Raw genomic sequence first — 144,179 nt, forward strand, 5'->3', positions numbered from 1 at the left:
TGGTCCATTTCCCAAGATCTTAGCTATGTAATTTATGTAATGGGATTTCCATTAGTCATCTTGCAAGATTATTTATGTTCAGGGTTCAAGGCAGCCAGCCAGTTAGTCAATTATGCTTTTCTCCTGCTAATTAGTTGCTTTCAAGGATGATGCAGGACATTCCTTTCTCCAGCATCAAGAAGAAGAAGAAGACTAATGGCAACAGCTTGTTGCAAATCCCATGTGTCCTTTTATTAGCAAAGCCAGAACTTGATTTGGAAAGCCAAATAGACAGAGAATCAGCAGCCATCAAATATAAGTTACCTAGTGATCAAAGGTTCTTAAGAAGGAAGCTCTGAAGCTCTGTTGTTCAAAACTTTGGCAGTCTTCAGGGATTCACATATTTGTCTGTCCTTCTCTTTGCCATGGTGCTGTTCCTCCAGTAAAATCAAATATCACTGCAGCCATCCTCTATTGTAAATCCATCACTCTACAACATGCTGTGCAAAGAGCTCTAATACAAAACACGAGGCAGCCATCTGCTTACTAGGTCTGATTGCTGCTCTCTGCAAAACAGCTCTGCTTTTAGCACTTAAGAGTGATTAGCTGTAACTCACGGTGCTTGCTGCAGCTCACTCTGCTGCTGGGTAATTAGTGGAGAAAGGAACCTTGGGAATGTCTGAAGTATGAGAGCAACTTGTTGGCAAAGGCACATTTGCGACAAGCTTAAAGTCTGACAAATCTCTTTATGCAAAAAAGGAGATGGAGGCAGGCAGGTAAAGACTTTTCTAAGAATGCATGCTGACCGCTCCCAAGGTCTGCTCCGTGGAGCTTGAAGTATTGGTTTCCTTTCTCTCTAGCAAAACATTTTTTGATTAAATAAGGAAAGGTTTTAATTGCTTCTTCTGTCATGAGTCCAACTCAACCATTTATTTTTCCAGTAGTTGCATCTGTCTTTCATAGGCTGTTTGGCAGGTTCCTTTCTTAGTTCCACAGTACTATTTTCTGTTGTCTCTCTCTCTGGCTGCTAAGGGCCTGGGTCTGGAATGCATTGCCTCCTTATAATTATTTTATGCCATGTTACAAATGCTGAGGGCAAATTCCTATTTAGTTATTTGGGTAGAATCATATTCAAGATCTTTATATGTTCAGATATTCTGCAGAATGGTTAGGAGGAGAACCATTTACAGGGATGATTCATATACGTTGTACATCTTTCAGTCTCCTAGTACGTATACCTTCAACTTGCCTGAAACCCATTTACAGACTTGATGGCATGCAATGAAGCCATATGCATTTTGAATTGTAATTTCCAAAATTACAGATATTTGTAAATTCTCCGAACTGACAGTCTTTCTTAGATTTTGGAAACTAAGAAGTGTTCATAAGTATATTTCAGAATACATTTTATATAGCCTGTAAATTCAGTTGAACAAAAAACAGCTTACTTAAGGAATTGTTTGGGCAGTTTCATAGCAGAAGGCCTAATGATTTTAGTTCCTTTTTAAAAAGAAAAATAATAACCGTTTCTTTAAAAAAAATCAGGATCCAGACAGAGGACAGGCAAATTATTCTGTGACTTGCACTTTTAAAATAAAACTTGTTCACATTGTTTCTTAATATCCAGCATACAAGATAAGATGGTTAAGAAACTGAAGGGATCAAAAACTAAACTGGCAATATCTAAATTGGCAATAGGACAGGAAGGCCTGGCGCAATATGGTTCATGGGGTCACAAAGAGTCGGACACGGCTTAATGACTAAACAACAACAACAAATTGGCAATGTTAACTTCATAGCGTTAGAGCACGCGCGGAGTTCTCTATAGCGAAGCTTCGATACTAACAGCACTTAGCGAAATTGCAAGAGGAAGCAACTAACCACAAACGAGCTAGCTCAGATAATAGGGAAAACTCCTCCCGAAGAGACTAAGTCTGAGGCCTGATAAGAGGAGGGAGGACCCAGAACAAGGGTCTGCAGGGACTGACAAGGTATAAGAGTTAGGGGGAAACTCCTTTAAATTAATGTAAGCAAACAAGGGCAGGGAATAGAGTTAATGTAAGCAAACAAGGGTGGGGAATAATGTATTCTGCTAAAGTATCTTTGACTGGCTGTAAAACTCATCTTCATTATAATGGTAATAAGTTCTGTCCTTTTAAAAATACTATAAAAGGCTGTGGTTTTGTCTCCAAGGGTGTGCCACCCTGCTCTCTCTTGGTGCATGGTGTGGGCACCCAGACTTTTTGCTTGGCCAAATAAAATGCTGCTTAGAGAAGTCCCTGCTTGAAGTCTTTTATTTTGTGCTGTTGATTGATTTCAAGTTTTCTGGGTAGCCCTGAACCTTACAAAACCATAAAGCTAGGCTCCAAATCTGGGCTGCAGAAATCCTGGCAATCACTAGATGGCAGCAAAGAGATATAAAAATTGAAATTGCTGCCATCTGAAGCTACCTGGATTCCTATGGCCCAGATCTGGCTTGAAGAAATTTGTAATAATGCTGAAAAAGAAGTATAACTAAAGAAGGGAAGAATGAATTGATTATAACATTAAAATTACAACAAAATTATTGTACTGCACTTAAAATTGCAATATTGAGATAATAATAATCAGTGCCCCACTAAGCTGTGATCTAGAGCATATTCTAATACTGCAGAAAATTGTCTGTTGAAAGTTCGTATCTAGAGACCCATCAGACTTTTTTTTTTGCGAATGGCCACTTTACTTGCAGCAAGCAAAATCAAAGTCCAAGAAGGAGACTGATATCAAGAGTAGTTCAAAAGTGGGTAAAATTGAGCTGTGTGTCTTTTTCATTTAGGCACTGCTGACTCTAGCATCATTCTCAGATGACAAGCTGAGTATTTATCTCCTAGAAGGGAATTCCACCTGCCAACTAGTGAAGTAATTTATCAATAATGAGGTCAGTCTGGGGGCAATAAAATTTATGGTGATTCTGTCATGCTATACTTTCCTTTTGGAAGACTGAGAAAACAGAAAACAATAGATGCTATCAAATACAAATTGAAACTGCCCTAAGACTTGACAAAAAAAGAAGGAAAGATGATAACTACAAAGATAACTGCTGACATTGAGGTATGATTAGCAAAGTGAAGTTTTCTAAATGTAGTCCAAATGCTTTATTTCCAGTAGTTGAAATACTAATCTTAATCCAGTTCTTAAAAAAAAAATTAGTTTAATGTCTCTTTTAAGAGATTGGATTGGATCTCTAAAATACCACCAACTAAGGATTGTTTTTTTTTTCAAGTTTACATCTGAAAAGTAAGAGGTGGGTTAGATATAAAAGTGAAAGTTGCTATGCTGAGAAGGTAGCACTTGAGTCAATTTGAATGCATTCATAACTCTGAAATTAAAATAAATCCTAGAGAGGTAGGATTTTAAGACTGTGGAGAGCATAGCAGATCTGGCAGTGGAATAAATGCAAAATCCACATTTTAAAACAATTAGCCAATGAAGTTTAATTTTTCAATGTCGCAGAGTGGAGACAAATAATTTGGGCAGATTCATGTATGCACCCCAGCAAATAATGAGTCAGTTCACCAAAATATATCTGTAGAGATTGATGGGTAATCCATTATTTTTACTTTGGGTTATTTTGTACATCAATTTTGCCGTGCTACTTCAGTCATCTGTTTTTTAAAAGAAATAAATGCTTGTATTTGAATTATGTAGCAGATTCTTCAATGTAGCCATGTCTGGATGGAGTATAAGCTCAATATTCCCAGTGTTCACATAATTCTAAAATAGCATGCACACACACACACACACACACACTTCTCTCTCTCTCCAAGAACTGCATCATGGAATGATATACCCCAAAGATACTGTAAATGTGTCCCAATCCATATATTATTATCCAGTTGCAGTTAACAGTGACTTGCTTTAGCTTGGATATTGAACAAAATCCTTAACTTCTTTAGTCTTTGAGCATGTGGTCCAAAAACAAAACGAAGCAAAATCTAACCTGCTTCTTACTCTCTCTCCACACCTAGTCTTAGAAAAACAGAGCTAATAATGGGGATAGAAAATTACTGATTTGATTCAATGAGACAATTCAAAGTATAAGATTGATGTGTTGAATCAATTTTATTTGAGCCGATGATTTGAATTGCTAACTTGAGTTGCTAAAACGTGTGTGCATGCTTGTGCAAAAGCCCATTGTCATATGGATTTGAGGCGCCCAATTTGAAGAGACACTTCAAATCAGCAATTTGAAATGGAGATTCATTTCAAAGGAAAGACTGAGCTTGAACAGCACAGCCCCAAACACATCCCTGCTATTCAATTACATATTTCATTTGTTCACTCCTTCAATGACATTTTTATAATAAGATGGTGCTTTTAAGAGAGAAATTCCCTCAAATCTATTCTGTAATGGGACAATATGCCAGATAAACCTTACACTGAACAATGCATGCTTTGGCATTGGAGTTCATGGTAAGCCAATACACAGTATCTCCAGCAAATCTCTTGTATTTCTCAGTCCCACTAGGATCCTTATTTAGACAGTCTAAAACTGAGCTGTAATATGTGAGTGCCTCCAGAGAAGCATGGCTTTATATTCCAAAAAGCTTAGATAAGAGATGCAAACAGCACCTAGGTACTGTATGCTCCTATCATCAGATTTCTTTAAGAATTTCATTTCCTAAGTGGCTTCTGCAGTTTGTTGCTATTTTGACACATGTGTTGCCATTAACATGGAGTCTTGACCTTAATCCTATAGAAATGTTATGGAAGAATCTGAAGCAGGCAGTTCATGCAAGGAAGCCCACCAACATTCCTGAGCTGAAGCTCTTCTGTAACAATAAATGGGTTAAAATTCCTTCAAGCCGATGTACAGGACTGATCGACGGTTACTGGAAACATTTAGTTGTGGTTATTGCTGCCCAAGGGAGACAAACCAGTTACTGAAAACAAAGATTCACATAATTTTGCCTACACAAATGTGTAGCTTTGGATCATCTTTCTCAATAAATAAATGGACAATCTATTTATTGAGGAAAATGATCCCAAACTACACATTTGTGGGTTGATGTTCTTTCATGTTGGTATGGTACCCCCACTTCAGATTGCTTTATGAAATTCAGAATAATTATGAACTAGTTGCAATGATACCATAGATGACTAAATTCCTCCAAGTTCCTGCTGTACAAAAAAGCATAGGGGTTGGAGACATAAAATGCACCCAAAGTAAGCTTGAACAATTCTAAACTGTTACAAACTCTATGTGCGTAGCTGAGTCCACATGTCAGAAGTTAACTGCAGGCAGCTCCAAGCACTTCCAGCAACAATGGCTGCTACATTGTCCCTTCCATGGCCTGGCAATGCATTGGTGTGAGGGAGGCAAAATGGCTACCAGCCAGGCAGTACCTCTACTCCAAAGAAGAAAACCTCTGCCATCTGACGATCTGTTGCTGTCATCTGCTGTTCCATGGCCACCTCCACTTGCTGAATCACACCGCAAGTCCCCAAAGTGTGCTAGTTCCATCCCAGTTACAGTGCCTGTGCTGCACCACTGATGGCCAAACAGCACAGCAGCATCAGCAGCCAGACTCCACACCTGCTCATACTCTCCTCTTCATTTTTGGCAGCATGATACCCCCCTTATTACCTGCATCTGGGGTGCCCCAGCCCCTGCCCCAGTATACCCCTGCCCCTATGTAATATTCCTCCTATTAGTTAGAGTGATACTTTCTGAACTTTCAATACAAGTAGTCCTCACTTAAAGTTCACAATTGGGACTGGCAACTTTGTTGCTAAGCAACATGTTTGTTAAGTGAAACATCATGTGACCACACTGGACTTGCAGTGTCACTTCCACTGTGGTTGTTAAGTGAATCATCTGTGGTTGTTAAGTAACACATCATATGACCGTGACTTGCGATTTTACTGATGGCTTCTCCATTGACTCTGCTTGTTGAAAGCAGGCTGTAAAGTGTGCAAATGGCAGTCATGTCATGTGACAGTCATTAATACCCACTGGTTGCAAAGCAATTGAACATAAGTTACTTTTTCAGTGCTGTCATAATGGATGGTTGCTAAACAGGACAGTCATTAAGCGAGATCTATCTGTACTTATTTCCTTTTTGCCTTCTGCCTGTGATTTGAGCATTTCAGGTGTCTCCTGACTTGCTCTCTGTCTATAAGGTCAATAGCACACCTACAGTGTCTTAGCCATAGATAGACTTAAGTTCTAGACTTTCCTATCACCATGTCATTTCATGACTTATTTTCTTTTGTATAAGCAGCAGCCTCAGAATACTTTCTTGCAAAAGTTACATTCTTAACTTTAGTGTTTCTCTTTACATCTATTGTTTCCACTGAACAAACTGCTACACAAAAACATTTAATTGGGGTGAGTGTTGGGGGGACTGAGAGGGCTTTCCTCAGCTTGTGAAGATTGTGTAGGATCTTGATGTGAAAGAATGCCACTGTAAATCAGAGAGACAGTCATATGTACCAGCTATTGAAATACAATTCAGCTTGGAACCTGGCAATTGTGTGTTCCTCAAATCTTTGGAAACATCCTATAATAAGAGAGCACAGCTGTTGTGAACTAGCTAAGAATTTCTGTCTGTGATTTTGATGTCTAGTAATATTTTTATGACACTTTAATATACAAATTGCTATATAAATAGAATAGCTTGCTTCTTGCACAGCTATAAAAGTAGGCTTCAAAAATTATGGCAATCTCTTAATTGAAACATTCCTGTAAATTTGTGCATAATTACATTTTAAATTATATTTCATAATATGTTCTAAAATGTTATGAACATTGGTTAATATCAATGGCTAGCAGTCACTATGTTTTTAGAAATATATAATGAATAACTTGGCTATTATGTAATTATAAGCTGCCAAGTGAGTAAACAGAATCGTTAAAGCCTCATGATCAACATAACTTTGAGTAACATATTGAATACTATATTTTATCTGAGGCCAATATTTTTTAGTCCTAGACTTGGGCACATTTGTTTTTATTTATTGTTTAATGTTATAAATCTTCTAGCATATTTTCTACATTAGTGGAATAGAAATGGAGCTTCCATAAATTTGTGAGATTTATATGTTTTGAATTATTTGGTCATTAAGCTTTGAGAAGTATTACATTGTATTCAATGTGCTAGATACATGGTATTTTGCTGTAGAATATATTTTAGAAGATACTGTATTTAATATCTAGTGAGGCTGACAGTGTTATTTTACTCCAATGAATTAATTAAAATTGAACAACAAGACCAACCTTCCAAATTCCTCTTTGATGTGTGGAAAACTACTGCTGTTTCCCTAGATATTTATTTACAGAATTACATGCCTCACAGTGACCAATCTGATTCTTTAGTATTGATTCCTTGCTCCCAGTTCCTCTTCACCAAGGGAATTAAGTAGTGACTTAAAATGTTCATCTGTCCAGAGGGAACTAACTTTGATAATAGGATCAAGGAGAAACTAAAGATAAAAATATGAGTGAGTGGGAAAATACAGTAGGTGCTTTTCAAATAAGGATGACTACAAGCCAGTTTCCAATGCAATCTGTAGCAAAGTTCTTTGTTTCTTTAAATCCATGGCCATGATTAGGTCTGAAGGAGGAAGAGTATTATAAATGAGCTTTCTGTTATATATGCATTTTTAAAACATGAGAGACATAATAAGGAGCTTTAAAGGTGAGGAGTAAGTTGTGACACACCAGATCTGTAGTATCTACTGGATGTAGTTTTTGAGCAAGTCTCTTCTGCAATTAGTTTCAAACTTTGTATCAAAGGGAACTCTTGTTTTTATTGTTTATTGTTTAATGTTAAATCTTGTAGCATATTTATTACATCAGTGGAATAGAAATGGAGCTTCCATAAATTTGTAAGATTTATATGTCTTGAATTATTTGGCCATTAAGCTTTGAGAAGTATTACATTGTATTCAGTGTGCTAGATGCATGCACGGTCTCACTGAGGTATGCCATCCCATATCTGTAAGGCTTTCATGTCCCACAAATATGGCAACATTCTCTTCTCTATTTAGGTGTTTGCTACACAATAGATGTAACTCAAAGAGGGGCATCCACAGGGGTGGTTAAAGACATCAAAATGGTGGGTGCAACTGGGCAATCAAAACCTTACACCTTATTAATGTGTGTAATATTGCATATAAATAAGGGGCAGGGATTCAATTGCCTTTGTAGCCTGCCAGTTTGACATTGTTGACCACCCCTGTGGATGCCCCAGCTCAAAGGTATGCCTTGATGGTGACTCTTCCAACTGAAGTGCGATGTTACATGCACTGTATCAACACAATACTGTGAACTAATTTCAGAGGCCAGAATAATGCTAATGGTAACCATATGGTTGCCTAGTGGTTATAGTCATCTCTGAATGTTACTACTTACATATTTGAGCAGCTGTTCCACAAATCAGCCCTAATATCAGTTATTTATATCATAACTGAGTTTAAAAGAACTTTTTATGTCAAAGGCTACAAACATGCCTAAAGGTAGTATATTCACTTAAAGTAGAGCTAAAAAATTCCTTGAGCTTTTAACAAATTGTTCTTGTATATAGATATTTAAACAGCCATGTTTTGTACACATCTTCTTTAAACTGTTTAATTATACAAAATATTAAAGTGCTTTTTTTAAAAAAGAAAGAGCAGGGAGGTGTGTGCCTTTAATGATTCCCTTCTTTGATTTGGGACCTGATGGATGATTTCTTTCATCAAAAGTCATGTGTATGGCTAAATATGAAACCTGTGTGGTCACTGTTTGTTCAGTTGTTGCGTATTAGCTCCACGTGGTTAAAACGATCTGAACAAATAAGAGGGCTTACGCTACATTATATTACCCTTTATTAGTAGGAAATTGAAGTCTAGAGATTATTATTAAGCCTCAGCCACTAAAGTCTGGCAATGCTTGGATAGAGACCTTTCAGACTGACCTCTGATCAGCTGTATTAGAGGGATTTTATCCTTTTAACTAATTAAATAAACAACCCTGTTAGTATTAGTTTTACTCATAGCCATTTCATGAGATCAACTCTCTAATGGACCACAGGACAAAGGGAATCAAGTTCCTATTTGAAAAGGAATACTATATTTTGCATATTAAATTCTGGCATAAGGGTCATCCATTGCTCAACTCCTTCACTGTGATTCACTCACTAGTATATCCAATATCAATGGGCTTTTTATTACAGAGAGTAACCCCAGGATTTCTTGTGAGCTGAAATGTTCTGAAGGGAAGCAAAACAATTTAATATACTATACAATGATCCTCTGGGAATTTCTTTTTTGGGGATGCTGTGAAACATAGGTAAGAGAAGCTTGAACTATTGAAGATGTTAAGAGTTAAAAGGTCAGTCTTTGAAGTGATACTGTGAGCTTTTTCGGGAACTTATTTGAAGAGTTATTAAAAATAGACACTAATATAGCTGAAAATGAAAATATCAACTATGTAATTTTATACAAGTCTACTCAAAATTAATTTTAATGTGCGTGTGTTACAGCCTCAAAGAAGCTTGCAACTGAAATAAAAGATATAGCTGAAAGATATTGGGTATTTCTCCACCAATATGACATGAAACATTGATGGGATATATAAAATGTTAAAGTCTGCTAGTTTGTTTGGGGTGATCTCCAAGAATTAAAAAAAAAAAATCCTGTATTTAAAATATCTAACACCTGGTATTGTTCAATTTTCTCCCAAGAAAGCTTGAGTTTAATTTAGTATACGCCTCCAAAGCTATTACTGTATTATGATTAGATCCTTTTTCCTCTGCTTTTGTATGATTCTGAAAAAAACCATTAGGAGCTAGGCACAAGATAAATCTTTCTAAAAGCTACTGAAATGTTGGGAAGTTACAAATACTCACTATTATCTCTTTAACATATTTATTTTGTCCTTTTGTATGTCAGCCTTCAAACAGTTTGTCTCTGCTGTCTGAGAGATTATTCTATTAAACCAACCACATTTCACCACCTTTCCTGGAAAGCAATAGCTGGCTGCTTCTTCTGAAGTCAAGTCTCATATAGCTTCAAACAGGAATAGAGAATCTCTGGCCCTCAGGTATTGCTGAATTACCTCTCCAGCAGGCTAAGCTTTGAAATCTAATGGTGGAGGATGCTAGGAGCTGTAGTTCAGCAATATTAGTTATTTGTTCTAGGCCCACGATGTTTGGATCACTAGATTAATTCTTTTTCAATAGAATTTCTTGTATGTATGAAATCATGACTGGGCCTTCATGTTTTCAGAAACAAGACAAATATCCTGCTTATGTATCTGTTCAGTTGGCAATAAATACACTTGCATGTCATGCTGTACTGAAAGCATAGTAGTTTGAGACAATTCTTTTCATTAGAGAAGGGGAATATATTCATAATATTATAGAATCCTAAATTACAGTATCTACTGCTCACCAATTCAGAATTTACATAATTTAACATATTTTATATTTGAGATTACATAGGTGGGTAATGTGTGTTTGTACATTGCATGTAGCTCTTAGTGCTGCAATGTAGGAAACAGTATTTTGGCTTGCAAAGTAGTCTGTAGAGCAGAGATCCTAGCTTGCACAGAATATTGTGAGCCTGTTATTAATCTTATTTCTGCCATTCAGTTTATACCACTTAGCAATTTTAGGCTGATTCCAGAATTATTCTATGAGGAGAAAGGTTGTCTGCAATTGTGGTCTGCTGATCGAATGAAGATGGAGACTATTTTATAAAATGACTTTTTTTCCCTTGGAGCTCCTAGTGATTTACTCAGTATTTTCTCCTGGTGGAAGGGAAAATCAAAACAATAGCCATAGGCTCCGTTCATTCAAACTACGGTATATTAGTAGTAGTAATATTAGCAGTTCAAAATGTGTGTCCTATTTACAAAGCCAGGTTGCCCAAAGCTTGTAATAACATGTACATTTTGGGGTAGTACTGTGAGTTTCTCCAGCAAGAATATATAAGCAATGTCCTAATGTGTGCATTTTACATTTACATTGTTTAACTGATGGATACTATCATAAAGGGAGAAAATAGCATTATATAAAAAGAATGAGTGATTTCTTTTCTTTTGGCAAAGGGGAAAAATGAACTCTACCCCTCTTCTTGCTTCAGAAATAAAACCTAAATCTGTGTTCCTTCCACCAGACTGAAATGCTATGTAGCCTGACATATAGCTAGCTTGTATGACTTTAATATTTTGAATCTACAATTGCAAGAAATGGAAAATATAAATGAATCTGTATTTATTTATTTATTTATTTATTTAATTTATTTATTTATTTATTTATTTAATTTATTTAATTTGTATAGCCACACTTCTCATATAAAAGTGACACTTGCTATTTCAGACAAAATAAAGGGAACAGAAGAAACAAAAATAATTTTCTATTGCCAGTCCTAAGTTAGTGACTAGGTTTATACATGCTGCTAGGACATTATTTTGTTAACCATGTTGTGTTTCAGAAACAACAGTTGATCAGTTTCCTACATTATATTCAGACATGCAAACTACAAAGGCTGGGTTCACACTTTGTGTTAATCTATAAATAACTCATACTGTTGTATGAAGTCAGTCAATATATGCATGACATTTGATGGTCTAATTGAAAGCCATGGAGATCTGCATTTGGCCCATAGATGTACCTCCACATTAAAAAAAAAAAAAATTAAATGTGCTTTCAAATAAAGCTTGTCCCATCTTTGGGTGTCACTTTACAAAGAACAGCATGAAAACACCAGAAATTGTTAACGCACATTGTGTAACAATTACTGAATCTATCTATAGTGATTTTTAAAAGTTATTCAGATACACATTTCTTACAAAAAAAGAATTATATTTATTTTACAAGAGTTAAGTTGGGTGCACATATAGAACAAAATTATGTGTAGAGATGGAAATAGAGTGTTATGCACTTTTTAGATAATTTCCCTTTGGAAATATCATTATAATATACTGTAGGAGTTTATGGTACAAGTTAGTATGCTATGTTCTCCTAGCAAATTTATTGAATAGACATATTAATGGTGCAGTTCTACATACCCTTTCCTGAGAATTAATCCCCTTGGATTCAATAGGAGTATCCAAGTTAGGGTGATTATGCATCAGTTATACATTATATAGAGAAAGAGAGAGGGAGGAATAGAAGGAGGAAGGAAGGGAAGGAAAGAGGGAGAACATGGCCCTTTCTTGCCTTCTTTTTAGGATGGTACAACAGTGCTGATTTATATCTATAACGTTCAAGATTTAGAAATACTTATTATAATTTAATTAGTAATACAGTATATCTCACCATAGTGATAAATAACACTGAATATTGTCAAAAATTGCAAGTTCTGTCCCATAAAGAACAAAAATATTTTTTTCCTCCAAAGTTAGTGTTTTTTTAAAAAATATTTATTTTTCATAATAAATCCTAACGAAATTCTTTTTAAATGATTTTCATTGCAATAAACAAATATATTATTAAAGAAATATCAGTGGGATAAACTAAAACTCAAGACAACATCTCAGCCAATTTAAGACCAACTAATTGGCATGAGAAAGAAGCTGAACTAAATGTATGCATACTTCCCCCGTTTATACCAATGGATGCAAATCTGGATTTTACCAATGAATATGTTATGCTGTAATATTGGTGAACTTGTAGAGCAGGCAAGTGACAAACCACAAAACCTCTTTAGCAAAGAAATCATTATTTCCTTTGCCAGGGCTACCAAACTCTAAACAACCACTAGATGGGAGGGAAGGAAGGAAGGAAGGAAGGAAGGAAGGAAGGAAGGAAGGAAGGAAGGAAGGAAGGAAGGAAGGACTCTAACTCTTTGCTGTTCTCTAGTAGTTGTCTGTTTTTTGCAGTCCATATCTGGTAGTATATTGTCGAAGGCTTTCACGGCCAGAATACAATGGCTGGTGTGGGTCTTCTGGGCTGTGTGGCCGTGTTCTGGAAGTTTTGTTTCCTAACATTTCGCCAGCATCTGTGACCAGTATCTTCAGAGGGCAGGAGCACAGACAGGAGCAGTTCTTTCTGTGCCCAGGATGATGTGACCCTTTTGTGGGTATTTATAGAGATCAGCAAAGGTACCTGAAGGGGTGGGGGTGAGGGTGGGGGAGGGTTTGGGTTAACGAGTGGCTGCTTGTTTTGGTGTCAGAATATGTGTGTATCTTCCTGGGGGTTAGGCAGGTTTTTTCTTCTATTGAGTTGTTAACGAGTGGCTGCTGAGGGTGATTAGCATGTTCATTGTGTGAATTGTTCACATGTCCTGGTGGTTGAGCTGAGTTCGTTGACCTTTTGCAGGCTGTATTTTTCAGGATTGATAGCCAGGTTTTGTTGATTTTTAGACTTTCCTCTTTTTTATTGAAACTGTGCTGGTGTTTGTGAATCTCAATGGCTTCCCGGTATAGCCTGGTATAGTGGCTGTTGGTGTTGTCCAGTATCTCTGTGTTTTCAAATAGGATTTTGTGTCCAGTGTGCTTGAGAGCATGTTTGGCTACTGCAGATTTTTCTGGTTGCTGTAGTCTGCAGTGTCTTTCGTGTTCTTTTATCCTGGTATGGATGCTGCGTTTTGTGGTCCTGATGTATACTTGCCACAGCTGCATGGTATGCGGTATACTCCTGCGACGGTGAGGTTTTGTCTTTTGCTGATTTTAGCATTTGTTGTATTTTTCTGGTGGGTCTGAAGATTGTTTTGAAGTTGTGTTTTTCCATCAGTTTTCCCATGCGGTCCGTGACCCCTTTAATGTAGAGCAGAAATACTTTGTTGGTGGGTGGCTGTTTTTCTTCTTCAGTCGCATGTTGTTTTATTGGTTTGATGGCTCTTTTTATTTCATTCTTGGAGTAGCCATTTGCTTGTAGGACCCAATTAAGATGGTTAAGTTCAGAGTTTAGGAATTGGGTTTCGCAGATACGATTGACATGATCCATCAGGCTTTTGATAATGCCTCTTTCCTGACGTGGGTGGTGGTTGGAGTTTTTGTGTAGGTACCGGTCTGTGTGGGTGGGTTTTCTGTAAACTTCTTCCAAACAATCTTCAGACCCACCAGAAAAATACAACAAATGCTAAAATCAGCAAAAGACAAAAGGGATCCCCTCACCGCCACAGGAGTATACCGCATACCATGCAGCTGTGGCAAGTATACATCGGGACCACAAAACGCAGCATCCATACCAGGATAAAAGAACACGAAAGACACTGCAGACTACAGCAACCAGAAAAATCTGCAGTAGCCAAACATGCTCTCAAGCACACTGGACACAAAATCCTATTTGAAAACACAGAGATACTGGACAACACCAACAGCCACTATACCAGGCTATACCGGGAAGCCATTGAGATTCACAAACACCAGCACAGTTTCAATAAAAAAGAGGAAAGTCTAAAAATCAACAAAACCTGGCTATCAATCCTGAAAAATACAGCCTGCAAAAGGTCAACGAACTCAGCTCAACCACCAGGACATGTGAACAATTCATACAATGAACATGCTAATCACCCTCAGCAGCCACTCGTTAACAACTCAATAGAAGAAAAAACCCTGCCTAACCCCCAGGAAGATACACACATATTCTGACACCAAAACAAGCAGCCACTCGTTAACCCAAACCCTCCCCCACCCTCACCCCCACCCCTTCAGGTACCTTTGCTGATCTCTATAAATACCCACAAAAGGGTCACATCATCCTGGGCACAGAAAGAACTGCTCCTGTCTGTGCTCCTGCCCTCTGAAGATGCTGGTCACAGATGCAGGGGGAAACGTTAGGAAACAAAACTTCCAGAACACGGCCATACAGCCTGGAAGACCCACACCAGCCATCATATCTGGTAGCTCTACCTTTCCATGTTAGTGTCCTATGAATGGGGTTAGTTTGCTCATCCCTTGGCTCAAGATAACAGAAAACATTGCTGGCAAAATTAGATCTTGAAATGCTAAGATTCTGTGCAGAACCCTCAAACTCCCAAGCCTCTGGTAGAGGCCCTGAGATTGAGCAAGACACATACCACCCATAGGGGTGAGAGGGGATTTTGTGCATGTGTGTGTGTGGTTTGTGTATGAGAAAGAGAGAGAGAGAGAGAGAGAGAGGAAGGAGAAGAGAAGGGGACAGAGAATAATCTCTTTCATTAGCGCTCATTCTTTCCATTCTTACTGCTCATAATGCCAGTGTTGATCTCATCTCTGAGAATGGAGTTTTGGAAGTGAGTCAGATATTGGCTTTCTTCTGCCATTGCTCTTTTGGCAGCTATTAATTCAGAAACTCTTGCTTCAATATCACAAAAGTCTGGCTGCCTTGCCTAATGTTCCTACATACTTAGGGGAATTTTCAAATTTAAACCCCAGTATTATTAATAATACAAAAATTGTCTTGCTGAATCAAAACTAGGGTCAATTTAGTTCAGCAGCTTTTTTCCCATTGTGGACATCAGTATGCCCATGGGAAAAAAAGGCATTGCTCTCTCCCACTGTTGCATCCCACAACCACTGTCATTGATACTCAGTTACTTATCAGTAATTGCACCTGGACATTCTTATACAAATTTAAGAATGTCCAGGTGCAATTACTGATAAGTAACTGTTCTGGAGAGGAAGTTATTTCAGAGTGAATATTTCTGGGCAAGTCATATGCTTCTTGACTGCACAAATCAGCCACCTGAGAAATGATGACATTATATTAGGTTTACTTGTATTTTTCCTAGTTTACACTGATCTGATCATGTATGCAAGGCTCAAAGACATTTCATGTTTTGGGTCTGTCTGGCAGATCATCTTAAGTCAACCATATGAAAAGGTTCAACTTCTCACATCCACAGGAACTAGAAAAGATTAATTGTAAATTCAGCAGAGTTGTAAAAGCATACAAGGATAAACCCATTTGAAGTACAGCAGGAAATGTCAGGATTTTCATATAATAGTATAATTTAGTAGTGGTGAAATTGTGACAAGTCATAGCAATCCTTTTAATTCTGGTTTATGTTTTGTGCCTGTTTCCAGATAATACTGCCTCTTCAATTCCAGCACAAAATCACTACAGGAAATTTGCTTGATATCAAAACCCTTAAATACAAAACAGTGAATTAGCTAGATGAATGAAGATATCTATCTATCTATATTTATATCTGTATATATCTATATCAATATTGTACGTATGTATATTGACACACAGACATTAAGTAACAATGCAATGGAGCTTTTAATATTAAGTAATTAGCTTGACTGAAAGTTTTATTATGTAACAAATACTTTGATGGAAGTTGCAGCGGTTTTTTTTTTCAATGTTGTACTCAACTTTGAATGAAAAATCTAGAAAATGTTAATGCTTGTCATATTGGAATCCTAAATTTTAACTAATTTTGATAGAATATCTTATATCTTTCTGTTCTCTATTTTCAATACTTTAAGTTATCTAAATAATAGAATGTCAATGATCTTTATATTATATCAACATCACTGTACTGAAATAATACAATATATCAAGACTTACAGCAACACAATAAAATGGAAAAAATCTTCAATAGATTTTTTTAAATGAGAAGAGGCTCAAAAAATAATCTTTTCTTAAAAGTCAGCCAACCTATGTACAAAAAGAGAGCAGTAATGAAAACCTGGCACTTTTTATTTGTAGGCCCTCCAGTAGGTCCATCTCTGCTCCCAAAGAGTGTTGCAAAATGTCACCTCCTTCAGCCTTGAGGAGGTAATTGGTGCAGCTGCTTCTGAAGGCTGCCTTTCTGCTGGCAATGTTAACAAGACAAGCTATGGGAATATAACAAGCAAAAGAAGGTGCAGGTGTTACAAAGAGAGGTACCATGCAGCAGGAGATCAGCTCTCATTAGTGAGGATTAAAAAAAAAAGTCACAGTAAATGCTGAGACACATTTCTTTGTGGATATCTGTCAGTACGCAGTGGAAAAGTGTTACATTACTTCACAAGTTTACCAGGTACTAACAGACAGATGATAATGATACTTGACTTTGGAGGCTCCCTATCACATCCGATAGGAAATATTTCAGAACTGATTTAGGATCCTCATTATGCTTGATAACGGGACCATACCTCCGTCTAAATTTAATCAAGTTGATAGTCTAGGAGTTTTGTTCATGTTGTATGTTAGCAGATGTATGAGTATATGGGTCATAGTCAATACTGGTTCTTTCTTATCCACATGGACAGAACAATACTCGCCAAGCACATGTACAGTATTTATTCTTCCTTAGAGAAGATAATATATGTAGCTCAGGGTTGAACTGTGGAGTCCTTGGGGTTCTCTGAGCTTGGTTGTTTTCTTGCAAATGTTTTGTTACCTGGCTAGGTAACATCTTCAGTGCTAGAATGGAGTGGAGTTTTTTCTCTGTTTATATACAACCCCCGCTAGTGTTGGTGGGGGTGTTAAATCCGAAAATGCAAGGGAATTCCTGGAAGCTTGGTATCAACAGGCACATAGAGATAAATAACATCTACATACTATTCAAAAGAGACAATAAAAAGGAAACAAAAGACCAGAACATCTCCTTGCCAGCAATCATCATCCAGTTAAGCAGAGATTAGCACCAAGATTATCACCAGCAATAAAGCAGTACCCTAATCAAGGAACTACCAAGGGGGGGGGAACCCCCACCTCCACCAACACTAGCAGGGCAAGCTACTGTATATAAACAGAGAGCAAATCCCACTCCATTCTAGCACTGGAGATGTTACCTAGTTGGGTAATGAAACATTTGCAAGAAAACAACCAAGCTCAGAGAACCCCAAGGACTCCACAGTTATTCTTTCTTGGCAGAAAAGATAATATATGCTGATACAGGAGTAGTTTTGCAGGAACCACCACATCTAGGACCCTGTTGTATCCCAAGCTCCATTCAGCTTGTTTATTCAGCTTGTTCCCAGTACAAAAGAATGTATCAGGAAGCTCTGCTGTTTTTTTGTTTTTGTTTTTAACAATTTTGAAAATAGCTATTATCCTCAAGGGTCCTTCCTGCCTGCCTGCCTGCAAGTACTAATAGATGACATCTTTTAACCCCCCTCTCCTTGGCATCCAATTATCCAGAATTGTCCAGAATTTCTGTAGAGGAACTGGTACAATAACTTGATACTTTTTATAAGTTGCCTTCAGCTCATGACCATGCAGGCCTGTTCTAAGTTTTATTACTCCAAGAAAGGTGAAACCTGCTGATCATTTCCAGAAGTTAACATTCTTCTCTCAAAGTCCTATCTGGATGGTGTCTTGTCCACCCCTTCAGATGAATGTTTTCAATGACTTCCAATCTAGAGCCTACCTTTATTTTAACTTCAGTATGACCCATCATATGCATTTCATTGTGGATTTTTGTTTCAGTTTTTTTTTTTAAACCATAGCATTTGCCTTTTGAACAATTCCACAATTCCCCAATGTTCTCAGAGCTTCCGATAATTGATACAGAACACAGTTTGATGGAGGTCCCACAACTTTGCCCATCTTTGCAATACTTAATGGTAGTTAGATCACTAGTCATTCTGATTTTAGAAAAGGTGGTCCCTATCTGACTTCTTCCTCTCCACCTCACCAAGGCATTTTATATGAACAATCAACAAAATATTAACTCCCCCCTACCTTTTTTTGTTGTTGTTGTTGCAGGTACAATGACAATGATCTTTGTAATAAAATGAAGTTTCTAAACTATGTATCAGAGGTAGAGCTGGGGACAAGGATTGTATTTTGATTCACAGATTTAAAGACATATAACTCACTTTGCCTTTTTCTTTTGGATTTTTGATTTGCCCTCAAGTTGGACCACAGGTCTACTTAAGTAGCCAGTATATTTATGAATATTAGAGCACAAACAGTCAGATTCCAAAGATTTTTTTGAATTTTCAGTATAGATTTCTTTGTTTAATGTCTGTGTTTCCATAATGGCAACCAAACTGTAGGCTAACAATTGTTGCATATGGAAAAATTAGATGGCCCTCAAAAATCATCTTCTAACCTTCTGGAATTTGCTACAAATTTATCCAATTATGATAGATTATAGGGGGCTTGTGGACTAAAAGAGAGTGGTGACCATGGGAGTGTCTGAGCATGGCACATATTTTTCATTTACTATTTTCACTTTTGTTTCATTCATGTAAAAGAAAAAGGGGAAAAAAAGATAGATACTGACCATATGCATCTTTATATTCTTAGTCAAACTGCACTGAATTGGTCTGAAAATGAGTTACAAAGCTGATATGATTCTCCAATCAGGCAAATAACTAGGAATGGAGGAATGTACATCCAGTTTCTATATTTAATGATAGAAATAGTGATTTTTGTCAAGTAAGAAATGATCCTTGTTTGATACTATATGCCTTCATTAGCTCATATTGAAAAGATTTACTCCAAAAATACAAGTGGGTCTGAGTATGCCAAGTTTCCTTATTTCTTCATATATTGCAGATGTCTGTAGATGGGTGTCTACATGTACAAAAGCCTTCACAGACTAAAAAATCAGTAGTATATGTTTCAGCACTTGTCTCTCCTCCATCCCCTTTGTACAGCTGGAAGTGAAAGTTGCAAATGGTGATCACATGACTATGAGATGCTGCAACCATCATAAATGCGCACCAGTTGCCAAGCACCCAAATTGCAATCACCTGACCACAGGGATGCTGTGATGGCCGCAACTATGGGCACCAGTTGTAAGTCCCCTCATTCAGTGCAGTCATAACTTTGTTGTTTTTTTTAAAGTAATTATTATTATAAGAAAATTTTATATAGGCTTAAAGAACTACAGAAACATAACAGAAAAAGTAGGAAAAAAGAAAATATAAAGGAGTAAAAGAAAAAGTGAGATAAAAAAGAACGAAAAAGAAAAGTATCTATAGAAGTGACTTCCAATCTTCTTTGCAGCAGTTACAAACACAGTAATTACCATCTCCACCCTCCCAAACCGAATATCATGGGTTCCCTTCTTCCCATAAACAAACCTTTTGAATCAATGAATCCCGAAATCACCTGTTCATTTTTATCCATTTTCAGCAAAAAATCCATAAAGGGTTTCCAGTCTTTTATAAAAGTAATTCCAGTTCCCTCCTTAATCAAACAAGTCAATTTAGCCATTTCTGCAAACTCAGCCATTGTCATGATCTAAGCACCATCATAATTTTGAATGGTTGCTGAATGAGTGGTTGTTCAACAAGGACTATCTGTAATGCCTGGATGGAATTAATTGATCACTGATTGATAGCTTAAGGAACTGAGGGTTGATACCTTGTTTCTGCATCATGTATCTACTTCAAATGAAAATCATAGCCAACCATTCAAATTAGAAATTAATCATAAAAAAAAATCAGTATTTATGAAAAAGTACATATATTATTTGGAAAAGCACTGCATCTACAATAAAACCCATCATCAATTTGTTTTCAGCTATTATAAACCTACTATCAGATTTGTCCAGTGCTTGTTAACCAGAGCAAGCCAATAGGGTTTACTGAAGAGCAAACTATAGGAATTCACTTCTCCTTTATTCCTGGAGTCAGGGGGCCATTTTTTCACCTGCATAGGCCCTGGCATTTAAAAGTTAAATTGCTTTTCCAGGTATAAAGGAAAAAGGGTAAAAAAAGAATAATTTACTAGTGCAATGTAAGTGAAGGTACTTTGTTGTTAGTCATATTGAGTTCAGTGAGACTTATTCATAGATAATGTATAGAATTATGGTTTCAGACAAATTTTCTATTAAGTTTATGGGCACAAAAATCAGAAATGCTTACATAATTGCAGAAATAAATTATAAATGTGTGCAAGATTATGCAAAATTTAATCTCCTATATTTTAGCAACATTCTTTTCTACTTCACTTCTATAAAACACTGAATGTACATAAATACTGCTAGAGCTGTATCTGTTGATATTACTTCTCTCCCCACATCTTTTTATATAGTTTGCTGTCCATTTTTCATTGCTTTGATATTTTTTCTATGGTTACTCTTGACAGAGATTGCTAGTAGCAGTACATCAAAATTGAGCTGTGCCTCAGGAGGCATACTATTTAAGCAATAATGTACAGTAAGGAGAATGTTTCTGGGGGATTAGTGTGAACTGCAGATGTGCGGTGAAATGTGAGGCTAAAGGACAAGTGATTCCAGCTACCTGCAATTTCTAGTAATTCTGTCAGACTTCTCCACGAGAAATACATTATGCCTATTATTAGAATTGATTTTCTTTTTCTCAGGTGTTATATGCCCATGTTGTTTTTAAGATATGTTGGCAGTAAAACACTGCTGGTTAGGAAAGGAGAAAAGGAAAAACTGAATTCTTTTCTCATTTTTAAAATCCACTTCAGAGTAGAGAAGTTCCTGAATCTTACACACTACAAATTTGTGTGTGTCATCACTTTGTATAGAAATAAATAATGGCAGAGTTGCCTAGGGCTAATGCTGTAGAGCCCTATATATCCCATAAATAAGTGGATGGTAAAATGTCTCCAATGATTTGTTGACAACAAATTTGCAGGTCAGCAGTATCATCCTACTGAAAGAATGAAGACACAAAAAAGAAAAGCAGTCAATTTCTGCCAAACATCCTGCAACCAAAAAAGAAGGAGGGGTGATCGAAGGTTCAAACCTAAGCATTGGTTTTGTCTAAGACTATGAGTTATTCTGAGGTGAAACGAACATGAGCAAAATAAATGGTAACCTCTTAAACTCCCTTTCCAATTTTGTGCTACCAAAATATAGCAACAAATTGCCATACATAGTATGGTATTCATATTGATAGTATGAATCCTCATTTATTTGTGTCTGGACAATAAAGAGTTAAGATGCGCTAAATCTTTCTTTAGATAGTTAGTACATCAAGAATGTCCACAGAAGTTTCCCAACCCACCGACACATTAAATTAGCTGAAAAACCGACCTACCCATTTGTGTGACATTAAATGTATCCTATACCTTGTAACCCTTGGCCATTGCAAATGATAAAAAGCAACAGAGGCTTTAATATACCAAGAACAATTCCAGCTCCAGTATAGATTAAGTAGATCCAACTAATCAGAGAAGCTTCTGCTACAAAAGTAAAATATTTTCTTATAACCCAATTATATGGCTGCCTACAATAGGTCTTATGGTTTGCTCCTTAAAGAACAGAGTCGAAAGCTGCTATTACTGTACCTACCTGTTGTTGATCCTTGAAATGAAAATCAGTGAAACAAATAGAACACAAGCTCTTAAAATGTAGTGACCCACTGGGGATAAATTTTTAATTCTATTTTTTACTCAGGTTCTTTTGCTGTTTCTATTTTCATTGTTACCCTGAAGTGGGAAAAAATTAACTGGATTAGACTAGAGATCCATCTGGTCTCACATATGTGGCCATCCAGATGTTTCTAGAACATTTCTACTATAGACTGAATGAATCAAAGAAATTGTGAACATAGCAATGCTCTTTTGATGTTTGACCTCATTACCAGACTGCTGTTGAGAAATAGTGTTTCTGATATTCTACTGAATTATCAAAGCTAGTAGCTCTTGATCAAGCTAATTTTTGTGAAGCCATCTAGCATAGTAATCAGTGCCACATCTTGTGGAAATCCTGTCACATTTTTTAAAAATAACATTATTTTATTTTTCCTTAACCTGTGAGAATAAAATGATACAATTTCTAGCAGAACATTCTCAATCTGGTAAACTCCAGTTGATTTTCATCCCCAATTGTCCCCAGCCAGCATACAGTAGTAAAAGATTGCCAACTGGGGAAGGCTGTTTTATGAGAAAAGGAAGGGAATATTTTTTCCACAGGCTCATTATTATTCATATGTAGACCCAGAGAATAGTTATGACTTGACCAACATATTGGGACTGGAGTGTTAATCAAGTATATTAGCAATAGAATTAAACTATTTAAAAGAATAGATAAATGTATAGGTTTGGATAGTGAATAGTACTCAGTGTGTTATGTTGCCTGAGATATTCTGGATAATTCTGTCACTTTCTTATCCAGACAAATTGACCTAATTCCTTCCATCAATTGTTTAACTAATAATTATCTGACTCTTTATGTAGATAATCCAATAACCCATAATGGTTGAAAAAAAGCAGAATAGAATATGCTGCTGCTGTTTTGTCATTTGAAGAGTTGACTTCCTATTTTCACATGAGGTGAGTATTTATTACAATCTATATTGAAGTTATGTAAACTTGTCAGGATAGGGAGCATGGTGGCCATTCCAGGAAAACATCTTGAAAAGCCACCCAGAATTGCTAATTAATAGGATATTAAAACCACAAGTATCTTGGCCTACTTGTTACTTTCCAAAGCCAAAGCATACCACATAAATTTAAAGCTCTATTAAAGATCATTAAACAGTATGAAAGGTCCAAAGACATTTCAGATTCATTAAGATTCATTGAGACAAATTTGGGAAGAAGGGAAGCCTGGCCTCTCTTTGCTGATTCAAGTGGAATTTACTAGTAAGAGAAGAGCCAACACAAGGTGGTGGAACCAAACTAAAGTCCCCAAATCGTGCGGAGCATCATCCAGAGCCATTTATTATAAAGCCAGAGCAGCAGCTATGAGCCAGTGAGAGACCTCCAGGAAAGGAAGCTTTCTAAGTAATCTGGGTAAAATCACCACCAACACACATTAAGCCATGTTGGAGGCCTTAACAGAGAGACAGGGGAAAAAAAATCAGTTAGGTCTGACTACAATAAATCGTGGTCCTAATGTAATTAATAAGCATTTCATCTAGGAAAACATCTAGTTCAGATGTAATAAAAAAACATGGCTTGCCCTTCTGGACATGGCTTTGGAATGCAACAGTTCAGAAACATCTACTGTAAAGCTTCACTAGCCACTGCACCAGGTATTTGGAAAGCATCAGAGAAGGAGAATGTAATCATACCAGATATGTATCCTCGCACGTTAGCAGACTGACTATTATTATTAATATGAATATTATGATTAGTAATAATTTTAAACTATTATTAATATTATTATTAGACTGACTGACAGGCAGCAAAATCCAGAAATAAAATGTTAAGGCATTTGCAAAAGGAGAGAGAAACAAAAGTAATAAAATATACCCAGTCTTCCACAATTGTTATTTTAACCATATTCTCACAGAAAAAAGGGATCAGTTTGCAGTTTTCTTTCCATTATTATCTTTGACACTTCTAGCAGTTTCTTTCTTCTAAATGTGCCTCCTCCTCCTTCCATGTATTGTATATTCAACCTCACCTATCAATTTCTTTCTCCAAGAGAATTGACCTTCCTTAGGTATATTCCCTTAAGGATGGAAATTAAATTTGGATCCATGAAATCTACATAAATAAGATGCTTATCTATCTGGAAGTGAAAATGAAGCTGAGTAAAGGGTAACTGCATCCTATACATGGAGTTCTGATGATGATAGTGCTAGGGACTATTTGTAACAATGGCCATTTTAATACAAACACTTATGCAATTTTGCCAATGCCCTTTTAATTTCGTATTATTCCTTCCTGCTACTAGTTATTAGCTGCATTAAGAAATTGCTTCCATAAAAAGGTTGGACAGCATTCCTTTCTGGGCAATATTCAAGCCTGAATTATGTTATATACCTAAAAAAAAAAAACCAACAACAGCAGGGACGAATGATTATGTATGCACTTTTACTATTTAAATGTGTTGCTGTATTAGACATGGAAAACTACACAGGCTTTCTGCCTAATTATTCTGGATTTTATATTTAACGGTCTCTTAATATTCAGACAGGATTTAAGATAATATTTTTTCTTAAGAATTGCTGACATCTCATTTCAAGGCAGTACCATCATTGTGAAAGAATTCTCCATTCCTTTTGCATCTAGAGTCTACTGAAATGCACTTTGTCTTTTATTAATCATACCATTGGTAACTACTGTAAGGAATGCAGGGTGTGAGTGACAAATGAATAGTCTGTCCATGTCATCACCAGCAGTCAAGTCTGACCTGAAGGCAATAAATTATCTTATTGATGAAATTTGAAACCATACTTCCACCCATTTTAAAATACATCTTGCCATGTGAAAGATAATTTATTACAAAGATATGTGGTACATGCTAGAAGGAGTACTGATCTGCTTTACTATAGTAATACTTGGGGCTAGTCTAACTGATATTATTTGCATGTTTAGCTGATTCTATCCGAAAGAAAGAAAGAAAGAAAGAAAGAAAGAAAGAAAGAAAGAAAGAAAGAAAGAAAGAAAGAAAGAAAGAAAGAAAGAAAGAAAAAGAAAGAAAGAAAGAAAGAAAGAAAGAAAAAGAAGATGATGATAGAGATGATAGAGATAGAGTGTAGGGGCTTCCAATTCCAGTTCTAACAGGGTAGAAAAAATGGCACTCACATAGGCTGAAAACATTGATACAATTAGATTTAATTTGTCCTTCAGCTAAGAAATGGAAAATGGACAAACTGACACGCTGCAGCTATTTTCTATTTCTATTTTCTAAGAACATGCTTGCTTTTCAAGCTAGGAAGAACCAAGGTCTTACTTTCAGAAGGACTCATTCTACCACCTCCATTACTTCTGATCAGTTGTTGTAGCATTTATGCAGCCTTGAGACTGTTGCAATGATTGTGTAGAAAAGAAACCGCAGCTATTCCTTATTTTAAAGATGAGCAAGTTACAAAGCCTAATAGCTGCAAAAGATTGGTGCCATTGACGTCCTCAGATTCTCTATAATTTTTATATATTCTGTTCTAATCCAGTCAAAACTGATATTCTCATAGGCCTGTTTTTTTTTTTTTTTTAAAGAAATGAAAGAAAAGCTATCTGATTGAGAAAAGCTGTTTCCAGGGTATATCTGTGCCAGGATTTATAGTCTTTTTCTGGCATTGGAAAGACCACTCAACTGTTGCAAAGAAAGTGGGGAGAGAAAATAATACCCTAAAAATAGTTTTCAAGTTTCAAGAAACTGTCCAGTTTAGGTAGTTATTAAATATAAATGTTCTTTTAATTTTTTTCCTTATAACTACTTCTTACAGCATTACAATGAAAAAAATTATCATGAGTGACAAGGTTTGATAGTCTAGGAATTTAATAAATACTTAAATAAATTTTAAAATTGAAAATAAGCTTCATGAAATTAAAATAGTGTTAAATTAAAATAGACTAGGAAACTAAAGGCTATTCAGTTAATAATTAGTGAAAAAGAATGAGAAAATAGACTGACTAATATTGGTTGTGAAAAACTTGGAAAAACTATTTAAGTGATACTTGCCTAATGCTACTGTGGGAATAGGGATTTAGTGAATGTCCCTGGGCACCACAACCAGTAAAGTTTCACCATGACTACCATCTACCCAACTTCATAAATGAAAATTTCTGCAAAATGACTTCCAGGGAAAAGATATGGGAAAAGATGGTTCTTAACAGCTAAGATCAGTGTACTATGCTCATATATGCTAATTCTCAAACATTCTCTTGGATTCTTTTGGAACTCATAATCCTTTGGATAATTAAATGGTCCTACTTTATTCTGCAGTTGTTCAGTTGTATTTATAAAGTGGAGTAGTGGTAGTATAGAAACATTCAAATCATCCACAAACTCAAAAAAAAAAAAAGTTACACTTTCTAAATAGATTGTTTAATATGGAATGTAAGAAAAATCTCTCTAGTTGGAGTCCACCTAAGATGGACTCCTTCCTGAACAAAGAAACAAGTACCACACACTTTTAATATAAGGACTAGAGTACACAAGACTGGGTGTTTTGGTATCTGAGATGTATGCCCTGAGATTAAAAATGCAATAATATTTTAAGACTCTCTGACCATTTTAAATTAGATTGACTGCAAGTATTAGAATTTTTTTTAAATATCCTATTAAATTCTTCCATTAATCCAGAGACCTGCAGATTAAAAAAACATAATGAAACCAAAGATCAATTTGTAATGTCTTCAGGCTGAATCTATACTCTGGTAAAGTTCCATGTTTACCCTGCATTACTCAAAATACCAAATCACTCAAGCATCACTATGATTTTTTCTTTCTTTCAAAGGATACAAACTTGACTGGTTTGAATACACAGTGGCATTTATTAAAGAAAATACATTTTTCAACAAACAGAGAAATATTTGTAAGAAAAAAAACTTCTCTACTTTAAATGAGATTTGAGTAACCTTTGCTAGAAGCTAAAAGGAAAAATGCATTGTTTAAATATACTTCCAAGGTATGGTGAAGGAGAAACTAGCTCAGCATAAGCATATGCTCTGCATGTAGAATATCTCAGGTTCAGTCTCTGGATTCTCCAAAATCTTGTAAGGAAGTTCATCTAGACTAGAGATAAAGCATCTTCACATCCTCTATGATTCTAGCTCCTATTACAAATAGCCAAACATTTTGATAAGCAAACCCTGCATTCTAAACAGGTGATATTCTATTCAATTAATGGGCATATGTGTTTCCGGTTGGGAAGGGAGGAAGCGAAAAATATTCCTGACTGCTTATTGTTCTGTGAGAGAAAGATATGCTATAAGAGTGCCCACAAGATGTTTTCAATATTCCAAGTTCTGTTGGACCAAAAAGACTGGGGGATCTGGTTCTAGAAAGCAGCAAGTCAGCCAAATAAGGAAAAAGCCAGTGATCTTCAAAAATTCCTTAGTTTATTTTTAAAGTAGGTATCTGAACAGAATAAACACTCCTCTTTTAAGTTATGTCTGCAGAATGGGTAGGATTAAAAGCTTTTTCATGAATTTTGACTGTTGTTTTTTTAATTTTTTTTTTAACTTTAAATGTTATTTATTTATTTTGCAAATATGTCATGGGTAGTCTCTAGATTTTTCTGTTGAAATATGCTTGGTTTATATTGTAACTGACTGCATAGGCTAAGCTGATGATTTTTAAATATTAGGTAGTTTAGTTTAGTTTACTATGGTCATAGAACAGAATAACTTAAAAATATTAAAATAATAAAATAGATAATATCAAAATAAAATCATAACATCACAAAATAATAAACCAAAACATACATAAGATTATGTTAGCATAAAACAATACTCGGACTTGTCCTACTTGAAGCATTTGTTTGTTGTATCATAGTTAATATACCAAATCTAGCTGTACTATCTGAGACCCCTAATAGAATGTTGAGGTAGTTAACCTCAGTCCTGCCTAAATGTTGTGGTGTAATTGGGGAAATAGATATAGCCTGAATATCTCTATAAAAGAGCCAGTGTAGCAGTATATGACTCTCAGTTTCAATCTCCCATCACATACATAGATATATTGTTCTGTAGGAATGTTGCAAAACTTGACTTCCAAGAGAGCAGATGGAAGGGCATTATAGTGGGCCAATGTAAAAACTTTTCTGGTGTTTTCAGATGTGATATTAAGGGCAGGCGCAATGCTTTTTTCTGGTCCCAGTGGGATAAAGTAACGTGGAACCTGGCTAAAATAATTTTGGAAATCCATATCTCTGGCATATTGCTTAAGAATGACTTTGTTTGTTCAAAACTCATTGAGATCAGTGCATTGGGTGAAAGTCCACAGTACCTTAGAGCTTAGTTAAGTGTTTGCTACCAGAAGACTGGACTTTATCTTGAAGAATCAAAGCAGCCAAACTACTTGAGTTGGGATTTAATTTAAGCTAATAACTAATACATGTTATCAGCACCTGGGATTTAATGATGCTACACCAGCCTCACCCTAAAGGATTGAGCTTCAGACATTGTGGAACCAGAAATATGTTCCTTAGAAATCCTGACTGAACCGCCTCTCATGGCTCTATCTCCTATATGTCCTTATTTGAAACCATAAGATAGTTGTGCTTTGGCCTTTCAGTCCATGTGGTATATAATTATCTCCTGTCATTTGGAAAAACCTTAAGATGGCCACACTCTTTTTTATCTTCTCTTTGAAAGATTGATTGAAATTTGAGCCTTCCAAGTGCCTATAGCGTGGAAAACAATTCGTAAGATATTAAAAGAATTAACTTGTTTAATAACATTTCTGATAATTGGCATGTATGTTTAGAGGGTGGGCGGGAATCTTTGAAAAAAATTTTTTTTTGCTTTTTTGATAGTTAATAACCAGGTTATTATTGGCGCAATAGGAGGCAACTGATCTTAGTGCTCTCCTCCTTAGATCTCTCCTCATGTGAAGTTGAAATACTAGCTGCATCATCTGCATATAAAAATAATGCAGTAGATCTACTAGCCAGACTTGGCAGGTAATGTTCTGGTTTTGCGAGTTTTCTACTATATATTTGTTATAAAACTTAAACAACAAAGAGGCCAAAATATACCTTGGAAATAGGAACCACAACATAAAGGTGATCTTGGTTCTCAAGCCTAATTTGGATATAGGTATTATCATGCAACATTTTAATAAGCGGCAGCAGATGCCTATCAGTGGATGAGATAACCAATTTGTTCCATGATTGTTTTCTAGGAACACAGTGAAAAGTAATTTTTAAGTCAGTGAATGCCACATACAGGGCACCTCTGAGGACTGATAGATATTTTCCAGTAATACGTTGTAAAACCAAGCACTAGGCCATGGTTGATGTTCTCTAAACTCAGTCTGTTGCTCAGATGGAAATTTCTTATTTTTATCATCACCTTTCATGGGGCCAGATACAATATTCCAAAATGTAATACAGTCATCAGATTTGCAGGCCTGGATCAGTTGTCTCCAAGATCTCTCTGAACTTCCTTTTTTTCCCCAAAGAAAACTTTATGCTTTCCTTTTGCTCATGAAGTCCATTCAACAGAAATGAACAATATAAATTTTAAGGTGTCCTTAGCAATTTTCTCTAACTTTTTTTTTTTTTTTAATTTAGGCTTTATTTGAGGAACAGCCTTCTTTTCCTTCTCCTTTTTTTGCAATATACAAATGTATTTGAACCTTACCTTTGATTACATGATGCATTGCAGCCTTTTCCAACTTAAGTTGATGGTGCTGTCTTCCGGAGATGATGGAAGTCTTAATCCAGTAGGGAATACTATTGTATTAAATGCACACCAACTGCTACCAGTCCTTCAAAGACTACAGTGACTCTGTAAAAAGGGGAACTACATAATGTTGAAAATAGCATACAGTAGTTGTGTGAGTGAACATATAAGGAACAAAAATACATATATTTTATAGCAAAGACAATAATTTCTCTCTCTGTGGAGAGAATTCCTTTCTTATAAATGACTTATTTATTATACAAATATTCCAGATATATGTTGCTAGCCACAATGTATTTATAATGTTCAAATTTTTATTAAAATCTTCACAAAGGTTTATTTCATATACTTAATTACACCAATGAATTAATTTGTGATAGATTACAGGATACTTTACAATGTTGAACTAAAATTCCATGGAGTTCTCAATGAATGAGAGTGTGAACCAACATTGCAGAGTAATGGGAAGGTTGCCTCTCTTCACTGCTGTAATATGTTTTGATTCCTATAGTCCCCTGTTATTCACTGTGTGGTCTGCAAACAACAATAAAATATCTCTAATGGCACATTAATGAATAACTCTGATGTAAAATACACTGTAATCTTAAACACAATCCCAGAAGGATTGCCCTAATGCAATAGTGTTAATTTAGGAGTGAATAAATGTAAAATTCTAGAATTCACATAGAATTATATAATAAACAAATCTAATCTTTATTTCATATTTGTACACCGCTTTTGTGTGTAAGGAATCCTTGGCAGTAGGATTGTGGTCTATTTTACTTTCACAGTGGTTGTATTGGATAGCTTAACATCTAAATTTGAAGGTGTATCTAAAATATATTCTTTTTCATCTGATTCTGAAAGGAAACTGATTTCTGCCCAGAAAGAAGACAGAAGAAGCAAACAGTACAAGCTGAAGTAATGGTCAGATAAAAAAGCACTTATATAAGGAATCAAAGGCAGAACTGATTAAAAGTTACACAGGAATACGATCCTATTCACCAATAGGCTATTTGAAGAGCCTCTGATAGCCTGTAGATGGGATTTTCAGAATTCAAAAATTTAGATTAGTTGCTGAAACACTATCTTTTTCCCATGCCATGTGGGATCATTACCTAACGCCTGAGGACCTTGAAGGCTAAGCTTAAATTGAATCCCAGCAGGACAGAATTGTTGTTTGTAGATAAATGATCTGGATTAGTTCCATGGCTGAATTTAGCTTTGAACAGTCACATTTCCCCTGAAGGAGGAGTTCTATGATTTGGAGTCCTTCTAGACTAACAGCTCCTAACAGAGCAGCAGCTGGAGGACCTTTAGCAGGCGTATCAGATATAGGTCTTTCTGGACTGGGAAGACCTTGTGACAGTGTTTAGTGTCCTCATCACCATGAAATGTGGGACTGCCTTTGGAGATGACTCAGGAACTGCAGTTTGCCCAAAATGCAGTGATCTAACTGGTAATAAGAACAAGGATTAGCAGTACAATAGTAGTGTAGATCACTACATTAGTTGCAGATAGAATTCAGGTCCAGTTCAAAAGAGGTGGTTTAACCCCTGTGCTCCTGTGCTGACCAGATAGGCCTGCCCTATGTGTTCTAGCAGAAAGGAATGCTGAGTATCCTTACCCTACATGAAGTAAAGCGATGGATCCTCAGTGATAATCCTTCTCTGTGGCAGGGCCAGCTAAAAAGCCATCTTTTTAAAGTGTTGCTAAATGACAGAAAGGCTTGGTCCATGCAAACTCAGAGATGGGGGGGGGAGGAATGCTATTCCAAAGAATATGGATAGCTGTAGAAAAGACACCTCTTTGAAGTCCAACAAGATGGCATAATTTTATTAATGGAACCTGAAACATGCCAGCCCTACTAGATGTAATAAGATGGGCAGGCGTAATTGGAGTAAGGCAGCCCACAAATATCTAGGCACTAGATGAGGTCTGTGTGCCACCCATCTTGGTACCCTTTCAGGTAATATTAGTAAGCTAATCTTTTTCATCAGGCTTTTGGCACAAATGATAATGTTTGGCAGCCTTGATAAAATTATGTAGTGTTTCTATTTTTTATGCTTTGGGTTGGGAGATTGGGGATTTGATTTATTAATTTGATAGCAATGCACAGAGTTTCTGGAAGAGGGCAGTAAGAGGAAGAGGAGGAGGACTTGCACCTTACATTGAAAGTCTGCACCTTTGCTCATAAATCCAAGACAACAAATAAGTAGCAATAATTATAGATCATCAGGGATCAAATAAATAGAAGAATATATGAAATCTATTGTAATCTAATCTTCCAATGTGAGCCATAGTTGGTTTCATTTCAGGTCTTATTCTATAGATTTCCAAATTAGATATCATTGTTTCACTTTCATTATCACATTCTTCATTTATAGGATGAACCATGCACTCCTTTTAAAGTAATGACTTGCTTGTTTAACTTTAACAAATGCTTTGCTTTTTCCTAATTATCAGGCTCTGTAAATATGTTCTATTGTACTGCATTTTCTATAGATTTCTCCTTTAAATCTGTGTAGAGCTGTTGTGTATGAACCTCTGCTACAACGATAGCACAGGTCATTTTTTAAAAATAATTTTTATTATAAGATTTTAAATAGGTTTAAAAAACTACAGAAACATAAAAGAAAAAGTAGAAAAAGAAAGAAAACATAAAAGAATAAAAGAAAAAGTGAAAGATAACAAAAAAAGAAAAAGAAAATGATATCTAAAGAAGCAACTTTTGATCTTCTTTGCAGCAGTTACAAACATAGTAATTACCATCGCCACAAATTATATATCGTGGGTGCCTTTTTCCCATAAACAAAATTTTACAATCAGTAAATCAGCACAGTTCATTTTTGAGCTATTTTCAGCGATTATTTCATTTGCCATACAGTTGTTCAAATTTCTTTGTATATAATCTCCAGTCATCTATAGCAATATTAATCTATCCAATAAAACTAGCCATCTTGGTGGCCTTTTTTCTCCCTTTACTCCTTGGGACAAGTTCAGCATTATTCTTCCTCTATTTTTCTCTTTAAAAACAAACAAACAAACCTGGTCTTTCTCCCCCTCCAGAGGCAAGGCAAGGTTTGAGAAGTGAAGAAATTCCTACTGCTTGCTTCAGTGAAACTTCTACAAGATCTAACTTTAAGGGAGTCTGAAAGAGTTGCACCATACATAGACAATCAAGCAACAGTACATTTCACAAGCATGCTGAATCTACAAACGACAATAGTACTACAGAAAGTTCTTGTAGTTAAGGTATCCACTGTGATAAAGATTGGGCACAATTGCAATTGGTGTCTCTATCACGGCTGCATGTGGCTTATACTTATCCATGCATTGATGTCAATATTATTAATGCATTTGGACTTGATTTATTCAATCAAACCTCCTAAAAAATAGTTTTTAAATTTATACAATAATCCTTTTTTACCTTGTGCTCATGAAAGTTCCGTATACACTCATGGATAAGCCAAGAATTTTAGGTGCCAAAACACACCCCAAAAATTGGGCTTGGCTTATCTGCAGATGGGTTTATCCACGAGTATATATGGTAATACTTTTTTAAAGTACCCATATATCCCATATATACTTGCAGATAAGTCCATCCATGGATAAGCTGACCCTCAAATTTTTAACCAAAATACCATGAAAAATGTGCCACCCATGGATAAGCCAATTGCCAATTGTGAAAATTAAAATATGAAAATTTTGAGTCAGTTTATCTGCAGGTAGCACATTTTTATAGTATTTTGGTAAAAATCCGAGGGTTGGCTTATCTGCAGATGGGCTTATTTGTAAGTATATATGGTATATGATTTTACTGTAGTGTTTATATATAAATATATATTTTTTAAAATTTACAAAAACAACAGCCTTTTTGAAATTGTGTCCCAGTAAATAATACTAGATCACATCTCATTTACTACTTTAAAAAGGATGACTGAATTAGCCAGAAATTAATTTTTATTCTTAATCAATTTCTATAACCTTTTGTATACCATTTCAAAACTGGATCAGTTGCTAAAGATTCTAGAGTAAGAAATGACAGCAACAGATCTGTCTGACAAACTCTAATCTGTTCATGTTGAAGCCCCAGGTTTTCACTTGCCTTTTTCAAATATAGGCCACTGCTGATTCACTTCAAAACTCTGAACTCATGGCAGTACTCCATATGTGGTGCAAAAGAGCTAGCTCAAATTATTTTGCTATGACAATATGAAAACTTCTTGTTCCATGTTTGAAAGCCAGTCAGTCTGGTAATCAGTGGCTTTTTCCACCACTTGTAAGGAACTAGGCCAGCATAAGAGGTAAATCAGGAAGCATGTCACCTGTGTCCATAACATAAGACACTGCTGGCTATCCATGAATGTGCCATTTCAGGCAGCCACGTCAGGATTAATTCTAAGATGCAGGTATTATGTTGATTTCCGTTACATGCATAAAACACACATACACAGAGACAGACACATATATATTGCTAGATATTAATCTCACCTCACTGCAGGTTCCTGCTGCAGATGTTCATTATTAGTGCACAGATGAGAAAAAATAGTGTTCTTGTCCTGCTCTATCTGTCCTTGTCCTCAGATATATTTTCAGTTGCAATGTACAGGATTGGACTAATATGAATACATTATCCTACAAGAAACTTTGAAAATGATAGGCAGTCCTTTTCCTTGTTTAACCACACTGGTATTTGAAAATGTACTACTTGCAGGATTAGCAATGTGCTAATGGATTAATCATGACATACTTACAGCAAGTACAAAAGAATAATTTCTTGTAAAATTGTTTTTAAATACAACAAGGTAAAACCTGTGAAGTATAATAATTGCAGTAATCCTTTTAGAATTAAATTCTAGGCCATCAAAGAATAAATATTTTAAGAAGAGATACTGTATTCTTCCTTTTTATGTAGCATGAGTACATTGCTAAAAAAACAGGCTCTATATCATTCTAAATACTGTATTCACTGCTTTGTGTTATAAAAGATGATGGACATGAAAGACCTCATGAATCACCTAAACCAATTTTAGGTTGAACATAATCTGCAAGTGAAAGTGTTTTAGGCTTTTGGAATAATTGGGGAAATAGACATATAGCATGGGCTTTATGATGACTGGGAGAATAAGAGAAGGGATGTAAATATGAATGAATGCATACTCAGAAGTGCTGAATATTTTCAAGAGTTTGTAAGAAACAGGATGGCTACCCTGCTTGAACAATGGAAAGGAGATGTGGACATGGGATTTAATTAAAGTCAACAGTGTATTGAATTCTAAGGTGCATTGTTCAGTGTGTAACCTTGAGCATATATGAGAAGACGCTTTGATCACTGATTCAGCACATGATTTGTATGCATAAACTTCCTGAGTAAGGCTCCAGTTAAAGACCATAAAATTCCTCATGGGATTTGTTGTTGTTGTTGTTGTTACTTACCACTTTATTGGCTTTTGGGCCTTGAGCAAATATAGACACATAGTCAGAAGAATAAATGTATCTCTAGGAATTCAAAGCAATAAATATTGCAATCGATTGAATCTGGCACCTTGTAGTAGGTCCTTTTTTTTTTTTTTTCACCCTAGTGAAAGACCATATTTCAAGCAAAGATAATGTACTGAGGACTGTTTTAGTATCTGAGGGAAATGCTAGGGCATGGACTTCAAAATGTAAGTGGAAGAATGAAAAAAAAAAGTGATTTGATGACATTTAAATTTCCATATCATGAAAGTAGAATTTAATTACAACACAACATTATTACTCATCATTTAAGAGAGGTAGTGTGGTGGAGTGATTAAGGGACTAAACTAGGAGTAGGGAGAACCAGATTCTAGTTCTTCCCTAGCCACAGCAGCCTGTTGGTGACCTTAGACCAGACAGTTGCTTCCTCAGCATTGACAGCATTAGGCTTTGTGATAAGCCAGCTAAAAGAAAATCCCGTGTTGCATCATGCATTGATAAGCTTCACTTTTACACTAGGCAAGAGCAGTGTAAAACAAGCAGACCCTGCAACTAAGCAGAACAAATGCTGAGAAAAACAACAACAACATTATTACTGCACATTTACAGTATTATGGACCTGATTGGATTCCAGAGGGAGCTTAAGGTTGTTCTGGAAGGTCTGCTACACAGTCCCAGCTGAAACCTTGCTAAACGGCTGAAACCTTGGTGGCCACCTGGAATGGGAGAGCAGCTGTGGCTTTGGATCGGATTGTGCCTGAGCAGCCTCTCCGCACTCATGGATTCTGGAACTCTCCAAGACATGCCTAGAGTGCCACTGGTGAATGACAAAGAGCGAAGATGATCAAACATGAGCTAGAGCCACTATTAGAGCCTACCTCATGGCAGCAAGGGCAGCAAAACATAATTATTTTCTGCCCTTACTGCATCCGCAGATAGCTGCCCAGTGGCCCTGTTTTGGGTGACCTGGTCCCTCCTTGGAGGAAATAATTCTAGGATTCACCTACAGGGTCACTGTGAGGAATATGCTGTACATCTAGCAGATAAAGTTCCTTGGATTCACTTTGTGTTGGCAGGGCCAGTGGAAGTTATGGGGGCTGAGTCTTGCATGGTTATCTGGAAGGATTTCAATCCCATTGAACCTGAGGAAGTGGACAGGGTTCTTGTAGCTGTTAATTTGGCCACTTCTGTGTTAGATCCGTGCCCCACGTGGCTGGTCAAGGCTGCCTGGGAGAGAATGCATGATTGGTCTGGGCAGTGGTTAATTTTTCCTTGAGTGAGGGGATGGTCCCACTGACTCTTAAGGAGACGGTGGTGTGCCCCTCCTCAAGGGGCCATCACTTAACCCAACTAATCTGGGCAGTTTTGTCATCTCCAACCTTCCCTTTTTAGGGAAGGTTGTGGAGAAAGTGATCACATAGCAGCTTCAAAGGGCCTTGGATGAAGGGGATTATCTGGACCCCTTTCAGCCAGGATTCAGGCTGGGATATGGGACTTAGATGGCACTGATTGCACTTTTGGATAACCTCTGGCAGGAGTGGGATGGGGGTACTGCATCCATCCTTGCTCTTCTTGACTTCTCAGTGGCCTTCAATACAATCAGTTATGATATCCTTCTGAACATGCTTCAGGAATTGAGGGTGAGCAGCACTGTGTTGTGCTGGTTCTCCTCCTTGTTCCAGGGTCAATTCCAGTTAGTGTTGATGGGTGGGGGAGGTGCAGCCTGCTGCCCCTACTTTGTAGGATGCCTCAGGGCTTGGTCCTCTCTCCCCTCTTATTTAACATCTACATGAGGCCTACTGAATGAGGTGATCTGACAGTTTGAAATGAGGTATCATCAGTATGATGATGATACCCAGCTTTATATCTCCACCCTGGGCTGAGCGATGCTGTGGATGTCCTGTCCCAGTGCCTGAAGGCTGTAGGGGCCTGGATGGGGTGCATTGGGCTTTGGCTCAACTCAAGCAAAATTGAGTAACTTTGGGTACGTTTGGTCCTGGATGCGGTGGCATTGCCCCAGATGGGCCTGGTGCACAATCTGGGAGTCCTACTGGATTCATGGCTCCTGCTGGAAGACCTGGTGGCAGCTGTGGGTAAGAGGGCCTTTGTACACCTTCAGGTTGTGCCCCAGTTGTGCCCATTCCTGGACTGGGAGGCTCTGCTCACTGTCACTCATGCCCTCATGACTTCCCATCTGGATTACTGCAATGTGGTGTATGTAGTGCTGTCCTTGAAGAGTATTCGAAAGCTTCAGCTGGTGCAGAATATAGCTGCATGGGTAGTTAATGGTGTTGGGTACTCAACACATGTAATACCATTGCTTGGTGAGCTGCATTGGTTGCCAGTGTGTTTCCAGGTGCACTTCAAATGCTACTTGTCACTTTTAAAGCCATTAATGGCTTGGGACTGGGTTACCTGAGGGACCGTTTTTCCCCAGTTTCTAGCTGTCCAATCCAGTCTGGCAGGATGGGCATGCTCTGGGTCCCATCAGCCAAGGAATGTCAGCTGGCAGGGACTAGGAGGTGTGCCTTTTCTGCCATAGCACCTCTCCTCTGGAACTTTCTGCCTCCAGAGATTAGGATGGTCCCAACCCTGTTGGCCTTTCATAAGGCCTTGAAGACCTGGTTATGTGCCCGGGCCTGGGGTCCCGATTGTGTCAAGGGCCCCGTTTCCTGGTTATGTTAACATCTATGGATTGTAATTTTTCTCAGCTGCTGTATATATTTACTTTTTTTGTATTGTGTTTGTAATTAGTTTTAATTGATTTTATGATTGTTCACCGCCAAGACTCACTTGTTTGAGGTAGGGAACCTTATAAATTGAATACATACATACATATATACATGTAATAAATATCCCCTTCTATCGTCTTAAAATTTTTAAATCACTAACAACTTTTTGAATATGCTACAATTCAAGGAAATGAATATTCCAGAGAAAGTTATTTTTCTCTGGACTACCCATTCTGGGTGGGGTCCAGATGTTTTCTGGAAGTTAATCTTCCAAACCAGAAATGGTTTGTGGTATTCTGGACCTGAAACAGGCCTGTTTTGTCTGAACACCATGTTTAGGATATCCTGAGGCACCCCCAATTCATATGATTAACTTCCAGAAAACTGCCAGACCAATTGTGTTCTCTGGAACATTCTGTTTTTGGAACTCTACACAAGACTTTTGGGAACCAAATGAGGCACCAGAACTTCAGATTCTGTGCTTCTAAGGTAGGTAGACACAGTAGTAAAAGGGATATATACTAATATGTATGGGTGGGTGCATATACGTATCTCTATCTCGCTTCATCTCTTCATAGCTACTTTAAAACCTCTGACCAATCTGCCCTAGGAAGGAGATTAGAGTACCGATCCACTCTGTTTCTAATGGCAGCTGATAAAAATATTTCAAGTCACAATTTTGTTGTCTAATGCTAATTTCCTGTTTCACAGAACTACTTGTCTAGACTGAGTGCAATGGATCAATTTTCATGAGGGCTGATTACTTCATCCCACCAACAAGCCTCAAGTTGATTATTGGCATTCTAGCAGATCAATAAGTCAGGCACTTCATGAAAATAGATTATGTAGCAAGTCTGTGCAATGGTCATCTCAATGAAGAAGTCTCTTTCAGGTCAAATGCAGCCTTGCGTAAAGTTGATCCAAATTTTAAAAAAGTCATCTTAGTTTTTAATCCAGTCTTGGCTTACAGGGTGGGGAAAATAATCTTGGCCAGTAGTATACTAAAATATGTAAAGATAACAATTTTCAAATTTTAGAAAACATTTCCTCTATGATCTTTTAAGAGACTTTGGTTTTTCCTCATGCACCAAGAAGTTTAATTATTTTTTTAAAAATGCATTTTTAAAGTTCAGCTCAATGTAGAGGTTCTTTCTTAGCTTACATAAAAAATACTGGATGTAGTTGCAGTGTGCATTGTTTTCATGCTATTCCAGTTATGATAAGTGTTTGGTAAGAGTAGAAATCTTAGCAATATGCCTTTTCTGTACTGATGATGCTTCTGGTTTTAGATGGAGTAATACAGTATTGAAAGCCAGTAGTTAAAGCACCAGGCTAGAAACTGGGAGTTCTAGTCCAGTCTTAGGCACAAAGCCAGCTGGATGATCTTGGGCCAGTCACTCTCTTTCAGGCCTAAGAAGAGGGAAATGTCAAACCACTTCCAAAAATCTTGCCAAGAAAACTGCAAAACACTGACTTGAAGGGAACACACACACAGACACAGCAGTGTTAGATATTGCTGGCTCTTCCAGTTTGATTCTGTGCTGTTTACTGAATCCCGCTTTATTAGTATAATTTGAGAAGAGTCATTTGGTGGACAAACATTAAATTGAGAATTACAGCAGTTGCTGAGCATTAGGCCTTCCTACTCCCTAAGACACTGTGGTGAAGTTGTTCAGGTATTTGACTAGGACTGGGAAAACCCCAATTCAGGTGCACCATCAGCCACTTAAGTTGCTTAGTGACTTTGGACTAGTCAGTCTCTCTCAATCCTATTTCATAAGGTTAGTATTGTGGGGATTTAAACTGGAGAGGAAGTGTTACGTACAGTATACTACCTTAGCAGATGAAGAAAAGGCAGAATAGTAAGTCTAATAAACAGAAGCAACAACAATAACACTACTGTTCTAATAATCTGTGTTGATGTTAAAAAGGAAGAAAAGGAAGAAATGTTCCAAAATTATGCAGAGATTGTTATGTAGAATGTAAATTTGTTCCTATGATTTTCTTTAATTTTTACAGGTGTAGTGGGGACTCTGAAGGTGGGGTGGGGTAGGGAAAATATAACAAAATATATGGCAAAGGGTTGGTTCAGGAGTTATGAGTAACTGGAAGGATTTTTTCCTATTAGCCTAATGGCAAGGACTTGGTAGCCATTGGTGAAATGTTTTTCAGGGGACATGGTTGTTGAAGAAAAGGATAAATTTCACTTCCTGAGATCCTCTGATTCAGTGGAAAAATGACTTAATTGAATATATAGAAAGGTTAACATTTACTTTGGCTATTTCAAAATTAAAGGCAGAACTTGAAACACCGTCCTTTCTTTTTCTTGGACGTATATTTTAGGTGGTTAATTGGCCAGGTTTAGGGGATTATAGCATTGTTTGAAATAGATATCAATTTACTATGTAAACAAATTATGCATCCTCTTTCCTGTTTTCACATCTCTCTAAGCTGTCTTTCCCCCTTATTATTACCTCTGAATATTTCCATTTCAGTGGTAGTATATGATAAATTGCTATCGAATTTACTTCCCTCTTATTATAAGCTTTAATAATTTTGTCTTGTTTCCAGTGTGTAATAGAAATGCAGGCAAGTGAACCTTAAATGCAAATCTGAAAGGGTGAAGGCCTTAAGAACAGCAAGCACAGCTTGTTGAATAGGGAATTAAAACTGATATCCTGTCAAGAACCCCCCAAAAGCATGTTGGCTTATTCAGTGCTTCGGAAATTACAGTATTTCATACTACTAATACATATACAACTTGTTGGGTCCATGAAATAAATCATTTATTGCTAGCTTATTATATTTATTATAGTTGGCTGTAGAAGTTCCATTCTGTAGACAGAAGTTAAATAAAGAAAACCTAATCCTGTGTGTGCAACCTCTCCCTATTTGGGTGGGCTCTCTTTTTCACTCCCTCCCACAATAATTCAGTTTCCAGTTACAATTTGACGAGGCTGACTACCTGTTGGCTGCACTAGTAATGTGCTTTCAGCTATACCACTTCCATTGGAAAAAACAACTCCTTTATGTGCTCAAAATATCACCCAGAGTGCATTCCTACAATCCTTAATAAATTCAGTGGAAATAGTATGGCCAGGTTTTCTCAGACAATCCCACAAAGGTGGTTACCATTTTTAACCCACTTGTTTTAATCAGAATTTGAGTTTTGAGCTTTTCTTGTGATTTAATCCTATTGAACAAGAAACATGAACGGCATTAATAAAGTGTTGAGTAAATGTACTGCCTCTTATATAGTATGCCAGCTTCAAATAAACCTACCTGATTTCCAAAAAGCAATAAACACACACACACACACACACACACACACACAATAAACAGTAGATGAAATGGGTCAGTGAACAAGCTCTATGGTTATAATGTGGTACCAATAGAAAAGAATATATGTAGCTCAGGGTTGAACTATGGAGTCCTTGGGCTTCTCTGTTGTTTTTTTGCATATGTTTCGTTACCCAGCTAGGTATCCAGAGAACCCCAAGGACTCCATGGTTATAATGTGCTTGGAACTGTATACATCCATTGTAAGTTTCCATATGAAAAGACAGAAATCTTACAGCATCAGTATCTGTGTGTATATACATACATATACACATATACATAGAACTGATACATAGTTCCACAAAGTACTGTCAGAACAACATTCCATTGATCTTGAATAAACAGCTTTCCTCTAGATCTAAGACAGCTGTGCTGCTGTTCCTCACTTCCTAATTAAAATTTTGGTTGATTTATATGATCAGAGAGGATCAGGATAGAAACTCTGATTAATTAGTATCAACACAATATTTAGGAAACTTTTGCTATATTTCTAGATTTCACCATTTTCCTGAGCAGCACATCTGGCAATGTCTCATAGCAAATACTGAAGGTTTCATAACAATTCTTTTTTCATTAGATGCATCTCATCATCTTGTTTGAGACTGTTCTATTTCAAGTCCTACATAAATCCAATTAGGATAATAGATCGTCAGTGATGTCTATATGGCCTCTATCCAATAGGTGATAATGACCCTTCTGCACCCATATTCTTTACAACATCATCGAGGGTAACCTACATAGAAAATAATAGGATTTTTTACAGTAAATTTGTATTGGCTAGAGAAATAAAAATTTCCAAGTGATGGGCTTCCATAAGATTATAAACAATAACTGCATTTAATAATATCTCTTTCCCATTGTTAAATCATATGTAAGCTTGTTGTTTTTATTGTCCTGGTCTCTCTCTCTCACACCCACATTCTCATAGTCACTTGTAAATCTTTAAAATGTAGGTGTGACCCTTATTAATACATTCCCATATGTGTCTGACACCTTTGCTTAACAGCCACAGACTTCCTTGTGCACAGCCCTCCGTGGAAGTGTGGATTTATTCTCTTATGAGATTGTATGAGAAGCTGCAAACTGAAGTGTAAATAGCATTCATCACACCCAAGTCAGCTAGAATTTGGCTGCTGCTGCTGCTGCTGCTACTACTGATATTGCTGCTGTTAAGGTAGATTGGTATTTTGGAGAAAATAAAGTCCCTAAAAATAATAGTTGTACTTGATTTTTTAGCATCGAGAGCATTATCAATTCAATTTACATGATGGTAAAAAAGGGAGGGAGGGAGGGAGGGAGGGAGACTAATTGAAAGGATCTAGATGTGTCCAGCAAAGTTGTGAATATAACTTTAATCATTTTTTAAAACCCACCTGTGTATTCAGTTTATGTTAAAAACATCATTAGTTTAATATAATCTGGTAGGAGAATATGCTGATGGAAAAAGAGGTCCTTATCACATAGAATATCAAAGATGTAGCGAATGCAAACAGTAAAACAACCAAGAAAGGTGGGAGGGAGGGGGAGGGAGGGGGAGGGAGGGAGGACTTCCAGGAGCTGTTTTTGTATTTTTACTTAATTTTCTGCATGATCAACTGTCAAATTTACTTTAATGTTTGTCATTTTCTGGCATGCTAAATATAAATATGGTGTTGTGGATAACCAGAAGAGTGTTTTGGGAAAGTGCTTGTAGGAAGATAAAAAGCCACATACTCTGACTGAGTAAGGGCCATGTCTGAACCTCAACCAACTTTAATTTTGTCAGCAGGACTTGATTCAGCTTGGCTGATGCAGATGGGTTGCAGGAAGTCTGTGGTGAAGATTTCCCATGGGTCTTTAAAAAGTTATTAGGAAAATGCAACAATGCTGAGGATGTGGGCATTTAGAATTCACTAACCCATAATCTCCTATTTAAATCTGTTCCTCTATGTTTTCTCCCGCAAAGGAGTATGAACTGGTACCTATGGAAAGAGGTTCAAATCCCTGTAGTGCCAATTCAATTTGGGTGCTAAGATTGTTGCTATCTGTCGAAAAAAATGAGGTCCTGTCCTTGGACCAGTGTTTTTTCACATATTTATAAATGATTTCGAATCAGGCATGACTAGTGGAATAGTAAATATGGTTATAATACTAAATTGATCAGAATGGCAGGGGGGGGGAACAGTGCAAAGAGTTCCAAAGGGATCTCTAAACACTAGGGGAATGGGCATTGAAATGGCAATGTCATTCAACAGGACCAAATGTAAAGAGATACACGTTCATGCCAAAATTCCTAACTACTCATATAATGGAATCAGAGCTAGCAGAGACTGATGAGGAAAGAGATATTGAGTAATGGTAAAGAGTTCAATGAAGGTGTCAGTATAGGAATAATAAGAAACAATACTGAAAATAGAGATGCCAATATCATAATGTCTCTATATAAATCAATGGTGTGAATGCATCTGGGATATTGTGTGCAGTTCTGGTTGCCGCACCTCAAATAGGGTATAGTGAACCTAGAAAAGGTTGCAACTAAGCAAATCAAGGGGCTGGAGCAGCTTCCTTAGGAGGAAAGGTTGCAACATTTGAGGCTTTTTAGTTTAGAAACAAGGTGAATGAGAAGGGACATGATTGAGGTCTAGAAAAGTGTGCATGATGTGGATAAAGTGGAAAATGAGAAACTATTTTTCCTTTCCCAAAATACTAGAACCAGAGATCACCCAAGGAAATTGAGTCCTGGAAGAATCAGGACAGACAAAAGGATGATGATGATGATGTTGATGATGTTGATGATTTATACAACAGTAATTTATCTTTGGAATTCGTTACCATGAAATGTGGTGCTGACTAGCAGCTTGGCTGGTTTCAAAAAAGGGTTGGACAAATTCATGGAAATCAATGGCTATTAGCCTGGATAGCAAAGTGACTGCCTCTGAAAGCCATCTGCTGGGAGACTAGTGGGCTTCCTTGTGTGGTTAGTTGCCATTGTGAGAACAGACTGCTGGACTAGATGGGCCAGGAATTGGATCTAGCAGAGCACTTCTTATGTTCTGTAGAAATCACAGATTGCCAGCACCATCTATTTATTCTCAAACACACCAATGTAACCTGCTGTCAACAAAGCATCCACTTTCAACAAAAGAACTTCAAGTGTGATTAATATCTGATATGATGATTAGAACTATGACTTTGCTAAGATGAGTTCCTATTTATTCATTTTTTTAAAGCTAAACTATAACCTCAGGCTCAGTAATGTTTCCTCTTTGGCTAATAAGCCCAGAGCAGCAATTGCCAAATATGGGGTTATTAGTCATGAAAAGTAGATTTTACTACAGGGTGGGATAATGTCATCACATTTGGTTTTAATGGAAACTTAGCTTGGCCCACCCAAAACCTCTTTGATTTTTCTCTCATTGTTTGCTCAAGGAGTATTTAATTTTTTCCTATAATTTGTCATTGTGAAATGATGTACTATTGCATGAATATGACACCAGAACAAAAAACTGCATTGGCAATTTCCAAGAGGTAGTCCAAAACATCTGTGCCTTTGTTGAAAAAGCTACTGTGCTGTGGGCTCATAGGAAGGAAAGTAACCTATATTTTATAAAGTATAATGATTTAAGTCAAGTACATTCATGGAAATTATGATGTCTCCTATCTTACTACTCTTCAAAACTCCTTTTTTTTCAAAGATATTTTGTTTGTTTTACTTTCTATTTTATGGTCATGATAGCTTACATAAAGTAGACTAACTGAATACCATTACTTACACGGTTTAATAATACAGTAAAATCTTGGTTTGCGAATATAATTCGTTCCAGAAACATGCTTGTAATCCAAAGCACTTGTATATCAAAGCGAATTTCCCCATAAGAAATAATGGAAACTCAGATGATTCATTCCACAACCTAAAAATATTCATATAAAAATGATTACAATACTATAAGATAATACAAAATAATAAAGAAAATACAAAATATAAAGAAAAATAAAACAAATTAACCTGCACTTACTTTTGAAAACCTTCGTGGCTGGTGTGAGGGAGACAAGAGAGAGCAGGGTTATTGTGTAGGACGACTTTCACTATCACTAGCATGGGAGACGATCACCACAATCCCGCAGCAAGAGAGAGAACCATTGGCTCAGTTGTGATCATGTGGCATTCAGGATCACGTTCTACTCGTATTGCAAGACAGCGCTCGTTTATCAAGTTAAAATTTATTAGAAGTGGTTGCTCGTCTTGCGGAACACTCACAGATCAAGTTATTCGCAGTCCAAGGTTTTACTGTACTAGAAAGACTGGAAGCAACATCACATCAGACACATTAAGAACAACAATAATTAATATCCAACAAAGGTTTTCTGTTTTCAGCTGGCAACTAAGGGATAGGCTCATCCAACTGTTAAACCCTAATCCTAGATAAACAAACAAACAGTTTCTATCTTTATGCCCATGTGATAAACCATATTATGGCAAAATGTAAAGCCAAATTCACACAATATGCAAGACAATGGCTGGATTACCATAACATGCTAAACCACAAACCACACAATTACATTTTACTCAGTTATGTTGTAAATTCATCCAAAATGTATTTTAAAAGGTGCCAAATGTTCCTGGGTGGGGAAAGCAATGAATAATCAAGACACCAAGAACAGAAGGCTTGTCCTTAAGTGTCACCAATCTAAGTGTATGCATCCAGAACATAGCCTCTTGCAGAGCCTGTATTAGGGGCCCATACTGCTGGGCAATTGCCAAGGCCAAGAACTCAGCCAGGGGGCAGATGCTATGCTTCCCAAAGGTCTTTTTTTCCTGTTATTCCTTCTCCTTAATGTTGCTACTTTTTTGCTTACTTTCTCCAAATTAGTGGACCATGACAGAAGCAAAAAGAAGCCTCTCCTTCTCTTCATTTGGGTGGCAGTTTTGGGGGGGGGGGAAATAGGCCAAATGAATGATGAGAACAGCAATAAAGATGAGGTCACCCAACTCATCCTCACCCCACCCTCTTTTCCACTAATTATCCTAAGTGATAGGTATGGGAGAAAATAAACTTCCAGAGAACAGACAGCAGTGACTGAAAAGGCATATTTCTATGGCCCTGTAGGTGGCAAACTCTAATCAAAGGAACACGTACAGAATACACAATATTAGATTTTTCTGAGTGGGCAGATTTCATTGGGAGAAAATGGTTCCATAGATATCAGGCTCTGAACCATGGATGGCTTTAAAAAGGACTACCAGGATCTTAAATTGCACCCAGAAGCCAACTGACAACCAGTGTGGCTCTTAAAGTACAGATGTTATATTGATGCCTCAAGGTCTGGAATTATGTTTTTTTATGGTTTAGAAAAGTTTCCAGTGTTTTAATTGATAAATAATATAAACTTACAAAGAGTTTGTCATAACAGCCTGAAATGCATACTCTAGTGTTCAGTGGAGATGGAATTAACAATCTTTGAAACATGATTCGATTAAATTAGTTCATATATTAAAAGCATATACCAGACTGTTCCTCTTTGAGATGATAGATAGATAGATCCCTCCATTCACATCCTCTTCACAAAGGAATCATGATTATCAAAGGAGTTAAGTATAACTGATGTCATTGATGACATATACTCTTCAAGTGAAAAGTAAAGTTATTGTTAAAATTAGAGTTCTGTGAAATATTCAAATTCAATTTTCAAATTGATTTGAGGAATTAAACTGATTCAGATGCCTCTAATTCAATGCAGGGAGATTCATAGACAATTTAGAAACTTGATAAATTTTCTGGTTTTGCATGGAATAACTGATTATTTTTGCTGGGCTTTTGGGCTGCTTGTCATTGTTCCATTTTATGTTTCAAGAAAGGATTCTCAGCACCACCATCTTTTAAAAAGATTTTATTCAGAAAGCTAAATCTTGTTTCAATTTTCCTTCCATAAATGGATAAAGCTGAGATGAAGCTGAGGGGTATAATGAGTCCTCAGGTAGCAGCATTTGTACTTCACCAATGAATTTTATCACTGCTGCAAATTCTGCTGTCAAAGATTGTATGTTGCTTTTTTGTTTGCATCTCTTCTGTTAGAATTTGTTTGGGCAGGATTATTTACAGAGAAAAAGCAACTCAGATTTATTCACTTCTTAAGTGGGGAAAAGGGGTCTGAGTTATTACTATGGCAACTATATAAATTATACCAGTTATTTTATACACATACACATACCCCATTGTCTGTGTGTCTGAATAGATAGATGATCTAGGTAGGTAGGTAGGTGGATAGTGTTTGTGTGTGTATGATGTACCATACTGCGGATACAATATGCAGTTGTGATTACACATCCAGAAGATCAAAATATAATTCGTAAGAATCATCACCTTCATGTAGAAAGCTGTTACTGTATTGGTTACAATTATTTGTATGATCAGAAGTATCAGAAAAAAGGGAACAACAATTGATCAAGTCATGGAAAATGTGTATAGCCCTCATCTACAAGTACTAGCCCGTATAATAACACCATCAAGACTTTCCCAACCAAACCTTAATAGCTTTATTATCTTACATTTCCAGAAATGATTAAATTGGCAATGATGGAACTGATAAGCTTAATTCATGAAATTAGCACCTATTTGGATCAGGTGCTTCTTTATGATGAAATGTTTCAGAATTTAGTATATTTGAGAGAAGTTTGTGAAATTTTGAATACAAATAGAGGGAGAATAAGTAATGGAGAACAGAAGATAAAGAAACAAAATTCTTCATGCAAAACATAAATTGATTTACACAATTAACTGCTTTAATGTATCACAAAGTCCATTAGCAAAAATGACTTAAAATAGATTAGGTCAGAAACAGTCTGGTGCTGTCCAGATGGTTTAAATGATAATTACTATAACTTCTGAACATTGGCCATTCTGGATAGGGCAGCCAAAAGATGTAGTCTAAATCACCACATTTTTGCCCTAGATTTGATAATTTGACAGAAGGAATACCCAGCAAAAGCCATTGGCTATTATAGCAGAATCACAAACTGGTAACCCCTACTTATTTTACTTGGAGATATTCATTTCTTGTGTAATTCATGTAAACAGGAATTAATCTCACTAAAAGTGTCTGAAACAAAAGCAAAGACAACCATAGACAATGCTTAAGCAGAACTGGCCTCCTTTAGAGAGATTCTAATTAATAGTCTAATTACTTTCTACTGAATCTGGTGTGCCTTGGGCAAAGGGAAGGGGCATAATGAAAGTCTTGGGATAAAAAAAGAAAAGTGGGAGACAAAAGAAAGAGATTTGGCTTCAGAAGATGTTTGCAATGCCTCAGAGTACGGGGAAATTGCTGCTGATGTAACCAGGAGCTGAACCAAAGACCAGTGCCAAAGGTGGCACATTTATAATGAGACCAAATGAAGGGGCTCATTAGTATCTCAAATCGGGGAAGAGCTGCCCATTCCTTTTCTCATTATCAGTGTGTATGAGTGTGTGTGTGTGAGAGAGAGAGAGAAAGGGCGGGGGAAGAGATTGAGTATTAGGGAGAAGAGGAGTGGGAAAACAAGTACTATCCTGTTCATCATGATCTATCTATACCTACTGGGAAATTAAAAGAAACCCCCCTATTTCCCCAGACAGAAAGCTGTAATCTATGGAAGACCCAGTATTACCATGAAAGTGTCAGAGAAGACTCTATACCTCTCCTGCCAAGCAAAGTCTGATAATGCTTTGGCAGTCTATTGTTTCCAGTATTCCCAAGAAGCTTTAATGCCTTATATTTGAAATGGGATAGAAAGAAAAGACTTTTGAGCAATACTGCATTAATATAGTACAGGGAAGAAGCACTGTTGAAAGCTTCTTGGGCTTGCCCTGTTTAATTTAGATGCCTGAGAAAGTAGGGAGGTGTGAGACAGGTTGTAACATCCAGCAAAGTCACACTCTATACATTTTACCAGGTAGAAATGAGGTTTGACCCAGGGTGATTGGAGGCTTTGTGCATGACCATTGGATATGTCAAAGCAAAATAACACTTAATAAGCCATTGGGAGGATTCTTCCTTCTCTTCTTTTTCAGCTTTATTTTGTCATAGGTTCATGGCAAGAAAACACGCTGAACAGCAAAAGCAGCCTTCTGTAAAGGACACTCTTCAGTTGGAGAAAAACTTATCATATTATGGTAGGGTTGTGTGGCCCTTTTTCAATATTTTGTTTGTCAAACTGTCTGACTTTTTCAGACAGCTTTGGATGTGTTCATTTTATCATGCTCTTGAGAATACTTCCATCTGTGCTGGTATTGTAGGTCAGCCAGGGTTCAAATTGCCTGAAAATATCTATCTGGCTTTATAAAATGATCCTGGAATAGACCTTTAATAATTAACTAGCTTTCTTGAGTCACAAAATATGTTGGATGTTTATATCATTCCTACCTGGACAATTCCAAAGAGCAGATTAACATAAGGGCCACAGGAAAATGGTTTCTATATAAGTTCTACAGTCTATGTGGGTTTGAAGCCAGATAAGGTAGTCAAACTTAGTTTCCATTGAAATCCATGGGAAAAGTTAGACATAACTTAAGTCCCAGTGAGGTTAGTGAGATATACATTCCACTAGTTCCATATGGATCCAGCCTAATTTTGTAGAGTAAATAGAGATAAACAGCACTGTTACTTAATTCTCATTCTTGATAAAACAGGACAATATGCCTGTTGTTGTGAATACCAGCAAATCCACTTAAAATTGCCCTGAGACCAAAATAGCTATTATGGTGCATGACAGGAGAATGTTCTTTTCACCGGGTGCATTCAATGTAGACATAGATGTTGGATTAAGGTGAATGAGATCTAGGCTTAAATCTGCATTCAGCCAGTGTAAACCAATTACAAATTCTTACTGGAGAGGGTGTTGTAAGTGACTCTGATTGAGGGTCCACGGATTAGAGTGGCATAAAAACTGAAGCAAGAAAGCAAGCAAACCAGCAAGCGAATAAACAAATGGATGGATGAATAAAGTTGGAAAGACCGTGATAGGCAACCTGTCATTCTCTAAATGTTTTGGATTTCTATTCGGCCTGGCCATTACAGCCAATAGCAAGAAATTGTAAGGGTGGTCCTCAGTATAAACTATCTTGAACTTTTTTGAGGAAAGAGGAGACATAAATAGAATAAGTCATGCATATACAGGTAGTTCTTGCTTACTGACCACTCTTTCAGTGGCCATTCGAAGTTACAATAGCACTAAAAAAGAAGATTTACTGTATGACCAGTCCTTGAAGTTGCAGATCAGAGTGTCCACACAGTCACATGATTGCAATTTAGGTGCTTGGCAACTGGCACACATTTACAACAGTCACAGCGTCCCGCAGTCATGTGATCATCATTTGTGATCTCCACAGCTGGTTTCTGACAAGCAAGTCAATGGGGAAAACAGCAGGAAATTTCAAGTTGTAGTCACATAATGTCGCGCTTAATGACCGCAGATGATTTGCTTAACAACTGCAGCCAGAACTGATGTTGTAAATTGGCACAGTCACATGATGTTTCACTTTACTACTGTGTTGCTTAGTGATGGAGTTACTGGTCCCAGTTGTGGTCAGTAAGTGAGGACTACCTGTAATTTATTTAATAAGTGGAAGCAAAAGTGCATTTTAAAGGTATATGTACTGTAATATAGTAACTACAACAAATAGTCAGGTCTTCTGCTCTTCATTAAGTATCTCTGTATTTTTGGCAATATTTGATCTATATTTGTGCATAAAACAAATTGTACTACTTAAGAAAGAGGCCAAAAGCTTGTCATAAAGATATATCTCTATTTCAATAGTATCTTATTGCATCCGTAGAATGCTGCCCAGCGGCCCTGTTTAAGATCATTCAATCTCTTTTGGGAAAGATGGGCCCAGTGACCCACCTACAGGGCCACGTGGAGTTTTCTGGGCATCTGGAAGATAAAATTGCTTGGATACATTCCTTGTTAGTTGCCAAGCATGGGGCATGGCCTGTGGAGATGCCAGGGGTATGTACTTACCCTGTTATCTGGGAACAGTTTGACCCTATTGGACCTGAGGAAGTGGACAGGGTCGTCCAGGCTGTGAATGCCACCACCTGTCAATTAGATCTATGCCCCTTCTGGCTGGTTAAGGCAGCTTGAGAGGTGACATGTGGGTGGCCCCAGGCAATGGTGAATTCATCCTTGAGAGAGGGAGTGTTTCCAGTGGCCTTTAAAGAGGCACTGGTGCACCCCCTCCTCAAGAAACCATCACTGTATCCCACTATACTGGACAGTTTTCATCCAGTCTCCCAGGTTGAGAAGGTGGTGGTGTTGCAGCTTCAGAGGATCCTGGATGAAACAGATTATCTGGACCCTTTCCAGTTGGGTTTCTGTGATGGAATGGAATTATGAAGGCCAGGCTCAGGGAGATAACCGTGTTCTTAGTTCACCGCAAGAGTGTGGGAACTGCAAGAGGATGAGGCTGGCACCTCCCTGAGGAATTCACAGTGTTGTGACTGGCTGGTTTGGGAGCTAGGGTTCAGTCTGGGGAGATTCTTTCTAGAGGTTGTAGCTAATAAACAGCAGAACTGAATTTGCATTGTCTCTTGGAGTTCTTTGGGCTAAACCTGACAGTTTCAGGCCTGGATTTGGGACTGAAACAGCATTGGTCGCACTCTTGGATGATTTCTGGTGGGAGCAGGATGGAGGTAGTGCATCCATCCTTGCTCTTCTTGACCTCTCAGCGGCTTTCAATACCATCGACCATGGTATCCTTTTGGGTCGGCTTGGGGAGTTGGGGGTGCGTGGCAGAGTTTTTTGCTGGTTCACCCCCTTCCTCCAAGGCCAGTCCCAATCAGTGTTGATAGGGAGCGAGAGGTCCAGCCCATGGCCCCTCCTTTGTGGGGAGCTGCAGGGTTCCATACTTTCCCTGCTCCTTTTTATCATCTATATGAAACTGCTGGGTGAGATCATCCACCACCATGGGATGAGGTATCATCAATATGCAGATGATACCCAGTTTTATATCTTCATCCCAGGTGATTTGAGTGATGCTGTGGCTACCCTGTTGTGGTGCCTGGAGGCTGTGGGGGTCTGGATGGGGAACAGTAGGCTTCAGCTGAACCCTGGTAAGGGGGTTGGGGGCTCCTCTATATCCTGAACTTTACCATCTTTAGTTCTGGATGGGGTCACATCACCTCAGACAGACCCGGTGTGTAACCTGGGGGGTCCTCCTGGGCTAATGACTCCTGCTCGAAGAGCAGGTGTCAGTTGTGGCCAGGAGGGCCTTTGCTCAACTACCTGTTGTGCACCAGTTATGCTCTTTTCTGGATTGGGAGTCCCTCCAGTCAGTCACTCAGGCCCTAGTCATCTCCCGTATAGACTATTGCAATGCGCTCTACATGGGGCTATCCTTGAAAAGTATCCGGAAGCTTCAGCTGGTTCAAAATACAGCTGTGCGGGCAATTTTAGGTGCCCCAAGGATGGCACATATTACACCTTTGGTACGTGAGCTGCATTGGGTCCCACTTTGCTTCCGGGTCCAATTCAAGGTGTTGGTTATCACCTTTAAAGCCCTACATGGCATGGGACCAGGTTACCTGAGGAACCGTCTCACCCCCATTACATCCACCCATCCCACCCGGTCAGGCAGGGAGGTTATGCTGCAGACCCTGTCAATGAAAGAATGTTGACTGGCGGGATCCAGAAAGAGAGCCTTCTATGCCGTGGCCCCTGCCCTATGGAATACTCTCCCCCCAGAGGTGAGACAGGGCCCAACTCTCTTGTCCTTCCAGAAAGTAGTCAAGACCTGGCTCTGCCAACTGGGATGGGGTAAAAAAAAGGGCAACCAACCCTGGGAGTAGCTAGCACCTTGAAGATGTTCCCATATGTTAACATCTTACTGGCCATCAACATCTTGGAAGATATTGTGTGTGTGGTTTTTATTCTATTTTTATTTTATTTTTATTGTTTTTATTGTGTTTTAATATTTATTGCTGTTTTATTGTGAACCGCCCAGAGTCACTTTTCGTGAGATGGGCGGTATCTAAATTTGAATAATAAATAAATAAATAAATAAATAAATAAATAAATAAATCTGCTATATTATCAGTAAAAAAAATGTTAGTGAGCTCTTGGAAAGCCTTTCTGCATTTGGAGAAGCATATGAATGCAGTCTTTTTTATACTGTGTCACCATAAGCAATATTTTAAATAATCCACATTTGTTTTTTATTCATCTGATAGTATAAGAAGGGGTATGCACACAATGGAGAAGAGATTTTGTTTTAAATGTATGCCTTGGCATTTGTATGCCAACCCTTACTTTTATAGGGGAGGCCACCTGCCTGGAAAATAAACTGCTTCTGAAATCTGCCCATCCATCTGAAGTCTAATTTCCTCCTAGGATGTTTAAAGAATAGCTGTAATGTACGAGGCAGGGCTGACAGGAATGCTGTCGTCTTTCATATGGCCATGTGCCTTATTTTCCAACATGCCACTCCTACTGTATATTACCCCATCCAGGCTAAATCATTAACAGCAGACATGGCTGGTGTGTGCTGTTGAACACACTCGACGGGAAAGTGTTTGGAAAAGAAAACAACCAAATCATAAGCCACAACAACCATCCAGTTGCAGCACTTGGGACACTCAAAATGATTATGGTCAAAATGGCCAAGTTTTAGTCCAAGGCATGAATACCCATGCATTATTTTGAGCTTGGAACACTTGAAATGGTCTTTTGAGGTCAACACATTTGGTGATTGAAATACCTTTCACATTCCTAGGCATTTATTGATATATTTATGGCATTTCTACATGTTTCATATTACATGAAATATGATAGGAAAAACAATTGGTTAAAGCAGTTAATAGAACATACTTTAAATAGTTTCTGAAATACAAAATAATATAAATAATGATTGTAACAACTATAGCCAAAAGTAAAACCAGCAGTAAAAAATAAAAATAAAAGTTAAATACAACCACTTCATTTTATGATTTTCTTGCCTTTCTATTAGAAATTGTCTATAGGTTGTCAGCCAATAAGCTTTAGCTAGAAGTGATAAAGACATCTTTGTTGTTGTTCAGTCGTTAAGTCGTGTCTGACTCTTCATGACCCCATGAACCATATTGCACCAGGCCTTCCTGTCCTTCACTGCCTCCCTGAGTTTGCTCAGTTTCATGCTCATTGCTTCAGTGATGCTATCTAACCATCTCATCCTCTGCCGTCCTCTTCTCCTTTTGCCTTCAATCTTTCCCAGCATCAGGGTCTTTTCCAAAGACTCCTCTCTTCGTATTGGGTGACCAAAGTATCTGAGCTTGAGCTTCATTATCAGTCCTTCCAATGAGCAATCAGGGTTGATTTCCTTTAAGATTGACTGGTTTGACCTCCTAGCAGTCCAGGGGACTCTTAAGAGTCTTCTCCAGTACCACAGTTCAAAGGCATCAATTCTTCGGAGCTCAGCCTTCTTTATGGTCCAGCTCTCACAGCCATACATTACTACTGGAAAAACCATAGCTTTGACTATGCGGATCTTTGTTGGCAAGGTGACGTCTCTGCTTTTTAATATGCTATCTAGGTTTGCCATAGCTTTCCTCCCAAGGAGCAAGCGTCTTTTAATTTCATGGCAGCAGTCTCCGTCTGCGGTGATCTTGGAGCCCAAATAAATGAAGTCTGTTACTGCTTCCATTTCTACCCCTTCTATTTGCCAGGAATTGATGGGTCCAGATGCCATGATCTTAGTTTTTTTAATGTTGAGTTTCAAGCCAGCTTTCACACTCTCCTCTTTCAGCCTCATCAAGAGGCTCTTTAGTTCTTCTTCACTTTCTGCCATTAGGGTGGTATCGTCTGCATATCTGAGGTTATTGATGATTCTCCCTGCAATCTTAATTCCGGCTTGTGATTCTTCCAGCCTGGCATTTCTCATGATGTACTCTGCATATAGGTTAAATAAGCAGGGTGACAGTATACAGCCTTGTCGTACTCCTTTCCCTATTTTGAACCAATCGGTTGTTCCGTGACTGGTTCTAACTGTTGCTTCTTGGCCCACGTACAGATTTCTCAGGAGACAGGTAAGATGGTCTGGTACCCCCATCTCTTTAAGAATTTGCCAGTTTGTTGTGATCCACACAATCGAAGGCTTTTGCATAGTCAATGAAGCAGAAGTAGATGTTTTTCTGGAACTCTCATGCTTTCTCCATGATCCAGCGAATGTTGGCAATTTGATCTCTAGTTCCTCTGCCTCTTCGAAACCCAGCTTGTACATCCGGTAGTTCTCGGTTCACGTACTGCTGAAGCCTAGCTTGTAGGATTTTGAGCATAACCTTGGTAGCATGTGAAATGAGTGCAATTGTGCGATAATTTGAGCATTCTTTGGCGTTGCCCTTCTTTGGAATTGGAACGTAAACTGACCTTTTCCAATCCCGTGGCCACTGTGGCGTTTTCCAAACTTGCTGGCATATTGAGTGCAGCACTTTAACAGCATCATCTTTTAGTATTTTAAATAACTCAGCTGGAATACTGTCATCTCCGCTAGCTTTGTTGTTAGCAATGCTTCCTAAGGCCCACTTGACTTCACTCTCTAGGATGTCTGGCTCAAGGTCAGTGACCACACCAGCATGGACATCAGGGACATTAAGATCTTTCTTGTATAGTTCTTCTGTGTATTCTTGCCACCTCTTCTTAATCACTTCTGCTTCTGTTAGGTCCCTGCCTTTTTTGTCCTTTATCATGCCCATCTTTGCACTAAACGTTCCTTTGATATCTCCAATTTTCTTGAAGAGATCTCTAGTCTTCCCCATTCTATTGTTTTCCTCAATTTCTTTGCATTGTTCATTTAAGAAGGCCTTCTTATCTCTCCTTGCTATTCTCTGGAAATCTGCATTCAGTTGCTTATATCTTTCCCTTTCACCCTTGCTTTTCACATTCCTTCTTTCCACAGCTATTTGTAATGCCTCATCAGACAGCCATTTTGCTTTCTTGTATTTCTTTTTCCTTGGGATGGTTTTAGTTGCTGCCTCCTGTACAATGTTACAGACCTCCGTCCATAGTTCTTCAGGCACTCTGTCTACCAAATCTAATCCTCTAAATCTATTCATCACCTTCACTGTGTACTCACAAGGAATATGATCTAAGTCATACCTGAGTGGTCTAGTGGTTTTCCCTACATTCTTCAATTTAAGCAGTAAATTAAAATTTAAATTTTGCAGTAAGAAGCTCATGATCTGCCACAGTCCTGGTCTTGTTTTTGCTGTCTGTATAGAGCTTCTCCATCTTTGGCTGCAAAGGATGTAATCAATCTGGTTTCGGTACTGACCATCTGATGATGTCCATGTGTAGAGTCGTCTCTTGTGTTGTTGGAAAAGGGTGTTTGCTATGACTAGCTTGTTCTCTTGACAGAATTCTATTAGCCTTTGCCCTGCTTCATTTTGTGCTCCAAGGCCAAACTTGCCTGTTATTCCGATTACTCCTTGACTTCCTACTTTAGCATTCTAATCCCCTATGATGAAAAGGACATCTTTTTTTGGTGCTAGTTCTAGAAGGTGTTGTAGGTCTTCATAGAACCAGTCAACTTCAGCTTCTTCGGCATCAGTGGTTGGGGCATAGACTTGGATTACTATGATGTTGAATGGTTTGCCTTGGATACGCACTGAGATCATTCTGTCGTTTTTGAGGTTGTACCCCATTACTGCCTTTCCCACTCTCTTATTGACTATGAGTGCAACTCCATTTCTTCTAAGGGTTTCTTGGCCACAGTAGTAGATATAATGGTCACCTGAATTAAATTCACCCATTCCCATCCATTTCAATTTGCTGATTCCCAAGATGTCGACGTTCAATCTTGTCATCTCATGTTTGACCACATCCAGCTTGCCTTGGTTCATAGATCTTACATTCCAGGTACCTATACAATATTGTTCTTTACAGCATCGGACCTTCTTTTCGCTCCCAGATACATCCACAGCTGAACGTCCTTTCGGCTTTGGCCCAGCCGCTTCACTCTTTCTGGAGCTACTTGGAAATGCCCTCCACTCTTCCCCAGTAGCATATTGGACACCTTCCGACCTGAGGGGCTCATCTTCCGGTGTCATATCTTTTAGCCTTTTAACATTGTCCATGGGGTTTTCTTGGCAAGGATATTGGAGTGGGTTGCCATTTCCTTCTCCAGTGGACCACATTTTGTCAGAACTCTCTGTCATGACCTGTCCGTCTTGGGTGGCCCTGCACGGTATAGCTCATGGCTTCACTGAGTTACGCAAGCCCCTTCGCCACGACAAGGCAGTGATCCATGAAGGGGTAAGACATCTACAATATATAAAAAGACAAAAGAAAAAAACCCCTAAGTAATAAAAAACAAAGTTTTCCCCTTTAGTCATGACGGATAATTAAACTATTTCCTTGTAGAAACAATGATTAGGAAGCTGACATTTAATGGAATAATTTGTATACGAGTGTCTTTTAGGTGCAATATATAGACTACTACAACCTGTCATCATTTAGCGACCGCATTCCATTCCAATGACTTGGTTGTTAAGCAAAATGGTCATTAAGTAAACATGCAAATGAGAAAGAGAGACATTCAGATAAAATTCTCTCATACAGTGTCCTGTGCCTGACCCATTTTTTTCCTCCTTTGTTTGCCCCCTTGCAGGGCAGAGAATTTGCTTAAAAAATCTATCTCTTCCAGAGCTGCTTTTTTCCACAGCACAGCGTTTCCCTAAAAAGTGCTAACTGCAAGTTAACAAGCTCAGCTATGTGACCTTAATTAGTTGACCAGAACCTTCCCACTGGTGTGCTGCTGCCTGAATCTGACCAGACTTTAATCAGTTTCACACGGAAGACTTGCTAACAGGTGCATGAAATTTGGTCATAAATATGTGCATTCATCATAAAAGTTTTTTTTAATTACTGTTTATTACCGTTGTATTTGTGAATGGTCACTGACGTGGTCATTAAACAAGGAGTGGCTGAATTAACCATATCAATTATAGTCCTATGCAGATTTTAAATTTATTTCTCTTAAATTATGGACTGTTTATTATAATTAAACTTATTTAGGACTTAGGAACAAATTTAGCCCCTAATGTCAATATTGTGTGAACAAAATGAGACATGAGGCTATATATAAAATAGCGACTTCAGGGAAATAATACCTTCTTGTGTGATTTGTGTCCTAAGCTTAAATAGCATAGGATGTTCATTAGAAAATAACTGGTATTAGTCGAATGTTTTTGTGATATTCCTTTACAATATATGAGTTTATGAGGATTACAATAATAAAGATATCACAACATATTGTATTTCATGGCACAACTATATAAGTTTGTTCATTTCTTTTTAAAGTTCTAAATATATTTTGCTGTCTAGCCACAGCTATTTTTTGAATCTAGAAGCTAGTTTTATCTCATGAGTCTATGAGCATTCAGCATATTGAAGTTCTATTTTAATAAGCAAAATGAGTAAGCATACATGTTAGAACGCTGAATTGAGCCAGTCTTCCAACCAGTCCAAGAAATCTGAGCCTTGTTGGGAAACTTTTTGGTGGCCAGGAGCCATAGTTAAAATTTATTAGAAAGGTGAGGGCCATAGAGGTCATGATGGTAATACACACTGGGCAGGAATGCATCACGCATGTGGACAGAGCTAAGATTTTGTTTTTCAGTCTTGTGGATTTAGGGAGAACAGGAAGGTTTCTCTTTTTAAGAGAGAAGGTGAGAGACCAAGTTTCTGAAGGACACCCCACCCCCCCGCCATCCTAAAGTGGTTAGAAGTTGCGTGCAGACCTGGGACCTCAACTACTCATACCTCAATTCAGGGGGCATCATCAACTGAAGAGTCAAACTGAAGGTTTAAGAGCAATAATGGCTCCATTCCCTCATTTTTAAAATCTCCATGTATAGAAATGAGAAGCTCGAAAATCAAACAGGGTGTAAGTTTAAATTTACCAATACTTCCCTTCCTATACATTCTGGTCTCAATCCAATTGAAGATGTAATTTGACCTTTAAATAATTAAAGATAGCTATTAGTGTTTTTCCAAATCCTTTTTTTCCTCTAGACCTGGCTTCCTATTAAAAAAATTGTTTGTTTGTTTGTTTAATCCTAGCTGATTTTGGTTGAACATCTAAGATTTTGCTGTTTCTTTTATATTTTACCAGTCTATCATAGATAAACTGCATTATGGTGAGGACTGAACACAGCTGTTGAAAGCAACAATGTCCTAATTTTAGCAAGATATAGTGACTTTCTAGAGGACCATTGCCATTCTGCTCTTATTTATTTGAGAAAAGAGCACTGTCGTGCATAAACAATGAGACATCAATATTTGCTTTCCTTTTAGGGTCTTTTAAAACATGCTTCTCTCCTCGACTGGCACCAATGCACTGACGGCATATTGATCAACTCAACATCTTGCTGAATGGGGCATCACAAGAAATGATAACACTTAAATGCTTTTAAACAGTTCTTCCTGCAGGGAAATCCAGCTGGAATTGTGTATCATTAAGAGATGCAGAAGGACTGACAGTAGATTAAAACAGGTGATTTTTTTCACACCATTTTTAAAACAAAACAACAACAACAAAACAGTTCCTGTTTGCATCTGAAAGAACAATCAGAAAATAAACCAGTCTCCACCAATTCTTATTACAGTGAAAATTCTGCCTCCCTACATTTGAGAGTGTGCTAGTTTGTATAAGAATAGTTTCAAAGAAAAATATATTGTAGTGCACATAAAGAGATAGAGCACAACAGCTGAAAATAGCAGGAAGAGAACTGGTGGAGTGCAGCTAGTGGGGTTTGTTAAGATGGGATAGGGGGAGGTTGTATTTAACAGGCTTCCTTGATTGCCTTCCTGGCTGAAAAACTACCTGTGTCCAAAAGATATTTCTCTTATCAGTATCTGTCTTTGTGTACTGTTTTATCTCTGTAAAAATTATCCCATAAAGCATCCAGTGATGACACAGATTAAAGGAGTGAGCTACATCAGGTTATATGAATAGATACCACATACTACACACTGTTTTATATAGTTATACTAGAATTCACCTCAGTCAAAGCGTGTAGCATTATAAAATTGCAAGCAAACTCATGGTAATACAATTACAACAGCCTTCTTAAACTCATTCTGCAAAAGTAGTAAATTGTAGAGTCCTTGAGGTTCTCTGAGCTTGGTTCTTTTCTTGCAAACGTTTCATTACCCGGCTAGGTAACATCTTCAATGCTAGAATGGGATGAGGTTTGCTCTCTGTTTATATACTGTGGCATGCCCTGCAAGTGTTGGTGGGGGTGGGGGGTTTTGTTTTGGTTCTCTGGGAGTTCCTTGATTAGGGTATTGTTCACTGCTTGATTGTGTGCCTGGTGGTAACCCATTCTCTGGGTGATGATTGCTGGTGAGGAGATGTTCTGGTCTTTTGTTTTCTTTTCTATTGTCTCTTTTGAATAGTGTGTAGATGCTGTTTATTTCTATGTGTCTGTTGATTGCTGCCTTGTCTGAATGCCAGGCTTCCAAGAATTCCCTTGCATTTTTGGATTTAGCTTGGTCTAAAATGCTGACAGTTTCCCAATTAAAACTATGGTTAAGTCTGTCCATGTGTTGTGAGATTAAGGAGTTTTCATCATGTCTTCTAACTACTAACTGGTGTTCGTGGATGTGCTCTGCCAGCCTTCTGCCTGTCTGTCCTACATAGTGTTTGCTGCAGTCCTTACACTGTATGTTGTAGATGACTCCTGTTTTTTCTTCTTGTGCTACTGGGTCTTTTGGTTTACTTAAGATATTTTGGAGGGGTTTAGTTGGTTTGTGTGCTACGGAGATGCCATGTGGTTGTAATAGTCTGTTGGTGGTTTCTGAGGTTTCTGATGTATGGCAATGTGATCCTTTTCATAGCTTGTGTTGGTTGTGTTGTAATAGGTTGAGTGGTCAGGCACTTTTTGATAAAGTTGTGTGGATATCCTTTTTGTTGGAAGATGTTGTATAGATGGTCTGTTTCCTTTTTCTGCTGTTCTGGGTTGCTGCAATGCGTTTGTGCTCACTTGAATAATGTTCTTACACAGCTCCTCTTGTGGGAGGTTGGGTTGTTACTTTGGTAACAGAGTACTTGATTGGTGTGGGTTGTCTTCTGATAAACTTGGGTTTCTTATTTACTGTTGCTTCCTCTGCTGATGGCATCCAAGAAGGGTAGCGTGTTGTTGTTTTCTTCCTCTCTGGTGAATGTTATTCCTTTGAAGATGTTGATGGTTTCATGTGTCTTTTCTAGTTGTTCCATTTTTATTATAACAAGGGTGTCATCTACATACCAGATCCATACTTTAGGTTGTATGTGTGGAAGTGCTATAGTTTCTAGGCGTTGCATTACAATCATTGCTATGAGTCCTGACAATGGTGATCCTATGGGTGTGCCTCTGATTTGTTGGTATATGTGTCCATCAAACTGAAAATAGGTATTGAGGCAGAGGTTGATGAGGTCCATGATTCTTGGTATTTTGATCTGGGTATATTTGGTTAGGTCGGGTGTGTTGTGTAGTACTGCTGATATGGATTCTTTCACTAGTTCTGGGTTTATGGACATACAGAGTGCTGTGACATCAAATGAGACCATAATTTCATCTTCATCTATGTGTACATCTTTGATTTTCTGGAGGCATTGTAGTGAGGAGTTGATAGAATATTCACTGTTGTCTGTGAGGTGTCCAAGCTTTTTTGTCAGTTCTTTCGCTATGTTGTATGTAAAGTAGTAAATCACACTTATAAGCAGACCTTATTTAAGAAGTTCATTACACATGACAAAATGGATATGATGCCAAGATGATCTTACTGTTTTTCTAAAGAACGGTGTTCTGACAACATTCTTAACAGGTGATTGTCATAGGATGTTTTTCTTTTGTTCTAATAATCTACCCTAATTTGTGTTTCTCCTGGAAAAAATCTATGTGGTTGCCCAGAGTTGACACTGACTTGATGGCACATAATCAATCTGTGTGTGTGTGTGTGTGTTTTACTTATCTCCCTAAAAAGTTTACCCAAAGGGTATAGCTTTATCACATGATCACCATAAATGAAAGAAAGACACTTTTTTTTTTTTTTTGGACAACCTCTCAAAATTCTCCTGGACCTGCTACAGCTTAATCAGCAGGTGTAAGCCATATTCAGGGAAGGCTTTGCCTGACCTGGCCTGGAGTGCCAGCTGTAGTTCTTTTCTGGAATGGATGCCTTGGTGACAAGAGCTCACATCACCTTTAATCTAGAGTACTGTAATTCAGTTTATTTTGGATTGTTTTTAAAGATTACCTGAATATTGCAGTTGGTACAAAATTCAGTGGACTGTTTGCTGGTGGTGGCAGCTGTTACATCCAGGTGACATCTATTTTGCAGGCATGCACTGACTATCAGTAGATTCCTGAATGTTGTTTTTACCTTCAAAATCTTTAATGGTTAGGCTGCAGGATATCTTCGGGACTGCGTGCTCCAGATAGAACCATCTTGTGATACTGTTTGTATGTATCTGTGTGTGTGTGTGTGTGTGTATTCCTTCAGGTTCGAAGAAGACACGCTGTTGTGCAGTTCATCTGTGGGCCCAGAGGTGGCTCGGCAGTCCCAGTCTGGAAGTGTAGAGTCTAGCAAAATGGGGGCACTGGAAGTCCATTGTTGTAATAATTGGGGGTGTTATTTTGTGATGCCACTCACAGTTTTCTATTAGTTTTTGGCAGTGCCTTTCTTCAAAGCAGGTGGAGGCTTCATAGCACAGGGCTTGCCAGCCAGTTTTGCAAGCAGCCAGAACTTCTAGTTCCCTTGGCTGGATGTCACAGTGGCGTAGGGTTTCCTTCGCAATATCTTTATAGCACTTGTGTGGATGACCTTAAGGTCTCTTCCCATTCTCCAGTACACCATAGAGCAACCGTATGGTGAGGCATAAGGTGATCATTCTGATGATGTGTCCCACCCACTGCATCTGGGCTCTGATAATCAGGGGTTAGCGCTTGCAGACTTTGCACGATCCAAGACTTCTAGGTTGGAGACATCCATATAGGAGAGAAGGGATAACTACAGCTCTGTACACTTTCAGGTTTGTGGAAGGATGGAGATTATGTTGATTGAGTACTCTAGTATGCAGCTGCCCCAGAGCCTGGCTGGGCTTGCTGATCCTGGAGTCAATTTCTTTGTCCAAAGACCCATTGCTAGAGATGATGCTCCCCAAGTATTTGACGCTGTTTACATTTGTCAGCTGGATGTCGTCAACAGTGATTTTTGGTTCTATGGGTTTGATATTTGGCATGGGCTGGTAAACTACTTCAGTCTTGTTCAGGCTGATAGTCAGGGCAAAGAGCATAGTAGCATCTGAGAATTTGTTCAGCATCAACTGTAGATCACTGTCTTTCTGCACCAGGAGCACACAGTTGTTAGCAAAGAGAGTTTCTTGATTGACTGTGTGGAGGCACTTCATCCCAGCATTCAAGTGGCAAAGGTCAAAGAGAGAGCTGTCCAATTGGTACCTGATGTACACTCCCCCTTCAGACCCTGGGCAGCACATGACAACATGCAAGCAAAGAGCAGATTGAACAGGACTGGGGCTAGCACACAACCCTGCTTCACCCCATTGGAAATGGTAAATGCAGCTGATGTATCGCCATTGTAAAGAACCTGTCCAGTCATTCCTTTATGGAGTAGCTGAATCAACTTCATGAATATCCTTGAGAATCCATAACATCTCAGGATGGTCCAGAGAACCTTCCTGTTTACAATGTCAAATGTCTTTGTCAGATCAATGAAGACAGAGTAAAGAGGTTTGTTCTGCTCAATGTACTTTTCCTGGACTTGCCTTATGGCAAATGTCATCCCTGCTGTACTTTGTTCTGGCTGAAAGCCATACAGCATCCTTGGGAGGTTCTTTTCAGAGACAATGACAAGTCTGTTCAGGAGAATGTGGGCAAAAATCTTGCCTGCAGTGGACAGCAGTGAGATATCCTTGTAGTTTCCACAGTCTGATTTGCTTCCCTTATTTTTATAGAAAGCCATGATGAGGGCATTGCGGAAGTCATCAGGCATCTCCTCTGTGAACCAGATGTCTTCCAAGATATCTTGGAATGCCTGTAAGGCATTTGGGTCTAGTGCTTTGTAGATCTCAGCAGGAATGCCATCCTGCCCTGTTGCTTTATTTGAGTAATCTGTGAGATTGCTTTCTTGATCTCATCAGTAGAGGCAGGCAGGTCTAGGGCATCCAAGACTATCAGCTAAGGAATCTGCTATAAGTCATCAGGATCAACCGTGGACAGCCTATTCAGTAAGTTGGAAATGTGTTCAGCCCGGTGGTTTTTCAGTCCTTCCTGGTCTTTGATCAGGCTCGACCCATCAGATGACAGCAAAGGGGAGCATCTTGATTTAGAAGGGCTATAAACTAGCTTTATGATGCTGAAGAACTCTCTGGTGGCATGCATTCCACCTGCTCAGCCTTCTTCTGCCACCACTCATACTTCATTTCTCACAGTTCCACCTGTACTTTGGACTGCAGGTGTTTAAACTTGTCTTTCTTTGAGACAAATGATGGATTGTTCTGGCAGTCTGCATAGACCTTGTTCTTGGCCTGGAGGGCTGCAGAAATGGTCTTGTGATATTCATTAAACCAGTCTTGATGTGCCTGGGTTTTCAGTCCAAGTACAGTCTGCGTGATGACATCTTTAAACTGTGTCCACTTTTCAGAACAGGTTCCTACAAGTGGTAAATTGCCAGAGACTTTTTCATTAAATACATCTTGAAAATGATGGTATTGGCCTGGCTCGTGCAGTCTGCCGATGTTGAATGACATTCTGACAGTCATTGGTTGCTTACAACGTAAAGGGGCTGTGTGCAGGTTGAGGACTGACCGGACCAGCCTATGATCTGTCGAGCACTCAGCACCTTGCATGGTGACATCTTTAAGGTTGCACTGACATACTACGACATAGTCGAGTAGGTGCCAGTGTTTGGACCTGGGATGTATCCGGGTAGTTTTGTGCTTGTTTGCAAATCTGAACATTGTGTTAGTGATGCACAGGTTATGCTTGGCACACTTGCTCAGAAGCAGCAGGCCATTACTGTTTAGTTTTCCTACTCCATGCCTCCCAAGGATTCTGTCCCAGTTGTTGCTGTCTGTCCTCACCCTAGCATTGAAGACGACCAGAATGACAAGTTGGTTGCTGGTGGGGGTTGTTCGCATAATCTGGTCCAGGTCCTTGTAGAAACCTTCCTTATGCAAGGGTGGGGAGGGCTATCCTAAAAAGGGCTGGATGCTGCCAGATGTTTCTGCTGCCCCAGGTACTGAGATGAATGACCACTGGTCCAAAGATTGTCCATGTGCAGATTTGTGACTACAACTGCCAGTAGCCATCCCACCTGTTGTTTTGCTACTCCCCCATTGCCACAGGGCTCAACAAATTAGATTTGGACTGAGATGAATTGAAGATGGGTTGTAGATAAAGATGACATGCACAACAGAAACCTGTGCATAATGGAGTTTTAAGTGGAGCAGCCGTTGCACAGAGGCAGTCCCACTCTCTCTGCATAAGAGACCTTAATCCAGTGGCACAGATAACCTGCAGCTGGAGACCTCTCCTGCTACAGTGGATGACCAGAACCTCTAAGTTACTTGTCATGCTCTTAGTGCTCCATGCCTGCTAGGTCTGCCTTCTTGACTGTTGGACTGTTGATTGGTCTCTGCTCAATCTACCAGGGTCAGACTTCACATGCTGGGATAGACAAATCCCCTGTCTCACCGAGGGTCAAAGACCTGTTGGCTAGCCTTGCCTAGTTTGGCCTGTCTGCTGAGATGGTTTACTGGGGTGTGGCTGCTGTGCATGTTACAGCTATTTAGAGCTACAAGTGATAGCTGTGCTCTAGGTGGGGACCAAAGGTGAACAAGTAACCATAAAGAGACATGGCAGGCCCCTCCACCAGAGGTGCTATCCCTCCCTGGACACCCTATATACCCCTATCATAATGTTCATCGTAATAAGAGAAGCTTAGGATTCCCCCCCTTTCTGAGATGCTGGGAGGAGTCCTAAAGGTAAGTCTTCTTGGTAAGGAATACTCTTCCCCACCCCAGGGTTTGGGCAGCACTAAACTTTCTGGTTTTAGGAAAGCTGTAAAATACAATTTTACAATCTTTTGTAGCCCCTTCATTGGGTACTATTTGGTTGCTCTTGAAGTTTTGCCACCATTGGTTGACTATTGAATGTTTTTATGGAGTGAAGGTTTTTGTATGCGTGTGTTTTAGGTTTCATGACATTTGTAAACTGCCTGGAGTCACTTGGAATATAGTAGATACAAATAGTCATATAAATATAAAACTTTTTAATGTTTCCTTGAGCACCAGATAGGAGGTATCTCTAGCAGTTCTATCAGTTTATTCCATTATTCTCTTGCAGCATATTGATTACAGTTCGGCAACACAATGACATGATATAAAAGTCTACAAAATTGGCTTTTGCTTTACCAGTGTTCAATGCACAAGTCACACAGAAAGACATATATCTTGATAGGAAGTAGTCAGAGCTTCCAAAAAACATTAACATTTAATTTTCTTGGAGGGGAGGATTGTGCAAAACACAGGAGATTATGTTTCATTATAAGCCCTGACCTTTCATGTTTAGTCATTTTTCTAGTTTTATTCCAGTTCATGAAGTCCATATTTCATATGGCTCTGGTTATATCACATACTCCTTATTTTATTAATGCTAGTGAGACACAAATAGCAGAGGATATCATTTTCTTTACAGCTGTGTGAAATAGCATCCTGTATCAGTCAGGAACAACCCTGAGTAATGAGGCATTCTCTATGAGGACTGAAAAGCAATATTTATTTATTTAAATAGTTGTTTCATTTTTAAAATTATTATTACTGGCATAGCAAGATAACCTTAGCAAAGAATGAGCTTTTTTAAAAATAAATTATCACAAACAATGCAGAAGTCTTCAAATTATTCTACAGTTCAGTGGGATATTTTCACCTACGAATTAAGGCTTGAAAATGTTTATTTTCCATCATAGCTTTGGTAGGATTTATCCACATTGCTCAGTTGCCCTGTCATTAGAATGAGCTAGCAACCACTTTTTGGAGGGCAGGAACAGACAGTGCTGCTCTGTACTCACCCCGTTCCACCACTGCAAATGTGATCTCCAGGCACATTTTCCTTTCCCTTTAAAGCACTGTTTTCCCCTTTATGCCTCTTTGAGTGCTTCTGTCCATTTTAGTCGGTGCATTATCTTCATTACAAGCTAACCCCAACACTTTATTGGCTACTTTGCAAAGGCAGGAATGACTCCTCAACTGAGTCAGTGATTACCATGGACTCAAATATTATCTAAAGCTACTTTTACCAATAATGCTACAATAACACAATGGTTATAATACTTGCTTTGTAAATAGAAAGTTACTGATTTGAAGCCTGTCAGTTTTTCAAAAAAAAAATTAGCAATTTTCATTCCCTAAGCCACCTACTTGGACTGCCTGCCTGCCTGCCTGCCTTCCAGCAGTACACCATTCCATCATTTCTAAATCATTTCTGGGTTTCATCCATCTTTTACCTGAAGTGACTGAGGAAATGAGTAAATTTTGTACCACTGGCCTTACTGGCTAAAATGTGATTAAACTCAATCAGCATTATCAATTTTCATACCACCTCAGCTCTTCATTCTTGTAATTGTATAAGAAAATATAAGAAGAAGAAAAATGATTTTGAAGGGTAGACCAAAGCTAGGAGAAACCAAATAGAGAGCACTGAAAGAAAAGAGAAATTAATATTAAGAAAATATATGTCATATACTAGTATAAAACTAGAAAGCCAGTTTGGTGTAGTGGTTAAGGCACCAGGCTAGAAACCAGGAAACTGTGACTTCTAGTCCCATGTTAGGCACAAAGTGAGCTGGGTGACTAGGGGCCAGTCACTCTCTCTCAGCCCTAGGGAGAAGTCAATGGCAAACCACTTCTGAAATCTTGCCAAGAAAACTGCAGGGCACCAGGAGTCAACACTGACTCGAAAGCACAAAAAAAGAAAAAAAGGGGGAAAAAAGTATGAAACTAAAGTTATGAAAATAATGATTAATGAAGAGAAGCATACACTGAATGATCACATCTATATGGATCATGGCTTGATTAGTTAATGACTTTCCTACTAGCAAAAGTAAAGATTGCCACAGTGGTTGATATTTTCATACTGTAGTTCCTTGACTGTCAAAAGTAACTGCCAGATACCCGATGCAGATGCTACTCTACTAATCTGCCATTCCTTTACCTGGATCTAGCAACAGAAATACAAATAGGAAGGTAAATTTTACTGATCAAAGCTTTTAGAAACTTGTTCTTAAGATTAACTGCTTAATCTTAACTGCTACCAGAGAAGCTTGATACTTTGGTAGTGTGAGATGAACAGCCTCGAGTCACCAAAATATAGTTTATGAATTCTGAATCACTATAAGAGTGAACTGCTTGCTACCAACAGTATTTTTATTGTCTGTGGTTAATCAGTAACACAGGTGACAGTGTTTAAAGGGAAAACATATGTTCTGTTTGAGCATCCCATTCCCATCTATTTATCTATGCTAGTTCTCACATTTTTTTTTTCTGGAGCCATAATTACATCAACATACCTGATATATGAACAAAAGTAGCGGCATAACATTTTTTGAAAGCATCTTTATCTTTGGACTGTTTCAAACATTCTGAAGCCTCATCCACCCATCCCCCACCCCAATATCACCAGTTAGCTTTTCACACAATGAGTCTTTGGGACAGAGGAAAACATGTCTCTACAGTCTATGCCAAATTCTAATTATTCTAAGATGCTAAACAAAAACTGTGTTTCTTTCCAGTGGTCAAGGCCAATAGTACAGAGATGCTGACTTTCCCAGAGAAGTCAGGGGTAGATCCCTGTTTTGGGGATTTGAATTCTTAAAAAACAGCCAGGAAGGCTTCAGGGTGCTGAATGTTTCCTGCCTCTTGATGATGTAATTGTTTCATTCTGAGAGACAGACAGACAGACAGACAGACAGACAGACAAAGATTCAATATTAGGTGTACAGGAATAAAAAAAAATTCTAAACACTATATAAAGACATCTTGAAAAAGAACTTGTGTTTCCATAACACATGGAAGCATAAACCAACTAACCAACTTTCATTATTATTTAGTGTGTCATGCTAACGTATAAAATTGGAATAATATAGTAAGCATGAACATTGTTCAGTGGGCAAAGGAACCCAGTGTGTTGACATTTAACTAAGTGCATATGACACAGTAGCCAGGCATTTGAAATGAACACCAAGAATTGTTCAAATTTGGGTTATATAGATAATAATATTGAAAATAGCATAGAGTCAAGTTACTATTTGCTTTATGTTATATTATATTCAGGAGTTCAGATTAAATTATAGAAGGTTTTTGATGTTCAAATATAAACTAGGAATTTATAAGTAGGTCAAATATGCAGTGTCATAGTAGAAGTCCATCATTTGCTATATCTAGGCTAGATACATTACTAGATAATAGTAATGTATATTAGAGTTATCTGGCAAAGGTATATCATAATCTGTTCAGATACACAAAGTTTTTCTAAAAATCTGATGTTTTATAGTATAAAAATGACGACTATGTTTAGATTACCTCAATATGGGGGAGGTAGGTATAACTTTTAAAAACTTCACATTGATGTGTTGATCTTCCTGTTACAGAGTTAATTTCTTAGAGCTGTTGTGGCTCTAGGAACAGTTTTGTTTCGTTATATCAGGTGAGAATTGCCTCACTCCAATCTGTTCACACCTAAGGTCTTAACACATTCTGGAGCCCTAAAAGCTGTTTTCTCATTTTCAGCTATTCGTGCTCTTTGAAATCCCAGAAAAAAAGCAATTAAGGGTCATGCTATGGATCTATGGAAGAGCAATTTTAATCCTTCAAATACCATGTTATATTACTGCTTACATTGTGTGTGTGTGTGTATTTTTTTTTCTTTAAAATCCCTGTCTATTTCAATTTGACTTGAATCTGTTACTCAGCTAGAACTACAAGCATTCTAATTCAAGTGGATGTTTTGTAAATTCACTGAATCAGAGTAGTCCTGTAGCTATTGGTTAGCATAATCAAAAGCAAATGACTTGAAATTTATAGATTGGGAAAATATAATCTGAAGAAATGAATGGATAATGATATTAATATATTTTTTGAAAAGACTAAGAATTTAATTTTAAATGTTAGAAGTAATAAAATACAAGTAAAACACAGTAAATAAACAGATATCCTTTCTACATATCCCACCATTGTTTCCACATAGATGTGTATCAAAGTAGGCCTCTTCAGGGACCTACTTAGGTTCCCTCCCCCCGCAATTATTTGGGCAGTTGCAGGGGGTGATATGTTGGTAACACCAGGGGCAAGTGAACAATCCCCCCTCTTGTTTGGGGAGCTTATATAGCAATGAGTGTGTGTGTCTCACAGAGGCTTAGCATATCTATTTCCACTCTTATTTTTGCATGAGAAATTATTCTCCAAATCATTAGTTTTAACACCTAATTTCAGCAGTGTAATATTAGGGTACTTGGTAGGCTACAGATTGAGGGGTTGGCAGTTTCACGGGGTCTATGAGTCATGAGTTGACTATTAATTTATCAGACACATTTGGGATTTATGAGTTGTTGACGCAAAAATAATAGCTGCCTTGCCTGTTCATAATAGCTGCCACACTCAGCAAAAATCAGTCACAAAACTTCAGTTTATCAGAAGGCAATTTGGTGAGGTTTCTTACCACCATTTATTCGAGTCCTTCTATGGCAATTCCTATCATTTCACAATATATCTCTATAATTGTTTTCAGGATAGGTGGGCATACTTAGAAATGAAACGCTGAGCTACAACCACCATTCTTAAATTCTTTCCCATCTGTAATTTTTAAAGTATCTCAGTGTAGTAAACCCAGACGTTTCTGTGACAAATCCCCAAACATTGCTCTGCCAATTGCATTGTCACAGGAGGTGGTAGTAGTTATTACACTGCTTTCTAACTCACTTTGGAGCAAGTGGTTCAACAAGGTGATTTGTCTCACATACATCTTACCTGCCAATGTTCCTAATTAATTGCTGTACAATATTCCCTTTGCCTTTAGGTCAGGCCTTGAAAAACAGAGTTCCATGACAGTTGCCTGGCTTGAAAGTGGGAGATGCAGTTTATCATTATGCAGTTTATCTCTTTATGGCACATAGACAAATAGAGGCTCTATGCAAATGGGAAAAATGAGAGTTCAGCAACATTTGATACTGTTTTTACCTCTCCCTATTGTTCTCCTTTCTACTCTTGGCATGAATCACCTTAACCTTCACCTGGTTATTTAAAGGAATAACTTTATATACAATTAATAAGATTTAGCACCAGAGATTTCAACTTTCTACTAAACTGCAGGTTTATATTAAAAGTCTGAGGATTAATTTGGTGTATGAACCAGGCAGGCTGCTAACTGGGACTTATCAAGAGGATTTTATTCCTGTTGAAAGACTTGCACTGGCTAGCACTGGCTATCTGAATTCAGTTTTTAGAAAAGGGGAGGAGGTCTGTTTGTTTGTTTAGTATACTTTAGCCTGCTGCAACCAGTCAGTTTTCAGTGGCTTATAATCAGTAAGTTGTAATGAAACTTGTACAGTATAGTCAATCAAAATAAACCATCCAAAGTTAAAACCATAATATCAAAAATATAAATTATAAAAATTATATAAAAATTTTAAAAATCAATTTTTACCTCCTCCACTTCATTGTCCTAACTATTAACCATCTTAAGTAACCCTTCGGTAGAAAGGTGGTAAATAAATAAAATAATAAATAAACAATTGACAGCCCTCTGAGGATATATTTACAAAATAGATGGCATCACTGCTAGATATTCTGATATAGATCTTACCAAGGAAGAGTTCCTTATTGTGTAAAGCAGATGAAAGTCTAATTAGTTTTCAACTTGTTATTTCATACCTCTTCCTTAAATCTGAAATATAATTTAAACCTATTGTCTATAAATCAGGACTGGATAAATCTATCAAGTTTTATTTATTCAGTTTCCTGTGTTTTAACTTGAAATTTATTCCTTCTGCGTGTAATTTTGTTTTAAAGTCAGTATGGATGTTGTACATGGTTTTGTGAATATTTGCTCTAATGCACATTTTTAAAATATTGTCATTTTTTTGCAAGAAAAAAATAATACTATAAAATCTATAACTAGTTTTTTGAAATGTTTATATACCACTTCCTACTTTTTAAAAATTTCAACAAAATATTGTCTTTTTAAAAAATCTAAGCGATAGGAAAGCTGTACCCTCATTCCCCCCACAGATGGCTATAAGGGACAGTAAACCAGATAATGAAGCAGATTATATGATGGAATTGACAGCATTTACAGAGCTTTTGCACCAGTGGGATTTGATGGCATCTTCCATCAGTCATTGCTGTTGTCATAGTTTGAAATCTTAGGGCTGTGAAAACCTGGTGCATGTTATATTAGCCAGATAATTGGCTTTCTGGAAGTCTGTTTTCAACCAACTGTACCATAGATGAAGCAAGAGACTGAATAATTTACTGTTCAGCTCTAGAACTATGCAAAATTCAAAGCTTTCTAGGTTATTTTAACAAAAGTATATCCTTGGATATGGATGGGTGATGTTGAAGTAGAAATGGCTATTTATATGTCTTCTAATGCTTTAGAACTGCAAAGCAATATTTAACTAGGAACTTAGGTGTCCCTAAATGATATGTATGTACAATAGCTCATCAAAGTCTTGGGCATTTGAGCTTTTATTGAATGTAGGTCAAATTTTGTCTAAAGAAGGGCAGTTTGAATTCCTGATGAAAGGTGCAATATTCATTTGGAAAACTGGTTCTTTCTAATTTCCAGAGCCTGGGTTATGTAATGATTCTGACAGATACAGCACTGAGATAAAAATTTGCTTTTCAGATTAAAAATTGAATTGAAATACGAGAAACAAAATAACCACAGCCATTTGAAATAGAACAAAGTATACCAATAAACAAGTGAAGCACACCAAGCTGCACTTAGCAAAACTGAAGGGTTTTTGCAAATAGCCAGGTTGTAAGCAGGCATTAAATGACATCAGCCCAAGGGCAGGGTAGTGGAAGTGCCCTCCCTCCCCATGATGAAAATGGAGATGAGTGCTCCAAGGCAGGTCTTTAGCTGAGAAGATAGGCATATTACACGCTGTGCATGGTAGGGGGACATATTTATTCAGAACAGGCTTGTAAAGGCCAATCGGTTCTCTGAATAAAACTTTTCAAGAGAAACCCTTGACTAAATTTGATGAGGCCATTGACTTAATTATGCATGAGGTTTTTGTGCATTTTTTTTTCATTCAGACTCCTTTGAGAAGCATTCTTTAGCAACTGGGGCTAATGCACTAACATTTAAAAAAAATTTTTTATAGATAGTTAAATCACTAATATATTAATGCCTCCATACTATACATACAAAAACTTAATCCAATATTAAAGAGAGATTATGATTAAAAGTCTGGGATATTGTTATTAACATCTAGTAGAGACATTTGAATGGTCATGCTAGGATAAGTTACCGATGTCAGGTGTTTTGTTTTGCAGAAATGAAGAACACTTAAGTAGGGGTGACACTTGCTCAGAAATTAGTGTGTGGTACAGAGGTTAAGATGAAACCAGGTTCAAGTTCTCATTCAACCCTGTTCAAAAGGATCTGTATGGAAGGGTCTGAAAACAGCTTTGGGCCATCTTGATGCAACCTCAGCCTCTTTTATATAGTATATGCATTGTGATGTCACTATCATATATGAAAGGAAAGCAGATTCAATTTGTCATAATACCAATTATGTTATTTTGACAAAAGCTTCTACTATTGTAGATGTCTCTGCCAAGAATTCATTAAGTAAGCCAGTCATTCTCTCAGCTTAACCTACCTTATAGGGTTCTTTTTCTGGGGATCAAATGACGGGAGATCTCCATGTATACCTAATTTTCACCTTGTGTCTGCGTTACTGTAGCTCCTGGAAGAAACAACCCTTTCCTCCAAGAGAACCTCTTCCCAACATCATCCATTTTCTCTCTACTTCTGTATAAGTGGAACAACAGAAGAAAGCCTGTTTCTAGATGTAGTTTCCGAAAACGTTATGACTCCAAAAAGTCATGGGCATGGCATTTATAATCTAAGTGCAGTATCAGATTTCTAACACCAACTCTGTGCCTTAGCTTAGTTACTCACAATGGGTTGTTATCTCCTTTTCTGCTTTTAAAAGCCAGTGATGTTTATGCAGAAATGACACAGGTAGAGATATCACTAGGGAGGGGATGGAGATGGTCTTGCTGGCTGGGGAATTCTGGGAGTTGAAGTCCACACATCTTAAAGTTGCTAAGGTTGAGAATCACTGATCTAGAACTTGCATTAAGCCAAGGGTATATGGATTTGAACAAAATCCATTTTCTAATGGTCCTCATATCCCAGTGGGGCTCTAACACCCTCTCTATTGACTTCTATTTCAGACTTCCATGAAGTTTAAGTTCTATTTTTTAAAAGTTTTTACAAGGTTTTTGGTATCATTGGGATGCTGCTTTTATTGTGCTTACTGTGGCTGAGAAGTTGTTTGTTACAGTTTTGGGCTTATGTTGTGCTCTTCAGCACTTATCATTGTAAACCACCTGGAGTCTTGGGAGCTATGCGGTTTATATATGTTGGGAATTTTATATCTGAAATAATAAACATTAGCCCGATGATAAAAATGCAGTTGAATTTTTCACCTCTGGAATGCTTGTTCTTCAGAAGTAGATGGGTGCTGGGAGAAGTGGGAGGGATAAAATTATCCAGTTTATAATTTTTAGTTAATGAAGAAAATGGGGTCTGTTTTATTAATGGCAGAGACAGGGTTAATGCATGTTTTGTAATGTTCCATTTTTGAAATACATATGGTCTCTAAAAATCAAAGCCCAGGGACTTCATGAATTTTGGAAAATGAGAAAACCACAAGTCATTTTTAACTAATTCCTTCATGCCATGTTACTGATTTTTACAAGGTAAAGCTTAAAAAACATGTGGTTTTAGTTAAGTATGTGTTGTAGCTCCTAGATGATTTTTTTTTTTTTTTTTTACAGAAAGGAGTAGTAAGAGGTCAAGATTCAAAGTACATTAATACTAAAGCATTTCAGCTCTTTTTTGCAGTTCAGTGTTACATTTAGTGATATTTTAATTGATGTATAAGTTAATTGGGTTTTACGGACATTACCAAAATGATAAAGGGGTATTAGACTTTAATATTCAACTTGCTAAAAATGCAAGTTGATTGAAGAGAATGACAAAGATCTGGAAATACCTGTGGCTTAGAAAGACTGCCTTAGAGCATGTCTAGGACTATATATATACTAGAACACTTGTCCTATGAATTTTTATTTATTATTACTGCTTTTGTGATCTAGTTTGGTGTAGTGGTAAAGGCATCAGGCAAGAAACTGGGAGACTGTGAGTTCTATTCTTGCCTTAGGCACAAAGCCAGCTGGGTGACGTTAGGCCAGTCATTTTCTCTCAGCCATAGGAAGGAGGCAATGGCAAAGCAGTTCTGGGGGAAAAAAAAAAACTTGCCAAGAAAACTGCAGGGACTTTTCCAGGCAGTTGCCAGGAGTCAACACTGACTCAAAGGCATGTGCGTGTGTGCGTGCGTGCACACACACGCACTACTTTTATGCTGTCTCCTGCTGAACTACTAGTTTTATGTGTTTGCAATAAAACTACATAATTACATTACTTCTTATTTTAACATTAGCACTTTTCAACCATCAAATGAAAAAGCTATAAATCCATAGTGTGGAAGCATGATAAGAATAAATGTAGGTTTGTTTCTGAATTGTCTGAAGCAGGGACAAGAAAGAAAGAAAAAGTGAAAAAATGCAGATATTCCTGTCTGAATAAATTCCTTCTCAAACTCTTTTTAGGAGTCCCTTTTATATCTTTTAATCCGAAGTAGACTCTGAATTTGCAGCTATAGTAATATTTATCAAAGGGATAGGGTATTACAGAATGGAAAGGTTCCACCCAGAACTCTAGTAGTGACCATGAGATATAAATTAATAAAAACATTGATAATCTGGTAGGGAGAAGAATAACCCTAATATCATTCTTCTTTTACTTTCAAGGTTGATTACGAAATATTGTGTGCTTTAGGAACCCTATTCAAACAGAACATGAACTATGAAGGAAATGCATATTGTGAGAAATTATCAGAACTGCTTGTTGCCTCATTTGGCTACACCACACTGGTTAAAATCAACAAGAGGGGATGGAATAAAACCTGTGCCATCAAGGCCTTTTGCCATAATGAAGAGGTTGACACAATATGTTAATTTACCCTGCCTGGTTAACATGAACATGTTACATTCATTCCATCCCATTTCTTAATCATAGTGGCAGTTCCTCCATTATTCCTTTGCATATGTGAAGTGACTGACATCTCTAGTTAGTGCTAATCAGAATTTGCAATCATTGAAATGGCAGTTGATCCATATTCACTTAATATTTTTAACTGTAAGAGAAGAGCCATCAATAATAGCTTCCCTAAGTCTCTCAGAAGGGCCAGAAATAGCACATGGTTGATCAATTTTGGGTCCCTTTTCAGAGTTAGAGATATTAAGGGTAGGAATGGGATTAGTTTACTCCCCAGAAGCCCACTGCTACCAATCTCATTCTGAAAACCAGCTCAACATCTGTTTGCGAAATGATTATTTTGAACTGCCGTGGTAGCATTAAAAGTGGGAAAGGAATAGCTTGCAATCCAGAGATATCCCATACCTATTCCCATCATTACTTTTTAAAGAAGGAAAATTTGCTGAAATTTGGCTATTTTACCACTAAATGCAACCCAGGGTGCTGCAGAGCCTGGAACTGGTCCTTGAGATAAGCTGACTCTTGCGCACTATACTGTATACATGGTTAATTCAAAAGTGTACTTATTCAAGGAGAGTGTGGTGGCACTGCATTTGTATAATAAGGAGTCCTACTGAACTTAACAACATGATGTCCATCCAGTGGATTTGCTTATTACTGATCTAAACTTTTAGAACTTAAACTTGTTCTTTTGACTATTTTTTAAAATAGTTATATTGATTTTTTTTTTAAGCTGGGATGGGCTTGCATCTGTAACGGATTAGCATTTTCTTTTGTTGATTTCATTTCAGACTTCTTTCGTAGAAGTAGAATGTGAAATATGAAAAGAAAAAAATCTTCAATAAGGAATTCAAAACTCGTGCTTTTAATGAAAAATAAATAGCGCATCTCATGCAATTTGCAAATCTCGAATAAATTCAAATAACATTGTTGCATTACCAAGATTGCTGTGTTTATGAATGCACACAAACATTTTATTATAATATACCACTTCAACATTTATGCTAGATGAAAGTTACAGAACACCATTTCCTCTTTCATTACCTGCATTTTCATGAATAAATATAAAACAAGACATTAAATAGCTGAATGGATTAAGAATAAGTCTTGTGAAAATCCACATACACAATATATTAAGCATAACTATGAGATTTTTTACTGCATTAATTTTTGTACCTGATTGCACCTTAAAAAGGTGGTGTGTCTGTTCTAATGTGATGGGTAAAAATCAGGATTAATTCCAATGTACCTGATAATATTAAAGGATTTACAGGATTCAGATACCATAGTAAGAATTTCTTCATACAGAAGATGTTTGTTGTTGTTTCCCCTGTTCTGTATATTCAGTATAGTCATGTGCTTTCTAAGAAGCTAAAATTAAACCATTTTTAAGGTGGTGGGGGGGGGGAGAAAGAAGTAGAATGTCCCTGATAAACACATGCCCTTGTTCATGTCTAATAATTCTAGCAGCTGATGAATTCTATTGCTCAGGGATTTGGCTATGTAAATCCATCTGTTTAAAGCTTCAGAGGATTTTATAAGAGCAAAGTCCTGCTTTTGTGCTTCCCAGCACAATAGATAGGTTTTGTGGCCATACTCTCTAGGGTGTGGGCTTCTCTTCTCTTTTTTAAAATTCTAATAAGAAGCATTTCCCACTATAAAGGAATATGGGACTTTGGAAATCATTAAACCAATCTGAAATAACAACAACAACAACAATAATACAATTATAATGAGGAAAAAATGTGGTACTGCAATTGAAAATGTGAAAGGCAGATACTGGGAGAAAGGGAATGAATCTTCTGCATGGTATTTGCATTTGCTCAATTAAAAGCTGGCAGGGCAGATTTAATAGGAGCTTGCCAGGAATCAAAGCAATAAGTCAAGACAGGTCAGAGCAGTTCATTTGTGGATCACTCAAAAGGTTGTAAAGCAGTCAGTGTACAAATCACAAAGATGTTCTCTCATTATGCAATCTGCATTAAACCATACAGGACCTACATCAGTCCCTTTCATTAATATGCAATCAGAAAACTCTTTCATTGCATTGTGTCATTAAAGATTTTAACTGCTGTTCTCAAGCATGTTATAGAATGGTAATCTTTTCCCCACCTTCAAAATGCAATATATAGAATCAATGGCAAAAATTTTAATCACTTATTCAAATGCTTCATCCCCTCCTGGCACACTCTTTTGAAAGCTTCATTTTGGCATGTAAGATTTACTAAGCTTTTATATTTATTTATTTCTTTTAAAAGAAGCCCAGTTCAGCTTTAAACAGATATCATGCTAAGTTAGCTGAGAGATTAAAATGACAATATCAAGAAAAGCACAGCAGTGAAATTAGGTAAAAACTAGATATGTACTGTATGTATAGAGCCAGTTTGGTGTAGTAGTTAAAGGCACTGAGCTAGAAATCAGGAGGTTATAAGTTCTAGTCCTGCCTTAGGCCCAAATCAGCTGGGTGATCTTGAGCTAGCTACTTCTTTCAGCCCTATGACAAAGGCAAAGGCAAACAACTTCTGAAAAATGTTGTCAAGAGAACTGCCAGGACTTGTCCAGGCAGACTCCAAGAGTCAAGATTGATGCAAAGGCACACACATGAATTTCTGTTAGGCCAAGGAACCGAAAGTTCATTTTCCCCAGCCTTCATCTCATGTTATTCTTACTTCTTACTTGGATATTTCAGCCACTGCTATGTTTCAAAAGACACAATATATCAGTACCATACTGCTTGCTTGCTTGATTTATATTTCAGATTAAGTCACCACCCATCTCACTCAATGAGCGACTCTGGGCAGTTAACAATAAATAAGAGTAAAAAACAATTAAAATACAATAAAAACAGTAATCAAAAATAAATATAATTCAAGGGATAGATGGTATAAATAAATTATCGACCTCTGGGAACGTCTTCAGGGTGCTAACCAGCTGGTTACCCCTCCTCGAGCCCCATATGAGCTGGCAGAGTGTTCACCCCTTTCTGGAAGGCCAGGAAAGTGGGGGACCACCTCACCTCTGGGCAGGAAGTGTTCCATGGGGCAGGAGCAACGGCAGAGAAGGCTTCCTTCCTTCCTTAGATAATATGGTAATACATTTAAACAGTCATAAGCTTAGTAGCATTATAATTTTTAAAATTTTTAAAAACCCTAATCATTAGACAAAAGGGAAGGATCATAGTGGGATCTACTTCATAATATATTTTGATTAGGGACTAGAAGGAAACGTACTGGGTATTTGATATCCAACAGAAGTTATCTTTTTGTGGATTCTAAGTTATTTTTTAAGTTTTGAAGTTAAATTTTAATTTTAAATTAAATTTAAATTTTAAAGTTAGGTTTTTAAGTTAATTTTTTAAAACTTTTAAAGTTATTTTTTCTCTTCCAATAAAGCTATATATATATTCACACATAGAGAGAGGCAGCAAAGAGTATTCTCCATTTTTATCCCAGGTTTCTGGAAGAAAATTTAGAAAGATTCTAATTGAAATAGCTTGGTTCCTGGCAAATAATTAAAAATCCTATTTAAATAATGTAAGGGGAGTGGGGAATCTGTCTTCTTCCTTCTAAAAAGTTAATATTTGCTGACCTGCTGCTGCTATTTACCTTGACACCACATTCAGTCATCAGAATAAATATCTGTATTGAGCTTCATTTCTATTTTGTCTTGCATGATTTATGATGTTATTGCAAAAGCAGTATTAGACTTTAAATACCAAAACAATATTTAGGATGAAAATAGACACTAATCATGGTTTGAAAAGGTTGAATGCTTTGATTCATGTGACTCATTGAAACTAGCAATTTGTATTCTCATGCATTCGCCTTCCAAATCCATGTTTCATTAATTGCCAACATTAAGCTTTGTAATATTAGTAAAAGTCAATCTGAGGGATTGGAATTAGGAGGAACAAAATATATCAGAAATTGCTTGGAATGAACATCTAATATTGATTGTTGATTTTTTTTCTTTTAACATGCAGTTCATTATTTATCTAACAAGGTGACAAATAATGCATTGTCTATGGTCCAGCATAGTAACATGTGCTTAAGCCCATAAATATCAACCACACTTAAATATATATTCAAATATATTTTCATCTTACTATTTTGTTGCTGAATTTAGGTGAAAAAAAGCACTATTACAAGATATTCCATCAGCATATAAAACCATTGTTAATCAGTATTAAAGCTCCTTATTCTTCTTCTTGGTAAAGCAGTGACCTCTGCCCTATTAAATCCTATGCATTTTGTCTTGAGAAAACAGGGGCTTTGTCTAGTAAGCCAGTCCTGAAAAGTTTGAAATATTAAAAGAGACAGGAGAACTTGTCTGGAAATGTTGCAGAAATACCCTGAGAAGCTCTACCCCGGGGCACCCTTCTCCCTTCTCTGCCACTTGGGTGATGAGATTAAGGTCCATTCCTTTACTCTGTTAGGACATGGATTAAAAGTGTCCAAGTCTTTACTGAGAGTCTGCAGCACCTTGGTCAAGGAAACACTAAATAAAGTTCCCAGGTGAAAGATCCCAAATATACATACAACCAAGCTTATATAGTAAATTTCTCACAAGGCAGTTCAAACGGTGCAATCACATTGGCTAATCCACAGTTGGTCACATGCACATTTCTAAGCAAGTGGAAAATTCCCAGAAAGTTTACTTTGACAGTAGAATTTCCATAGCAACCTACTATAGGGTTTGTCCCATTATCTGTAGTGGCTGTTTCACAGTGCCTATGCAGTTTCACCAAATCTGAACTGCACCTTTGCACCTGCATAAGTATAGCAACCATGTGCTTATCTATTTTGTGCTGTTTCAGCCAACTTTGCATCCTAATAATGAAGTCTGTTTGGCTAGGGCTAAACCTCTTTACTAGGGCTAAATTGCTTGTGAATGGAATACAATTACAGCCATGTCATTCCTGTTCAAATGAAAACAGAAACTAATAACCTGGTTCATACATTATGCTAAACCTTAATGTAGTTAATTGGGATTTGGTTTAGAGACTTCTTGGAAGCCATATTTTTTAATTTGTAATTCACAGATTATGCCTGAATGTGGTAGGAGAACCTAGCTAATACTGCATAGTTCAGATCACCTTTATTGTTAAGACAAATTAATCTTCCACCCCGTTAACTCTATACTGGGACTATATCTTTGTTTGTATTTCTGGCCTGTATTTGACCCTGGACTTGAACCGCACAGTGCACTTGGTATGTACTGTTACTCAGCTAGGGCTAACTAATTAAAAGCACTAATGGTGGAACACCTTTGTTTAGAACCATAACCAATCTCTCACCACTGGTGTAATCCTAAAGTATGTGTAAATCCTTCTCCTTACAGGGACTTCCACTTCCATCTCCCTTTGTTTCACTTATTTCATCAGTCTTCAGAGATAAATAAAGTTCTCCCTCATTTTCTATAGCACTTCAGAGGTACACTTTTACCATGGGTTATCCTGGCTAGGGTTGATAGAAAGTCATCCAATAATATCTGGAATGGACCAAGTTGCTTACTCCTACATTTTGGCTGACTGCAATCCTATATGTTTGGTGGGATTAAATCTTACTGAATTGTGAGCTGTACTTCCAAGCAAATGTATCTGGGTTTAGGCTGTAAGAAATTCAAGTTTTGCTTTATTGTGAACCAAATGTCCATAGGCAAACCACTATATTTGTCAAGACTGGCAAACTCAGGAAACAAGAGCCTCTTGGATCTCTGGAAAGATCTTCATTGCTAGTAGGATAATGTAACAGAATCTTGAAAGCCTGTCAAAACAATTCTCCTGCTCAATTTATACCTACTGTAATTAAGGTAGAGTTACTCTGAGTTTCTTTCTCATGCTCTCCTGGGCTGTGGTGTTGTATTTGGTCCTTTTTCCTTCTCTGCTTTCCCAAAATCTATTCAACATTCCACCACAACATCTCATTCCTTTAAATGTAATATAAATGTGAAGACACTTTACCAACTGTATCATGAGACCCATTACCTCCCACAGACTATATATGTTATCTCATCCTTTACTAAAATCCTCCATGAATATGTATTGTGTTTGGAGATCTACCAGTTTTGGTTCATCTTGCATTTACGTGGCTTGTAAATATTGCTATTTTAAGAGAAAAACATTTTCTCTAATCTCTCTTTCCATACATTTCCTAAGCTTGCAAAAGTCTATCTTCTGTGTTTGTTTGTTTATACTAAAAATGCCAGCAGAACATTTGTATAGTGCAATTATGATAGTAGATAGGGCATAGGCATTCTCTATAAACAGTGTTGATGGAAAAATACAAACAAGCATTGCAACTTCACACTGCAAACCCTGGCCTTTCATCTCACATCCTGACACTAGATGCAAATATGCAAGTTATAAAATGTGCATTGTGATGCCATAATAAACCTTTCATCATTTGCCCTCTTGTCCCCTCCCCCCAGACACCTGTGGGACAGAAAAAAATCCACTGGTACAACAATTCATTTATGCAGTGATTTTGCTTCAGGCAGCTTTTCTTTTCTTCTTTATGGTATGTCCCATCATCTCATGAGAAAAGGGGTACTCAGAGTAATGCAGTTAGAAAATAATCTATAATCAGTATAAACTACATCTATAATCAGTAGTTCTCTGTTGTTTGTTTGCACAATATAGGTGGGAATCAGAACTAAAGTAAACTGTTGAAAGTTTAAGTCTTTAAATTGTACTGTAAATGATAAATATAATAACAGAATATATATAAACAAATACATGTTCTTAGAATTAGTTGGGTTTTTATTTTTACTTTTTTCTATCATGATGGGGGCAAGTTTCTTTCAGAGGATGATTGATGTGATTTCAGATATTGAAGACTGAGATCCATAGTTATAGATGATATGGGGGCAAGTTATAGGGTGGACATGTGTTTCTTTGGCTATCCACACATGCTGGGTCCGTGCATTGAATTAACCCATATTTTTGAATTTGGCTTGGTATACAGTAAGTGTAAAGCTAGATACTGTGGCTTGTTTGAGAAATCATGGTTAAAATAAACAATTATTAATACTGGTGATACCTGAAGGATCTGCATATTACAGATTCTGAAGTTTTATGTGCCTACACTATATGAGGCATTCTATAATCTGGTAAATTAAATATCTTTGAAAATGCTATACAAGCCTCCTAAGTGGGGAATCTTAATGTTTTAATCTTGGCTATTTCATATTCAATCATTTAACTTATTTTATTAAAAATATATATTTATTATATTTATTAAGATTTTTTTCCAAGAATGAAAGACAAATAAAAAAAAAAGAAAAACAAAAAAGTACAAGAAATGAAATGAGAGAAAATAAAGTTAAGAAATATATGTGACTTCTGATATGTGTTGAATTTCAACAGATAATTACAATCTTATTGTCCTTCCTCTCTCTTAGATATTATACAAATCCCTTCAACCCCTTCATTTAATTCACATATTTCTTAATCTTCAAATCTGTAGCTAGGTATAAATTGTCATTTCTTTCTTCTTTTAGCAAAACGTCCATATAAGGTTTCCAGTTCTTAAAAAAAAAACCAACTTTTTTTTTTAAATCATCCAAGTTATTTCATCATTTTAACAGCGTACAGTATTTTATCTGAGTTAGCTGAGTCACATAATATTCTGTAACCTAGGTGCTGACCTTGGCAGATAAAAGATATTTAGTATAACCAATCTGGTTAGGTTTGTTTTACATTTTACAAAGGCATCTGCTTTTTGAGAATACACTTGCTCATTCTTTTTCATTTAGTAATCTGAAAATATCCTAACAACAGCCATATCTTAGCAAAGGCTTTGGAGGTCAACAGTACACTATAAACAGCTGTGCAACAAACAGTCTAATTTTCAGTATAAAGTCTGGCACCAATCTCACTTCAGTAAAAGGTAATTGCAATTTCATATGGCTTAATGTATTTATTAAGCATATTTGGAAAATCTCAAATACTAATCCTAAAACTTGAATGCCTTGCCATTTTTTCCATTATATTTTAATTGTGATGTAAATAATAGTTAAATCCTTTGACAAACAGCTGGTATTATTTACTGATTTTTATTATTCGGATGTAAATTATTTATTTATTTATTTATTAATTATTATTTAATTTATAAATTAAAGCTTTTATTCTTTTTTGTTTTTTCCCTTTCATTCTGTTTGCCTCTCTTCTTACCATTCCTAATCCATTGCCTCTGTTTCTGTCTCTTTCGTATAGGCTTTGCAAAAGTTTTGCTATTTAGCTAGTGAAGTTAATTTTTTTATAAAGTTTCTCTGAATATTACTGACCTCTCTCTTTCTTCACCTCATTTCTATCTATATTTTCTCATTTTCACTTATTAATTAGTCTTAGACTGTTACTTCTCTTTCTATATTGGGAAGGAGCTATATATGATCTAACTTTAGATGTGCCAGGAAAAGAACTGGTTTATAGTCACAGTAATAAAATTTAGCTAGAGATTAAATACCTGAAGATAATTTAAACAGTAACAACTGCATGATGGGTACCAAAGTTCTCCAAGCTGAACACAGAAGTTAAGTGCATTAATTTGTACTTTAATTTATGAAATTAGTAGCTCTTCTTGAGAAGAGTCTCTTCTTCCGAGCAATCATCACTAAAGATTTTAAAGAGTTTATTAACTTTGTGCATGTGTATTTACATAGTTTGCTTACTTCTTCCTTAAACCTATAGTTAAAGGCTGACCTCATCAGTTTATGCCACATTGTTTTTGAACTGCACTTCATGTTTGAAAATGTCTTTCTGAATTGTGTTATTGGCAAATCTTGTCTGCTATAGTTTCCGCCCTGGCATCTCACTTCTGAATTAGTTACTATTATTTAGGCTGACCTTTTCAATCTCTGTGTCCTTCCTTCCTTCATGTACGTGGAAAACTAGAACTGCCTGTTCTATCCACAGTTTTTGTCCTACAAGCTCCTTAAGATCTAATGAAATCTATTTGGCTTATTTATTCACTATAGTCTAGTGTTCCATGACATGTTGGCTGTTATATTTTGTTCAATCTTATTCTTTCAGGAACACTCTGGATGCTAATTGGTTTTGTAGCACACTATAAGATAGAAAGATGGAAATAGAAAGTTAGATGTCAAATATGTCTTAATTGTATAATTAAAGGCCCCTCATTATGTGATTATGAAGATACTTGGAAGACATTTTCAACCAACACTAGCTGATATCAGGATTAAACTGTTCCCTATTGATTATGTTCAAAGTAATACTGTTTCCTATGCTTTTAACATTTAAGTTACAGAAATAAATTCAAGTGGCAAAGTAATTTCCCATACTGTATATACATATCCAGGGAACAATGGTTTCTTTCAGGAATTGCTAGCTTCTGAGGGAAAGGAATGTAGCAACTCTAGTGTACAGCTTTGAATCTTTTCCATAAAGAAGTGGAAGTCTTCTTGTAATGGGTTGGAAACCATGGCTTTCCAGAGAAAGTGATCTGCCCTCTCTGTCATCTAAAGTATATTCTGAGCTTTCCTGGCTATCAAGGGGGATTCTAGATGAAAGGCTTCTATGCTCATGTAATGGTTGGTTCCCACACTAATAAAGATTCAGGAGAGTTTTATAAACCATTATGGGCAACCTTCTTATCATCAGGGAAGACACTTGTCAGTTTTCAGAAAGGCAGTGAAAGGAAAATAATGAAGGCTCCACCCTAATGTAGTTTGAGGATATATTGCCTGCAAGCTGTGAAATACTTCAGTTCCTAGAATTCTTCTAATTCCACCCCTTTCTTCTTAATGAATCTTGCTAAATTGACTGTGTGGGAATCATGTTTTCAGTTAAAGGAAGAGGTTATCAGTGAGCTAGTTCATCTGTTCATCTTTAAAATGTTTATGTATGTGTGCAGAAAAGAAGCTTGTGGATCTTATGGAAAAGCATGATGCAATCTCATTTCATTGATAGCTCTGCATAGGGTTGTGCTCTCCTTGAAGGAGCAGGTCCATGATTTCCTTTCTCTTGGATACATGATTCCCCTTACAGCAGTAGATGGCAGCCATGGCCAGATTCTTCAGCTGGTGTGCCAGTTGCAGCCCTTCCTGGGCCAAGCAGTTTTAGCAACAGAGACTCATGCCTTTATCATCAGATATTCATTACTGCAATAAGATTTATATGGGTCTACCTTTAAAGATAACCTGGAAGCTACAATTGGCACAGAATGCAGCAGCCAGGCAAGACCTGCTTTTGCAGCATGACACCCTGTCACAAGTTCAGTTTGGGGTGGTTCAGGTGCAGGCAGGAAAAATGAGGCATTGTAGGTTTTACATTTGATGGGTTCTATTTACTTCTTCACAGATACATAAATAGCACCCCAGTTTTACTACTTATCATAACATTTTAATCCCAGTCTCACGCCTGATTTAATCTACACAAATATTTTCCTATAAACTGATCAACTAATGGAGTTTCTCTTAGCTTGGTGGACTTTCAAATAACACATTGTTTCTACTTTGATTTCTAACTCTATTCCTTCAAATCTTGTAGAGAGTGCATTTCTTCTCTTTAAACTGCTTTCACAGTCTCCTTACTTAGGGTTTTCTTAGCCTAATATTTCAATAGGAGATCTGTTTCTTTCTCTTTAGATATCCCAGTTGGATATGTCACCTGTAAGAAACTTCATCTTTTAATATCTAACTGTAGACTTTCGGTAAGTTCCATGAACATTCAGTTTTCCTCCTGACTGTAGCCTATTGTCCTCTTTCTGGATTCATGATTTCTATCTCTAGGTTCAGATATGTCAGTCTTTTCCTCCAACCCCACCAACCACTCAGCAATCCAGCCATCAACAACCTAGCCCTCAGCCTTCTTAAATTACTTTCTGAGTTCTATTTATCAGTTTGCAGCTGAGAAGTAGGCAGAGAACAGAAGCTTCTGATTCTTCTAGTTCAGATATAAATCTGTTATGCAGGGAAGAACTTGTATCTTTCAGAAGTTTGGGTTCTGCTCAAAATACCAGACACAGGAAAAACTGCACTTTTCCTATCTATTGCAGCTGTGCTTCTCTCTCTATATGTACAGGGTGTACCAAGTCAGGTCCCATAGACAATTTATATATCAATTACATTAAATGTTTGAATTGGTTGCCATTTTCTTCTAAACACCTCTTTACTCATTTGACACATTAACTTTGAACATTCCTAAGTATAGTAACATTTTCTCTGAAAAAAATATTAATTAATAGAATTAATAAAGTTTTTTGTACATCCTCTGAATATACATGAAGAAGAATTAAGAAATAAAGAATTTCTAAACTCTTCCATGCAAACTTACTTCCACACATCTATTCTCTGGTCACTCCACCTATAACCTTCCAAGCCCAAGTCAAAGTGTTGATCACTAGGTGATGGTGCTAGGATCTCTTAATGGACCATCTCCTTCGAAATGATTCTTCCCATGCATCAATAGAGATGTTGTTTAGGGTTCCAATTTCTTTAGAGGTGAGGAAGGCTTGGGGCCAGTATAGTCCTTATCTGTGGTATACCAAGTTGTCTAGAAGACTTGGTCCCAAGAAATAAACCTGCCCCTTTGTTGTTGACATTCCTCAAAGAATGGTAGTACTATTTCATTTGGGATAGTTTTTGGACGATAGTGGTGAAATGGATTGCTGTTTTGAGGGGCTTGCTTTCTAAAAAATGGTTTGCATTTATGCTCTATTATATTCTGTAAGGACTGAGAATGTTGAGGACTGAGGCAGTCCTCAGTCTATTTATATTTATAATAAATAAATAATGCCCCAGTAAATCAAGTAGAATGATTGTAAAGCTCTTGAAATGTCTAAAGTATTATGAAAAGAGGGTGTTCTATTAAATGCCATATTAATCATACATGTAGCTTGCGTATAAATCTATTGGATATGTTAAGTAAGCACTTATCAAATGGTTGTAATTTTTAAGGAATATCAGAGATGGTGCAAGAAAAGGATACTCTTGAAGGAACAAATAGAACCAATTGCATATATGCTACATTTTTAGACTGACTCAGTCCGAGTTAAAAATCTCTTGTTGCCTAATACGTCAAAGCAGATGTTCCTAACCTTCTTGGCTAGTGAAGTTGTTGGGCGTCTGGCAGCATACACATTTAATTAATTAATAATTTGGAATTTGAGAATATATTTGGGTGCTCTCAGAATGGCTACCACAGGGGTCTCTCCGATTCAATAATAGCTACATTGGTGGATGTGACCATTCACTAAACAGCCGTTTTAGGACAAAACGACTAAGATGGTTTGCCACCAGTCTCTCTAGCTTTCCTCTGTCCTCTCTGTGGTATATCGTACCTGTTGCTTTAAGGAGTTCTTCCGTTCTTACCACCTTTCTCTTCCACTAGTTGGTGGATACAGTTTTATCCCCTGCTATGGTTAGAACCTATTTTCTTCTGACCTGCTCATGGCATGCTAGGATGTATACTTCCTGCCTGTGTCTGATAAAGAAGTTTGTTGTACTGTTTAATTCATGTTTCCTGCAACATGTATTAAATAGTACTTTTCTGCTTTCCAAACTTGGGACAGGCCACAGCAAGAAAGAAGCTCAAAATCACTAAAGGAAGGCATACCCTGTACTACTCCAGCTTATTTTGTTTTGTCATGAGGAACAAACCTCCTAACAAAGCATTGGCCAGCAGCCCTCTGTCATGTTTACTTTCTCAGAATGGCTCGAGGGTATAAGCAGGGCTCAGAAGCATTTGGCAATTAAAAACAAAATGTCCTTGAGGCATTTGATTTGCAACAAGCTGACTTTTTAAACACTTTAAAAATATTGAAATAATTTTTTAAAGCTCAGGTGGGACATGGACCCCAACAGAAATCCACAGCAGCTGTACATGGGAACATTGGCACTCTCTAGACACTACTTTGGGGATCCAGGATCTTAGCTAAAACATTCTGCCAAAGAAGAAGACATAAAAAGCCAGTCAAATGTGCTGCTTAGAAAATATCCTTTTTTTTTTTTTTAACATCCTTACATTAAAATAATCATGACACACATAAAACAGTAACAGATGGAACGCAGCAACATTTCTACAGGTCTGTCAAGGTGCAAATAAAAAAGCCAGTCAAACAGTTCCATTTATTCACACCCCAGGAGGTTCACAAGGCAGCAGAAGCCAGAGTATTTCTCAGTATATATTTCTGTTATGGCTATCTAATTCTCTCTGGAATTTCCAGGTTTAAGTATGTATGATGTTTCTGTGCAACTCAAGTCTGTTTTTCAAATGTTGCTGTTCAAGACAAGATGACATTTTGATGAATTATCCATGTGATCTTCACAAACAGTGATGGTACACTGCTTGTATCTTTCATTTAACATAATCGTAACATGCTTCTGAAAGGGGTTAACTTCAGATTATTAGCTGTCCTGATCTATCTATCTATCTATCTATCTATCTATCTATCTATCTATCTATCTATCTATCTATCTATCTATCAATCAATCAATCATATGTCCTGGATGGGAATGATAGGATTTATAGTTATATAAGGTAGGCACCAGATGAGAAATAACTGGTTTATAATAATAATGTATGTCAGAATAGTATAATTTCTACACTGTAGGAAATGCCTAAAATAGAAGAGTTCATAGCTGAGTTTGGAGCTTGGACTTCTTGAATGCAATTCTGCACATACAGAACAGGGAAAGAGTCCCACTGAGTGCAGTGTGATTTATTTTCAAATGCACTTTTGGGATTACACTTCAATAGTTTCACCCTGGTTCATCATGGGCAATTAAAAAAAAATATTACTTGCACATCTACACCTATTGACATCTTAATGTATATGGTACTGTAGACATATAATAGAAAATATGGGTTTTAATTTGCTTAGAATTCCAGGGGCCTCTTTCTAGACAAAATTCTGTAGATATATGTTATGAATTATCTAAAGACTATTTAGAGAATTCCATATTCCAACTATATGTAGAAGCTGAGCTCCTTATATTGTTTTTCTCATTCAGGACAGTTTTCACCTTTGGACACAGTGCTTTATAGATAATGAAAGATGAACATAAACACAATTTTCCTTGCGGCTAAGGATGGTGCGTAAGTGTTAACATGATGGATATGTAGTACAGGAGATTAAGCTCATGATTAGTTATTGGGTTTTTTTTTTCCCTGAAGAACAAACACCACTATATATTCATACAAGATCTGAACTCTGTCCTAGTGCCAGATATGACCACTTAGAATGACTAACTAGAACTGAAAAACAACAGTAACACTATCTTAAAATACTAATAGTTGTTGATACAGACGCATATATACATACTGTATATTACTGATATTTAAATCAGTAATAAAATGCATATACTGGTAAAAATAATAATAATAAAACCAGTGTCTGACATGTTTTATTATTTCCTGTTTAAACAGATTTGGGTTCGTGTGATAGCATTCTTTCACTCTGTTATATTATTTTATGTTCATTCACCAAGCATTGTTTTCATATGAATAAAATGTTGCCAATAAATTCTATTTATGTTCTACTTGCTAATATATGTTGTTCATTGGCACTGAACTGTATGTTTGTATATTTTTGCATACCAGATGTTTCAGAACTTGATATATAAATAGGGACTGAGGGAGACAAAGGCATCTGACAATCAGGCATTATGATTTCTCGACTTCAGTGTCCTTGCCCTGTGGGAGTTATGGAAGCTACATTCTCTCCCTACATGCTGTCATGTGCAATTATTTTTGTGACGGATTGAGGGATAGTCCTTTTCCAGTTTATGTCACTGGAATGCATTAATTTCATTCAGCTTCTCTAATAAGTATTTGCTTGTTACTCTTTCTGCATGTGTCTGAGAGAAAACAGAATGGAAGAGAATATTGCATATATATATATATATATAAATAAAGGCAGCACATCATTAATAGATATTACTCAAGGCTGCCCCTCCCCCCCAAAAAACATAAATATATTGCTTGAGTAGTCTGAGATCTGGCTCAACTTGCTTTCTATTGTTACTTGCTCAGTCTTTTCATGCTGTTTGAGTTGTGCTCTGGTTTAGTCAGATAGACACAGATATGAGTTCAACTGACATGTGTAGCTAGAAATAAAGAACATTGTTATTTGTAGAAGCAGAAGTTCTGAACTTGGTTAGGATACAGTTCAATAGTTTATGAAAATTAATCCTATGCAGAAATGCTTCTGGCTCACAGGCATAGTAGTAGTAGTAGTAGTAGTAGTAGTTAGTAGTAGTAGTAGTAGTAATAATAATAATAATAATAATAATAATAATAATAATAATTTCTTATGTGCCTATAACAAGACTGGTGTAGAGCCACAAAAAAACACAATAGTATAAAATTCTGTCCAGTAAAATTAGTTCTCAATTCAACAATCAAATCAGTAAAACCAACATTTATAACTAAAATCAAACTGAACAAGCATACATATTCAAAGGAATATGACACTGCACAGTGTTCATGCATCCATAATTAATATAAAGCAAATACAATCTGAAAACTACTCTTTATGAGAATAGAATAAGATAATCAAGTCCCACATTAACCTACTAGTCAAATAAAAAGGTCTTTAAATCTCTCTTTAATGCCATCATTTTTTTCCCCAAAAGCAAAGAAAAGGGTCATATGAGAGTCACAGAGCCATATCCCTGAAACACGGAGCTTAGAAACTGCAACCCTTAAACATTAACAGAAGAGTAACGAACAAGCAGAGTAATCGGGAGAAACAACAGCAGATATATACTGGGTGGTTATAAGCAGGGTACTCTAAACAGAAGCCCCAGAAATTTGAACTGAGTTCTGGGTTGAACAGGGAACCAAGCAAGAGTTCTGTGCTATAACAAAAAATAGACATATAGCATTAGCATGAAAGTTCCAGAATAGCCCTGTTCTGAATTTGGATCAAGGACTGGAAAGAGGAATCAGTAACACCTTCCATACACCAATAAAACTGCAGTCTCTTCCATTGACCCATCTGGATCCTATGAGTAGTCATTAAGCAAAAATGGAGGGGAGAAATTATGAATATACATATATAGACCCACTTTCTACATCTCTGCTTATGTGTGGAGGATTAGGCCACTCATGTTCCAAACTACACACAGGTAGACTTAAAGCCTCAAACCAATTACAGTTGAGGCCTACAGACCCTTCTATGCATCTAAACATGGCTTTGATATCGTATCTGTTTCTCACAGCCTTCACTCTAGTGAACTATAAAGGATTACCCTTTGGGTGCTGGAGGACAGATGCAGTAATATTCCATTGCCAGATGATCCATAATCAAATGAGCTATCTAAACAGTTGCTACACTTTCCTTTTTATGATATCTGATGCTCTAAGTTAACAATTCCCTCCTGATATCTTCATGAAATTGAAATATTGTTCAATTGCAATTGTCACTAGTAAGTTTTTGATTTGAATTTAACAATATGGCCTTTTTCCCCCTTTTTTTAATGAGTCTCCATTTATGTTGTTACCTGGTTATTGTATTTCCTTCTGGGGGATCAAAATGCAGGACACAAATGCAGAATAATCAAGGCTTCACTGCAGTGTTTATTGAGCAGTACGTACTGGAGGGGGACCCCACCAGAAGTTAGTGGGAGGCCCTCCCCTACAGGCAAAATGGATGCTCTGATATTTATACAGTTCTACAAGAAGGGGAAGGGAAAAAGAACGTATATGCATACATATTCATATGATGATGCAGGTATACCTAAATAGGCAATGGTTCTCAAGTTACTCTCTGCCCCTCTGTTATCTGTTAACTGCTAGTAAAACAATAGTGTCACAGAGAAGAAGAAACAAATTAGTTCAAGGTGCCAAATGCCAGGAAGAAGGCATCCTCCCTCAGGGCAGATGCCTAGGTTGCTATGGGGATGTTTGTGATAAGGAGTTTACAACCGGCCTGGTTCACATCAGCTTCAAGGATGCTTCCACATGCCTTTATGTTTCAATCTTATTAAGGTGATCCCATTCATCTGAGGCCTCTAAAAACTTGTCTTTTTTACCCAAAGATTCGTTTTTCTCACCCTTCCTTCCTTCCTTCCTTCCTTCCTTCCTTCCTTCCTTCCTTCCTTCCTTCCTTCCTTCCTTCCTTCCTCTTCATACCTATCTACCTAAAATTTATAGGCTACCTGACTCCCAACGACTTTGGGTGGCTTCAAATTAAAAAAGTAAAAAATTACAAAAGGCAAAAAGAAGTCATGAACAGCCTCCAAAACACCATATAACCAATCCAGCAGAGGCTCAATCTTCATCCTATCCCAGAGCCTGGGAGAATAGCCAGGTCTGTAATAGTTTCCTGAATGTCATCCAGATCTCTGGGGGAGAGAGCATTCCAAAGGACAGGCACCACACAGAGAAGGCAAGCTTCTTGGGTCCCACAAGGTGACATTGCTTAATGCCTATTCTGCCTGATTGCACCGGACTGGCAAAAAGAACTAGAGACAGGGTCTTTGATGTGATGTATTGGTGATAACCAGGTCCTTGAATTGCACCTGGAAACCAGCTGGTAGCCATTGCAGCTTGTGGAACATAATGAAATATGCCCATCAATACTTGCACCACTGTATTCTGGACTAGGTGTAGCTTTTGAGTGGTCTTTAAGGGTGGCCTCATGTAGAATGCATTACAGTAATCTATTTCTGAGGTGACTAAAGCATGAGTGATTACCTGAAGGACTCCCAGTCCAGGAAGGGGTGCAACTGGCACACTAGATGTACCTGGGATAAGCTCTTTGAGCAGGAGCTGTGAGTCCAAGATGATCTTTAAATTGCACCCAGTCTTGAATGGTGAGCAACAACAAAAACAACAACAATAATTGTATTTGAGAATTCTCAAAAGCAAAGCAAATAAATATTATCCCTCCAATTTATTTATAAAAAAATAAAGTTTTAAAAATAATCCTGGGAAAAGCAGGAATATCTCTGCATGTTTTAGCATTATAAAGAACAATGCTTAAAAGACTGAAGAATTATTTCTGCTATTTTTTAAAGAATGCTTATTTAAGAACAATTACACATAAACATAAACTTGCCTAAAATGGAAGAAAAAATATGAGTGGCTTTTTTTTGCCTACTCTAAATATGCATATTTACCACAATATTTACTGGGCATTTTGTAATTCAGTTGTTTCTAACTCTTCATGAGTCCTTATAAGTTCATGTTTGTGTCATCAACATTTGTGTCAAGCCATCTGTTGGCCTCTTTTTTTTTTTTTATTGTATTTGATTTTTCTAAGTTCTATTCCAGTGACTCCTGCCTATGCATTATATGTCCAAGAATTTAAGTCTTAGCTTCTTTATTAGTGCTCCCAGTGAACAAACTGGCTTTAATTCCAGGCCTTAGTTGTTCTCCCAGGCCTTGTGATAGAATGGTTGTGGTTTTTTTGTGATTTTGAGATAGCCTTCTGGTTGGCTGTGTTTTTTAATATATGCTGTTTTTCTTTCTTTTTTAACTGTAAGCCACCCAGAATCATGGGGAGTCAGTCATCTCATTATTAAATTAATAAAATAAAATAATTTATCTAGTTTTTCCTGTGGTTTAACTACTTTCTCCACCACTACAAAGTAAAGGCATCAAATTTTCTTTATTTGTTCTTCCCGATAGTCTTAACTCTCACAGAAATGTTATAAAACTGGAAAAATCATGACCTTGACATACATACCTTTCAGGGTGATACCTATTTACTTAAATATTTTGTCTAGATCTGTCACAGTCTTTGTCCCAAGCAGTAGACATCTCTTTATTTCATGGTTAGTCACCATACCTATGTACTTTTTTGACAACTGACATGTTTCCTTACCCACTGCAAACTGTGCTTAGCACTTTAACTGTACCATCTTGTATAGTCTTAAACAGTTCATCTAGTGTATTTCACAAGTTCCTTCAGTTCTGTTGTTAATTGTTTGTTTGTTTCTTCTTTTCCTTTTTTTTTTCTTTTCTTTTTTTCTTCTTTTTGGTGCCTTTGAGTCAATGACGACTCCTGGTGACTGCTTAGACAAGCCACTGCAGTTTTCTTGGCAAGACTTCAGAAGTGGTTTGTCATTCCTGCTTTCTAGGTCTGAGAGAGAGTGACCAAGGTCATCCAGCTGGCTTTGTGCCTAAGGCGGGACTAGAACTCATGGTCTGCTGGTTTCTAGCCTTAACCCTACACCAAGCTGGCTTTCATAATAATAGTTTCTACAGTCCATTTAATTTTAATTTCCATAATGTCTGATTTTAGTTCAGTGATCCAATAGGAGTGTTGGTCAGAGCTATAAAGTTTTCCTCAAATTAAACAAGCTTACCTAGCTTTGCAATTGACAAAAAAATTCCTCTGAAGTACAAATTTGTGATTTCTCTCTAGCTTCATTTTTGCAGAACAGAGTGAGATAAATTGTTTGTATTAAATCCTAGCTTGAGAATAATGAGCTAAACTTATGTACTGACTTTATAGAGTAGACCTCTTTAAAATAATCCTCCTATATTAATTTTTAAAAGCTGTTCAGGCAGAAAATCACATTGCTTCTCAAATCCTAATTAAGGATTCAGAATTGCATGTAACTGCTGGGAAACCAGAAAATGTCGAATGGAAGCTTGACATTCTCCATGATGAATGTTTCTCTATATAATTCTTTCTCTTTTCATCCAGGAATGAAGAGATAGTTGAAGAACCATTTTATAATTCTGTAATATCAAATACAACTGTGCATCCAGAGAAGGAGTCTTTAATTCTGTCTTCAGTATGTTTTCTTCAGTTCATATTCTATTACTAATGCAATGGTGGATTGCTTTCAGGTTAATCATGCAATGTTATATGACAGTTCAGACGAGAGCCAAGTATTAGTGGGACTTGCTCCTAGGTTAGTGTATGTAATCTTGCAATATAAGATGAAACTCAGGGTATATCCACACATCTTTCCTCCAATACCATAATAGGAAAAAAAAACTTGATCATGTAGAGCCATCTTAGGAATTTAGATTCAGAAATATAATATTTATCTCAGTTCCAATGGAATTTTTATAATACGTGTTTCTTCTTGATGAGACAACCTAAAACATATGGTAGATCATTCCGTTTGGAAATATAAAATGGAGTAATTCAGGAAAGCAGCAAACCAGCCAGATTAATTTTTTAGAACAGTATAAGTTTTTCCACCGAAGTATATAGCATTCACTTAGAGCCTCCAAGTGCACATCTTGCAAGCAATATTTATTTTGTTTTACAGTTTCTTTGCCACTCCCAAACTGTTTTTTCTGTCTTCCATTCAAGTAAGTAACCAATTATTAGAAGCCATCAATTCTTGGGACATAGCTTTGAAATACAATAAATATTCATCAAAAATTAGTAGCTATGAAGAGATAAGCATCCTAGCTTTTTTCTGCATATATCGTTCTAAATCAGATGAAGTCTTGTGGACCTGGATTAGCTAGTTACAGATTATCAATATCTTTGCAGTGGCATATAGAACCACAGATTTTGGATTGGCATTTTGTCCTAAATTCTTAGTTCACTAAACATTTGTTTTATTTTCTTTGTGTCTTAACATAGTTTTATTTTCACTGCCAGGTCATGTATCTACCACAAAGAGGTTTAGTGCTTTATGTCTGAATATGAACATTAATTCCTGCAACTAAGGAATTATTCAGAATCCTTTGCTCATAGGCCAATCTTCTTATAAGTACATAGAAAAAAAGAATATTCTCTGTTTTTCTAGAACTCTTTTCCTAAATATTAATCAGTAATGATGCTATGATCTGCTTCAGCATTCAAAATACGTGTTTAAAAATGAGCAAACCACCCTCTAGCATTGTTACAATAACTCCTGAAAGGACATACCTCTGTCTCTACCTAGTGATATAGCTCCTTAAAGCACAACAGTTTTTCTCAAGAAAGTGCTGCATGCCACATCAGGACCTGGAAATACCTTGCCTATGTAATGTCAAGACCTGATTCCACCAGCATTTTCTGTTTTAATCCAAATACATGGGATCAAAAGCACCAGGGTGCTGAGTCCTGATGCCCTTTGCTCTCCAACAACCTGCCTTGCCCATAAATTACTCCAGTATTATCTTTCTTCCTGAGTTATAGAATGCAAATCTTAAACTGCTTGTCTTACATTTCTAAGCAAAAGTGCAGAAGGAGGTGATGTGTGAATTTCCACTATTTTCCTGTGCCATGCGTATTAAGCTGTCAGTGAGCATCTAAATCACTTCCTTTTCTGTCACTCCACCCTCAGATCATATCCTTGGAGACACAACACTATTCAGAAACAACCTTCAGAAAATACCCCCTTTAAAATGATATGTAAATCCCACAATTCATCATGCACTGTGTAGTACAGGTTTAATTCTTCCTGCTAGGCCTCAATCTGCTGAAACATTACTCTGATATACAGTACAAAGGAGGTAACAAAGATGTCCATATCAAGCTATTGTAAGCTAGTGGCAGGGAGAGAAATCGGTGAAGCCACAGAGACAATAGCTGCAGTTTAAACAGGCTGCAGAAATTTGCTAAGATGCAGACAAAAGGCCTATGCTGAAAAGCAGCTGCTATGGAATTCCTTGGGCTCCATTATATTATCTCAACAATCCTCACTTAGAGAGTGGATTTGCATCTCTAATAGAGTTCAGGCTCTGTTTGTGAAAGGCTTTCGCTAGGCCTGACCCCATCTCTCAAGATCACATTGATACCGAGTGCCTTGTCTTTGCCCTGCCCTGCACCACAGAGAGCAGTATCATGGGAAAATGCACGAAGTTAAAAAGGAAGCAGAGCCAGGCAAGAGGAAGGAGAGGAGGGGGGGGGGGGAAAAAAAGCCTTGAGGCAGTTTTGGTGGTACTTAGCAGTGAAAACTACTTTGGCAAATAATAGAGCCTATTGCTGGTAATTACTGCTAACAAGCTTCTCCTAGTCCAAGTGTGACACTTGGACTGATACGAAATGAGAAAAAGCTGTTATTGGCCACATTTATTGCAGCCTTATAACACATAACCATCAAAATACAACCATGCAATTTTTAACCCAGCTTACACCTACTTATACAGTGGTCACTACTTTAAAACTCACCTCCAGTTCTGGGTACATCCTTTTCTTTCTTTCTTACTTACATTCTTCCTTTCTATCAAGTGAGTGAAAGGGATGGTTTGAGTGGGACAGAATGGATGATATATTTCTTATATATATTTATTTCCATTATTTTGTAATAAACATATAGAAATAATATATCACCCATTCTGTCTCATTCAAACCATCTCTTTCCCTTACTTGATAATTTTACTTTATACTGTAATAGCTGCTTATTTGTTACAAGGTCCAGAGTGCCAAACTCAATAGAAGTTGTTTCTTTTTCTGTATACCAGCTTTTGCCAGCCTGGCAAAATTCTGGCAGTTGAAGTCCAACATATATGAGGGACTCAACATTGGGAAAGATTTTTCTATCTGGATATTTGGTTTTTTAAAAAAATCATGCCATTCTTTTTTCACTGACCTACACATAGATGTAGAAAGATATTTGATTCTGTCTCATGTTAACATTCACCATTTTATCTTCAATTGTATAGCATTCATTATTTGCCTACCAATATATAGTGATACCAGTTGCTGAATATCAAGATTACACAAACAGCTACATTTAGTTTCAGAGAGGAATGGTAATACCTCCTTTAAAAAGTATGCTGATAAAGTAGATAGAACAGAACTAGAAATTTTCCATCATTTTGTTATAAATGCTTTTTGAAGGGCAGAGATATAATCCCAGTCATGTGTCCGTGTTACAAAAGAATATTCCAAGTGGGCAACACAAATGGAAGTGGCAAAATAAAAGGAAGAAAATTAAACCTTTTTGAAGAGATAGCAAAGTAGGGACAAGAAAAAGTTGTCTTAACTGGCAATAGATTCTAGTGTTAAATTATATTACTCATTCATTGATCGGCATTACCTTGAATACTCTTCTGGGAATGCCTGACTATGTTCTGTGCTTGCAGTCTGTAAATCAGGGACAAGCAATGTTTCAGCAGCTGGGTCTACACTTCTGTGGCGGAGGTGGGGAACACCAAAGCACTCACAGAAGCTGGGAAAGGCTGTTATTTTCCAAGAAAGATTATCACAAAACTTTAAGCTTATGGTAAGAAAGAAGACATCAAAATAATTCTTAAAATATTGGAAAAAATGTTAAGTCTGTGCTAATTCTCCTGATTGCTTCAAATCTGGGATTTGAAGACATGAATTTATTTGTGATCTGAAGACAAGCTGATACAATTCAAGCTGCTTCGTGATTCATTTTAAAAAAAGATGCAACCATAGGCTCTGTTCTAATGGGGAAACCTCTATTCACCCTCTTTTTTTGCAGAATAGGATGTAAATAGCATGGAGGATGGACTTTTTAGAGAATTGCCAATTTTCAGATGGTAATCTTTAAGGACTCCCTTGCAATAAAGTTTTGAAAGATTGCATCTGTACTCTTTTACAACAGAGATGGAATGGTTTAAAGAGGACAACATCACAAGTTGTCAGCCAAAGAGCCTAAATTGTGCTGAATCAATGTAGAAACTCTGCTATAACAGCTTAAAATAATAACAATAACACTAATGATGATTTTAAAAAGCTTTCAAAATCTGTTTTAAATGAAACTCTTTTCTCTTTGTTCTTCTGGGCTGCCGGGCTGCCATAACACTGAACAACAGACATTTACTTTTGTCCTTATAGAGTGGGATAATTTTTCTGTCTTTTGATCACTAGGCTTGCTAAGGTGCCAGGAGTTTGGCATAGCCAGGTAGCAAGCTATGTCTCTCCTGGAAGGGCCTTGACACCACTGGCAGAACTGGCTTGCTGGAAATTCTTGTTAATTAGCACAGGCACCAGAAGCAGGCTAAAGGGATACAAAATAGGCAAGCTAAAAAGAGAGAGGCTGGCACAGAAAAAATAAGCATTCATAGAATTAAAAATCTACAAGTTTCAAAACAATCTAATTTAATTTGCTTCTTTGAAGCAGGTCTCCATAATTCACAAATCTGCTTCACTAGTGTGATTCAATAAAGCTTTCACAAATTAAGGCAACCCATACAGGCTTTGCATAACCCTAGAAATCACACAATTGGCTCATCATTTAACTCTAAAAGCTCTGGTGGACACCAAAGAGGGGCTTGGGGTAAGTTTCTGATGTAATCTAGATGACTAGGATTATAACTCTAATGCTGGGTTTCAGTCTGTGATTGTTCGAAAAATGAACTGTAAGAGCTCAGTGTCCCCATTCAGGAGTGCACTGTTGTTATTTGGACTACAAATACTTATGGCCAAAATTCTTCACTGCAATTTGCTTACACTTGTCCATTGCCTCTTCCGAGTTAATTGGATGGGTATAATTACATCTGTAAAATTATTCCTAGACAAATTTAGAGGTAGTGATATCCTTAGTGGATAGCAGGAAGAAATACTTGTATTCAGCAGTTGGCACTGAGGGAAAAGTTTTTGCAAGAGTTTGAATGGATTTAGAAAGTGTTAGCACAGGTTGTCTTTTATTTCAAACTGTATATATTGCACTTTGTGGTAAGTAGTTTTATATCAAATATTCATCTGTTCTTTGGAGACTGCTCTACTGAAATTCCACTTGAGAATCATCCTCAGTTCCCAACTTAGCAAAAGCCTAAACATCTGAGCAGTAGCATCAGACAAACCTGAAAAAGCAAAATGAGACTGAGGCCATGGAAATATATATTTTTTTAAAAAATGGTAAGAAGGAGTAACAAAAATGTCAGGATTTTTGTGTAGTTCATTACTTAATCAGTTTATGTTATATGTTTAAATCACCCTCAAAAACATAACAAACCCACCAAGAAACATTTAAAGAAAAGTAAAAAGATTTGTTCCTGGTACTATATTAGGCTGTTTATCAGATGAGCCTACATGGGAAAAATACAATCATAATATCACTTGTAAAAGAGCCCTTTCAGCTGCACCAACATGACTTCATAAAGACATCCTAGGAAAGACTATTAGTGCTGAACTGTGAGTTGGCACATATAGGAAGAAGAGATGTCTCAGGTACTATGGTCTGGGCATACAGGACTATGAACATAAAGGCGTAAGAATGAACTGGGAATCATGAAGTTGACATAGCACTGTCTTAATGCTAATGGTTATTTAACTTTAGGAAGCCTTGATGAGTTCAACTAACTGTGATTAAAATGTAATGGTTCATATAATGTATCCTGTGCTATAGTGCTTTCCCTTTGGAAAGATATAATTTAGCATATTAATTTTGTTCTGAAAGACATTGGTTTTGTGAATGCTGCTATTCTTTTAAACTATAACTCAACATTTTGCTAAGAGGGGGACAATGGACTTAGATATTGCACAGATTTCTGAATGCCAAAAAAATAAAAAAGACTAGAAGGACAACTCCTCTCTATTGAATATAAAGTGAGAAACCCACCTATTTATCTATATTATAGAAATCATTTGATTAGCAGGAGTCCTGTTTGGTAGTAGTTAGCCATTTGTTTATAAATCTGGATTCCACATGCTTGTTTATATGTTAATTTCCCATTTTTTCTGTTAAGCAAAATGGCTTAAATATTAATTTATACTGAACATACTAAATACATGTCCATACATACATAATACTACTTTTTTGTATATAAAGTGTGCGTGTTTTATGGTATTTCCTTTCTTTCCTAATATAATATAATAATATAATATAGTATAATATAATAATATTATACACACACACACACACACACACACACACACATTTTTAGTTAAATCATAGGCAGTCCCAACAACAGTATTTTTTGGTAATCTAAAAAAGGATGCCAGAAGATGAATCACTAAAAAATGGGTATTTTTATCTAGGTAGGGACATAGCTAATCAGACCAGCTGTCTATTAGAAAAATCCATGTTTTCAGTATGACCATTCTTGTTAAAGAGTGTAATTTATAAATTTGTTATAATACTCCTTTAAATTAGCAGTTGACCACTTTTTTAAGCCTAAAGCTTCATACAGTGTAATGTGGAACGCCCAAGTTAGCAACTCCAAAATGGGAAAGAATATGGGATATTAAGGGGAAAAATGGAGAATAAACAATAATAATACAATTAAACATATTTTTAATGTTTATTAAAAGTTAACTCTGTTATAACCAGATTTTTAAAAGATTACATAAATAAAACACTTATTAAAAAAAAGCCAGCAACTTTGGGGTCCAATATCTATCTCAAAGATTTTCAATTTTAAAATTTTGGAAAGAAGCAAGTATATACAATTCTGTAGCAGAAATAAAATCTAGGGGTAGGCAGCCTGCAGGATACTTTGCATGTGGTTTCTCCCCCATTTTGCAGAGATCACAGCACTGTGGTGCCAAAATTTAGTTCCAACATAAAAATTTTTGGTAGTGGAAGTTTAATTCACCTATTTTATGAAAACAAAAGAAAAATCCCCAACCACTAAAAATACTTTTAAAAATTTGTCTGTATTTACTCCGCTCATGCCCTTCCTTGGTCCCTAGTCTCTATCAGAGAGTGAAAATAATTTTTTAAAAAAGATGTTTCTCTTGGCCAAAAAATAATTGCCATCCCTGCTTTACAAAAGTTGTAAAATTCCAGCAACAAAAATGAAAAAAAGAGCTTAAATACAATTCAATTCCTACCCTTCTTTATTTATTTGTTTATATTTCTTTATGTATTATGAACTTTTACCATCCTTGTAAAAGTACCTAATGGATATTAACCCAAAATTTGGCATTCCTCCTTTATCTTTCCTTAAACTACCTTCTTATTTACAAAGCTTTCTTCAGGGTGACTCCATGGGAATGTCCATGTAATTTGTAATTCAGAAATAATTTGCCATCCCCTAAACGCACCTACCTCCTTCCCAATTTAGTCTGCAGTTTTGGGGTTTTCTGTTTGGTTTCATCCAAGTACTAAGTACTTTTGACCTACTTAGCTTTTTGAATCAGCCAAGTTGCTTGTTACACACTGGATATACTAAATAGATAGCTCTTAAAGGAGATGTGATTTAGACTTCATGAGGTTACTATCAATCCTAAATTACCATTCTGCATTTAAGAAGCATTTTAAAAAAGAAAAAGAAAAAAGAAAGAGTCGACCCAATTTCTGAAAACTCCTGTTTAAGTGTGTATGTATGCACATCTTCTAAATTTTAGGCTTTAAGGGCATTCATTTAAATGATGCTTATCTAGGTAAAAGCTTAATAGATTTTTCTGTGCTCCAAAATATCATGTATTAGAAGTATGGCATTCCACAATGTAAGTATAAAAATAGATATATAGATGTTTGTATAAGCACACACACAAACACAGACACACACATAAATACACAAACATACATTGTCATGTATTTAGCACAACAATTTCTATTGTGCTTACAGCATGAAACAGAAACTCATTTTATTACCTGCTGTAGTGACTGCTATGAATTAATGTCCAATGGATTGCTTCTGTCTTGAATAAGCAGTGGAGAAATTTTTGAAATCTTTTTAAAATGGAGACTAGATAAAATGAGCATACTGCTTTGTATTCAATTAATTTTCATTGATTTTACAATTAAGTTTTCTTTTTTTCCTCTTGGTCTCCCCAATTATATTTAGTGTGCTCCATCAATTGTTTCCTGGTTGAAAGTACCTACCTTTGCCTTTTCATAATGAAAGGGGTTGCAACTGTCCACTAAACTTGATTAGCTAAAATCAATGGAGAACCATCTAGTAGCAAAAATATGGGTATTAAAAACTGCATTGGGAATTTATATGCTTATCTTTGATTCTTATTTTCTTTCTTAGTTATCAGCTTTTTATAGGTCGCAAACCTAAACAGATGTACCTATGGGTAAACGCCACTGGACTAAATAGGATTACAAGCTGAGTTAATATGTATAACTTTACTCTGATAAACCATTTTAGCAAAATTTCTGAACAAAATCTAGTAATAGTCCCAAATTAAACAGATTGATTGTCTTTAATGCAGTTCAAATCCCTACTGTACATTTAGAAAAGGCGAAATGGGGAAATATAAAAATGTAACATTTAATATAACTACTTCATTCAGTTATATTAATAAATATGTTATATTAATGATATATAATATATTACATTTTATATAGTATATATTAAATATAAAATATTTATATAAAACTTGAAATATTAAAAAATATATTACATACACTTGTTACTGATTGATATATAACTCTACAATATTGATTTATAAAGTCCTCATTACTACTCAATCACCTTGCATTTCAAGTGAATTTTTCACTGTTCTCCTTCCCAGTTTAAATGATAGTTTAACTTTAACTTGATGTATCTACATTATAAACTGCTTTGCTATCCAATTAGTCCTACACAATCACACACTTGGTTACTCACTGGTTTTACCTGGATGTTCCCAGAATGCTACCTTAGTTTCCACCAGGGTCAATAAATGTCCTGAAAATCTTACATGAAGTCTTTCCCTCTCCCTCTCCCTCTCCCTCTCCCTCTCCCTCTCCCTCTCCCTCTCCCTCTCCCTCTCCCTCATCCTCTCCTTCTCTTTCTCTCTCTCTCTCTCTCTCTCTCTCAGCATCTAGGACAAAATAGTGCTATCTTGAACATGAAAATATCACTCAGCTTTTATAGTTTTTTTATACTTTTTTTTAATGGAATTTGGTTGACTATGAGTTTCTCCAATCTTTTATCAAAGAAAGAAAAACAAGCCGGGGGGGGGATCTGCTATTGATGATTAAATAAGAATTATTGGTTTACTGAAAACACAGAAATTGCCTAGCTGGTGCTGTCCCATACTTGTGGAATAGGGGACTGTAGGGGGGAAGGGATTAAGTGAATGAGCTTTCAGCCTATACAGAATACAATGTGTATCAATTTAAGTCCAATACAACATTCTTAAAACATTTTAAGGTGACTAATAAAACAAAAAGGTTTGAGTTGTGTGATGAATATCAGTCTGACACATGCCATGGCCTTCTAAAACATATTGAGATATATTTTAGTTACTTCTTTAATGCCCCTTCCTCCGTTGTAAAATTATTAAAATTGACATTTAATCTACAGTGAAAATAACCAAAGTTATAAGTCTTTCAGGACTTAACTTTTATTGCTATTAAACATCCCTCCAGAAGTACCATGTTATAAAGTGACCACCTTCTCTGAAGAAAGCAGAAGGGGTAGTCTTTGTAGGTAGAGGCAATCTCTCTATAAGTGACATATTGTACAGGCCAGCATAAAACTAATTTTTATGCAGAGTTCTGTCAGTGTCATTCAGGGCTCTTTGAATGGACAACTCTACCATGATTTATCTTCTCTTCATCAGTCAATGCCCAGGATTCTTGAACAGTGATGGATAAGGTCTCCTGTTGAATTGACTGTATCCTGCTGGGCATTGTTATGCCGAAGAGAGAACAGGAACAAAAATCAAAGCATACCCTACTCCAAAGCTTAGTTGGGTGTTCATTAATTAAGTAGAAATAGCAAAAACAAAAAACAGCATTAACAAAGGAAAACACATAACACGCAAAATATGAAGTAGGGGAAAGAAGAAACTTAGGAGAAATGTATGATCTAACTGGGTAATTAGATGATTTTTTTAAGTAGTGCCCTGTATTTAAGCATATGTGAGTTAAAGGAATAGTGACTGAAATATACAAGAAGTTGCTATCTTTTCTGAATATTTAAGGTAGCTGACTACATTTAAACTGCAGACATTTTTAGACTATGATAACATAGTAGTCTTAGCCACTAACAGTGCTTTGCAAAGTCCAGATTCTATAAAATGCCTGATGTTAAAAACAAAACAAGAAACTTCATAGACTCTTGCTACTTTATGATTTTAAATTAACTGCATTTTATTGGAACAAATAAACTATAATTAGTCTTCTAATGTGGATGTGGAAAAGCTGCTAAAAAAAAAAAAGAACAGATATTAAAAACACTTTAACTCTTGTTGGCCATTATCATACAATCATATAATTTAACAAAAAGAAGTGATCTTCGAAATAATCTAGTCCATCTTGTTGTCCAGTACAGGATCACACTACTACAACATATCCAACAAATGACCATCTACCCTCTATTTAAATACTTACAGTAAAGGAGAGCCAACCTCCTCCCACCACAGTCTGTTAAACACTCTTACCATTAAGAAAGTTTTTGTGTAGTCCAACCAAAATCTACTTCCTTGTAATTTAAACACATTGTTTACTATCCTCTTTTCTGGAACAATACACATATTCTGTATGACAGGTCTTCTTACACTTGAAGAGCTAACATGTCTCCCTATACTTTTCTCTTTGCCAGCCTCAACATCTCCAAATTCTACAGCCATTCTTCAAACTTTTTCTCTCTCCAGGACCTTTATCATCTTGATTGATCTCATGTCATGTTCCAGTTTGTCAATGTCCTTCCTGAAACACAGTACCCAGAACAAGACACAATATTCCATAACCAACACAGAATAGAGATGCATACTGGTTTCTCTTGACCTTGACACTGTACCATATAACCACTCATCCAAGTAATTTACAAATATGTTGAACAACACAGGACCTAGAATGGACCACTGCAGTGTGCCACTCAACATTTCCTTCCAACCTAATGTTTAGCAGTTGATGAACATGGATGATAGTGCAACCAAATCTGTATCTATACATCTTCTCTACTAGAATTTCATGGGAGATTTTGCACATGCTTTACCAAAATTTGATAGAAAATTATACCAAAAGTTGGACAAGTTTCTTTCCACTAGAACTGTGAAATATTAAGTATAAGTAACACTAAAAGATGAAGCATAATTTACTAAACCTAAGGTAAATTCTAAGTTATGTTAATCCAATTGACCATTTAAACAACTCAGTTGCACACACACAGTTCTGTTGTACTTGTAGATGACAAATGACACAGCAAGGCCTTATCCAGAGAAGGTTGCTTTCTGCTGATCATATAGTGAGTTCAGTATTTGTTTATATCTCCTAAACTGGCTCTAATTTCAAAATTTTCATACAAGTCAAGATGTGTAATTATATTCTTCCCATTTTTTAAGAAAGATCTATTCTTGCTTTTCAGTGCTTGTAGGTAATCAATGTATAATACAGCCCTAACAGTGGTTGACATACATAATATGCTTTTGCTTGTTTTTAATTCAAAGTACATTTGCAAACATACTTTCTAGATCTATACTATCTCCCCTGTTTATCTTCTTGTGCTCTTAACTTTTTTTGTAAAATTCTGGGCCAATCTGAATATTCCTCATAGGAAGTACAATTATTAAATTAAAAGAGAGCCTATTTGGTGTAGTGGTGCTGGCCTAGAAACCACACAAACTGTGAGTTGTTGGCCACCCTTAGACATGAAAGCCAGCTGGGTGACTTTGGGCCAGTCACCCTCTTCAGCCCCAACCCAGCTCACAGGGTTGTTGTGGGGAAAATAGGAAGCAGGAGTATTAGGTATGTTCACCATCTTGAGTTGAGCAAATTAAAAAAAAAAAAATAGAATAAAAATCTAATAATTATTATTATTAAGATGTTCATAAATTCTGATATATGTACATTCTGAAAGATTTTTTATTTCAGATTTAATTGCTTTTAAAACTGCACACATATTCCTAAGGAGAGTTTATATTGGAAAAAACTAAGCTATGAATTTCTCTTTTTAGGTAGTCTGTTTCAGAATCTAGGAAAAATATGTGACACTGAAGTTTCAGTTGGTGCTCACATTAAAAAGGATAATCATGCTTGTCTTCAGTGAGGCTGTGTCATAAGGAATCTTCAAGTGTGAGAGAAATAAACAGGGATAACATATACTAAAAAACAAAAGGAAAAACTTTAACTACCTGTTTGCTGTAATCTTTGTAACCCATTCCTCGACTTCAAAAAAAGAAGTAGGATTGTCCCACAGCACCTAGTTCCTAGCTTGCTTCAGCTTCTGCCTATGACCCAGTATTGATTTATGTTTCTTATTGCCCTTCAATTTCTAACCAATCATTTTGAAGGGATTGTTTTGGGGTGCCATTTGTTTGGAAATTTCTGGCTCTCTGTCTGCTCTGATCATAACTCTGGGTAGGACTATCCCTTGAAGGAACAGTTCTGTGACTTCAAAGCCTTGTCAGGATCATAACTCCTGATCAGTTCACAGGTGAAAGCTATCACTCAGCTTCAGCTGGTGCATCAGATGTAGCTATGCCTGGAGCAGAAAAACCTAGTGCCAGTGATTTTTACTCTCATTAAACTACCCTAATATGCTTTACATTGGGCTGTCTTTAAAAGCTACTTGAAATTTACAATTGATTCAAAATGCAGCAGCTCATATATTGGCAGGTGAGATCATGTTTTGGGTATACTGACAGTATTGCAGATGCTATGTTGGCCTCCAATAGATTTTATGGTACAATTCAAAGCACTGTTTTAATCTATTAAGCCCTACATGGTTTGGCTCCTAGGTATTATCGAGATCACCTTCTCCATGTGGGACCAGCCTCTCTTGTACATTTGTCCTGAGTAAGGATGTTAAAAGTTTGTTATGTATTTGATATGAGAGGGATGGAGACTCAGAGATAGTTTTCTGTGGTGATCCCCACATTGTGGGGCAGCATCCTGCCAGGGGATCAGTTGATATCAACTTTGGCATCATTGCCAAATGCCATCAAAACTTTCAGAATTTATCCAAAGGACCACTGAGGTATAATTATTGTGAATTTATTTATTTATTTATTTATTTATCAAATTTAATCATCGCCAGTCTCATTCAAAGAGCAAGTCTGGGCAGTTTTCAATAAAAACAAGAATAAATACTAATTAAAATACAATAAAACAATGTCCTTAAATAAATAATGTATTCCAAGGAATAGATGGTAAATAAAAAGTTATTAGTCTATGGGAGCCTCTTCAGAGCGTTAACCACTCCCAGAGTTGGTTCCTCCTTCTCATGCCCCAGATGAGTTGGCACAGCCAGGTTTTCATCCCTTTCTGGAAGGCTGGGAGTGTGGGGCCTGTCTCACCTCTGGGAAGACACTGTTCCATAGGATGGGGGCAACTACAGAGAGGGCTCTCTTCCTGGGCCCCAGTAGTTGAAATTTTTTCGTGGATGGGGTCCACAACATACTTCCTCTGCCTGACCGGGTGGGATGGGTCAATATAATGGGGATGAGATGGTCCCTCAGGTAACCTGGTCCCATGCCATGTGGGCCTTTAAAGTTAATGACCAACACCTTGAATTGGACCCAGAAGCAAACTGGCACCCAATTCAACTCCCACAGCAAAGATGTCACATGTGCCATCCTTGGGGTACCCAAACTTGCCCACACAGCCACATTCTGAACCAGCTGTAGCTTCCTGATACTCTTCAAGGGTAGCTCCATGTAGATCACATTGCAATAGTCTATACAGAAGATGACTAGGGCATAAGTAACTGACCGGAGGGCTTCCTGATCCAGGAAGGGGTATAACTGGTGTACAACATGAAGTTGAACAAAGGCCCTTCTGGCCACGACTACCACCTGTTTCTCAAGCAAGAGTCATGAGTTCAGGAGGATTCCCAGATTCTGCACCGGGTCTGTCTGGGACAGTGCAACTCCATCCAGAACCAGGATGGTAAACTCCTGGATACAGCCCCCAACCCACAGCCACTCAGTCTCACCAGGGTTCAGCTGAAGCCTGTTGTTCCCCATCCAGACCCCCACAGTCTCCAGGCACTACAAAAGGGTGGTCACAGCATCACTTAAATCACCTGGGATGGAGATGTATAATTGGGTATCATCTGCATATTAATGATACCTCATCACATGGTGACAGATGATCTCATCCTGTGGTTTCATGTAGATGTTAAAAAGAAGCAGAGAGAGTACCAAACCCTGCAGCACCCCACAAAGGAAGGGCCACGGGCTGAACCTGTCGCTCCATATCAACACTGATTGGGACCGGCCATGGAGGAAGGAGGTAAACCAGCACAAAACTGTGCCACCAACCCCCAACTTCCCAAGCCGACCCAAAAGGACACCATTAGATCTGACACTTAATGGCTATTGTGTTATTTATGTTTTATTATGCATTTATTTGTTTTGTCTTTATATTGTATTTTGGTTTTATCTGCTTATAAACTGGTGAGTCAGTCTGATTTAGTGTTATACAAATAAAGTAAAATAAAATAATGCCAGAAGGTAAAATGGCTTCTGAATCTATTCTCTTTTACAATATTTCATATATTTTTTAAAAAAATAGCCTTCACTAACTAGATCTATGTGAGTAATATGCTCTTGTGTATTCATTTTAAAAACTATTGATAGATATATCTTTTAAATGTTCATATTGTACAATATAATCATGAACTGGCAAATAAATAAATAAATCTGAAATGGTATGGATTGCATATATTTTTATATAAATAATTGGATGACTTTGATGTTTTGAGTTGTATGGTCAAATGGATAATGGTTTATTGCCAGCATATCTCTTATTTTATGTCCTCTTATCACGGAGGCATAAAATAATTGACATTATTAATTTAGAAGATATATGTTATTAGTTTCTTTATTCAGGCTCTCTATCAAAGATGTTCAAGTCGTTGCAATGTTTCCATCCGGCAAGTCATATAATTTGTGGTCATATTACAGAATCAATATATCTCTCATGCCAGCATGAGACTGGGGATCTGCTGCTAATGAAATAGCCGTTCTGGGTAGTAAAGCACCACGAAAGTGGTGATCTGTATGTTTGCTAACATTATTTCCATAATCACATATTACATTTTTAACTGCATGTAACCTGTTCAGATATATTTTTATTTCTGAATAAAAATATTTATTTATGAACAGGTCTGCATGTGATGCCTCTTGCCAACCTGGGCCCCACACTATCCTCATGTTAAAAGTCTTCAGAGATAAAGCCTGCCAAACATGAAAAGGATGACTCGGTAAGCTGGAACCACAAGCCACATATGTACTTCCTGAAAACACCTGCATGTTTTCAGTAGGCTTTTTGTATGCAGATGTGAGGCAGGCCACACATAGCTTTTCTCTTTCTTTCCACATGGTATTAAGTACATTCAATAACAACTGATTTTGAAAATAAACGGTATACCTAAAAAATAAAAGCAATTATCTTATTCTCTTTTTGTCAGCCCAGGAAGAGAAAAAGATGGTTTCCAGATGAAGCAAAATGGTCATCAGGAAACACTGTTACATGCATCTGTTAGTTCTGTTTTATGCATAGAAGGAATAAACTTCTGCTTTTATCCACTGTTTACTGAGAAGACTTAGCAGGAAATATTGTTCCCCCCGCTGCATTTAACTTGCCATAACTCTTATTTTCAGAAAACCAAATATTTATGACTGAACTATAGATAAATATACCTACTTTTCTCTGTCTTTGTTCCACATGACCAAATCAGAGTGCACAAGATAGCAAAGGATCAAATAAATGTTATTCTGTCTTCCAGGTTTTTGAAATCCAGACTCTAATTATTCATCCCAAACTCATTTGTATTCACATAGTGTATCTCACCATATAAAGCACATTAATGCAGACTTATTTATTTGTGCATACCTTTATAGATTTCTATCTATACCCTTGCAAATATTACTTTATTTTAATCATGCTTCCCCAGATTATTAATATCTATAACTTAATGCTCAACAATCATAATTTCTGCTGCAACTACATTTATTTTCATTTCATTATCTGATATTAATATCTTTGAAATGACATCCATCAACACACTGTAAATGAATATAGAACAACAACAAAAATCTGATGATGCTATATATTCCACTGTAGGATATGAATTATACAATATATTTTTGAAAAACTAATTTCTTCTAGAGCAGCAGCATTGTATCCTATTAAAGTTTCTCATATGTTATTGCAAAGATTAGCTGTCCTGTTCATGCATTTAACTAGTAGGTGATGTTAATTCAAATGATGAGCAAGATTACACCTTCCCTAATTTCACCTCATCTCTATATAGTGACATACCTAAAATGATAATTGTGGAGCTTATAGGCTAAACCAGAAGTTGAATAAAGATCATGTATATCTATTGTACATGTACTGGAAGGAACACACCCAAAGAAACCTATCACCAGTAAATATTCTCAAGATGTGGAAGTGAAACAGACCTTAGAGCAAAGTTGAAACATTGATTTTAGGAATGTCTCACCATACCTCCGCTCCTGAACTTACACATTTTTTGTAGTTCCACAAAGCATCTTTGATGCATCTTGAGCTAACCCTTTAGTGAGCAAGTACTTGGCCTATGTCAAGCTAATAATCCTTGAAAGCATTTCTCCAAATATCATAAACTTGATTGTCAAGTTCCCCAGGCAGCAGTATTTCTCCATGTTCTTCCAGAGAGAGTTCCCATAGACAACTAAATATTTGGTTGATGTGGACTGTTAAATGATATATTCAAGTGATGCAAGGGTTGTCTTAGCATGTTTAATCTCAAACACATTTTGGCAAGAAAGCCAATTTTAAAAGAGAATTAAAAAAAAAAAGCACAGGAAACCCCCCCACCCCCCCAAAAGTTTTACCAGCCTACAGTATTCATTCTCTCTCTCTCTCTCTCTCTCTCTCTCTCTCTGTGTTTGTCATAAGAGGAACTGGACTTCTGAGTAGAAGTGCATCGTGGTTATTTTGTCCTCTTTGTATTTCAAGCAAATTTTCTTTCATTCCACAGATAATAAAGCATGTCTAAAGGGGAGGTCTATACTGGGAAAAGGTTTCATTAATCTTGAATCATTCCAATTTGTCATTTGGCAAGAGAAGACTTCCTCATTTATCCTCAGAATGAAATTAGCTTTGGTCTAGGCTGAAGATAAGAATCTAAATTGCCTTGGCAACTCTCTATGGCCCTGTATGCATGCTTATTCTAAACAACATACAAGGTGCATTAACAGCAAAGTGTGTGTTCTTCGCAAGTTATTTCCATATATTCAATTTCCAGATTTTGTGCCTGCTCATCTAAGAAACTATTTTTAAATTGTGTGCTTAAGTATGTATACAGTTTCTGAGATACCCGTGTTTACTAGTAAAACAAATACTTTCCAAAGTGTGGGTAATAAGTATGCTAAGTTATGAAGCTTTTTGCATATGCAGGAACCAAAAGAATGCAATGCTCTACTATGTTTTATGTGTGGGCCAAGATAATGGATAGATAACCTTTTCACTTGGTTTATGATAAATCATATTGTCTGTCTGTCTGTCTCTCTATCTATCTATCTGCTCTGTCTTCTTGTGCTGGTGTTAAACTGATGTAACACCCCAGAATTCTTTCATTTAAAAATAAAAAAAAGTTGTTGAATAAACAAAAGCAGCAGAAAGCTAGGATAGGAAATGGGGTGCTGACTAGTTGCCAATTTTTATTCTCCCATACTGGTCAGCTGTAGGGAGTCCGGGGTGTACATACTGTATGTAGTGAGTACAGTGTTAATGAGATTAATTGTGTGGTGCCATGAATTAGTTGTGAGGATTTGGAAATATATAAAAATGGTGGCTATAAAGAAATGCCCTAAAAGGTCTGTAGCAAAGTATAATAGCTACTTGTAGTGTAATTTGATAGTATAATTATATTTGGATAAGCATATACAGTATTCAACCAGGAGTCAGCAAACTTTTTTGTAAAGGGTCAGATCCCACCCTCCTTCACCTCTGCAGAAGGTTGGCTGAGGCTCAGGCCTTGCAATCTGCCACTGGCTGTCCATTCTTAGCTTGTGGGCTATATACAAATAGGTGGCAGCCCAGATTAGGCCCATAGGCTGTAGTTTGCCAACCCCTATATTAGACCCATCCATAATTAAAATCAAAATATCTTTTTAACCTAAACTATTACATTTGTAACAAATCTGCTCTTATCTCAAGTAATCTTTCATCTGAAAATAAGCCCTACCTAGTAGGACATAATTCTATGTAGGCATGCATAGTAGCGCATTGTTAATAAGGTTTAACTTACAAAGGAGCTATAATAAAGTGAAGTGTTTGTTGTTGGGTAGTATTTTATGCTTTTGCAACATGTCAGCACAGATTTCAACACAGGCAGCACATGTAATAACTAAATGAATGCATATGCTTGGTTTTTATTTTTATTTAAAAATTCCAATAGAACATGCAGCAGTGTTTATTAATAAGCATGCATCACACCTTTGATGTTATTCTTCTTATGAAAAAGATGATTATTTTTGCCAGCAACAAAGAATGGGAAAGGATTACACTATGGAAATTCATATTAAGGTTTTGCTGATTCTTTCCAACTTAATCAGATTTGTGCAATGAGGAGTAGTGTGGATTTACTAGGCATTGTTATAAATTGCATTTGACAAGGATGCTAGATATTAAAATGTCACTTGCCTGCTTCTAGGTCATCAAAGTATTTTTACAAGTACAATATTAAAATGGGGAATAGCACATAAAGCCATTTTAATGTCTCTAATGTAATCACTGCATCCACTTTATGACAAATCTATCTAGTTTATATCCGCTGCGGATGTTCCACATGAATTTTCAACAATTCAGTGGCAGAACACCATAAAAATATAATTGCTGCAGTCAGCCATTCTTGGTGAACTTTCCCATAAGTTAGTCCTATTGATTTTTGTGCAGACATTGGACCATAATCGAGGTGTAGATGAATCTCTAACACCCCACTCCCCAAATGTTGGAGAACTATAACTTAATCTCACCACATATGGACAGACTGAACCATAGTTTCCACTGGGATATTATCAGCATTTTAGAGCAAGCCAAATCCAAAAATGCTTGGGAATTCCTGGAAGCCTGGCATTCAGACAAATCAGCCATCAATAGACACATAGAGATAAACCACATTTACACACCATTCAAAAGAGATGATATCAAACCTAGGAGGGAAACAAAAAGACTAGAAAACATCTCCTCCAGCAGCCAACATTTAGATAAGCAGGGATTAATACCAGATAAACAATCAGGCAGAAAACAATACTCAAATCAAGGCACTACCAAAAAGAAAACTACAACCCCACCAAAATTGGCAGGACAAGTTACTCTATAGAAACAGGCAGCAAACCCCACACTTACACTGATGATGTTATCTAGGTGGAAAATGAAACATCTGCAAGCATACAACCAAGGTCAGAGAGCACCAAGAACTCTATAGTTCAACCCTGAGCTACAGATATTTTCTTTTATTAGAACTATAACTATAAACAACTTTCATCAGTATCCATGTTGGAGAGGCACAAGTTTCTCATACATTATTTTTCTTAAAGTCTCTTGAATAGGTAACACATTCTTTAGAGGTAGACTCTAAAGAAACAACAGTTGGGGTAGTCACCAAAATCGAAATAAGTTTCTAAATTTAAGTATAAAGGAAAGTAGAATGCTGTCATGTGGCCATTAACATAAGCATATTGATATGAAACTTCATTAGCTGCAATATGTTAATATATTTGTAATATTTTTCATGCAATACTACTCATGCTTATTCAGAATTAAATCTTAATTCACTTATCACAGCTATCACTATATTTGTAGTGAAATCTAGGTAGTCGTTGTGGGAGCTGCAATGATTGCTCATGGCTCAAGAAACCAAACTATAGTCTAAACTTCTTTGAGGAAATGGAAAGTTGTCAGGGCATCTCGGGTTAATATCATATACAAGGAACAACTGATGAAGATAAGGGATGGAGAATTGGATCCAGCTCTGAATATGTACAATAACATTTGCAGAAACCACAAAATGCCTTTGCTTCATTTTTTGTGATTTCTACTTCCTGCTTATCTTATCTCATACAACAAAGTTTCCTCTATAGTATATTCTAGCAGGATAGCTAGAAAAAACTAGGCATGGAAACCTACCAGCCCCATTGCACAGGCCTAACTCTGGACTCAGTTCAGGGACCCAGAGCCAAGCAGTTTAGAAAAAGACACAGAACATTCCATGGTCTAAATAAGAACAGTTACATGAACCAAAAGCATAACATTGGAAATCTAGATCAGAAGTAAGTAAACTGATGTTTATAAGCACCACTGTGCTCATGGATATAACCCATGGCACCAACTAGACTCCTTGACCCAACTGATTTTAACTTTTTCAGAAATATTGTTTTAAATAATAATAATAATAGTAAATAAGTTGGCATGCTACAGAGAGTAACTCCAGTTATCAGCATCATCTTTCTTTCCAATAATGTCTCTGAACCCAATATACATAGGTATTAAAAATAAAAGTGGTAGATGACTGTAGCCCAGTGCTTCATCAGGAAGCATTCTTACATGCTCAGGAGAAGGGCAAGGTGAAATGAAGTAGGGAGTGTTCTGGAGTATAAATGACTAGTGAATGACTAGCTATGTTCACTATCACTGCCGCATTTTGAAAGCATCTCCAATTTCTAAAAAAAACCAAAAAACTAATATTCAAAAAGTTTGCTGACCTGTGGCCTGGACTGTGGCACAGGAATTTTGCCAGAGTTTGAAAGACTTAGCATAGCAATCTAGCAATGGCGGATTGTTAATAAGCAAAATTTCGATTAACTAGATATATTTTATAATCAAGTATGGGCTTCATTAAGGCTGTTTCTTTCTGAGGGGATAAGAATTTTATCAGTGTGAAATTAAAGGCATGTAGAGCCTGAAAATCATGGCTTATAGAGCATATATATAAGATGTACCCTGAACATCTTAATAAACTACAAAGATTTTATTCAGACTGAGCCCACTCATATGTGTAATGTACACATTTACATGCAATGTCTGAGCTGAGGAACACTGCAATGTTGATGTTACCTCCATGAATTTTATGCCTACGTCTGTACTGACTGACTATATTTAATGGATCATGGCATTTCACTTGAACGGAAATCCATGATGGATTTATTTTACATACCTATTAACATCCATAAATCTATTAATTCATTGTTTGTTACACATCATTAAGAAATTAGTAAGCAACCTATGTAAGAATGATACTAAATGGGAATTGTCTATAATAGCATCTGGTGGCATCCTAGTGACAAATGATAATGCCATTTCAAAGTCCTTACAGCATAGTAATTACTGTTGTATTCAGGAATATATATTGGTTGATGTTTACCTGATCTGAATGCAAACTACAAATAAAACACTTCTCTGGAAAGTTCATGCATACTTAATGCAAGGTGCTGTAGGTATGCTGCATACAGTATTAAAACAAATTGTTGGCATATATTATTTATTTTATTTAACCAATCTATGTGGCCACCCATCTCACAATCAATTGTGTGTGACTTCAGACATTCTTCCTACAGCATATTTGGAAAGACTTTCCTGCAATAGTTAACACATTAACAGTATCATATTGCACAGTCATATCTTGCAAGATAGTGACATCAATATAGTAGCATATATAGTGCATAACCAGAGACTACATCAGTGGGGCAAAAGTCCTATATTCATTTTATTTTTATAGAAAGCATCACTGAGGATTTCAGAGACTGCTATTGCCCACAAAATTATGTTAGGGGGAAAGTTAAGAAACAAAACATATCTGGAAAGTCTTCAAGAAGAGATCTTCCTTGAGCATTCAGCTTCAAAATGGAGTAGATTTTTGCAATGCAGAAATAAACTACTTTTATCTTCAAGAGGCCAGAGCTTGCTGTCCCAGAGACTCACCCAGTAAGTAAAATCAAAGAGTAAGATTCTTCTACACTTAGGTAACTATATTTGAAAAGTTTTTAACAACAAAGTCTTTGCTTTTATTTCACTTTAAACTGTAACTTCTCTCTGCTGGAATCTGCATCAAACTAGAAACTAGAATGGACTTAATCCTGCCTAGCCTGGGGAGTGGTCTTACTGATGTGCCAGGCTGCTGGGTATACATAACTACCTGGTTCTTAAGAAGAAAAAGGGAACCGCAAACCTTCCCCCACATTCTCATGTGTATAGAATGAGGTTTAGACATTTGTGTAAATCACACAAGTGGTGGCAAAATACTTTCTTCAGGCCTAGATAACAAAGGAGGGTCAAGCAATGTGCTCTTCTTCACAGGGTTGTGTGGAAGAGCAGGCTGTTGAGGAACAATTGCAGGCACCTGTGCTGCCTCCCTCACCTCCATTTGAGCCTTCTCTCCAGTGTCAGCACAGCAGAGTTGCTTATAAAAGCTGCAGCCTTGAAACAGGTGGGCTTTTATAAAACTTTAACACTCTGTCATTTCCTTCCAGATAAACAAATAGTTGTTGAAACAAGGTATGCTGTATTCTTTTCTGTGTCATGTAAAGTCCAGGTTTACCAGAATATGTCTTGAATTCAGCAAGATGACTGATGTATGTGAGATATATGTGAGATATAGCACAGATATATCCATTATATCAATACTAGTATAGCATGTATAGGGCCAGTTTGCTGTAGTGGTTAAGGCAACTGGGAGACTATGAGTTCTAGTCCTGCTCTAAACACAAAAGCAGGTGGGTGACCTTGGGTCAGTCACACTCTCTCAGCCCTAGGAAGCAGGCAGTGACAAACCACTTCTGAAATCTTGCCAAGAAAACTGCAGGGAAAAGTCCAAGCAGACACCAGGAGTCAACACTGACTTGAAAACACCAAAAAGAAAAACACCATGTTCTATCTGATATGGAGAATGGGAAGATATACAGATAGGCATAGCCTGAGAAATATATATATTTTCTTTAAAAAGCTCTTCATCATGCTTAATTAACAGTAAGAAATCCTCCAGGGTAAAGTTTTGTTGATTGGAAAATAAACATGTGATAAGACGGGACTTTGAAGGTTGACTAGAGGGAATCAGAGAGAACTAAAGATTACAATTAAAAGAGACTCATTGATACAATAGAGCAATACTATTTGAGTATAGAAGAAATCAAAGATATTTGGGAACAATGTACCCCAAAATTACTCTTAAGATTGTCTGCCACTATAAAAATGGATTTAACAGAAGCTACAGAAGAGGAACAGATTTTGTTGGACAACACAGAGACTGAGGCTGATTTGAATGTGGATCTGAAAACGGATTTAAAAATGTCAGACTACAAGAGTGATATGGAAAAAGATGCCACATTGGATTTACAAATGAAACTGGCTGATGTCTTCATAATGAAAAGGGACATACAAATAATAAATCAGAAGAGTGACTTGGAAAGGTTTCTTATCTTGGATTTACAAAAGAGATGTGTTAACCTAGTGAAGAAGTTCCTGAGAGGAGACAAAGGGAAAAGGATAAGAAATCAACTTGTGGGACATTATATGAAGGGATTAAAGATCAAGCTTTTAAAAAGTAAATGGAAGAAATATAAAGTGGATTTATTCGACCAGCATTAAAATATATATGTTGTGGTTTCTGGTAGCTAGTGGAACTAGCTTTAATGGAACTTTTTAAAAAAAACTAGGGCTGAATGACGAGGCTGTACAGATTTGTTTGTTCCCAGACATGGGGAGAGATTTGTTTTATTTTTTAAAGAAAGTGATAGGTTTGAATACAAAATGGATTTATTTGATTAAGGTTAAAATATCTAAGTTATTATTTTTGGTAGCTCTTTATGGATTTTTGCTAATTAGGACTGAATGACGAGTTTTTACAATTTATTTATTGAAAATATATATGGTGTGGTTTCTGGTAGCTATTAATGGATTTTTTTTTCTTTTACTCGGTCTGAATGAGTAGGCTGTAAAGATTTGTTTATAGACAACAGATAAGATATGGGGAGAAATTTCTTTTGTTTTATTTCTCAGAGAAAGTGATAAGTTGGAACACAAAATGGGTTTATTTGATTAAGGTGAAAATATATATGTTATTATTTCTGGTAGCTCTTAATGGACTTGCTGATTAGGACTGAATGATGAGTTTTTACAATTTGTTTATTGATAAGAGATGAGATATGGGAAGAGATTGTTTTTAATTGAAATATTAGAGAAGGTGTTAAGTTACTAAAGTTGTTTATACTTGTCTGGAGGGATGGCAAAGTCATTTCTTTCTATATCTTTTTCTTTTTTTTCTTATTCATTTTTTTTCTTTTTTACTGCATCTTTTTATTTTTTTCTTTTCTTTTTATATTCTTCTTAGTTTGTATTGGGTCTTTTATCTTTGCATCTGTAAACTTTAATAAAAATTATCATTAAACAAAATTAAAAAAAATAAACAGCACAAAGCTACATAAGGCTGTGATCTTAGAAAGTTATAAACAGATTAAGGGTCCAGATAAATTTGGAATAAGATTTTGGAATTAATTATACAGAATCCTTCCCATGGAAAATATATTTGTTTGGACTTTTTATAAGACACAATAAAGACACGCAACTTTTAAAAATGGACACTAGAGGGGACCAAAGATTTTAGTTAAAGGAGAAAAATACACAAGCCTGATTGACAGCTATTTAACTGGGACTTATAAAATGATGCAAAACCTTATAACATTGAAAATACTGTCAGACACTTTTGAAAAATGGAATTGGAAGTTAGTATCAATAATGTCAATAGCAATGCTTGTTTCTATGGATAGACTGGGTCCAGAAGATGTTATGGAAGAAATGGCAGACAAGTTTTATTTACCAAGACAGAGATGGATCAAAAGTGGATCTACAAATGACAAGATGCAAAAATGACATGGAACAGGATGTCTTACTGGACATGGAAAAGAAACAGGTTGATGTTTCAAAATCAAAAGGGAAATACAAATCATAAACCAAGAGAGTCATCTGGATAATTGCTTTATACTGGATTTACAAAAGAGGCTTGTTAAAGCTTTGAAGAATCTTGTGAGAAGGGACAAAGAAGAAATGAAAATAAATCAAATTCTATGACATTATTTGATTGGACTAAAGATTAATAAGTTATAAGTAACTTACAAGTAAAAGGAAGGAATATAAAGTTGGTTTATTTGATCAAGGTTAAAATATGTTGTTATTTCTGGTAAATCTTAATGGATTTTCTGCTGAAACCAGGACTGAAAAGATGGTGCTTTATGGATTTGTCTATAGATAAGAGATGGGATACGGGATGAAGAAATCACCCACTACGAGAGGGTGAAGGATTACTAAAATTGTTTATACTTATGATGAAGATTGGAAGTCACTTCTTTATATATTTATTTACTATACTCTTACTTTTATTTTCTTTTTTCTTTTTTTCTTTCTTTTTTCTTTCTTTTTTCTACTTTTTTCCTTTGCACCTACCTTCCTTCCTTCCTTTTCCTTCCTTCCTTCCTTCCTTCCTTCCTTCCTTCCTTCCTTCCTTCCTTCCTTCCTTCCTTCCTTCCTTCCTTCCTTCCTTCCTCTATGGTAATCAAAATCCTTAAATTATATATATCAGAAAAAGAACAAGTATGGCATCATAATTAAACAAGCTGACAAAGGACGGGCAGCTGTCATTATGAATAAGGTGGATTATATCAAGGAAACCAACTCTCCAATACCATATTCTACCAACCTCATCTTCAGTCCTACAGTAACATGTCAGCACTCTGATGAAAGAATTTCCTAAGAATATATAAAACCATATCTACATGGACCCCCAAGCAGGGATCTTCTACCTACTTCTAGAATATTAGGATTCATGGACTCTGTATTCAGACTTATGCCACCAGCACTCCTAAGTACTTTAGAGACACCACAGACTTCCTAAGAAGAATGAAATCCATTGGCAGTCTCCCTAACAACACCATTTTGATCACCACAGATTCTGAGGCACTATACATTAGTATTCCCCACAAACATAGACTTCAAGCCATAGACACTGATGTTAAATGGACATTGATGTACACTCATCACACCTTGTCACCAGACTGTGTGACTTCATACTCATCCATACCTACTTTGCATTTGGCAATAACATATTCCTGCAAATTAGGGGCATAGCCATGAATGTGGATGTGATCTTTAGAAAGGCATTGAAATCTGTCTTTTTCTTCAGGTGCTAGGGATAGATAATTGGAAAAGAGTAACAATTGTGAGTCAGTCATCACACATCAAGGGCTTGTTTTCATTTTAACAGAATTGTCTATTTGTTTCTGTTTACTTTTAATTTATTGCAAGCTGTTTAGGATGTTTAGGTTAGGCAGCCATAATAATCTAATAAATAAATACATATATAAATAAGCCAACATCTTCATGGCTAACCTAGAACAACTCTTTCTCAACTGTTATATCCTGAAACCCTTCCTTTACCTGAGATTCACTGATGATGTTTCCATCATCTGGACCCATGGAAATAAATCTCTCATCAAATTTCATCATGACTTCAACAGCTTCCACTCTACCATTAACTTTGGGCTAACCTATCTACAGAACAAGTCCACCTCCTTGATGTCATTGTAGAACTACACAATGCACATATAAACACCACATGATATAGAAAACCTACAGATTGCCATGCATACCTGCATGCTTCTCCCTTTCATCCAGAACACACTAGAAATCTATTATCTATAGCCAGGCTGTTCTCTTCAACTATGTTTGTTCTGACTCACTTGACAGGAATGCTGAACTGATGGAATTAAGAATACTGAACCACCCACCCAATGAGATAAATAGACAAATCAGTAGAGCCTGATCAATTCCCAGGGAGTACCTCTTAAAAGACAGACTACAGAGAGAACAACAGAGCACCACTGGTTGTCATCTACAGTTCAAATCTCTGAAATGCATATGTGCAAATAGATAACACTCACCCTGAAGCAGTTTTTCACAAGGGGAGGGGAAGAGCAATACTGCTAACATGAGAACCAGACCCTGCAATGAATCCAGATGTTTATTTTACCCATACATTTACACCAACAGCACTATCTCATGCCTCAATGACTTCAAAGACAAGATTAGAGGTGCCTTCACTTGATCTTTCTCTAATATATGTAATGGTCATGAGGAATAACCTTGAGGAACAGTAAGAAGAGCCACAACCAAGGCAACAGTCAGATAAAAGAAATCTGAGTCTGGGGCAGAAATGTAATTTGAGTAAGCATATCAGACATGACCCTCTCTAGTTCTCATTAAGATAAAGGGAGGGAGGAGGGAAGCACATTCAGACTTGCAAGATTCTATTACTGTAACCTTATGAAAAAGTAGTATTAGCATTCATAACTCTGGTGTCCTAGTCTGGTGTGCCTTGAAGGGCTGACAATATGATAAATGCCATCATCTACCAGCAATACTCTTCTGGATTCTATATATGACAAACAGATTAAACTTTGTGCAAAAGAATTACACAAGTTAGTCATCAAGATTCAAAAGAAAGACAAAATAATATTAGAATTACTTATTTCAGTCTCCTGGGACACTCCATTACAGATTTCAAAGTAACCATCTGGGGGTAAAAAAACTTAACAGCACAATTGAGCAAGAGGTTGCTATACTTACACACATCAAAATGCTTCAGACATCACAGGAGGTCCCAAGAAATACAATGGGATTAGCACATTACTATTACTAGTTGATAAGGTACTTGTAATGTGCCTCAAATGTAACCTGCATCTGTATATCCACCTGGTCTTCTCCCTTTTCCACTCACCCCCACTTCATCCCAGTTTAAATTTTACATGCATTTAAACATTCAATGCATCTTATAAAGTGAGCTGTAGCTCATGAAAGCTCATATCTTTTAATAAAAATTGTTACTCTGAAAAAGTGCTATTAAAAGCTTCTAATTTTTGGATCCCTAGCACAAAATAAATCCAAGAAATCTTATTTGCTTTCTTATACCAAGTATAGGACTATCTGACTTGAAAATTATGTATCCTAGATAGCCAAGATTTCCCTCTTAGACCCATGAGAGGAAAAGGGATTAGGAATATTTTCATTGCTAAAAATATTTTTACATGAAATCACCGTTAGGTTTGGTAAATTACTCCACCAGCCACATCAAATCTTGTTACTGAACCACTTGAAATTATTCAAGGTTTTAACTCAGAATTATAATACCTTCTGAATTGGTAATATTCAAAGTTATAATAACATTATCCAGTAGCCTCACAGGCTTTCCCAAACATCATTATCATTGCTGACTTGCGCTTGTGGATAAAACACTTTCTCCCTTTGATAATTTATCCTTCTAGCTGTATTGTCGAGCTGAATTGGAAGCAATGGATATGCTGACACTTGTTTTCCTGACTTTTCAGGAAACAACAAAAGGAGCCCCAGGAAAGCTATCATTTTGCTCTGAAATGCATTTAAAGACAGAGGCAACAGGAGAGGCTTCACAGAAGAACACATTTGATCTGTATCACAAACATGATTGAAGGAAAAAAGCCTGTACTTTGTATACTGTTAAAAGAGAGCTCCCCATGGTATATTCCATTGGCTGACATGCACATCAAATTGAATTAGCACATAGAGATCTGGTGAAAAATGTTGCCTGAATCAATCATTTGGGAGCAGTTGTAGGAAAACTGCTGTGTCTTCTGTCCAGCCACCAAATAAAAATCAATCAAGACCTCACTGGCTTTCTACATGAGATATCATCAGAACAGCTCAGGTTCTGACCTATGTTTAGCTGAAGTGAGAAGCTAAGACTTACAAGACAATGACAGCTATTTTTAGCTTGCAAAAGTCACTTGTATAACTTTGTCTACAAGACAGATAATTTCTCAAAAAGAAAATGATCAAGAAAGGTTTGGAAAAGAGAAGCTAAATCTTTTACCAGTGAAATATAAGTGTTGTATAATATTCAAGAGGAAAAAGGTAAACAGTGTTACTGATAACAGACTGTATAATTCTAGAGCAGACTGGGATTGTATAGAAACATTTATATTTAAAAAGAACCTGAAAAATCATCTTTCTAAGGGCAATAAGAGTTTTAAGACTATTTCAGACTGTTGATTCATCCAATCTGAGCTGTTGTCATAAATTTAGCATAATTCTTCATAACTTGATAACTTGTGAATGTATCATGTTTTACTGTTTACAACTCTAAACCTGAACAGTAAAATATGATACACTCAAATCAGAATAGAAAAGGTGGGATATGTATGCCAATGGTCTGTGTATAAGGCAGTTCCATATATTCATAGGTCACTCTGTTGTGGCATCATGTATTAGTGAATATACTTAGTTAAGTAATCATAACATCTGATTCTAAGGCACATTTTATTGGCATGAAGTGTGATGGGCAGAAGAAATAACCTTGAAGAACAGGAGGAAGAAAAGAAATCTGAGTCCAGGCCAGAAATGTAGTTTGAGTGTCTCAGACATGATCTTCACTTGTTCTCATGATGAAAAAGGGAGAGGGCAGAAGCTTCAGACTTGCAAGGTTCTATTATTATAACCTTATCATAAAAGTAGTATTAGCTTTCATGTCTTTGGTTTCCAAGTTTGGTTTATCAGAAATCAGCAGAATGTGGTGTTGTCTATCAGCTTGAATGGCTTCAAGAAAAAGGTTGGACCAATTCATGGAACTCATCAGCAACAATGGCTATTAGCCTTGATAGCAGTTTGGCTGCTCCTGAAGGCCATCTGCTGTGGGTCTAGTAAGATTTATTGTGCAGTTGGTTGGCCACTATGAGAACAGACTCCTGGACTAGAGGGGCCAGAGGTCCATTCCAGCAGTCCACTGCTTATGTTCTTAAAGATGGATTATTATAGCTGAGGCATCAACATAGGCAAGCAATAGTATTGGGCATTTTCCTGGTCCATCCATCTGCTCCCTGGCTAAGTAACAGTACCTAGCAAATCTTGGCTAATCTTGAAACTAAGGAAGATCTGATGTGAATAGAAAATCCTAAAGCTAGATGGGAAATTGGAAAAAAATCCTGGGGAAAAAAGAACAATGGAAAGCTACTTTCGTATTGTTGGCAAAGAAACGATGAGATAGACTTTACAAACTGCCATTTTAAATTTTCAATGATGCCACACTAGTCATTCTGGAGACCTTAAAATGCTGCTCTTAGCCACTATTTTCAACCACCAGGAAAGGGCACAGGGATGCAAAAGAATATATGAGAAGAAAGGAGAAAATTATCTTTCATAGAAATCTTTTGCTTCTGTTGACAGTTTTAGAGAAATGAGCCTTTGCTATATGCATATCTGTATGCATCATTGGAGAATACAGCTAGGATGGCTATATGATTTCCTTCAGGAGTTACAATAATTCATTAATGGCAGAGATAGATCTGACTAGAGCAGGTCAACAGTGAAAAATGGATATCCCCAGAAAATGTGTACATTTGGCAAAAGGTGTCAACTATATGGACATGTTAATTTTTCACAAGAAACAAATCCTGGGAGTTTCAGATATTGTGTTTGCTAGAAATAACTTTACAAAATATTCTATTTATAGAGCATCATAAGCTTGACTAAATTAAAGAGGCAACAATCCCCAACTTTGATCGGTATACTAGGTATAATCTTTCCTGGACTGGGACTGGCTCATTTCTGTAAGTCAGGGTCCAATAACCTCTCTACTGAAGCTTCAATGCAGTCAAGAAGTATTCTTGAAAAAAGTTCAGAAGTTGCAGTTAATGCAGAATGCAGCTACCAGATCATTGACTGGAAGTAAAATAAGATTTTATAATGGCAGTTTTTAAAGTATAAGTTGCCTGTAAACCACTGGGACAAATGCAAGTTGTTGACACGAATCTGTAAAGCCTTAAAACAATTTAGCTCCTCCTCAGTTCCATCAGATGCTTTATGAGCTGCCTATGAATCATCATTTGATTCAGTAACTATTTATAATTTCAGAACGTTAAAGTTTATCACACACAGACTAATTGGGCAACCAAATTTGTATGGTCAATCACATGGTTCCTCTATGTTCCTTAGTCTTGCAGAGAAAATCTATTTTCGTGTTTGTTGCATTGTTCTCTGTCTTTTAAATGTTTTAACAATTGTAAACTACCCACAGTCATGGGGGGGGGGGCAGGCAGGATATAAATTTAATAAATTATTGTTGGTCACACAGTCAGCCTGATGTTTAGACTGAATTTGGCATTTTTATCCACCTATCGAGTCATTCCCAAGGACCTGGGATAGGCAGGTGTTGTTTGATAGTGTTAAAGTTATCATTGCAGGATATAAGCTGTTCCAAGTAAATCTGCCTTTTTCAACTGACTGATAGTGATTTTGTCAATGCCGATGATCCTCAAGTGGTGCTCCAGATATTTTGAGATTGCACCTAAGGCGCCTATTACTATTGGTACTACTTTTGCTTCTTTTGCCACAGTTGTTTCTATTTCTATTTGCAGGTCTTTGTATTTTGTGATTTTCTCCAGTTCCTTCTCTTCTCTTCTGCTGCTTCCAGTTATTGCAACGCCTGTTATCCAGACTTTTTTGTCTTTCTTATCAACATCTGTTAAGTCTGGGGTGTTGTGCGGCAGGTGCTTGTCTGTTTGAATTCTAAAGTCCCAGAGCACTTTAGCTTCTTCATTTTTATTACTTTGTCTGTTTTATGTCCCACCAGTTCTTGCTTGCAGGCAAATGGTATTTCTTGCAGATATTCCAATGCACCATTGTTGCCACTTTGTCATGCTATTGTTTGTAGTCAGTCTGTGCTGACTACAGCACAGCTTCTTGCAGCAGCTAACTAGGTGGTCTACTGTTTCTTCAGTTTCTTTGCAGAGGCAGCATTTGCTGTCTGTTGCTTTCTTCTCAATTCTGGTTTTGTATGCATTTGTTCTTAAGGCTTGGCCTTCTGCATCCAGAATTAGCCTCTCTGTCTCTTTCTTCAACTCTCATGCTCTTAGCTATTGCCAGGTCTTGTTGTTATCTGCTTTGCCGGCTAGTTATTGTGTATTGGCCATGTAATATTTTGCCTTGCCATGTCTCTTTTCTATTCTTCATTTGGTCTTTCTTGTAGGCCAATTTGGTCACTTCCATATTCAGTAAGCCTTCATGGTATACTAGCTTCAGTGCATCTTCTTCACTGTCCTTCAGATATTCTTCCAGTGCCCTTTTTTCTTCTTCAACTGTCTGTGTACTTACAACACTCCATGCCTACCTATGCTCCTTGGTAAGTAGAGTCTGTCAATATTACTGTGTGGATGAAGGGCATTATTCATTGTCATTATTTTTCTGGTCATCCTATCCAGAGGTACTAGTTCTGCTTCAGCCCAGTCCACTATTCCAGCTGTGTATCTAATGACTGGAATTGCCCATGTGTTAATTACCTTGATGGTATTTCCTCCACTGAGTTTGGACTTTAAAATCTTCTTCACTCTCATGAGGTATTCACTACTAACCTTCTTTTTGACTTCAGTGTGCTTGATGTTGTCAGCTTGAAGGATGCCCAGGTCTTTGTATTGATCTTCTTCATCCAGACTCTTGGTGTTATTTCCATAGGGCATCTTGATTCCTTTATTTTTCACTATTTTCCCCCTGTTGATGGTAAGAGTGGCATATTTGTCCAGTCCAAACTCCATTGCAATATTTTGGCTGTATATTCAGTGTGGAGCAACGATTCTACTTCAGATGGTGTTATTTCATGCAGCTTCATATTGTCCATATAAAGGAGGTGGGATAGCCTGACAGATGTTTTTGATGTTTGATAGCCATGGCCTGATTTGTTAAGTAATGTTGACAGAGGAATCAATGCAATGACAAACAGTAATGGTGATAGTGAGTCTCCTTGAAAGATTCTTCTCTTGATATTAATCTCTCCTAGTCTATCACCATTGACAACTGTGTCTCCATTGTGCCATTGATCTTTGCATAAAGCTTCTGATGTTTCTAATGACTCCTGTTATTTCTAGGCACTTGATTATCAAATCATGTAGCAAGGAGTTGAATGGCTTCTTGTAATCAATCCAAGCTACATTCAAGTTGGTCTTCCTTCTCTTGCTGTTTTCCAAAATCATCTTGTCAATTAGGAGCTGATCTTTTGTTCCTCTGCTGTTTCAGTGGTTTCCTTTCTGCTCAGATGAAAAAAGCTTGTTTTCAACTTGATGCTGTTGGACTGCATCAGCTACCACACCAGTTAGCAATTTGAAAGTTGTTGGTAAGCAGATAATTGGCTGTAGTTGCCTGATGCTGCCCCTTTTGTTAGACCTTTCATTATTATTATTATTATGGTTGGTTGCACCATCAGCTTGATGTTTAGATTGGATTTGGCATTTTTATCCACCTATCGAGTCTTCCCAAGGATCTGAGCAGCCCAGGGGATGTCGTGCAAGTGGTTTCTAGCAATGGTTAATGCATCTTTGAGTGAGGGGGTTGTTCCCTCACCTCTTAAGGAGGACTTGGTTCACTCCCTCCTCAAGAGGCCATCACCAGACCCCACTATACTGGACAATTTTCATCCAGTATCCAACCTCCCCTCTTTGGAGAAGGTGATTGAGAAGGTGGTTGTGCAACAGCTTCAGAGAACCTTGGATGAAGCGAATTATCTGGATCTCTTTCAGTCAGGATTCCGGCCTGGATATAGGACAGAAACAGCATTGGTTGTGCTTTTGGATGATGTCTGACGAGGGCGGGATGGGGTTTGTGCAACCATCCTTGCCCTATGTGACCTCTCAGTGGCTTTTGATACCATCGACCATGGTATCCTTCTGGATTGGTTCAGAGGATTGGGGGTGGGCGGCACTGTGTTGTGCTGGTTCACCTCTTTCCCCCAGAGCAGGTTCCAGTCAGTGGTGGTTGGGGAGGAGAGACCCCACCCTCGGCTCCTGTTATGTGGGGTGCCACAGGGTTCAATGCTCTCCCTCCTCCTATTTAACATCTACATGAGGCCGCTGGGTGAGCTCATCCGTCGCCATGGTGTGAGTTATCATCAGTATGCTGATGATACCCAATGATACAACTCTGCCCCTGGCGAATTAAGCGATGCTGTGAATGTCTTAACCTGGTGCCTGGAGGCTGTGAGGGTCTGGATGGGGAATAACAGGCTTCAACTGAACCCTGGCAAGACTGAGTGGCTGTGGGTTCTGGGGCTTTTTGGTGCTAGAGTTATGCCATCTTTGGTACTGAATGGGGTTGCCCCTGTGTGTAATCTGGGGGTCCTCCTGGACTCATGACTCCTACTCAAAGAGCAGGTGGCAGTCGTGGCTAGGAGGGCCTTTGCGCAGCTTTGTGTTGTGTGCCAGTTGCACCCATTCCTAGATCAGAGGGACCTAATCACTGTCACCTCACATTAAGATTTCTGTAATGTCCTCTACATGAAGACATTATGGCCTTGAAGAATATCTGGAAGCTTCAACTGGTGCAAAATGCAGTGGCGTGGGCAGTTCTGTGTGCCCCTAGGGCAGTACATGTTACGCCTCTGCTTCGCAAGCTGCACTGGTTGCCAGTTTGCTTCCAGGTCCAATTCAGGTTTTGACCTTTAAAGCCCTTCATGGCATGGGGCCAGGTTACCTGAGGGACCACCTCTCCCTGATTACATTTGCCTGTCCCATCAGATCTGGCAGAGAAGTCATGCTGCGGATCCCATCTGCTAGAGAATTACATTTGGCAGTTCCCAGGAGGCAGGCCTTCTCTGCTGTGATGCCCGCCTTGTGGAATCTTTTCTCCCCGGAAGTGTGATTAGCTTCGTCCCTCTTAACATTCCATAAGTCCTTCAAGACCTGGCTATGTGTTCCGGCCTGGGGTTCCCAGGGGACTGGGGAGATTTTATGATGGCTCCCTTATTAATTTTATCCCCTCCTGTTTTGTGTATTTTTACATTTTTTTATGTATAATTGTTTTTATGTATTCATTTTTTAATTGTTGTACACCGCCCAGAGTCACTTTGTGTGAAATGGGCGGCTATATAAATATGATAGATAAACAAACAAACAAACAAACCATGTAAATTTGCTCCAAATATATAGGCTATAACAGCCTTTCAAAACAGGTCTGTCCCCCCAGTTATTTAGGCTACAACTTCACTCAGCCTCACTTTTCATAACCTGTGGCCAGTCATTATAGAATCAGAGTCTGAAAAATCTGGAAAATTTAACTGCCTTTTAAATACTTTTAATAGCTGCCTTTTAAAAACTTATAGTGCATCTACACCTAGAATATGGCAAAAACTTTAATTACAGCACATCAGAAAGGAAGCTGGGCAATCAAAATGATTAAATAGAAGCTGATCCTAATAGTAGGAAGTATGGTCTTTGTCAGGTTTTTCAAAATGGGGACATTTTTAACATGATGCTATGTGACAATGGAAGATCATTCCCAAGAAGTTATCTGCCACATTTTATAAGTGTTAGGAAAGAGATTACAGCTGTTTTTAGATTTTAAAAATGGATGAGAAGAGTCAATATGAAGAATGATAAACTCATCATGATAAGCTCACTAATTTTATCCCAGATATTTACCATTCCCATTGCACCCTCTTGGGAAAAGTTTTATACCCAAACTTTCAAAACTTTCAGAATTTGGCTGAGCCAAAACATTTAACCCTAAAATAGCAACCCTGCCTAAATGTCACTTACGTTTGATCAAGAAGCTTTTTGGAGGGTGCTAAAATCTATGTTTTAAAAAGCATCAATAACCATACATGTATATTGATTTAACTCTATCTGGTGATAGATGCTGGTGACTGAGCCCTTACTGTTGTCTCCAAAGTGGCTGCTTCAATTTTATTCACACTCAAGTTTGACCTAAAATGTATTTGGTCAAACTTTAGCTCATATATTAGGACTGTAAACAAGTATTACAACCAACCATAAAGTTGATAGAGAGAGAGAGAGAAAGGGAGTTAGATGTATATATGTGTGCAAGGTACATGTATATAAATAATTTAACCATGACTGGTAAGGCACATAAGAGAATGAGCTACATAAGTCTTCCAAGCAAAATAATTCTACAGCATAGAGATGTGCCTATTGCTGATTCCTAGGTTTTTACATTATCAGTACAAAATTAATTGAAGGGTGTGGTTTTGAATTTTATAATGTTATTCATGATATTCTAATAAATATTTGCTTACATATTTCCTGTTTATAATGGTATGCTTTATATACATATATCAGTGTAACACTCTATATTGGTACAACCAATATCTGCACTTCTCAGAATTATGATGCAGTTCTCTGGACAAAAATTCTGGACAAAATAGGTTATTAGGTGCACAAAAAAGCATTATATAAGAAGGCTTCAGCCTCAGATGTTACCCTACAAATTTACATACAACAATCCGTATATTAGAATTTTAATGCGTTTTTTTTAAACAAAAATCACAAATGGACATGGGATCAAATGTATTGAGTATGATAAATATTGAGTATCATATTTAGTTATCAAGATAAGCAAATCAAATGCATTGTTTCAGAGGCCAAACTCTTATTGAACTGCATAATCTTGCAGGATTTCAGTATTTTTGCTCAGGCACAACTGCTCAAGTGTCACAAGACCTCATGCAAACGTGTCAATGCTTTGTGAGAGCTATTTTTGAAGATGAAAATATGTCTATATTACCATACAAAATCCTGTGCTAATTTGTGGCATGGTTGCCAGTTGTGGTATAGGCCATACATTGTCTAAAGGGCTAATCTTTTAATATAAAGAAGCTCCATTATTTAACTACTCTGGATGTTCAGATTCTGTTTGTAGCATAGATCTGCAAGCCATCCTGGAAAGATGTTACCACATTCATTGGTCCTTTAAGAATACCACTTTGAATTACTGTTAACTGCAACTGGCTTTGACTAGTCTTTGAGAAACTTCAGACCTGATGGCCTGATCATGACTGATGCAAATATACTTTTCCTATTTATAAAGATTTACACTGGCACCCAGTTTGTTTATGAATACTATTCAAATGCGTTTTCCGATAGTATGTTGGGGAAACCGCAAAGGCTCTGGAGATCCTCCATAGCTGATGCTGGTACCACAGAATTCATTTTTAATTTAAAAAGGAACTAAAGCACTAAATAAGAATCACTGGGTGAAGTGGTTACCACAACTACTTTACCTTTTACATCAAATGCCTCCAAGACTGCATCTCCATAAGTCTGCAATTCTGTTTTGGGGATAGAAAGAGAAAGTTAGGGAGGATAGACTGCTTATGTCAGCTCTTCTTTCAGCACTGGCCAAGTTTTGAATGCAAAAGAGCAAGGTATAGCTACAGACGTATACAGTGCTGCTTTATTTTTTTCTATGTTACCAACCAAGTCTGATGATGAGTAGAGATACACCAGATCAAGTAGCCCTCTATAACCCCTTAAATGTCTCTGGGACTAATATGTTCAAACACAGCATTAATATATTATTTGGACATGCAGTCTTAGAGGCAAAGGACAGGGAAGGGAGAAGATGATTGTGGAAAAGAAAAAAAGACAGCAGCAAGCTGTAACTCTGCAATAACTATTTATATGGAAATAGTCCCAAATTTGAAGTCCAACATCTCCAGATAAAACTGAGAAGATTCTTGCTTGAAACCCCATAGGGTTGCTGCAATCAGTGGTGAATTACTAGATTGGATGGCCCAATTATTGGAACAGGACCTGACTTTAAAAGTAGAGAAAAGCAGTAATGAGAATATCTATATTGCCAGTTTACAATTTGGTCAGCTTGTAGAAGACTTGGGGCAGAAAATGGGGATGCTTTCTAAGTTTTAAAGCTCATGTGATCAACCAAGTTTAGAATGTCTCACTTCTAGCTTCTGAAAGGTAAGGGGGAATTATTGTGTCAATACAGTGGTCTGACAAGAAGATTCATGGACACTCCCCCACCCTCCCCCCGGTCCGCCTCAGATCTGTAACTTAAGCAATCTGGATCAAGGATATCTGAAGGACAGCCGATTCCTTGATAATTCTACCTCCAAATCTGGATCATTAAGCTTAAGTGGGTACCTACCTAAGAGGACCTTGTTGTTGTTGTTGTTGTTTAGTCGTTAAGTCGTGTCCGACTCTTCGTGACCCCATGAACCATATTGCGCCAGGCCTTCCTGTCCTTCACTGCCTCCCTGAGTTGGCTCAGTTTCATGCTCAAGGGAGGACCTTACAGTGTAATTACCTTTCATTAAAACTCTACCTTTCTCTTTTTTGGAACCAGGTAAAAATTAATGCCCCTGGTGCTTGGGCTTTTGATTTCCAGTGATGGATAATTTGGTTATGTTTTACATGGTTGTGTTTCAGATGGACTCAGAGTAATTTAATCTGTAACTTTTATGTTGTTTTTAAATTGTGGCTTTAATGTGCTTTTGGATAATTTAATGTTGGTCATGTAGTTCTCTTACAAGTAACATCTTTCCAATTATGTTAGCTACCTCATTTGGGAAAAAGATGTGTAAGAAGGTCTTAATAAAAACATGTGCCATTTTTATTTTCCCTTTAAGGATATGTAATACCACTGTTTTTAAAAGCTGACAAATGTGGCAGATATCCCTTGTTTTTTTAATCTATAACAAATAATAATATGATCTGGCAGATAAATAAAGGTGATCCCTAGCTAACCCCTGTGTTTTCAGAAAGCATTTCTTTCTGATACAGAAATCCCAAAGCATGCACAACATTTTATCTTTTGCTCCTTTGAGAAAAGTTGAGGTCTGATAGGAAATCTACATGTCTAGCCTATTAACTGTGTTTTGGTTAGGTCACAGGCACATTTGCATTTACAAAGGGGAGTAGCAGCACACTAGGTTACATAGACAGAATGATGTGTATAGAATTCTCAAGCAATCCAAGTTCATTCCTTTGGATTCAAGCACAAAGTGGTTGCATAGTTGCAGGAAACTTTCTGCTCATCTCATTTTCTATATAACAAGCAAATTGCAAAGGATTAAGGATAACAAGATATATTTTCTTATAAACAGCTTTATTTTCTACTTGGATGTAAACTCATTCAACCTGCCCACATAGACTTTTTTTTTTTTTTTACCAAACTAGCAAGTACTGTAGAATTCTCTCTCTCTCTCTCAATCTCTCTCTGCCTCTCTCTCTCGCACACACACACACACACACACACACACACACACATCCTATGTAGAGAGAGATGCAAGGCAATACCAACTCTATAAATATTGTCTAATATCCCTTACTAAGCTTCCCATAAATGAAAAGTTCCTTTGGAACATGGGAGGCACAATATTTAAAATTTCCCTTATCCAACATAGGACATTCTGTGCTTCTCCTTTCTTTCCAATTCATTGGTCCCAGAATCAGTTTATTGTAGACCAAATAATAACTGATTTAGCAAAGTTAGCATTTCAAGGAACTAGAATGTGAAATTGGGAAGGAAAGGAGCAAAGGTTGGTTGGGTTTATTTGGAATAGATGGTGCAATCCAGAGCATGATAAATAATAAACAGCTAGGTGAGCAGAAGTGATCAGGGACTGATAAATATGCTGTGAGTATTGAAAAAAAGAGAATCCTGTAGTAATTAAATAGCAAGCAAGGATTCATATGCTTCATGTATGACACAGAGATAAAGACACAATCACATGCCCTAACCTTCCCGTTCATGCATTCAGCACATGTGCAAAGAGGTTCTATGCACATATTGTACAAGTAAACAGCTGATTTATATGAAAAAAGTGTTCTAAGTGGGCCAGGTCCTCCCAATACACAAACATGCACATACAACAGAACTCTGTGTATTTCATTAAGGTTCCTATTTATGGTATATGCACTAAATGTACAGAAAGACAAGATCACTAAGTGTAGGAAGGGATTAGTTTAGAAAGAAAGTAGTGTAGTGCCTGGGCATGAATCTTCCCATGCCCAGGCATACTTCTCTAGGTATTTGCCAGGTTCTTTGCCCAATCAAGCTACTTGTTGTTTAGATTCTTTTACTTAAAGAATAATTAAAAGAGAAATGTCAGCCTGTAGCATCATCTCTATTTATTAGAATTCCACAGTGAATGGCTGCAAGTAACAGGGAGGATACTGGGGAAGGGGGGCAAGAGTAGAGGCAGGGAGCAGCCTCGACAATTTACCATAATGTAATTGGATGCTTTGTGGCTGGCTGTAACACCATGACAACCACTTTGTGAGAGACCCCACAGCATATCTCAACATTCCATTTGTTCCCATAAGCCTGAGAGGCTGGGCTACCTCGGCAAGCCATGTAGTCTTATGCAGATTTTGAATTCATGGAAAAGGCAATCCTGAAGAAATTAATACTACATGTGGATAGGACCCCTTTCTAATAAAAAGGCAGTCTTTCCTTTTTGAGGCAAAATGAGTTTTCATAGAATATGTGCAAGTGTCTAGGATTAGTAGGGGCCTGCTCAGGAAAACTAGTAAATCTCACCACGTGAGTCATAGTTAGAAGGCCAGGCTCTGTTGATGATTGGGATATTACACTGTTTTAGATTGGGGTCTAAATTCACATTATGGACATCTGCATTAATGAGGGCTTTGCGCTTACAGTTGTACAAATGATAGCCTCCATGCAAATGTATAAATATCTCAGTCCAAGCATCCATGTTGTATAGGAAGATGGCTATCCCAAAATAGTATCACAGTCACAATGTTGGGGAAGGTAAAACAGCATGTGAAATGGGCTCTGTGACTTCTTAACATTTCTACTTTGTTATTTGAATGCTTCAGTCTAATCAGGCACTAGCTATTAACCGGGTAGGGAATTCTCAAGGAATATATTACTCTTTCATTTGTTTGTCACTAAAAAAACCTTTCACTCTCTTCCTCTAAATAAGTATGCAACGATAGCAGCCCTTTGTAAGTTTGATAAACGGACTCTGACCTAATGAAGTTCTAACAAAATGGACCATTTCAGAAAAACAATACTTATTTTATTTATAGAATATACAAGTGTACAATATGCATATTATCATTATATAAACTTGTACTCTACCACTAATCAAGCTTCAGGCAACTGTGAGGCATAGAAGCCCATCACGACCAATTTGCTTTGTAAGAATCATACATGCAGCACACAGCAACAAATCTAGTTCAGTTTAACTGCATCTCAGTCCCTTGTGCATCACTCTTCTGTTCAAAGCGATCATGTTGCTCAGCACAATTAGGCAGGATTGTCTCAATGGCCCAGAGTGGCTGACATTAATTAGCCAGGCTGCGCTATTAGTCATTGTCCATAAATTTGCTATTACAATTCAGATAATGCCTGAATTCACTGGCAAAGAAACAGGTGTGGCAAGTGGGAATGCACTGATCTAAATTTTATGTTATTTATGGCCAAAATCCAAGGAAATTTGCAATAAAACAAAGAGCAAATAAAAGTAAAAGTAAAAGTAATAGAGAAAACCAACCTTCTGTTTTGTAAGCAAATTAGTAACTATTAGCAGTAGTCCTGAGAGGAGACAGGCTCTCTATAGAGAGAAGCAATATTTTGTGATATATAATTAAGGATGCCTTTTCACAAAGGAGAAGTGGTTTAATGTGGTAAAGTTGCCTGATTTGTTTGTAACTATTTTTTAAACACCTAACTGAAGATGTTTTTATACATCTGGGTGTAGAATCATCAGACCTGGGCTGCAAAGCTCTACCTGGCCACCAGATGGCAGCACTGAATTAGTGGTTTAGTGTCGCTTTATGGCAATCTAGTGGTCAGTTCAGAGTTTTGCAGCCCATGTGTAATGGCTTTACACTGTGCACCACCACCCAAAATCAAACCAGCTACAACAGAGGTTAAGGCAATGAGTGAACCCAAGCACAGTTTTGTACACTGAGCAGTTGAAATACCAAATCTTAAGAGGCATATCAGCAGGGATCCAGAAATTCACAGGATTTCTAATTGTTTAAGGATTTGCAGATATACAGAATTCTAAAAGGATCTCTTCGCCATCCCTGAACATGACAGGATAAGCTACACATATGGAATTTCTGTATTCCAGAACCTTTTAAGGGTTAGAACACTTGCCCTTGCTAAACTATAAGCATTGAAGTATAAATTCTAAATGTCCTCTATCTTTCCATATAAACATTTGTGTACCTTTCCCTTATTTTTAATTGAAGCAATGGTAACTTTGGTTTAATCTATACATGACCGTATAAGGTTGGATATCACTGTGCCATTTTCTAGCATCACCTAATGAGAATCTCCTCTGGGTATCAAAAGAAGGAAATCTCTAAAGTGTGAGTCATTCTCTGCCACTGTTCTTAAAGTGCAGCTGCTTTCAAATTCTAAACTGTTGAATTAATGAAGAACAAAATTGATATAAGAGCTGACATAGGATCTCGGGGATGACTTCACTGCAAGGATGGTACCAGTCGGGAATATCACCTTGACATAACCATGCAACTTTGCAAACATAATGTCTTTGCGCTATCTCCATCTTAACTGCCTGAAAATGGGATAAGATGAAGATGTAGATAAGCCAGTCAGTTCAGATGAAGAGAAAGTCTGCGACCTCTTTTCCAATTATTAGAGCAATGCTTAAGAGTCAGCCTGGCCCATAGTAATTAGACAATAGGATAATTAGTAAGGGAAAGCCAGGTGAAGTCGCTATTGGTTCATGCTTCTTTGCAGAGGAAATTGAAGTGTGACATGTGAGGCTCACTGAACACAGTAGTACACCATACCCATTCAAAGATCATAACACAAGAGTGGGATTTTAATGGGCTTTTCTTCCTCACCCTTCCTGGCGTCTGGGTGAGTAATTGTTAAAGGACTTTGAACAAAATTATAACTGTGTAATATTAGATAGAGCCATGCAGGGATATGATTAGAATTTTGTAAGCCCATCTGTCTTTTTAGATATTAAAAAAAAACAAAACCCTATTCACATTACAAGTTCTATTTTGTTTTGCCATTAGGCATCCAAACCCCAAATGGGATAGAAAAAAGTGAGGGAAATTTTGCTTAATTCTGACATTCATATTCTTAATGTTGTAAAATAAGCATTTTGCCATGCTTGTCACACAAGACTCATTAACATTTTACATCTTAGCTATATAGATAAGATTTCAGTGGGTAATGGAGGTGAGAAAAATGTGTGCAGGGATTTTAAGGGGGCTATATTATTATAATATCTTAAAATAACTGGCTTGTTGGTTGCCAAGAGCAGAGCTTTTTTTTAGCTGTCTCACTCCAGCACAAAGAAAAATATTGAGAAATAAAAGTAGTAGAGCATGTGCATAATTGCATCCCCTTTCTATCCTACTTCTCTGAGATATGATAAATTCTGAAGCAATCTATACAGTTTAAGAGCAAATATAATGAAGATTTAAGAGTCTTTGTAATGCCATTCATAAGCAGAAGATATTGGAAGAATAATGAAGCACAGAATAGAATCTAACCACTAATTCCGGCTTTAGACTTATTTATTTTATTTATTACATGTAAATCCTGCCTTTTCTCCAGTGGCTGATGGCAATTCGCATCACACTTTCCCACAGCAATTACCATGTGTAGTAGATTTAGTTGAGAGAGAGTGATTGCTCCAAAGTTACCTACTGGACTTACATATTTGAATATAACTTGGATTGGAGTCTTCGAATTATGATGATAATTACAATTATGGTTAAATAACGTGCCTGACATTGACTTTGGGAGGCTCCAAGCTGCAGGGTCTCCAACCTGCACCTGGTGAACTATCTAGAGTTCTGCTGCCTATACCAGAAGTGAGAAGTCCAAGCCTTATAGCTTCTCCTTCCCCACTAGGCCTTATTTTGCAGACCCAAGACCATCCCTAGAGAGCATGGGCCAAAATACCTGATCCTTTTTTCTGTTTTTGATTGTTCTGGCGTGGGCTAAGTGCCACAATCAATGTCCTAGCCACGCACATGTTTCATTCCTTAAAATCCTGGAACTCTCCCAGACTGGGTTGATTTTTCCTATGTGGGTTTTAAGGGGCAAAATTTGCAAGGCCTACATACCCCTTTTGTTTTTAACATAGATATTAAACAACTGCCTAAAAATCATGTATGTATGTATGTGTCTGCATATGTGTATGTATGTATATATACATATACACATCATATATATATAGAAGAAGAAGAAGAAGAAGAAGAAGAAGAAGAAGAAGAAGAAGAAGAAGAAGAAGAAGAAGAAGAAGAAGAAGAAGAAGAAGAAGAAGCAGCAGCAGCTCCTCCTCCTCCTCATTATCTTTCCTTCTAGATACTGGAGGTGTCACATCTCAAAGGCTCTGAATAAGATTCTGATTATTCATTAGTTATTAGGAAATCAGCTACAGTAGCAGACCATTCACAATCTTCAGATTTATAAATATTGTAATTATCACCACTACATGACAGCAGTTTTCCAATACCTGAAGGCTCAGAAGAAACAGTGTGGACTTATTCTACATAGTGCTCAAGGACAGGGCAAGTACCAATGGGTGGGAGCATTACAGAGGGAGATTCAAACTCAAAATAAGAAGGAATTTCTTGACCCTGAATGCTATTAAGCAGTGGAATAGCATGTCTCCTGGAGACATGGGGGCTTCTTCACTGGAGACTTTCAAGCAAAGATCAGACAGCCATTTGTCTGAAATGGAATGCAAAATCTTGCCTGGGCAGGGATTGGACTAGATGACCTCCAAGGTCCCTTCCAACCATGTGACTCTGAAATAGTTGGCTTTGTCCTTTCCTTTCCTGGTAATAGACAATTCTGAGGACAGTTAGGTTGTTATTATGAAAGAGTGTTAATAAAATTAAAACGTTATACAAAAATTCTGTTACAAAAGGAAAAAAACACACACTCACATAAAAAGTAGCACCCATGTGGCAGCTTGTTCATCCCTATGGAATACTGTCAAGGAAGTGAGAGACCTTTTGCATTTCCTTCTGACAAGTATGGTTATTTTATCAAAGAAAGAATTTGCTTCTCCCAGTTATACTCATCCTTACAGTCAATTCATCCTTGCAAATTCTACGAAAATGTGAAGCCATCTTTCTAATGTGCTAATTTATAGGATTTAACTGTCAAGGAAATCACTGTTGGATCCTCACTGGTTTCACTTCAGTGAAACAATATGGCAGTTTGAAAATTAATGCCTGAGAGATCTGATTTGTTCCTCTTCCTCCTCCTGCCTTTTCCTTGTCATTTTGATTCATGTCATTTCTGGCCTCTATAGTTATTCATGAACTTAAAACACACAAAACTCAAAATACACGAATGCACACAATCCAGATTATATGGCTGGATACGGGTTATTTTGTATCCTATTGGGACCTGAACATGTGTAATACACAACTTGCTAGGTAAAATTGATTAAGCAATAACATATTCTTTTATTGTGACCTCTACTTTGTTTCATGTTTTGTCTTGTCAAGTTTGTTGTGAGTCACAAAAACTACCTCTACAGAAAACCAATTTGTTGCTAGGAGGAGGTGGCTTTGGTGCAGAAAAACTTATTTATATAACTCTTGCTCCCGGCAGGCATTGTCTCCGATTTGTTTGCTTTTACTTTTTGGAACATAAAACTTTCCAAGAAAGACAAAAGACCTCATACTTCCTAAATATATTGAACTCAATAGCTTCTATACTACCACCCTATTCCTGCTATCAACAGATATTCATGTTACAAGTTATAGATATATAAAGGTTACACTGTCCGAAATAATCTTTAAAATAATTCTTTGCAAGCTGTCTGCAAAGAGATTGGGCAACATATGTTTCCAAGTACCATGTTATGGAACTGGTGTAGTGAGAGTTAGCATTTAGAGAATATTGCTAGTGATTTTTTTTTTTTTTTGCTAATTTAGAGCAGGTTTCTTTTTTTAAAAAAATTAAAAGCTTCTAAAGTATTCATATTTGCTATGCCTTAGTAGTCAAAAGTCTTCACTAAAAGCCTTTTTGCATTATCACATAGATTCTGTGTTCTCAATCACACAGTACTTTTTAAAATACAATCGGGTGACTACCACGGAGTGTGCTTCACCTCTCTAGCTCAGCCATTCCTAATCTGGTGCCTGTCAGATCTTTTAGATCAACTCCTATGCTGGGTTTATAGGTTACACTAAACCAAAATGTAATTACGGTTTTGCTTTAAAAGAAATGGAAAAAAGTATGGAAAAAAGGACGAAAACTGTGAATGGGAGGAAGGCCTCAAGGGAATGTGTTGTTTGATGTTAGTTTCATGGCTCCATGGTATTCTTGTGAAGATAGTAACTATGCTTATCAAAATAATCCAAATCTATGTTAATCGAATATTCTATAGATTTACATAATGACATTACAATACTTCCATTTTAATTTTAGGGCTTTCCCAATAATTAGCTATTAAATAGCTTTTTACTGCTATTGTTTTCCAAATTGATGTTTTTCTTTTCATCAAATCCTGAAATCTCATTTCCCATTCTTAGAGGCAGAACCAGTTGAGAGTTATGCATGTTTGGCTGTGTTATTGTTCTGCTGCTGTTTTGTGACCATCATTTTAAGTTTACTATCTTATACTAAATGTTGTATGTGCAATTTTTCTGCTCATTTGCCTGGTTTGGAGAGAAGCTTGTAACAAACATTGGGTGTTAGTATAGTAGTACTAAGCTCGGATTTACATATTGATTCCTGGATCTTGTAGTAAAGAAACCATTCAAGGCTAAATTTAACCAGTCAGTTACTAAATCTAGAAGTCTGAAGTTAAGCCTGCTTCCAATTAAATAAGTAGAGATTATTTTTGTGGACTTTATGTTCAACATTTGAATTCTAAGCAACTCAAGCTGGCCCCTAATTTTCATAGCAATCACACTTCAGTGACTTTAATTTATTTTAAATGGACAGCAGTATGTGAAGACAGTTTTCTCCAAAACGTTTACATTGCTTAGACATGGCCTAAAGTTTAGCAATACCACAGCTCATTGCTTTTAGTTAACATTCACTTATAGTCATTATGATTGAGCTTGTGGCCATCTTTTGCAATGTGAACAACTAGCTTCAAACCCAACATTCAAATATTTAATTTTGTACTTTGGCATTTTTTTTTTAATTTGAAGGAGAACTACAGTTGTGTTTTATTTAAAATGTCACAGCCAAATGACAATAATTGTGCTTAGCTGCAATGCAGATTTGGAATAAAATTACCATTATTTTTAAGATGATCATGTAGAGGAAAATATTTCTTTATCAACTCTTTTATTCCAATACTATGACAAATTAGATTTTTAGTAGGAACATTACTTTAGGGTTTAATAAAAACATTATTCTATACTGTCATTTAATTAGCTAATATGATTTTACAATGATTAGAATTATTACAAAAATCATACACACACACACATGTTCACTCATGGTCATAAAATAGAGAATAAATTCTTTTCTAGAAACTTATATTTCATTCATAATCTGAAATGGATATATGTCATATGGTTTTGCTTATAATGCATAGCAATTTAGTAATAATTGCAAGAATTCCATTTCAGAGATTTCAGGGTATCAAAGTTAAAGCTCATTCAGTAAAGGTTAATGGGACAGCACAGACCTATGGCAGTTGTCCATAAGTGAACATAAACTAAGGAATTTTTTAGAACCAGAAAGAATTTGTTGATAGAGCAAAGTTTTTGGTCCAACTGGAAACTTTACTATCTAGTAAGGTAGCGAGATAATACAGAACTATTCCTTTGCCTGGTTGATATTCCAACTACAATATTAATAGTTGGCCTCTGCAAACCAGCCAGAAAAAGAACCCATTCATACAAAAATTTGTACGAAGTGGGATGTGACATGTTTTTCAAAAGCCTTTTGGCAGGTTTTTGTTTGTTTGTTTGTTTGTTTGTTTTGTTTTTTGCCTACTTTATCCTTAGGAGGTGGCAGAATATGCATACAATCATCTTTTTAACTAGAAATATATCTAACCTCA

General features: G+C 37.0%; 1 long non-coding RNA gene across 2 annotated transcripts; it reads left to right on the plus strand.

Moving 5' to 3' along the window:
* The first annotated feature begins 617 nt into the window (after positions 1-617).
* LOC148215110 (uncharacterized) lies at positions 618-112,025 on the plus strand. Of its 2 annotated transcripts, XR_015796749.1 has the most exons (6): positions 618-755; positions 19,475-19,615; positions 22,977-23,072; positions 110,480-110,596; positions 111,472-111,569; positions 111,777-112,025. It is a non-coding gene; the product is annotated as an uncharacterized LOC148215110 (long non-coding RNA). The 2 variants fall into 2 exon arrangements; XR_015796748.1 differs by lacking the exon at positions 110,480-110,596.
* Positions 112,026-144,179: the final 32,154 nt, after the last annotated feature.

The sequence above is a fragment of the Python bivittatus genome, unplaced genomic scaffold (genome assembly GCF_059951505.1).
Source record: "Python bivittatus isolate LINGU-HERP-01145 unplaced genomic scaffold, Pbiv_v1 ctg000350_np1212, whole genome shotgun sequence".
NCBI classification, from domain to species: domain Eukaryota; kingdom Metazoa; phylum Chordata; class Lepidosauria; order Squamata; family Pythonidae; genus Python; species Python bivittatus.